The 133293-nt window shown below is 40.1% G+C and overlaps 10 protein-coding genes across 16 annotated transcripts; 6 read left to right on the top strand and 4 right to left on the bottom strand.

The window, feature by feature from the left end:
* The first annotated feature begins 3377 nt into the window (after positions 1-3377).
* On the top strand, positions 3378-18804 carry LOC137276666 (zinc finger protein 14-like). 2 transcript variants are annotated; one of them, XR_010956578.1, is made up of 8 exons: positions 3378-3538; positions 3796-4013; positions 7055-8139; positions 8311-8610; positions 9796-9929; positions 14522-14715; positions 17322-17891; positions 18319-18804. XR_010956578.1 is itself a non-coding variant. In XM_067808283.1 (7 exons), exons 2-7 carry the CDS (start codon positions 3806-3808, stop codon positions 17816-17818), a joined length of 2418 nt encoding a protein of 805 aa, XP_067664384.1. In that variant the 5' UTR covers positions 3378-3538; positions 3796-3805; the 3' UTR covers positions 17819-18804. The 2 variants fall into 2 exon arrangements, 1 of the variants encoding a protein (XP_067664384.1); XM_067808283.1 differs by having other exon boundaries at positions 17322-18804.
* Positions 18805-25979: 7175 nt separating this feature from the next.
* Positions 25980-38581, top strand: LOC137276668 (uncharacterized). Its single transcript, XM_067808285.1, has 15 exons — positions 25980-26046; positions 26414-26442; positions 27102-27168; positions 28376-29554; positions 29705-29795; positions 30146-30261; positions 30493-30809; positions 32752-32839; positions 33006-33082; positions 33695-33731; positions 34991-35088; positions 35570-35692; positions 36345-36493; positions 37161-37296; positions 37669-38581. Exons 2-15 carry the CDS (start codon positions 26431-26433, stop codon positions 37762-37764), a joined length of 2586 nt encoding a protein of 861 aa, XP_067664386.1. The 5' UTR covers positions 25980-26046; positions 26414-26430; the 3' UTR covers positions 37765-38581.
* Positions 38582-39464: 883 nt separating this feature from the next.
* LOC137276667 (uncharacterized) lies at positions 39465-49854 on the top strand. Its single transcript, XM_067808284.1, has 14 exons — positions 39465-40151; positions 41212-41269; positions 41886-43076; positions 43369-43468; positions 43773-43903; positions 44801-45489; positions 45684-45771; positions 45989-46059; positions 46506-46542; positions 46837-46934; positions 47114-47236; positions 47439-47584; positions 48741-48876; positions 49308-49854. Exons 1-14 carry the CDS (start codon positions 40134-40136, stop codon positions 49374-49376), a joined length of 2955 nt encoding a protein of 984 aa, XP_067664385.1. The 5' UTR covers positions 39465-40133; the 3' UTR covers positions 49377-49854.
* Positions 49855-53305: 3451 nt separating this feature from the next.
* On the bottom strand, positions 53306-67967 carry LOC137276669 (UDP-N-acetylglucosamine transporter TMEM241 homolog). The gene is made up of 15 exons (XM_067808286.1): positions 67904-67967; positions 67112-67267; positions 66264-66310; positions 65829-65912; positions 64949-65030; positions 63425-63502; positions 62645-62722; positions 61486-61534; positions 60231-60279; positions 59945-59980; positions 59122-59156; positions 58038-58107; positions 57429-57525; positions 57185-57249; positions 53306-56612 (listed from the first exon to the last, which is right to left on the bottom strand). The coding sequence occupies exons 2-15, from the start codon at positions 67199-67201 to the stop codon at positions 56456-56458; spliced, it is 1017 nt and encodes a 338-aa protein (XP_067664387.1). The 5' UTR covers positions 67202-67267; positions 67904-67967; the 3' UTR covers positions 53306-56455.
* On the bottom strand, positions 54943-56373 carry LOC137278760 (perilipin-4-like). Its single transcript, XM_067811272.1, has one exon. It carries the CDS (start codon positions 56371-56373, stop codon positions 54943-54945), a length of 1431 nt encoding a protein of 476 aa, XP_067667373.1.
* Positions 67968-72125: 4158 nt separating the features above from the next.
* On the top strand, positions 72126-78449 carry LOC137277675 (uncharacterized). Of its 3 annotated transcripts, none has more exons than XM_067809541.1 (6): positions 72126-72227; positions 73242-73590; positions 74225-74417; positions 75114-75282; positions 75895-76267; positions 77399-78449. In XM_067809541.1, exons 2-6 carry the CDS (start codon positions 73287-73289, stop codon positions 78295-78297), a joined length of 1938 nt encoding a protein of 645 aa, XP_067665642.1. In that variant the 5' UTR covers positions 72126-72227; positions 73242-73286; the 3' UTR covers positions 78298-78449. The 3 variants fall into 3 exon arrangements, with proteins under 3 accessions (XP_067665642.1, XP_067665643.1, XP_067665644.1); XM_067809542.1 differs by having other exon boundaries at positions 72150-72231; XM_067809543.1 differs by lacking the exon at positions 72126-72227 and adding an exon at positions 72427-72593.
* A 1638-nt stretch (positions 78450-80087) lies between these two features.
* On the top strand, positions 80088-84884 carry LOC137277673 (uncharacterized). The gene is made up of 5 exons (XM_067809540.1): positions 80088-80308; positions 80856-82088; positions 83538-83737; positions 83966-84354; positions 84661-84884. The coding sequence occupies exons 1-5, from the start codon at positions 80254-80256 to the stop codon at positions 84842-84844; spliced, it is 2061 nt and encodes a 686-aa protein (XP_067665641.1). The 5' UTR covers positions 80088-80253; the 3' UTR covers positions 84845-84884.
* A 2489-nt stretch (positions 84885-87373) lies between these two features.
* Positions 87374-92897, top strand: LOC137277677 (cell death abnormality protein 1-like). The gene is made up of 5 exons (XM_067809549.1): positions 87374-87411; positions 88631-88711; positions 90021-90923; positions 91748-91829; positions 92080-92897. Exons 2-5 carry the CDS (start codon positions 88636-88638, stop codon positions 92435-92437), a joined length of 1419 nt encoding a protein of 472 aa, XP_067665650.1. The 5' UTR covers positions 87374-87411; positions 88631-88635; the 3' UTR covers positions 92438-92897.
* Positions 92898-92929: 32 nt separating this feature from the next.
* Positions 92930-100028, bottom strand: LOC137277676 (protein deltex-like). 4 transcript variants are annotated; one of them, XM_067809546.1, is made up of 5 exons: positions 99947-100026; positions 97948-98375; positions 96645-97531; positions 95817-96034; positions 92930-95511 (listed from the first exon to the last, which is right to left on the bottom strand). In XM_067809546.1, the coding sequence occupies exons 2-5, from the start codon at positions 98369-98371 to the stop codon at positions 95430-95432; spliced, it is 1611 nt and encodes a 536-aa protein (XP_067665647.1). In that variant the 5' UTR covers positions 98372-98375; positions 99947-100026; the 3' UTR covers positions 92930-95429. The 4 variants fall into 4 exon arrangements, with proteins under 4 accessions (XP_067665647.1, XP_067665646.1, XP_067665648.1 ...); XM_067809545.1 differs by having other exon boundaries at positions 92939-95511; positions 97948-98372; positions 99947-100028; XM_067809547.1 differs by having other exon boundaries at positions 93639-95511; positions 99943-100017.
* A 2877-nt stretch (positions 100029-102905) lies between these two features.
* LOC137276670 (uncharacterized) lies at positions 102906-107967 on the bottom strand. Its single transcript, XM_067808287.1, has 5 exons — positions 107855-107967; positions 106159-107397; positions 104186-104385; positions 103346-103734; positions 102906-103187 (listed from the first exon to the last, which is right to left on the bottom strand). Exons 1-5 carry the CDS (start codon positions 107964-107966, stop codon positions 103004-103006), a joined length of 2124 nt encoding a protein of 707 aa, XP_067664388.1. The 5' UTR covers position 107967; the 3' UTR covers positions 102906-103003.
* Between the last annotated feature and the right edge of the window lie 25326 nt (positions 107968-133293).

The raw sequence follows: 133293 nt of genomic DNA on the forward strand, positions 1-133293 counted from the left end.
ATTTTCCATTTCCAAAAGATTCTATTGCCTTATTTCAAAATTTACAGGTGGTGCGTTTTCAATGATGTTCAGTATATATTACCCATCAACATATTTGTATTATGGGTTTTAAAATTTTGAAATAGAATTACATTTTTTTAAAAAGATAAAACCAAGCAGATGCCTCATTTGAGTGATGATGTAGCACCACTACATATATACGTATATAAGCACGTGACTGGTATACTCCTGAAGGCGATCAAAATGGAGACCAGTGACGATCATACAATACAATTCCTATTTAAGCAGTCAAACATATGTGTCCAAGTTTAAGAGACTTACGTAGATGCATCGAGTTACCCCAGGTTCGACACAGCCGCAAAATGATGATTAATTAAGAATTCGCATGAAATAACGTTACACAGAACAGAACTTCGATAAAACAGTGTTTGACTATTTTAAAATCTAAACGATGTGCTGATTGGATGCAGTTGTAGTTAATTACTGAGGAGAGTATCTAAAATTTCAAAACATATTGTCAAGTAGTTACAATTTCTATATCATATAAAACAATGCTGTTTATCCAGGCCAGTAGTAAGAACTAAGAAAGTGTCAGTGAGTGAGTGAGTTTAGTTTTACGTCGCACTCAGCAATATTCCAGCTATATGGCGGCGGTCTTTAAATAATCGAGTCTGGACCACACAATCCAGTGACTAACAACATGAGCATCAATCTGCGCAATTGGGAACCGATGACATGTGTCAAGCAAGTCAGCGAGCCTGACCACCCGATCCCGTTAGTCGCCTCTTCCGACAAGCAGAGTCGCCTTTTATGGCAAGCATGGGTTGCTAAAGGTCGATTCTACCCCGGGTCCTTCACGGGTAAAGAGAGTATTATACGTTATGAATGACAACTTCTTTATCATATATGATGCGACGTTTCGGTACAGAGTCTTATACCGTTGACTTTTGCTTGACAGCGGCATTAGAATGTGCGCAGACACGCCGCATCATAGAAAATAAACGTGACCAGCCACGTGATTGTCTAGCGACAATCGTCGCTAATGTGTCAGTCATGATCGGTACATTAGTGACAATCATCCATAAAGTTTCTCACTTCCTTATTGCTCACCAGCTTTTATATTGCCAATCAAACAGTTCATAAGTAGAACTAATACCTCTTACATAATACCAACGATATTGGACATACGTGCTTATTTAGTCTGTACCTGTAGAAACTTAGGTATCACCTTAATGTGGATCTTCTTGGAGAGGCATTTAGAAGGTGGAGCAGTAATGAAGGATGACAATATATAGATGAACAACTTCTTTATTGCTATGAGAGCGACGTTTCGGTGTAGGTTCTAACACTGTTATTAAGCAAGTGATGAACAGTATGAGTGTACACGTTAGTGGATATGTTTGTACAGTTTGATTGGGGTAGTAAATACAGTCATTTTGTGTAGTGTAATTACCTGATAGGACTTGAGGGTGGAGGAACCCATGGAACAATAGAAGACATAAACGGGACGTTAATGGATGCCATATATGGGGTGTACAAGAGCGGTTGGGGCTATGCGTGATGAATACCTTTATGACTTATGATAGATGCGACGCCCTGAAAGACAAGATCTGTAACACAGCGTAAAACAACGCTTACTCATTTGTGGTAGTGTGTGGTCCTGTGCATAAAGGTTAAGCAAGGTTGGGTGCGGAGAGTCCGTGGATGGGTGACCGTGTGTGAGAACTTGACTCCTGAGTTTCTTGGACTGCGATCCTGCCCAGCTACCTGGTGATCTGGCAGAAAGTGGATAGGCTACCTGGTGATATGGCACGTGCGACTATTACCCTTCTAGTTGAGCTGTATATCTATATTCTGGCGAAGGCACGTTATTAATATTCTCATTATCATCAACACACGTGTCTAGATAATGGCTTTCCCCTAACTGAATGCTAAACATGGGAAACCAATCATTTTGTTTCTGTGCAAGTGTCAGCTCTAGAGGTATACGCATATGCATACTGTGCTATACTCGGTATAGGATTCTAGGATTTCTTTCAGGGCGTAGTGATATTATACTAAAGAAAATATGCAGGAAAAACATGAATTTGTCAAGGCAGATTTCAACACAATATGACGTCATTTTGAGTCACTGGTGAGATTGTGCCTTAGTTCATGGAGACCGTTGAGCAATTATTTACCGCATTAAAGACGGTGAATATATTTGCATTCAAGTATTTGACGGGCCTGTACACTCGTAAATAGATACAGTCTCGCTGGGGGTAAAGTGAATGAATTTGAATATCACATACAACTTGTATTTGTAACATCAAATCCAAAAAACGTGTCCACGTGTGGTACACGTGGAATACATTTAGGGATGGCGTTGATGAATACCTATGTGACAGAAGGAAAAAATACCAAATTCACCTCATCTCCAAATCATGAATGTTTGAACGAAATTGCCACATGGTGTCTGCGGCGTCACGTCAAATGCTAAACACAATTTTCTTTTCTTTTTTTTCTTTTTTTGTGTGTGTGTTTTCCTTTTCTTTGTTTGTTGTTTAACGCAGCGTTCAGCAAGTATATGGCGGTGGTCTGTAAATAATCGACTCTGAACCATACAATTCATAGGGAATTACACAGTAGGATTATATATCTACACAAGTGGGATACGATGAAGATTGAAATTATATATGTTCACTGTTAAGTTTTCGGAATTTTAGGACCATTATTAGTTTCCTAACAGCAAGAATTAGAATATAATGTGCATAAAACTGTTAGGAAAACATCCTATGTTCTTCCGGTGTTCTTCTAAATCACGGGCCTAAAATGGTCTCAACCAATAACAGTTTACAGCCATAATTCAAATATGTTTATTATTTTTCACGTTAGACCATGCGGCATTGACAGCAATATATTTATTATTGTATGTTTCGCTGCAATTTTTGCTTGACTATTTTCTTATCAGGAAAAATATTACGAAAACTGTCAAACAAACATGTGGCTAATCTTGCGATGTTTGTTTGTTACTTGCACTGGTGCAATCCAATATGACAAAGTGCAACCTAGTTATTAGACTAACCAGGGAGCCTATATAGAGGTAGACTATCCCTGGACTAATTTACACCAGATGCAACACCATATATTTTAGTGGGTGTACGTCTGAAAAAAAAAGCATCTAAATAATTCAATAGTACATATCTTTCATTACATATTGCAATAAAAGCAGTGCAACTGGAAATGAGTTAGTGCAACTAGGTTTTTTATCTGAGGACGCACCTGGAGTAAGTATGTTAACTTTTCTTAAATCAAGCCCTGAGTTTGAGTTCTGGTTGTCGAAACCTGTTCAACACTCATGTTCCACTAACGAAAACAATCCAAGGGAAACAACTCTTGTTGCACTGACGTGATTGACAGCGGCGCACTGCAATCTGGAGGCTCTGCGTTGCTAACACTGCTGCAACGATATATGTCTCTTCACATCGGTGTTGTTGAAATTGTCAAAGAGGGGAGATACTCGAAGACAATACTTCAACTGTGGTTTAACCGTGCCAAGGTATATATGACACATATAATATGAATTCATGGTTCATAGTTACTATGTACATAGCCATACAGCTGGGCCGGGGATGGCGCTAACTGGGGCCCGTCTCCTCACATTTGTATTTGAGAACGCGCTGATAGGGCTGGAAACCAGCATATTGTTATCCAACAGAGTACATCGTATCAGCACCAAGGTTTATGCTAGTGGTGTGATTTGAAAGTTTTGTGAAACAGGGCTCAGAAATTGTAGATATGTCATTTACTCTGCAGGTTGAGAGCAATGGAAGATGAGACATGTCTGAGAGATTCAGAACATTACAACAAGATCGGTGTCCAACTGTATCAGTTCTACAGGCACAAGCTTCATTTTGACACAGTCCTCATGGACAGGGAAGGGAGACATCTCCAAGTCCACAGGCTTATCCTCTTTGCAAGTTCCGAATATTTCCACAATCTTCTCTGGCCTGATCGGGGAAGCCTGCAGTTGGGTAGGCAAATTTCCATATGCCGTTAGAGTGATACCAGGGACCATATAATAGATATATTATATGGTCTCTGGTGATACTAAGTTAATTCCTGGCATGTTATTAAAGAACAGATGTTTGCCCCTTTTTTCAAATATATTTTTGAAATGGCTTTGCATTATGTAGAACCAAGTATGATCCTGAGTGTTAGGTTTTGAATGTGAATGAGTTGCATTTAAAGCTGCTGTGAACTGTATTCCATTTGCATCAATGATTTTCAGCTGAATGTGGCATGATTGCCCATAGGCATCCATGTCTTGGACATTTGAGACTGTATGGCTGTGGAATTTAGCAACATCTTGTGAATAAATGGATTAGAATTGGTGTTCAGCAACCCATGCTATAAATTACAAGATCGCATGGTGAGGCTTGTTGACATGTCATCATATTCCACTTGTGTAAGTCAATGCTCACAATGCTGATCACTGGATTATCTGGTCCAGGCTTGATTATTTACAGACCACCATCATATAGCTAGAATATTGCTGAGTGCAGTGTTAAACAACAAAGAAACAAACTAACCTAATACAGCCTCTACAGCTTCGTATGTTCAGTCACATTCATTAGGGTTTTACCTTACTCTAATAAGTGGAGAGACCAGAAGAGCTCTAAACACATTTTAATAATTTCAAGGTTCCTTCAAGGAGATATGAGGGTCTTGTGAACTTCTGAATTAGTGTGGTGTACTGTACTTAAGATGTAATGATTATGTACAAGCCATACTACAAGTGGCGATCAAAATGTATGTAAAATCACCTAGAAAATGATACCAGCTGAAAGAGCTTGTTTTGGAGACACTACCCATCCCCTTTCAGATGACAAAATCGTAAGGACATAACTTATTCTAAAGTTTTCACTTGTTCATACACGATCCCAAGGGTTCAAACTAGCCACCGAATGGTCACACAAGTGTCAACTCACAATATATTGTACACAGTACCAGCTTGAATATCTGGACACAATGTTTTAGGAAGATTGGATTGAAGATTAGCTGAGATTTAAAAAACAGCGTTGACTAAACACAAATTATGCAATTCTAATCTCTGTTGATTATGACAGAAAGTTATCCAATACTGTACTGAACATTTTTTATATAATATACTTTGAGGGCATACCATTATCCAAGAGGTATCAAATATCAGTTTGTTTTTCATTTTAAGCAGTTTTGTAAAAAATATAATATCCCAGTGTGTTCTGATCTCGTTAACCAAATTACCCACATATGTGAAATGTTGAATGTGAATTTGCTTAAGATTCCTTCAAAATAAAATAGAATCTTTTCAAACATCAGACCCGAGAATACAGTTTGTCTACTTACTTTTTGATCCCCACTTGTCTATTACCAGACCTACAGCGAAACCTGTCCTCTCTGGCATCTGTCTAATCCGTCATACTGTCAAAACTGGCATAAATGTCCTGTCTTTTTACAACAATATTATGATCATTAAAACTTTGTCTAATCCAGGCTTTTACATATTCCAGTACAACTTTCTGGTCCCAACAACCAATTTTAACTGTAATTAACTCTGTCTATACCAGCATGGGTACGAACATTCCAAACAAGGGCCCAATATCCAATACACTACTTAATCCTCTCGGCACGCCAGATAAGTAGGAAGTACATGTAGTAGTTGAGAGGTGAATCAAACACTTGTAGGATTGCTGTAGCTATACTTTATAAACACTACAGTGGGGATTGTGTGAACTGTTTTTAAGTGAGTGACTTGTGTCAGAGAATAAATAAATAGGCACTGGTTTTATTGATTCATCATATATTTCTATGTATTATTTTTTTTCAACATCCAATGTTTACATTTGTGTGTACTGGAGACACATTTCAGCATGGCATGAAACCCTTGTTCCAATATTTAAAGCTTGGTAGCATTCATGTCCCAGTATTTTAAGCTTGGTAGCATTCATGTCCCAGTAACTTAAGCTTGGTAGCATTCATGTCCCAGTATTTTAAGCTTGGTAGCATTCATGTCCCAGTAATTTAAGCTTGGTAGCATTCATGTCCCAGTAATTTAAGCTTGGTAGCATTCATGTCCCAGTATTTTAAGCTTGGTAGCATTCATGTCCCAGTATTTTAAGCTTGGTAGCATTCATGTCCCAGTATCTCAGCTCAATGCATACAGCAGGAATAATCATGACTTGATAATGCCTTATGGAAAGGATTACAATGGTTCATGTACATTTTGGGCTGGAGTCCTGGTCTTCCAGGATTAGAACCCAAACTCTAGGAGAAACACGCTTAATTACAAGCACACAAAATCAGCATCTGAGTCACTATGCTGCCAACTTAGAAGTCAGACTGAGGGTCATTATCACATACTTACAGTGTGTCTGATGATTACATTCTGGCACCGCTCCCATGGCCAAAAGCAAAAAGCGCCTTGCTCAGAGAGTATTGGTTTGAATGCTGAATGGGACTTCCCATCAAAAGAACTACAATCACTGTGCCGAGCTGTAGATGCATCCAAGTTACTTGGTGGAGATTTGTTGGAGTGTTATCCTTTATCCATCTGTATGAACATGTATACAAATCATTCTGTTCGCAATGTCATCTCAATGTTATGGAGGATGAGTTCCATGTCCTGTTTATTTGTAAAAAGTATCATGACCTGAGATTAAAATATCTCCCAAGCCTATCCAGTGTTAATCACTACTCAGAGCAACTCTAGATCTGATCTTGTGTAATGTACTAAATACAAATAATGAGGATGATTTACAATCGCTTCTTTCTTAAAAATGTGTTTTTATTGAGAAATAAATGTAAATAGAACGTTTGCTGTTGTTCTGTCAAACACAAGTGTATTCTAGGCCATGAACCCAAATTAATGAATAAACATCCATCTGTAGGCCATGAAGCCGAAATACTGAATAAAATCCATCTGTGTGTGTGTTTGTCTGTCTGTCTAGCTATCTGTTGGAGTGAATACACTGGAGATTGTCCAGAATGCTAGAATGTGTACTTTATTAAAAGAAGATTGCTGTTTTGGTTTTAGATGTGTCTTATGACATTCTGGAGAAGATGATCGAGTTCCTGTACACTGGTGAACTACAGGTAGCACCACATGAGTGGGAACATATCCTTGCTGTTGCCAAGTCACTCCACATCACTCACCTAGTTCATCTGCTGCAGACCCACCAGCCCCCATGCTACAGCATGTCCACAGGTCAAACTGAGAAGCTGCAGATAAAAGCAGAAATCATTGAAGATCCCTATGAAATGTGTAAGCAGGAAGAACATGTCCAAGGATTTTCTGCCTCGATTGATGTCACAGAGAAAAGTGTGCAGCCACCAAACCTTTCCTCCCAGTCACTCTGTTCCAGTATTACCAACACAATCAAAGAAGATGGTTGCTCATGGCACAGTGGCTCAGGTTATCAGACTTCCGAGGTTAATGGTTTACCTGTGAACTTTGCAGGAGAGTCTCCTGCTCAAAGTGAACCTTTAGAAGGGATGCAGACACTAAAACAATCAAGGAAAAAGTATCAAGGAAGGAAATATGCCAAACCAAAAACAGCTGAATCAAAAAGACATTTTGTAACAGATACAAATATCATTAAGGAAGGATGTGAGAAGTCAGAAAAGATTAATAGTGTTCTTGTGGCTAAGAGAATGTTGATAAAGCAGTTGCATAAGGAAGCTTCAGGATCTGTACATGGCAAGACAAAGTGTTTCATCAGTCCTCGAAAATCTTTGTTTTTTACTGCACGTAACATTATCAAGAAATACAGTTTTATCAAAGTTCAACCATATTTTAACAATATAAGCATGCATAATAAGTCATTTCTTTGTAGGAAATGTCCACATTTCTTTAAATGTTACAGTCAGTGGAAAGCACACAACCTTTCGTTCCATTTGTCTTCAAAAGAGAAACACAATAAAAATCCACTGTTAAAAACGATTAATATGAACACAATGCAAGATTCAAAGTGCTTGAAGTTGGACAAGAGGGATATACCTTCTGTGCACGGAACCTCATCTGCTGCTCCCCTGCAGTGCCCGGAGTGTGGGGATACATATGTGTATAGGGTCAAGTTCAGAAATCACCTGGTAGAAACACACGGGTACACTAATGAACAGGTAGGTATTGTTTGTTTATCCATGCCCAGAGTATTGGAAGTGGTGTTGAATGTGTTATGGTGTTATGAATTAGAAGCTTGGGGTCCTTCCCAAGAGTGCAGTGTGATCATGTCTTAAAAGGTATTTTCTTTGAAAGTGTTGAAGAAATTTTTGGTAAAACTACATTTCCAGCTTTGCAAAATGGAAAACATTTGGACCCGCTGTGGAGTAGAGGGATGCAACTTTGCTGCAGCGAGTGTCAAGGACATGACAAGACACATGAAACTACTCCACCCAGATGTATACTTCGACTGCCCATTGTGCCAACGTCACTTCCGCACACAATTTTCACGCAACAAACACATGCTGTGTATCCACCGGGAACGCAAGAAATACCTCCACACCTGCTGTGTGTGTGGGAAGACGTTTGCACAGAAGACACAGAAGCGGGGACATGAGAAAGTCCAACATGGAATTGACAGTAATGTTAAGGTGAGGTGCAAGAAGAATTGTAGGAAGTGTTGTGGAGTGATGTGTATAGAAATGTTTTTGTGAATGATGAACTGTAGAAATTTGAGTGAGTGAGTGAGTGAGTTTAGTTTTACGCCACACTCGGCAATATTCCAGCCATATGGCGGCGGTCTGTAAATAATCGAGTCTGGACCAGATAATCCATTGAGCAACAACATGAGCATCGATCTGCGCTATAGGGAACCGATGACTTGTGTCAACCAAGTCAGCGAGCCTGACCACCTGATCCGTTAGTCGCCTCTTACAACAAGCATAGTCGCCTTTTATGGCAAGTATGGGTTGCTGAAGGCCTATTCTACCCCGGATCCTTCACGGGTCAGTAGAAATTTGAATTGATGCAGCTGTTGTATATTAATTCAGTTCTGTTGAATTCTCTGTAAGTTCCTTCTCATGATTCATGTCCAAAGTTTTACCCCTGTAGATCAGCTTGCCTGTGCTCTCAGAAAGTTGATTCAGTTCTGTTCTGAGGGTGCTTTCCTTATTTTGACAGAGCTCTTTGCTGTTGCCCTCAATATGTTGTCTCAGCTATCTAATTTTGCCCTCTGCTTGTTGACTCATTTGCCTGCCTCTACTGTCGAATGTTGCCCTCAATGTGTTGACCAAGCTGTCTAATTTTTCCCTCTGTGTGTTGACTCTGCTGTCAAATGTTGCCATCTGTGTGTTTACAGAGCTGTCTGATGTTAGTCTGTTGACTGAGCTGTCTGATGTTGCCCTCAATGTGTTGGCCGAGCTGTCTAATTTTTCCCTCTGTGTGTTGACTCTGCTGTCAGATGTTGCCAGCTGTGTATTGACAGAGCTGTCTGATGTTAGTCTGTTGACCTAGCTGTCTGATGTTGCCCTCAATGTGTTGACTCAGCTGTCTAATTTTTCCCTCTGTGTGTTGATTCAGCTCTGTCTAATGTTGCCCAGTGTGTTGGCTCTGCTCTGTCTGATGTTGCCTGTGTTTTAACCCAGCTCTGTCTGATGTTGCACTCTGCGTGTTGATTGAACTGTCTGATGTTGCCCCTGTGTGTTGACTCAGCTGTCTGATGTTGACCTCTGTGTTGACTCAGTTGTCTGAAGTTGCCCTGTCTGTTGCCTCTGTGTTGACTCAGCTGTCTGATGTTGCCCTGTGTGTATTGACTGAGCTGTGTCTAATGTTGCTAGGTGCATGAATGTCCTGCCAAAGGCTGCAGCTACACCACAGTTGTCAAGTACAACATGCAGCAACACATCAGCAAGCACAGCAAGGAGAAGAACATTGCCTGTCAATACTGTGGTGCCAAGTTCAAGTGTCAACAGTTAGTACCCATAGCTATTTACGCAACTAATATGTTCAGTAATGCAATGATGAGTATGACAGCATTTACATCCCCACTCAAGCAGTCACGAAGCTGTGTGGCTATCTTAAGCACAAGCATCATTGTAAAACCATTTCTAGGTCTTATTTTGGAATTCTTTTATTTGGAGCCTGAACGGAACGGAAACTGCATTGTAGGAAGGGTAACCATGAACACCAGGTGCTGAGCCTGGAGAGTCATGTTGTTATGTACAGGTATCTGAACCGCCACGTGAACCAAGTCCACTTTCAAGGGAAACTGCAGTGTAAGAAAGATAATCCCAACGTCTGAGACGGGTGAATTTTGTGGACCAAGGTCAAAAGATTTTATTGTATTCAAGGCCTCCAGCCCTCATAGAGATGAAATAATGATACGTAATATACAGATAATATGCAATACACATAATGGAGAGACCAAATTGACAGGCATTTGTAAAATTTCGTTTTAGCCTTTTAATTTGTTAAATAGTTCATTTCTTAATCTCATGCTGTATTTGATAAACAGTGACAGGTTTAGAATATCAGCATGATATTGATTGAGGATTGAGGACATTAAGGCTGAGAAAGCTAGAACAGGTGGTTTTGAATGTATTTGCTTCTAAGAATGGAATAAGATGGACAAACTAGCTTAGAGTGGATATCATTTCCAACTGCAGATTTACATACTATAAACAGCCAAATTTTCGTGACCGTTTAATTTTCGCGAACTTCATGTCAGACTTCATGACGCGAGAATAAAAACACATGATAACATAGATATATCATACACTCTATTCAGGTAAGTCAACAACACAAAAACAAAACAGGTGTCAGTGCTCAATCATGTGTCACCGCTGGGCTAATCTGGATTAACATGGTTCAATCACGTTCTATTTTCATTATTCTAACACCTAATTAAAAAGGATTAATTCTGAAATCATTTACATGAATTCGTTGTTAGATCACTTCGCAAATCTGTTTATTTTATAACAGCTCAATGATCACGCAGCTGCATGTCGTGTAAAAACATTCAGAGACGCCCCTGTAACAAGATCACCTTGTGAAAATAAGAAGGTGCGAAAAGGTTTAGTGACCATCACTCGCGAAAATTTAAAGGCGCAGAAATAAGTTTACAGTACATAATGGGCAAATCTCTTGTTCTTAGCTATTGACATTTTCCTGCCTTTGTTTATCATTAAATTTAACAAACTAAGTCTGAATTTGATCAAAGTATTTTTCAAATCTTTAGAAAATAAAACAGACAAATATTTTTCAGGCGGAAGTAAGCTTTTAAATGTCCTGTAACAATGATACCTTGAGCTGTCATGAAGGATAGAACGCCAAACCTGACTTAACGTAGCAGTAGCCTGGTGTATAAATTATGCAAAAAGAGATTCTTATTTCCAATAGTTTGGTTCAACCAGATAAAACCAAAACCATGTGAGAACAAAAGGTGTCTTACATGGGATGCCTGTGTAATTTTACCGATGTTGTCTAAATGTAAAAGCATATCATAAGCCAGTTTGGGAATTCTATTTTCATGCATACCAGTAAGTTTTATCCAGTATTTCAAGCACCTAATCTGAGAATTTATATACAGTGGGTGTTTTCCAAATTCCCCGTAAGTCATACAGTTTGGTGTAGATAATCCAACAGACAAATATCTTTTTCATGCTGAAAGGTGAAGTTTTTCTAAACAGTCATATCTTTGGTAGCCCCCAATATCAGATCCATATGACATTACTGTTTGTATTTGTGAATCAAAGTGTTTTTTAGGTGAAGTAGTCCCAATTTTATATGAAACAGACATGACACTGAATAAGGCTTTCTTTGCTTTCGATATTAAATCTTTTATGCTCTTAGAAATGTTCATTGATGGGTAAACAAGAGACCAAGATATTTATAAAGACTGCTAATGTTCAGATGTATTCCATCTAGTTCCCATTTTTCAGTTATCGATAATTGGCCCACCCCTTCTGAAAATGACAATATTTGTTTTGTCTTAGTTAAACGATAACTTCCATTCTGTTGTTTAACTGTTACAGCTGATTAAGGCGCCAAGAATCACATGACTCGCTGTAGGGGGTGAGGGGTGGTTTTATTCAGAAGTTACATATTGGTAATCGTAGGCCCTGGAATGACATAACATTCTTATTAAAATTTGTACAATACATGATGTTTGGCATAGGCAGCACAAGCAGTTTGCCACAATAAATTCTGTAATCCAACAATTACTCATGTAAGTTATTCAACATAACTGAGCAAGTGAAATAATTACACGATACATTGGTTGTACCTCCAAGGGAAATAATTCATTGACCAGTAATGCAGTTTGCCCAAAAAACTGTTAAACTTAGCGATATGTACACATATATTGACAGGCAATAAAGTTCACAACTATAAAGACATACAGCCAGATAAATATTTGGTAACCCTTCCAGATACTAGAAAGCTGTACATAAAAAAATAGACATATATGGACAAATGAGAATACATCTTACCCATTTGTGGAATAGAGCCTAATATGTGATCTTGATCTGGACCATGTGTTCACATGTGACCTGCCAAGTGCAATCATCATTCATCAATGTGACAACACATTCACTATCACTGACGATTTCCATTTACACAACGCAAAGAAACCCATTGCATGCATGGACACATGGAAAGCTGAGCAAAATGGATGCAGAAACAAATCATTCAGAAATATGAAAATGCTCTCATCTATATCTCTGCTCTCCACTCACAAAACAAACAATAAACCCATTGCACATATATACATCTAGTAAACTGTGAACCATGGTTGTAAAAAATTGAACAATACTTGCAATACTATTTGATTTTACACAAGAGCTATAATACAACATGAACTTTGGACTTATACATATGTTATCAACTTTGTCTAGTTTACAACATTACCATATGTAACAAATTACCAAATAACATTTATAATGTACTTAATTAAATGAAGTTATAAAAAATTCAATGCACTTGAACTTAACATCATGTTAAAGTATCAAACTGACCTGTTTGATGTAAACTGCAGCTGTATGCCTGGGGACCTTGTTCCTTCTTGTTGTACTGTGCTATACTGATGTATTGTTAGATGAGTACCCAGACTGGTGCATAGGAATTATGGGAATTTTTAAATTAACCAATTGGGAGCTATATTTAGGGTCAGGTGATAAACAATATTTCAAAGTGAGACAGTACTCTTGATCTAGCACTTTTCTGAACCACAAATGCAATAGAAACGTTTCAGATGAATAAAATGCATCTGAAATACTTTCCATACCTTACTAAATGTCAATATGATTGACATATGCATAAAACCACAAACTTTAGAACACTACCACCAACCTTCAATATTTTTAGTGACCTTTTTATGACTTATGTAATAATTTTATTCCTATTTTCCTTGTAAAAAATAAAACACTGTAACACCAATTTATATAAGATAGTTATAAAATAGTTCCAAACTGATGTATGAAAAACATGAAAATGTCACTGCTACATAACGTTCCAAAATATTGAGTTGATTTTGTAATCGTACAATAGTGTCTGAAACTAAGATGACATCAGCAGCAAAAAGTATTGTTTCAACCATGTCTGGGAAAGTCTGAATACCGTGTTTCCCATTAACAGCAATATCATAATCCAATTCATTAATGAAAAATGAGAATAACATTGGGCTCAAAGTACATCCTTGTCTTAATCTGACTGGACAATCAAAATAATCTGTAAAATCATCACTAAAGTGCACATATGATTTTATGTCAGGATGGGTTAAAAAATATCTAGTCTGTCCTCATGTCGGGTCAGTTTTCAGATCTTGATGGAGATGTTGATGACTTGTCTGAAGACTAGTTCTGTAATGTTGTAACCTGATGATTCTACTAGGAAAGATTTAACAATCCCAGCTCTTTGTGTGCATAGTGCATGATAGCTTCAAATAAAACAAACCAGTTTTAAGTCTTGACCTGGTGTTTAATTCATATTTGGAGGACAGGCTAGATTTTGGCAGGACTGGTAAAAACTTTGTCCAATCAGTCCTGTGGACAGGCTAGATTTTCTACATCTTTACTACACTGGAAACTGCATTGTTTTAAAGGGTTACCATGAGGATTCATCAAACTATCTGTTGCCTTTGTTGAGTCTCCAATAGCAATTAATCAATGGTAGAACCAAAAAAACTATCAATTCTGTTTAGAAATGTACATACAAAAAATACAGGATGTTTGGGTGCAAACCTGCAGTTTAATTGGGTTAATATTTTAACGGTTGCAATTTTCTTGTCAGTTATTGAAACAGACTGAAATTGCTTCAGCTTGTTTATAAACTATAGATTCATTTTGGAAATGACTTCAAATGAGACAATACATGGAGAAAAGAAACTATTGCAATAGTTGGTTGCAATAGACAATCACTATCACAATAGTATGTTGCAATAGACTATCACTATCACAATAGTATGTTACAATAGACTATCACTATCACAAAAGTTGCTTTCCCCTCAGTAGTCACCACTACCAGGTTTACGATGCTGACTTTATGGTGTCCGGATGTTGTGTGCAGGTATCTGAACCGCCACCTGAACAGTGTCCACCTCTCCCCCAAGTCTGCCACCAGTTTGCTGTGTCAGGTATGTGGCTCGGAGTTCAAGACCAAGGGCACTCTCCAGGTCCACCTGGACATGATGCACTCTGACTGTGAACGCTTCAAGTGTCACAAGTGCCCTTTTGAGAGCAAGAGAAAAATAGACTTAAGCAGTGAGTTAAACCATTACTTATGTAGTCTTGCACATTGGCCCACACATGCATGTTGTACAAATGTGTCACTTCATGTCGTTTGAGTAATTAATCATAGTCATGTCATAAGATTGTTCGTGAAGGATAATTGCAGCTATGATCTCTGTGGAACAGATGTTACATGAAGGAAAGATACCTGTCAGTTGTCTCTGTCAGCAGTCAGGATTGTTCCATTTAACAAATATCATTTCTGCAGATTACCAGAAGTGAGTGAGGTTAATTTGACGCTGTTTTGAGCAATATTTCAGCAATATCACAGTGGGGGACACCAAAAATAGGCTTCATACAGTATACCTATGTGGGAAATCGAACCCGAGTCGTCAGTGTGACGAGTGGAATGCTTTAACCACTAGGCAGCTATAAGCCACCATCTGATATACACCATGTTTGTGTCAGTGTGAGAAGTCTATGAACTTCAAAAGTGTGCAGGTGAAAGCTGTGTAACTTGTTCCTGTGAAAGTAAGGTATTTCTGACATGTATGGACCTATTCGATTATTGCAAAACTGGTTTTGTTTTCTGAAAGTAGTTTCTCCTGTTATAAATGAGTGTCTAGTTTTGAATACATGGTTTCAAAGTGAAAATGGTCTCTAGTTTTGTAAACAAGTGGATCATTACACAATCTGATTTCAAAATGGATACCAAAAACATATCTCAGTTACTATATATATATGGAATGAATTAGGTGACAGCATTGCCAAACGTAATATTTTTTGTCATTTTATCAGAGAATTAATAAATAATAAAGAGATGATATGCTTGTATGTAATTATACAGTTACAAGTAATCATAATATATTCATATATACTCATGGAAAAATTTAAGGGAATGCATGTTTCTTAGGGCAGTTCAAAATTTCTGTTTACTAACTTCAGCGCCGTGTATTATCGTTTTCGCGAAGAGCAGTTCATTCAAACTCACCATAATGCTTTCCATGCACGTGCACTACATGCTCCTAAAATTACATGCACTTAGATTTACACATGACATGTATGTCAATTTTGGTACAGAAATGGGAGGCAATTGGCATGGTTAGTGTTGGAAGCTCATTACGACAGGTTGCAACAACTTTTCACAAGTCTGTTAGCGTGATATCCAGACTTTGGAATCTCTATAGAGTGACTGGTGATGTCAACAACAGGCGTGGTCGGGAACGGAAAGAGAAAACCACCCCACGCGATGACTGGACCCTACGCCTTATTGCTCTGCGAGACAGGTTCAAATCCTGCTCCAAAATCAATACAGAATTCAGGCGAAGAAGTTTGAGTTTGTTCACGTACAGTGTATAATTGTCTTAAATTGGCTTGTCTAAAAAGCCGCCGTCCATTGGTTGGAATCAACATGACAGAGCATCACAAGCACTTTAGACTGCAGTGGGCACGGAACCATGGCGGAAGAACCGTACGTCAATGGAGAAACACCATGTTTAGTGATGAGAGCAGGCACACACTAGACCATAATGACGGTCGAATTCGAGTTCGGAGTCACAGCTTTTTCATGCGTTCCCTTAAATTTTTCCATGAGTATATATACAAATTACATAAAATAGTCATGTTCAATAGACAGGTTTTTTTAATAATATTTTCCTGGTTCACAGAACAATAAATGTATGCTTACCTGTCCTTTACTGTTGCTGACATGTTTGTTGTGAGAGAATGTGAAACAGAAACTGAAACCTGCCTTGAAGATGGATTTCAAAGTTTCAGAACCCAGTTTGGCACAGTTGAATGCAAACTGGTTTAGCATAACCAAATAGTCCCTTTAAGTATTAAAGTTGGTATGATAAATATTTCTGTTTATAATCAGTGAGTTTAATATCCTTTTGGACTCAAGATATATAATTGACCCTTTAAGGTCCGGGGTAGAATAAGCCTTCGGCAACCCATGGTTGCCATAAAAGGCACCTATGCTTATCGTAAGAGGCAACTAACGGGATCGGGTGGTCAGGCTCGCTGACTTGCTTGACACATGTCATCGGTTCCCAATTGTGCAGATTAATGCTCATGCTACTGATGACTGGATTGTACGGTCCAGACTTGATTATTTACAGACCGCTGCCATATAGCTGGAATATTGCTGAGTGTGGCATAAAACTAAACTCACCATAGAGTGTAATCACTTGACTACTATCTCAGTGGCATATGAGACCTGCTTTGTATGAGTATGACTGGATTGTCCAGATTCGCTTATTTACAGACCGCCACCATATACCTGGAATATTGCTGAGTGTGGCATAAACTAAACTCATTCACTCACTCAAGGTATATAACTGTTACCAAATTCTGTTTCAGGAGCTTGCAAATATGTTTGACAGGTGAAAAAAAAACAACACTGTGTAATTACTTATTGTACTGGGTTTAGTACCTGTATTTCTTTCTGATGTATAGTTATTGATCAAATGCTGGCAAGCACATTAATATTGTGAGTTAATCAGATATGTTGTACATCTGGGGCAGCATGTGAACCAGTAGAAGTTAGAAACAATAAGAATTTATGCACAAGCACACATAGATATACACATGCACAAAATTACAAAATGATTGATTTGGCATATGACTTATGTTCACAGACCATCTGTACCAGATGCATGGTATCAAGGCTGACTTCGAAAAACGTGACATCATTTTCTGTGACCAGTGTCCAGACTACTCAACACTGTCTGCTTCCCGTATGAGACGTCACATTATCACTTCCCACTCTGAACTTCGCCGGTTCGCCTGTCAATACTGTGATAAGACCTACAAAGATGCGAGAGGTCTCCGAACACATCAGTCTTACACTCACACTGAGACTAAGTCCTTCAAGTGTACCGAGTGTGATTACAGTGGGAAGACTGCAAGTAGTTTGACCAAACACCAGAGACATCAGCACCTGTTTAAGGATGTCAAGCCGTATGTTTGTGGCCACTGTCCATATCGATCATCCATTTGTGGCAATACTCGATTACATATCCGTACCAAGCACCCAGGAATGGAGGTGAAGGTTGTCACAGACGAAGACGATCTGGCCAAGATTAAACTTGTAATGGCAGAACAGAAGAAACTCCAGGAGAAGTGCAAACTGTGATTTGTCAATGTGTGATGTTATATGCATTTGTTTGTCATGTTATTTATCTGTACTCATCCTCGATATCTCCAGGGTATACATTACTATACGTCTCCACTATACCCTGGATGAATCTACGTCTCGGCACGAAAATTGTATTACCTCCCTTGGCTGGCTCCGCCTTCTCACAGTAGCCAATCAGCTAAGCCACCGTTACAACTGAATTTTCCAGTGACAGTGAAGATAGCAGTCACAGCTGGGAAGGTTTGTTCAGATTTGGGGGAAATCATACAGACACATTGACAGGTCTGAAATTGAAATATATATACATATATGCAAGAACACCTTTTGCCTCTTTATGAGGACTTGTGCATGGTTAGGCTTGCCAAGTTTAATCAGTTGGATAATTTAAAAAGCGAAAGTGAGTCATGATTGGTTCGCTCAACTTCCCATCGTATAGAGTTGATCGGATAAAAAGCCAGCCAAGGGAGTTAATAAATTTATCGGGTAGATGCATCCAGGGTATAGTGGAGATTCACTGGAACGTATACCCTGGAAATATCAAGGATGAACTGTGCTAGGGCCAGCTGAGAAGCCATAACTCTTTGAAACAGTTTCAAAAATTGATTAAAAGGTTTTAAAAATGTTATGTAGTAAATTTTCATTCATTCGTTTGTTGTAGTTACATGATTAGATTTATAGGCTGGCCTGGAATTACTAGAATTAAATGTCTGTCAAATTGCTAAGTGCTATGGTGTTAAATACAAAACATAAACTGGTTCTTTGTTGCTTGAGATCTGAGTTAGATTGCAGAGATCAAACTTTCTTCACGCACAGTGTATAAATCTCAAAAATGCCAAGTCTCCCAAATTTCTTCAGTTACCTTAGCAGTGTTGTAACACTGTTGTTACAAGTGATAATTGTACGTGCCAAGACCTGTGTATGTGCTTATGAATAATGGTTGTTATCTGATTACATGTATATGAAATAAAAAAATATATTATGTATATTTTGTGTTGTCATGTATGCAGTATCTTCTTTGAATGGTGTGTTGAGAAGCTGGTGAGTCAGATAAGGACAAACTTTATGGATGAACAACTTCTCCATTCAGGTGAAGTGACGTTCGATACAGATTCTTGTATCACTGTCAAGCAAGTATGAAGCAGATAAGACAGGATAATATATAATTAACAAACAACAAGAACTTAATTGGAGAGTACAGTAACAATGTGATGACAAGGGATTACATGTAGAAGACAGTGACAAAAGATTGCATACAGACGCTAATGGGGTGTACTGAGCAGGAGAGTAGGGACCTGTTTACAAACACTTAAGGTTGGTTCATGAGTACATCATATACTGAGGAGATGAAATAACCTTGATCTCTGTTGATCAGGGGTTGATGTGTTTTGATGTGGATGGCTTCTGTTAATTTTCGTTTGGTGAAGTCATATTGGTTGGTTGCCCGTATTGTGTATAGTGTCCAGTTCATTTGGTGACTGGTGTTGGACTGGATGTGTTCTGATAAAGCTGAGTTGTTGTCTGATTTGTTTGTTTGTACCTGGTGCCCTTTCACTCTGGTGTTGATAGGCCTGGATGTTTTGCCAATATATGATTGTCCACAGTTACAGTCAATTTTTGAAAACAACACCCTTGGAATTGACTTTTCTGTGTTTGGACAGGTTACTATCTGTTGGCCCGCAGAAGGTTATTTAGAGTTGGTGAAGTGGAGAAAGTGGTATATATACCGGCTTATTGTTGAAGTATCACAATGAACAACCGTTACAGTCAGATAGTGTAACTCGCAGCGCCAAATGTCACTGACTAAAACAGTCATTTCATGAACTGACTGAAAGTTTCAGTCATTTCATGAAATGACTGATAGCACCGTCTGATTGTAACATATACACCATTTAGAGGCACTTATCTCAGATATATTGTGGTTGTCTGCTCGTGGTTGGTAAATCATTTTTTAGGAGGCCTACCTTCACAATCAGGAGTCATGTACCACCAAGCAACAACACCTGTACTAGCTTCGGCAAAGAACGTGCTCACTCATGATTGGAACATATGACATTTTCATTTCACTTAATTTAATTAAATGGTCAAAAGTGAATCTTACATTGAAGCCATTATACATTGATCTTCGATGCACTTTCTTTTTTCCACGTTCTGAGTGAATGAGTTTAGTTTTACACCGCTTTTAGCAATATTCCAACAACACCACGACGGGGTATATCAGAAATGGGCTTCACACGTTGTACCCACGTGAGGAATCGAACCCCGATCTTCAGTGTGATGAGCGAACATCTTAACCAGTAAACTCTCCAACTACTTCCTCCATCATTGAAGACTCTAAATGAGCCACTGTACGTGCTGTTTGTTTAATGAGGTATTTTCATTTTGAGGACATATTTGATGAAACTGAATACAATCGATATGGTTACCCAGCATTTACTTTCATCTTCCTGAATCAGTTCTGTTATTGCTACATCAACCATTTAATGTGGAACTACAAATGGAAACAAGGACACGCGTCTCCGGACCGGATCGTTTACAAAGGTTTACTAAAACCCAAACAGGATGCCGTTTTTCAGCTGTGTGTGAATCAGAATATCCTGATGTTACATGAAAATAGAAGGATCACACACAAACACTATGCTCAAACATACACGTTACTATATCCTATTTTGTTAGACTGAAAAAACAACAACAAAAAAGCCAATAAAACAGAAATAGAAGGATCACACACAAACACTATGCTCAAACATACACGTTACTATATCCTATTTTGTTAGACTGAAAAAACAACAACAAAAAAGCCAATAAAACAGAAATAGAAGGATCACACACAAACACTATGCTCTAACATACACGTTACCTTACCCTATTTTGTTAGACTAAAATACCAAACAAAAAAACAACAACAACAAAACACACCAAACAAACACCATAGTAGGGCAGATAATAGAAAATCGTTCACTTTGTTATACAAGCAACAGCTCACATGTTCACTTTGGTACACTTAGTGCAAAAATAGCGTTGGCCACTACAACTTCCAAGATGGCCGCCATTTATATTATAGTTTCTTTGTTTCAACTCCTAAAAAGATAACCGGTCTGTGATTTTCAACATATTTGTATCTCAACGTTTTAGTTAAGATATTTTTCACGCATTGTAGCAAATATGAGTGCTTCCCAAAATACAAAATGGCCGCAAAAAAGTTCTGGTAATATTTTTTTGTATTTTGATGTCAAAACGTAACAAATTCAAAAGTAGTCTCAATATTTGACTTTAATCACAACACCTTTAGATTGGATGATGAAACAGTTTCGAAAATATCCATTTTGCTGAAGGAAATGCAAGATGGCAGTCGTATTGTATGATAATCAGATGTTAAATGAGGCATAATACGACAGTTTTCAACCAGGTTTCCACTGTATTGTCTCCTATATGGTTGATAATTTTCATGTTGATTAAACACATAAGTTTAGCTGCGCCAAAAGAAGAGATTGTATATCCAAGGCAAAATTATAAGCAAATTAAGATGGGTGCCATTTTCATTCCACAACTTTGATTTTCAGATCATGATCACTTACTGCAAGAACATGGTTTAGAAGACAATGAGTGTTATAGCTTTCCAAAGGACAAAATTATTGTAAGGAAGTATAGAATTCAAAGTCATTCATAAAATAACTGTTTACCTGGCTCATTTTGTTCATTTATATTTGCCTCTGTAAATGACCAGCGTAAGGATCAAGAGTTACATGTCCAGTACCTGATTTAAATACTGAAATTGAAGGCTTTGTGATTTACGTTTCTCATTTTCTAAGACAAGTTTGAGGGGGTGCCTTTGGAATAAGCTATGCTAGATGCAGCTATAATGTACTTATCACATATATCTTAGAATCTGTATATACTTTAGTTTACTATTAAATCTGATTTTAACACGTCAGCAATTTTACTACCTGGAGATGAGATATCAATGTTTCAGTACATTTTCGGAAAATGTATTGTTTATATCATTTCTTTATTTACATCAAGTGTTACAACAATAACAAAAAACAAATTCGAAAGGAAAAAGGTTGTGTGGGGGATAATGTTATTTAATTTTGTATCTGTTCTACTAAAAATCAAACGCATATCTTAAAATGGTAATATATATCATGCATGTAAGTTTGAGTGATATAGGGCAGTGATAGAGAAAACATTGTTGAACATATATTGTCGAGGACATATATTGTAAAGGAGGGGCGTAACAAATAAGACAACACCGTCTTATGAATGCATCAGAAAATATGTCAATAAAGTAACATCACTATCAATCCAATCTATGAAATAAAATGTTTTATACACCAAATATTTGTTTTTACATATAAGCCGGACATAAAGTGCAAAGCCAGGCCAAGCGTAAGTAACATAATTCATCAAGTCAACTGAGACAGCACAAGAACAAACCATCTAAAGCTCCCCAAAGATTAAAATCAATTAGTTCACTTGCATACATGACCATATGGATGTAATCAATGAACTGCTGGATCCAAAACTACTGAACAAGAACAATCAGTTGTAAAGAAAAGCTAACAATTCACAAAGTACAATACACCATTAAGTGCTAAGAATATACAAACAATTATCCCTCTATCAAACAATCAAACAAGGAATAAAAGATGTCGAGTAGGAAAAGTGCCAATCTAGCCTCCATTAAAACATAGTTCAACAGAGGTCTGTTTGTTTTCACGAACTGGCCAGCAGATGGAGGATAGGCAAGGTATTTCCTCGGTGTGGAATTGTACTGACCATTCTATCCAGGCAAACACCACTCATTGTGCGCCTGCAGTCTCTACATCTAGATTGAGAATGTTGCACAAATATTCGGTCACTGATAGAATTGAATCATTGAGACTGGAGTTGTATCCATTTCATATTCTTGGTTGTTTCTATATCTTTTAGTTGGCAAGAATAACAACTGAAATACATACAGTTTGGTGACACAGTATATTATTTCTGGAACAGCATAATACCAAATGTTATGTCAAGTTTGCTACTGGGCACTTTATAGTTTTCTGCAATATATTTAAATGTCAAAAATATCACATTCTGTCCATCAAGCATGTTCATGTGTTAATAATAATCAAAATGAAAGTGAAGGAATCTTCTTGTTTCTGGATACTCTGCCAGGAAACATCTAAGCCTTTCAAAACAAGATACTCTTATTATCACATCACTCTGACAGTTCATATTCCATATTCATTCCTCAGCCCATCCTCAAAGATCAATCTTCCAGATCACATCCCATCTTCCGAGAACTAAGTTTCAAAACGTGCACCCATCTTCCAACACCAGTTTGACTGATGAGGCCTGATACTCCAGGGCAAATGTTCCAGATCACAACCCATCTTCCAACACCAGTTTGACTGATGAGGCCTGATACTTTAAGGCAAATGTTCCAGATCACAACCCACCTTCCAACACCAGTTTGACTGATCAGGCCTGATACTTTAAGGCAAATGTTCCAGATCACAACCCATCTTCCAACGCCAGTTTGACTGATCAGGCCTGACATATACTAGTATTATAAAGGAGGGGCGTAACAAATGGTATGTACAGAAAGGTCAAAGTCACAGAGCGGTCATTATCTTGTGTGACCGCCATAAGCATTAATGGTTGCCTGACATCCATGGTTGTAACCCATAGATAAAAATTCCGGAGGAACTTTGTCACATTACATTTATGCTTTATTATCTTTACTTAGAAAAACAAAAAGACAAAGACATCAACATGCCCCCTCAAGGAATATGTCTACTAAGTATGACAGAATGTCAATTTTATGGCAGTATATGGCAGAGTGGAAGGAGAGTATTGTAAGGTTTTACAGTTCTGCTATGGAAAAGAACACTACCACCAAATTCTGTCGAGGTCACACTTGTTGTCATGGGAACGCAAAATTATATATCCAGAAATTTAAACCTACCAAATGGCACCACTGTACCACAAGACCTATCTATTTGCAAAGTTTTGTGAAGACATAGTGAACAGTTTTAAAGTTCTGCTCCAGAAAAGAGCACAACCACCAATTTCAGTAAATCTCAAACCTTTAGCCATGGAAACCGAAAAACAAAACAACAAAAAAACACAATGTTCACATACTTCTGTAACACTGAAACGGCACATCTAGGGATCATGTTTCACATGTGTACCAAATTTTGTGAACCTAGCATGTGTACTTTAGGAGATCTGCTCCAGAGAAGATAACAGCTTCAAAGCCACAGCCTTAGTCATGGTTCCATTGAAATCGCAAAAAATGAAATTCACATCTTGGCCTTACCCTCCAAGACACATTTATGGATCATGCTTGATATGTGTACCAAGTTTGATGAGTATAGTTGGGAAGGTCTGCTGCTGCTGACTTCCTCATCATCTGTCATAGTCACAGGCTGTCATGTTTCCATGGAAACCGCAAAAATAAAGTTCATATCTGGGTCTAACCCGCAAAAAGCACATCTAGGGATCATGCCTGACATGTGTACAAAGTTTGGTTAAGCTATCTCGAACAATTTCGGTGATATGCTTCTGACAATGTATGCGGACGAACAGAAGGACGTACGGATCTCGTTTCTATATGCCCCCCGCAACTTTGGTGGGCACATTCTTGAGAAAGTGGAGCTGAACACTTCTTTTTCAAGAGAGTTTCAATGGTCACCCTACCCCCTGGGTCCACCTATGCAATATATTGCGATACACATTGCAGTATATTGTCATCAGTTCATTGTAAATTACTGTCAGTGTAGAGTCTAATTTAAATCACAAAATCTTCATACATGCACTGTGTCCAATATAACGGTTCTCAGCAAACATATTGCAACACATATTGTTTGAAAATCGTATAGAAACAAAACAGTATACCAGTAATACCGTTCTGTTCACCATAGACATACTTATTACAAACTCACTTATGATTCATTTTGCATGAAAAAGTACTGACTATGCGTTGTTTTTTTTTAGTTTCAGTTTTTTATTACACTTGTTTCGAAAAACTGTTAACTGCCTAGTGTTATGTGCCACAATATTTCTTGCAAGCTAAAATTAATGTGCAAGAATTGTTAACAGTAATACGAACAGGAGACAAACATGAATATTGTATTATACATTTTGATCATATATTTATTATGTTATATATTATATTATGTATTATATTACTGCAACATTTTCATATGGTATCATCATTATATTACTGCAATATTTTCACCAATTGCCTTAAAGGATGTCGCTTTAAAACACACTTAGTATCAATAGCATCGTGATGAAAGTCTGCAAAGATAACCGAAAGAAAACCAAAACATTTGTATGATCAGTAGCAGCCATCTTGACCAAAACGGTGGACATCCTAAATTGTTGGGTGGCAAGTGCTGTATTCTTCAGTATACATCCACACCATTTTAAGCCACACATTCATCCATACATCAGATAATACTTTCTGAACCTACTTCGAACTAAATTTAGAAACTATAGGCAGTAATTCCTTAAGCAAGAGGGCGTTGCACGTAATTGTAAAGCTCATAAATATTTCCTGTTTCGACACCTCATTTACATATTTATCATATCGGCTTACCATGTGTAACAGTTTGGTTAACTGCATCTATAACAGAATGATATTTGAATGTATCCTCATCCTTCTTCCTGCCCCAAAGTTACTTTGACCACTGCCTACTTGGTGTAGTGGTTAGAGCGCCCGCCCGGAGAACGGAAGGTCGCGGGTTCGATCCCCTGCCGCGTTATACTCAAAAACGTAAAAATATGGCACTTGTTGTACCCTGCCTCGCGCTCGGCATTAATGGGTACAACAGGGCTGGAGTCAGTATGAAGTGACTGATTGGGGTATTCATGCTTAACTGCGGCATGGCATATCAGTGAGCTAGCACTATAAAACCAACAGAAGTCTGGGCTAGTATAAGCAGCGACACATACACATTCATGCACGTCGTCATATTCGCGAAATGTCCGTATCTATCATAAAGTTATGAATGAATTAATATTAGGTTATCTGTGATACCGTTTTTAACATTGTGGCAATATCGAAACCAGCTATTCGCCAGGGGCCACCGGAAGTGCAACTAATGCAGCGGGGAGGAGGAAACCGAAAGGCACAAAACACATCAATTGACCCGGTACACACAGGACTCACAGTATCAGAGGAAGAAGAAGGTGGCTGGTTCACGGAGGCTTCTCCAGCCGTAAGGAACACCGTTGTGAGTAACAATTTACTTGAATATCTTTTGAGACGAATTATTTAAAAGATTTATGATGTTTATGTTTATGATGCATCAGATCCGACTTTCATATTTATAGGCGGATAGAGTGGAGGTTATTGCTACAGGGTGCTCGGGTGAAAATAAAGTGTGCACCCCTACTTTTCTCAATAGTGTGCACCCCCTTCCTGTATCCACCCCTGTAAAATTCTTATCTTCTTGGCCAAAATGAAAGTGTTCGTGCGGCACAAGTTACTACAACAAGTCACAGAAGCCTCATAATCATTCATTCATAATTTAATGATAATACAAAGTGATATTTGTGAACAATAGCCTTACAAATGTTTACACGCTCTTCTTCTTGTAGTTGCTTCCTGTACAGCAATGTCTCCTTCGGTATGTATGAATCGTCATGTTTTCAGAGGATGTGGTACTACCATAAAAACACACATGTACACATGCGCACGCAAGTGCACACACGCACACACACAAAAGAAGACCCTGAAAACAATAACATCCTGTAATGCAAAGCGACTGTTAAACTATACTGTCGGTCATGATAAGAACACAAATTGACTACAAACCATCTAGTCAATTCGGTCGTATTTTTTACAGCAGTACATCCATCTTCAGAATTTGCTTTGCATATGGAGTTGGAGTCATGTACAACGTCTGTTGCAGCGCAAGATCATCTGCAAATACATCGTTGTCATTATGTTTAGTTAATAAACTGACCAAAAAAAAGTCGAAAAGGAAGGAAAAACAGCGCTTCCATGCTTAAAACACACTTTTACACCGTTGTAGCCTCAAGTTTGTCGTGCCCTTGGTTTTATAACTCTCTCAAACAGAAACGGTGAGTGAGTGAGTGAGTGAGTGTATTCCTCCGCCGCTTTGAGCGATATGCCAATGTAGGGAATCGAACCCGGGTCTTCAGCATGACGAGAGAACGCTTTAAAAAGTTGGTTACTCCACCGCGCCCAGACTGAATGGATATATGTCTGTGTGAACTGGAAATGTGTAAAAATAATTTAGTAGATGTTCATTATATATTACAGCTCAAGGGATGGATATTGCTGGTTGTTTTGAGCGCGTCTTTTAAGAAGAAAATTTCGAATGTAATCGGTGAGTTACTCATTGCTCACATGAAACCATTTACTCGGAATGTCTTCAGTCGTTGTAGTAACGAGGTTTTAAATTGTCATATATATCACATGATATACATTCGCTTAAAATCTGGGGTTGTATGTATGTATGTTAGGTAAGATCAAATGAATTCATTTCAATTGTGCCATATCAGTAACGATTTCTTAATTCTGAGAATCCCTGGTGAATACGTAACCAGTAATACGTACTTGTCGTTGGAAGACTGTGTAAGAAGATGTCATGCCAAAAAAAAGGACAAAACTGAACAAAATGTTTTAAATTCATTTGGAAGAGCAAACCCGATTAGACAGAAAATGCTAAAATATTTTTTGGAACATTAAAGCAGGGACTGAGGTACCACTTACATTAAAAACAACACAAGTTCAAAAGATAACTTGAACACTGAGAATATTTACCCAGTGTTTACTCATAATAATCCCATCATGAACCATGCAGTCCCTGCAAACACACTGCAGTGCAGATTTAACAACATACTATACATGGGAAAGTAATAATATTTAAACTGGACATGAACCAACTATTTACAAGCATTGCCTAAACGCAAATATAACATTCAATGATCTGATGAAAACATGATGTTACATTCCTGAGAAATTATAGAAGAATATCCTTTATAATATGATTTTTTGAATATGCAGGATTAATGTGATCAAGTCTGTGCAAACACGTGGGATATAACTCTGGATTCATATGATAGGAAAAGTGAGCCAAATAATTCACAACCTTATAGATATAGGAGAAAGGATACCGTCTATACCACTTTACTGAACAAATATACGGTAAAAGAAATAGAAAGTAGTTAATAAACATGCGAAATAACATTAATATGGAGATATCATATACATTTCCAGGACTATTTACCATTTAGAACAACAACAAAGATAACACAAAGATGGGTAAAATTTCATTCATGGGACTTTGACAAGTAATAAAGACTTGTTCAAGCATAATGTTTTAACATCTTCCTTTTGTTCTTTCCGCAATGCTGAAACTGAAAATAGCCTTCATTTGTTATTTGAATGCACATATGTTTACTCCAAACCTTCACCTTTATCCATATGATATCTGAGTGTATCCAGTGGTAAAGAAATAAAGTGATAAAAAAATCTACATAAAGGCGCACGATAACAAAAACTGAAAAATGGACACTTTCAAATAAATTTAGGTTCTGCATCAGCGAGAGTTGAGGACACATGGCGTGATTTCGAAGACAGCTGTGAAGACACAAGTTGTGTGTCGTGTAAACGGGGATTTTATGGAGAAGGTAGCTGCAACAGGACCTGCAACCAGCACTGCATGCTGGGATACTGCAGCTACTCCACTGGGGCCTGTAAATACGGGTGTGTTGACACCAATAGAAATTCGCTAACATCTCCTTGGTATGGACCTTCATGCAGTCAGCGATGTCATAGCAACTGTCTTCTGGGAAGATGTTTCAGGAATGGGACCTGTTACCTTGGTTGCCAGAACGGAACCTATGGAGACACGTGTGAAGATGCTTGCCCGGAGAATTGCTTTCAGAACTGTAAGAGGAAAGGTGGTGAGTGTGAGGATGGGTGTCAGTCTGGGTTTTATGGGAAGTACTGTGACATGACATGTTCTGTGAACTGTCTCGGTGGGAGATGTCACCAAAACGGAAAGTGTCACAACTGCACCGAGGGTTTTCAAGGTGACACTTGTTACAATAAGTGTCCGAAACATTGCAAGAGCTGTGAACAATATGGAGACAACTGCACATCGTGTGCAGACGGTCAATACGGACACAAGTGTATTGTTTGCGACAAATGCCAAAGTAAATGTCAGTTTAGTGACGGTAAATGTACAGATGGGTGTAAAGACGGTTACCATGGTGACTATTGCAGCGTGTCTTGCAACATTGGTTGTCAGCCATTAGTGTGTGACCAATCAACTGGTGAGTGTTCATCGGGCTGTATTCCCACGATGTATGGAACATCATGTGACCAGACCTGTAGCAGTAACTGTATGGAAAGCCAGTGTCAGAATCGACCTGTACTGGAATGTTCCATTGGATGTATTGCTGGCTTCTGGGGGAAATATTGTGAACATCTCTGCGATAAAGACTGCCTCAGATGTACCAGGTCATCAGGATTGTGCATGGAATGCAAACGGAATACTTATGGGCATCACTGTGAGAAAAACTGTAGCATGAATTGTTTTGACAGAAAATGCAATAATAACACCGGTGCATGTGTATCTGGCTGTATATCAGGTTACCATGGCAACAACTGTTCGTTAAAATGTTCAAAACGCTGCAATATATGCCACCAGAAAAGTGGTACATGCTCAAAGTGTGTTGCAGGTTGGATCGGAGAGACTTGTGAAGGTGAGATAAGTGCATGGTACTCTCAAACCTCAAAATATAACTTCCGTGACAATATCGAAAGTGATTTTCATTACCGTGAAATCTTTGTATTTCTATGAATATGTTAAATTAGTAAAACCGTCGATTGTGTTGTTTATTGCATATTACAAGGTTATACCAAGACGGTTGTGGTCTACACACTGATGTCTCTCCTTCCGGTGTCAGTTGTGTTAACTGTGATTCTTCTCATCGTAAAGTGCAGGTAATTGTGCATCCTGCTGCAAATATTTTCAGCAGAAATGTAGCAGAACATTGTTTTAACACACACGTGTCATTCTGGGTCTTTTTGTACAGAAGAAATACCACTAATATTTCACACGTGAAACCAAACTACATGTGCAACAATAATCTTTATCTAGACATTTCCATTGTTTTTTTATCGGTATATGAGGGCCAACTCCCCATGTTTACATGAATTCCTCATCGCGCAGAATGCGCACCGAACGTAATGCAAAACGCTATATGTTGAACTGACAAATATGATAGATATGCCATAACACCCGAAGAATATCTAGAGGTATTTGTACTCAATAATACCGTTTCTACATGCAGGCCCCACCGTGGTAGAGGAAAGAGCAGCATGGGATGCTGTGGGTGTGGATGTTGTAAGAATACACAACCAACAAATTATTCTTTTGAAATACGGCCCAGACCAGCATCTTACTCATGTAAGGAATGTTCTTTCTTACTTCATGAATATGATAATATCCAAACTCATACCATGCGCGATATAACGTTATAAGAGAGAGGACATGTCACCGATATATATCTATATCATCCTTAGCCTTAGTCAAGTCTGTAAAGGTGCATAAGGCTTATCTAAAAGCTTGCTTACATGTTTTCCGTGAAGAAATATGATCGCGTCTTTTGTTAAACGATTCATTCATCTGTCAATTCAGATGGAGAGCCCGACTACCTAGACACCGGGAATGAGACCATATCTCTGTATCTCACTGGCGCTCGAGATGATGTTATTCCTGAAATAGGGTCACAAGGGAATGATGTCCCTGGAACTGTATCCTGCTCCACAACGGACCTGGACAACATGACAGTTACATCCCATTCAAGACTGCTGGCGTCTTCTGTCGCCCATACATCGCCATCCAGTGGGGATGCTTGGGACCACAAATCCATTCCGACACAGTGCAACAGCCGGTCTTTCAGTGACTATGTACACAGGGTTAAAGGACAGAGTGGATTTTACAAACAGTTCAAAGTACGGACTGTGCTGACAGTATTAATTCAGTTTCTATATTCCGTCAGTGCAGGCCACCGACCCAAAACTTAAGTACATGTCATAAACGAGTGTTACACTGGTACAATGTTCGATCATAGGTTGACATTCACGTTAGTGTTCTACTGAGGGGCATTGCATGATTGATATACATGGCAGGATTCTTAATTAGGGCGCAATCGGTGATTAACATAAGGATATTAAATTGAGATTTCGAACGATTTACGGAATACTTTGTGGGTATATGCTTGTCATGTAGCTCTCTGTATGAGGGGCAGATCAAAAGAAAATGATACTCCTTCGTGGCAGTCATGAGCATGCAATTCGAACATACCTTTCGGTGTTAATGCTTAACTGATGTGAGGAACACTGAAATTAGGCAAGACAAACCCGGGACTGTGCATAATTACACAAGTAAGGTATAGGTGTGTTCGAAACCAAAGGCTGAAGGAGTACAGTACAGCTTTGTTACCTCTCCGAAGTGAACTGCGACAGTATTTGTTCGTAGAGGTATACAGACGAGATAAGAATTCAGATCTGAAATATTTACGGTAGCCTACGTACTGCTGCTCAAAGATATAACCAAAACCTATACTAAGCAATGCCAATTACTTGTGCTGACACCTGTGACGGTCCGGGTTAGAATATTGGCCTTCAGTAACCCATGCTTGTCGTACGAGGCGACTAACGGGATCGGGTGGTCGAGCTCGCTGACTTGGTCGACACATGTCATTGGTTCCCAATTGCGCAAATCGATGCTCATCCTGTTGATCACTGGATTGGCTGGTCCAGACTCGATTATTTACAGAGCGCCGCTATAAAGCTGGAATATTGCTGAGTGTGGCGTAAAACTGGACTCACTTGCGCTGATACTGCACTCATGAATCCTTAAAGTACAACAATGAGAGTATTACTGATATGGGCATACCAGATACTTTATGGACGATGGTATGATACGTAAATAATCTGACTGTATATGTAAATGCTGCTTTATCGAACAGATTGATTGTTTTGTAATTGTGACAATCCTTAAAGTACAACAATGAGAGTATTACTGATATGGGCATACCAGATACTTTATGGACGATGGTATGATACGTAAATAATCTGACTGTATATGTAAATGCTGCTTTATCGAACAGATTGATTGTTTTGTAATTGTGACAATCCTTAAAGTACAACAATGAGAGTATTACTGATATGGGCATACCAGATACTTTATGGACGATGGTATGATACGTAAATAATCTGACTGTATATGTAAATGCTGCTTTATCGAACAGATTGATTGTTTTGTAATTGTGACAATCCTTAAAGTACAACAATGAGAGTATTACTGATATGGGCATACCAGATACTTTATGGACGATGGTATGATACGTAAATAATCTGACTGTATATGTAAATGCTGCTTTATCGAACAGATTGATTGTTTTGTAATTGTGACAATCCTTAAAGTACAACAATGAGAGTATTACTGATATGGGCATACCAGATACTTTATGGACGATGGTATGATACGTAAATAATCTGACTGTATATGTAAATGCTGCTTTATCGAACAGATTGATTGTTTTGTAATTGTGACAATCCTTAAAGTACAACAATGAGAGTATTACTGATATGGGCATACCAGATACTTTATGGACGATGGTATGATACGTAAATAATCTGACTGTATATGTAAATGCTGCTTTATCGAACTGATTGATTGTTTTGTAATTGTGACAATCCTTAAAGTACAACAATGAGAGTATTACTGATATGGGCATACCAGATACTTTATGGACGATGGTATGATACGTAAATAATCTGACTGTATATGTAAATGCTGCTTTATCGAACAGATTGATTGATTTGTAATTGTGACAATCCTCTTCATAAAGCCTATATGCAATCCACCCTGTTTACGTTCTTACAACAGGGTTTGCCGGGTGGAGAGCTTGCCGCTTGTTTTGTGGGCAAGACAACAACGAACCGCCGAAAGAACAGATACGGGAACATACTTCCCTGTAAGTGTTTATCCAAAGTAAGCGTTTAATGTGCAGTTCCACATAAGCGATACTCTTTTGCATCATGTTCATAAAATTGCTTAAATGTAACATATCTATCAGCCATGTTACGATTGCCAGGATAGTCATTACTGACAATTATACATTTAGAAAGAATCATTTGCAGATGATCACTCACGTGTAAAGCTAGTATGTGGAGACTGCCAGGGAGGGAAGGACTACATCAACGCCAGTTACATAAATGTATGTACAGCTCTCTCTCTCTCTCTCTCTCTCTGTGTGTGTGTGTGTGTGTGTGTGTGTGTGTGTGTCTGTCTGCCTCTCTCTGTGTGTGTGTGAGCAGTTACATTTTAGTTGTTTTTACTTGGAAATCAATCATAATAAGTGTTATTATGCACAAAATTGCTATTGCTTATGCCTATTTCGATCTCAGTTTAATGTGGAAAATAGCCTATAGAAAGTACTTTAAAGGAATGCAGGACAAATCAGGACAAAACAACCCCAGGTCTCTCACATCAGGACTATTTGGTGTAACTGGCAAAATAACCGACTAAATTGGTAATGGCAAAACAGGTGTTCACACAATTTGCATTATAAAAGTAAATATTTGCAAAACAACCTCACAAAGCAGTACTGTAGCAGTAAACAAACCAGACAATACAGTAATCCATGAAAATATGATTCCCACGTTTATGAAAAGCGATAAATTATTGGTTATATTAATGGCCCAACTGCAGATTTCCACGCTTAATCCTCAATATAACAACCGATGTTTATATACTCCCTATTCCCAAAAGCAACGAGTCGCGTTACAAGACACTGTATATATAATGAGAAGTTCAATGGATGTTTCAGGGTTATGGAAAGCCGTGTTTCTTCATCGCTTCCCAAGGTCAGTATCTCTCTATGTAGGTTCTAATTATGGAGTCCTGAAATACGTCATCTTTGAGCCTTTGTTTGATAGATATGTTTCTTTCGTTTGTTGATTCGAACTTTGGACGCTCAGTATACACCTAAGACAACCTAAATGGTGAGGTTTATAGCTAGCTTAGTATCTCACATAGCATACAGAGTATACATACAGACTCACTGATACAAAGCTGCATATAACGCTGGTATATTATGAGTTGTTCACTGGTCACGGGTGGAGCATGGGTTGATGTACCCTCTGTGATTTTATGTTCCCTGAGCCCGAAGGGCAAGGGAAACATAAACAAACACCGAGCGTATCTCAACCCACGGTCCCCGTGGGACCAATGAACAACATATTTATCTTACCGGTACGAATCTTGCATCTTGCTGTTTTTTTCCCAGCAGGTATTGTCATATTTAAGTCGCCGTGGTGTAATTCCACGTCTTAACATTCACAGGGACAACATTTGAACGTTTTGTCAAAATGTATTTATTGGAAATAGATTCAAATGTTTTCGAAACCATCGCTAGACTTTGCGGACGACACAAGAGAAACAGATTTGGAGTTATCTCCCGTCCATTGATTTCCATTCGCAAAACATCGGTAGTTTCCGTGCATCATGCGTCTTTTAATGCTATTCGAAATAAGTAACTACAACGAAGTACCGAATGAGTTGCTATTGGCAGCGGGGTATATTCCAATGTACCTAATGTGTAAGGTGGGTACATTGAAAATAACAAAAGAGCGCTCAGCCAATCAGGAACACGACATTTATCAGTGAGGTAAGATATTGATACAACACCACGTGTAACATATAACGCATAGAAATAACACAGATATATAATACACTGATATAAAACAAGCACAAAACACGCTGATATAACACAACGTATAACACAGAAATATGCCATATAACACTAAGTGCAACATTCTGGGTAAAGCGACGTCGTATACGATGGTTAAGCTGACGCAGATAATTGATGATCAGTTCCACTGTAGGCGTAATGTTTTCATTTATCGCAATGTTGATATAACCGATAAGTCGATGCTGACAAGATCTAACGATAAAATGTCCATATGAGGTGTTGTGTTTTCTGTGATTAAATCATTTAACATGATTCAGTTTCAATATGAGTAGTTTCTCCAGTAACAATTAAAATACGCACATATTAAAGAAAGGTTAGCATGAATCATTCAACAAATATATGTAATCAGTATTGTTGAATTATATTCAACAGGCCCATTACAAGATACAATACCCGAGTTTTGGAACATGGTACTCCAAACTAGAGCTCCCACAATCGTCATGCTGACGAACCTTCATGAAAACGGCAAAGTAAGTCTTTGTAAAAAAGTAAATTTGTGAATTGTTCCGAAGACACTTTTTTCGGGATACAATTAAATATATTGTCTCTTAATTTCGTGTTGAATCCATGACATATACGTGTACAAGCCTGTCTTCATGAATATTCCACCAATATCACGGCGGGGAACATCAGAAATGGGTTTCACACATTATATACATGTGGGAAATCGAAGCCGGGATTTCAGCCTGACGAGCGAACGCTTTAACCACTAGACTACCCACTACCGCGTCTTGATATGGCGTCCCGGGTATCGAAAAACGCTTCTTCTCATGTAGTCTTTATGCACCGAAACACTGGGGTGAATGTAATCAACTGTAAATCATACATAGGACGAACTTGCTTGTAACAAACCACGGATATATAGCGAGCTGCATTTAGCGACCCCTTTGAGTTGGTTATATCTGGAGTTTACAATATTTAAAATGTTTGTATATATTCACTGTCTGGCAGGTGATGTGTAATCAGTACTGGCCAGATCTTGAGTGTGTTCACCAATATGGCGACTTGCAAGTCCAGACTGTTACGGAAATGGTCCTCGCAGACTACACAATCAGGGCATTTTCCATATCACAGGTACATACGGTCATATTAAACATGGGGGGTCTTTGACAGTGGGTGAGTTACAGTAGCTACAGTTTCAATATTGCTGCATGGTTTCTTAGCCTATTTCATCCCATTATTTGTGGGGAATAGGTCGGTCGCTTTGTAGTAACGTGGCGGTTCGCACCGAACCGAGTGTGATCTAAAAGCCCGGTTTAACGATTCTGGAGGTTAAACAAAGAGAGATAAATATTCGAATTGGTCCTATTTGGGCTCATTTCCAACATTAAACATGTTCTACTGTATCATGAGTCTGAGACAGGTTCAATCTCTCATGGTACCATGGTTCAGATTTAGTACCACTTGACAAAGGCAAGGGAGTAGAGACTAGACTCAGACTAATATATTACAATCCTTGAACTATAACAATCCTTCAACATGGGATTCCAGCGCGTCAAGCAACATCTTTGTCTGCTGCTTACACCTGCATCATACATATCAGCAAAGCAGTTACTTAACCACAATTTTACCAGAAATATTGTTTCAGCTTCTTATGTGCTATTACTTACACGTCTGGAACAAGACATAAATTGGGCATCGTCTGCTTTTAGAACACAAATGCAGACGATAAAATATGTCTTTAGTCAAACACCTTCGTTTGCTCTTCTTCTTTTGACATGGACAGAAAGGTCGGAATGAAGTCCGCAGTTTGGTCCACTACCACTATACAGCATGGCCTGACTACAGCCAACCAGTGGACACAAAGTCTTTTCTCAACTTCCACACAGAAGTGAAGAGGACGTGTGGTGCTGGACCCCTCGTGGTGCATTGCAGGTAGAGAACTTAGCTCCAAATATTTTTATCTCTACAGACCATGTTAAATTAAATAACTGATTCCTTCATGTTCGCCTGAGTACAGAATCTTGTGTATTTGTATATTGGACCTGTAGTCAAAAGCTAGTATCCCGTATCTTATTCACCGTTTGAACATTCCTTGTTTTAGATCATGAGTTACGGCTGTGCGATACAATGTATGGTCAATGTATTGTTCAGTGCATTGCTCAGCTTATTATTCAATGTATTGTTGAATGCGTTTCTCAATATATTCTTTAATGCATTGTTCTATGCATTGTTGAAAGCATTACTCGATGTCTTGTTCCATGTACATGTATTGCTTTATGTATTGCTCCATGTATAGTGTAATGTATTGTTCAGTGTATTGCTCGATGTCTTGTTCTCTGCATTGCTCAATGCATTACTCAGTGTATTGTTCAATAGACTGTTCAATGTATTGTTCAATGTATTGCTCAATGTATTGCTCAATGTATTGCTCAATGCTCAATACTTTGTTCAGTGTATTTTCAAATATCTACTTCAATGTCTTGTCCAATGCATTATTTTTATTGAATTGGTCAATGTATAGCTCATGATCTCATCTTAGGTACTGTATCTGCCCACAGCTTGGCCGCTATACATTGTAGAATGTGATGGTTTTTTTCAGTACAGGAGTAGGAAGAGCGGGGACATTCATTGCTCTGGACTATTTGCTGGACCAGGCTACAGCGGAAGGTGTTGTTGACGTCTTCGAGTGTGTAAAGAGGCTTAGATACCAGCGTATGAATATGATTCACCACCAGGTATAGTGATGTAACAAACGTACTTCTCTTCATGATCTTCAGGAGGTCTAATCGTCGAAACTCGCTGCATAGAGTTGCCTCCCTTGGATGTGCCTGAAGTTTGAACATGGGCTTGAATCCAACGATTAGGTTTATGTTATACAGACTGATATGTTATAGTGTAGTTTGTATTTAGCAAGGAGAGCGTAAATCTTTCTCCATTCTCCATTGCACACAGCTTCATTTGATGTCATTTGTGTGTTGAAACGCGGGAAATGGGGAAAATACTTCTAAATATATTGGTATATTATCAGTTTTCTGTGGTAAATGTATACTCGTTACAAATTATTGCAAAGCTACATTTTCCTCAAACTTTTAACACTCATTCTTCAGGGTGAGTATGAACTACTGCACAATTTGTTGGTGCTGGCTTTACACTCAAGTGGTCCTTTAACTGAAGATAACCCAGTGTGTCAAGATGTCAAGTGAGGAATCATCAAGGTCTTATGGCGTCCTGCCCAGCAGCGTAGAGTTGTGTTCACCGCGTAAAGTGGTGAAGCATCCCTGTAAAGTAGTGAAGGCTCCCTCTGGTGGTCTGTCCACATCGTGAAGTAGTAAAGCCGCCTTATAAAGTCGTAAAGCCACCATGTAATGTAGTGTATCCACCCGTAAAGTAGTGAAGCATCCCTGTAAAGTAGAGAAACCTCCCACTTGAGTGGTATGTCCAAATCGTGAAGTAGTGAAGCCTTATAAAGTAGTAAAGCCACCATGTAATGAAGTGTATCCACCCCGTAAAGTAGTGAAGGTGCCATGTAAAGTAGTGAAGCCACCCTGCAAAGTAGTGTGTCCAGCTCGTAAAGTAGTGAAGCCGCCCTATAAGATAGTGAAGCCACCCTGTGATGTAGTGTATCCATCCGTAAAGTAATGAAGCCACCCTGTGAAGTAGTGTATCCACCCCATGATGTACGTAAACCACCATATCAAGTAGTGTATTCACCCTGTGAAGCAATATACCCATCCCGTGACACAGTGCGTCCATCTTATGACCTTATTGTGTTCACTCTCTGAATGGTGTACCCATTCCATGTTCTCCTGTGCTCACCCTGAGGAGTCACAACATGCATGTACATTATACTCACACGGTCGTCTCATTTGGCTGACAAAAATCATAATAGGAGGGTATGCTGGTCAGTCTCCACTATGTGTCCATTGTTTACCTTTAAATTTTAAATCTGGACGTATTCGTTAGTTGTTTGTATATAACTTGTACATAGCTGACGATCTGAATAAAGTTATTGCGTATTTTTAATGAGGGTTTCTTTTTTTCCGATTCCAAGTGGTGAAATATACCACGCCAAATATACAATGTCTCGGTGGAGATATAAACAACAACATGACAAAACACCTGGACAGATGATAAACAGTGTATTATTTCTACGTTAGAGAATACAATAGCGGGTTTGAGAAGCCGCAATACATCACGTGTGACGTGTTCTGTGCTTAGTACTTGTAACCTACTTATGGATTTTCTATTTGTGTAAAAACATGCATCATACACAGATCCTGTACATTGACATTTTATTCACTTATATTATATATTTCTACAGTGTTGTTAACAGTTACTTAAGATCCCGACTTCCCTTTCTTTCTTGCATGTCCTTACACAGATTAAAAAGGTGGGTGGTGGTGGGTCTGTTGGGGTGGGGACTATAAGTGTGTGACTGGGTTGCGATTAACTCCGCTTTAATCAGTATTTCAGTTGGGTTGGGTTCAAAGGGTATATGCCTGACCAATGACGAAAGCTCATGAATGCATTGTCCCCCAATTCCGAAACACACACACACGCACACACGCACGCAGGCACACTCTGACACACGAAAGCAGACACTCAATCATGCACAAGGACACTTCATATAGAATTATTGCAAACAATCATTTTGTGTTTCATTGTGCACTGGTTGCACCTGATAACCGATTTTTATTTGTCATTTAACCCGGAGATTTGCAAGTTTCCATGCTTACAATGAGTGCTGTATACATGACTGTGCCCGTGATGTGCTTTTGATATAATATTACTACGCATAACGAGTAATCGACCGCGTAGGAAGCGAGATGTGAGGAAAATGAAACCTATTCTAGACGATCTCAAACATGATCTAGTGCGTCACACATCCCATGACTTATTTCCGACACTCAATGACCGCTGTTTTGGCTGTACTCCACAGAACAGTGTTGTGTCAGATCCCCAGTACCTCGCAACAGTGCTAGTCAGTGCCACGCACTCCACCCCTGTGTCAGTGCCACATACTCCAGCCTTGTGTCAGAATCACACACTACAGCCTTGTGTCAGTGTCACGAACTACAGCCTTGTGTCAGTGCCACATACTCCAGCCTTGTGTCAGAACCACATACTACAGCCTTGTGTCAGTGTCACGAACTGCAGCCTTGTGTCAGTGCCACACACTCCAGTCTTGTGTCAGAATCCCACACTACAGCCTTGTGTCAGTGTCACGCACTACCGCCTTGTTTTAGTGCCACATACTCCAGCCATATGTTAATACCACATATTCCAGCCTTGTGTTGATGCCACACGCTCCAGCCTTGTGTTAATACCACATATTCCAGCCTTGTGTTGATGCCACACACTCCAGCCTTGTGTAAGAACCTCACCTCCAACCTTGTGTCACAGTGCCACACTCTCCAGCCTTGTGGCATTGCCACGCTTTCCAGCTTTATGATATTGTCACACACTCTAGCCTTGTGACAGTGCCACACACTCCAGCCTCGTGACAGTGTCACATACACTTGTGTCACAAACTCAAGTGTCTTGCCACACAGTACTGGACGTGCTCTACAGAATGTTCACCATGCAGCAAGTGAGTGTCTAATATGTATAAATAATCCATGTCTATATATCTTTTGCTATCCCTGTCATATTAACACAATGTGGTTAATCCTCTCACCTAGGAACCGGGTGGTTATTTGTTCACTTTCTGTAATTATTTTTTTCGCTGATTTTTTAAAAGTTATTTGCATACCATGTTGAGTGAAGGTGTATTTACTCTTGGTATTTTAATCTACCATCTATTTCATCTAGGAGTAGTACTCGCAGTAGCAGTAGCAGTGTAGTAGTAGTTGTAGTGGTAGTACATGTAGACGTAGTCATAAAACATAACAACATGAAACATGAAACAACGAAAAATAATCGAAACAAGTAGTTTCTTTTGAAAAAAAGTTTTTGAAAAAAAGTGGAAGCTGAAAAAATATTTTATGTTGCAAAAGAGGAAGCATTAGGATTTCATAGTATATATGTTATCGTCTGATAAGTTTCAGTTTCAACGGTTGGTGTGTGTTCGTGGGGAGTACTATAGTTGTTTTCACAGCGTGTCAGCATAAATTGTGAGGAAAACCCGACGCGAGGCCTGTCTCAGAGGTTTAAGCTTAAGTGGAAGTCATTAAATTTGGCGTGGTAGGGACGTACCTAGAAATGTAATCAGCAGGAGTCGATTCCGTAGTTTTCTGCAAAGTGTGAAGTGAATTGATTCGCTTCCCTGTTCACACAAGGGCGGGAATGGTTACTGAATTAAGTAACACAAACCCAGCATCACGGTACATACAGCAGTCTCATAAACGATCGACATATTGCTCCATTCTAACTAAAAGGACAGTAAACGACATTACAGTTTCACGTAAACTATACGTCACCAGTGATTATGTTCAATAGACACTATAGCAACAGGATTATCGTCTAAAATGTTTTGGTCGGGACATAAATTCGATATGAAATGTGAAGCTCGTTCAACATCTTTTTGCGCAGAAATGGACAATGCTAGAAAGTTTTAATAATCTGTTTCACATGGTAAGTGATTTTTCGAATCATTTTCGTTTTCATGTGTTGTTATGGAAAACCTCTTTAATATCCACCCGTCTTTACAGTTCAGGCTAATGCTGGTTCTTATCCTGTGCTTCAAGGAGGAAGTCATCCTGGGATTCAGTGAGTGCCGCTTTGTTCACATTCACTGTTCATCGTTAATAGTCGAGTATTGTGTTAATCTTTAGCTGATTGTTTGTTTGTTTGATGAAAACCAGGGACGAGCTAGTGTTCTGTTCTACTCGAGTGATACTTGATAACTAGTTTATGAGTGAGTGAGTATGGGTTTACTCACCAGTAAAATACAAGAAATGGGCTTCAAATCTGTACCCATGTGGGGAACCGAACCCGGACTTCGGCGTGACGAGCAAACGCTTTAAGCACCAGACTACCCCGTCGCTCCACTAGTCCAAGATGTCGTTACACTTTTTCCGGCGACATTTAATGTCTTGTACGAAACCAATTTAATGGGATTGTTATATTTATCATGCGTTATGATAGGATTCTGGATGCCTGAACCAAGAGTTACTTTGTTACCAATTTCACGTTGATATTTGGTGCTTTACGGTAATTATAGGGACAACACAGCGCTCCCTGTTTCGAAAGCATCACCCTCAAGAGCCGGGCTAATACCTCACAAGCTATCCAGGCTTGTCGGAGCACAAAATGGGGATCGAGTTGAACACTGTTAATTGTATGACCCCCAAACCATGATAATGAACACTTTGAATATTTCTAGGTTCGGCACATGCGACTTCTCCATCTACGGACGCCGTCGACACACCGAACAACGTGGAAGACAGCCGTGAAGACACAAGTTGTGTGTCGTGTAAACGGGGATTTTATGGAGAAGGTAGCTGCAACAGGACCTGCAACCAGCACTGCATGCTGGGATACTGCAACTACTCCACTGGAGCCTGTAAATACGGGTGTGTTGACACCAATAGAAATTCGCTAACATCTCCTTGGCATGGACCTTCATGCAGTCAGCGATGTCATGGCAACTGTCTTCTGGGCAGATGTTTCAGGAATGGGACCTGTTACCTTGGTTGCTCGAACGGAACTTATGGAGACACGTGTGAAGATCCTTGCCCAGAGAATTGCTTTCAGAACTGTAAGAAGAAAAGTGGAGAGTGTGAGGATGGGTGTCAGTCTGGGTTTTATGGGAAGTACTGTGACATGACATGTTCTGTGAACTGTCTCGGCGGGAGATGTCACCAAAACGGAAAGTGTCACAACTGCACCGAGGGTTTTCAAGGTGACACTTGTTACAATAAGTGTCCCAAACATTGCAAGAGCTGTGAACAATATGGAGACAACTGCACATCGTGTGCAGACGGTCGATACGGACACAAGTGTATTGTTTGCGACAAATGCAGAAAAAAATGTAGGTTTAGTGACGGTAAATGTACAGATGGGTGTAAAGACGGTTACCATGGTGACTATTGCAGCGTGTCTTGCAACATTGGTTGTCAGCCATTAGTGTGTGACCAATCAACTGGTGAGTGTTCATCGGGCTGTATTCCCACGATGTATGGAACATCGTGTGACCAGACTTGTAGCAGTAACTGTATGGAAAACCAGTGCCAGAATCGATCTGTACTGGAATGTTCCACTGGATGTATTGCTGGCTTCTGGGGGAAATATTGTGAACATCTCTGCGATAAAGACTGTCTCAGATGTACCAGGTCATCAGGATTGTGCATGGAATGCAAACGGAATACTTATGGGCATCACTGTGAGAAAAACTGTAGCATGAATTGTTTTGACAGAAAATGCAATAACACCGGTACATGCGTATCTGGCTGTTTATCAGGTTACCATGGCAACAACTGTTTGTTAAAATGTTCAAAACGATGCAGTATATGCGGCCAGAAAAGTGGAGCTTGCTCCAAATGCGTTGCAGGTTGGACCGGGGAAAATTGTAGAGGTGAGGTAAAATGTCACGTAGAAGAGTTATATCCCTTGTACGTGCCAGGAGCTACATGTTCGTGGAGTCCACGGGGTTAACCCTTGCACGTGCGTCGTGTCGGTCTCATTTTACACTAAGGTGATAAGTGGTGTTAACCTGGATTTGCTCGTACTCACTTTGTAAATGATGAAAGAAAGAACTAATGAAACGCATAAAAGATGCTACATTTATGGTTTGAAATCTAGGATTTTAATTCTTACAGTCTAGCCTGCTGTCATGTTTCTGAACTAGAAACTAATGTCTGTTCCAGAACCTACAAAAACAGGTGTGTTCTATACCGGGGTTACCATGCTCATGGTGACGGCTGTGTTTCTTGTCTGCTACTTGATCTACACCTCCATTTGTTTTATGTGAGTCAGACATTGATTCCACTATATACACTAATGTGCAAAGTAAGTAAGTCGCCTTGGCGTTTCTGGTTTTGCCACACCTGTGAGTTGCCTCGTGGTAAACATTAACAGCCGCAGAACTTTAGGCTTCCCTCTAACTCCTAACCCGTTATGTACCGGATCTACTGTTCAAAGCGGCGTAAAATTCAATTCACCCCTCAACATGAATTATCATACGTGTTTTTTTTAAAACAGAGCTTATGGTCAATAGTTCTTTCCATGGATTGTTACGGTTTTCGTTTTCATGTCGAACTTGTATTTCCAGAACGAGACTATTAAGGAAGGAAGAGGAAGGGCATGTCTTGCACCGCTGCTTGAAGTGGCTAAACAAAAGAAGAACAATTACCTCAGCTGATTCGTTTCATTCAATCAACAAAGAATTCAACCTTAACTCGAGTAAGTGAGTGAACATGGTGTCACCCTGCTTTCACAATTCCTTCAGTTATACGATAGCCTGTGAGATTGACGCATCTTTTAGATTTGTTAGGGCTGCAATGATTCGCACGGACCAATTCTATTCGACTTTCGATACTGGGCCCTCATTCTGATCATTTTCGATTCGACGTTTCATACAAGTAAAACTCATAATAGTTATCACTCGGAATACGTTCTGCAAGCCTGGAAATGTAAAGGATGTAACCCTTTTCAAACAAATAAGATATGATGTTCAAACACAGAACACTTGAGCTTAGTGAGTGACCTTAGATTTATGCCGCACTCAGCAATATTCCAGCTATATGGCGGCGGTCTGTAAATAATCGATTTTGGACCAGACAATTCAGTAATCATCAACATGAGCATCGATCTGCGCAGTTGGGAACCGATGACATGTGTTAGCCAAGTCAGGGAGCCTGACCACCCGATTTTGTTAGTCATCTCTTACCATAGTCGCCTTTTATGGCAAGCATGTGTTGCTGAAGCCTATTCTACCCCTGACCTTCACGAGTCCAGCACTCAGATATCGAATCGAAATAGTGAAACTCGAAACTAATTCATGATCCGAATCGAATCGTTACAGCCCTAAGGTATATGATGTATTTATTCAAACCGATTAGCACCGTAAAAACAGGAATTATAAATATGTCAAATTCACGATCATAGGTTTCTGTTTCATGAAATGGGCGCAACCCTTCACAGCGACTTGCTTGTTAATCGCGGGTAAATATATTTTTAAACGAAACACGTATACATAGCAAACAAATAATGAAGCATGTACAGAGGCATATGCAGAATTACGGTGACCTGTGGAAGAAATGTGTTGCTGAAATGCTCGTAAATTTGTAAATCTTTCAGATTTTTCTCATGCATCAAATCGACTGACGCTATACGACGAAAAGAATAACATGTTACCTTGCATGACACAGACAGAATGCCTCGCTCTGGAACAATTCAGTAATCAGCGAAACGATATGAAGCCTTACAGACTAAACAATGGCATCTACACTAGTGGCCATCAGCGCTGTGGTACTCAAGGTAGAACAGTGTCGCAGTGTCGTCTCGACTATCAGCATGGTAGCGAGGTTCAGCACAACGACGAGATCAGTGACTGTAAGGAGACTGCAGGAGCGCTTTTGAAGCAAAAGGTCAAGACCAAAGACGGACGCTACAGAAGAAGTTTGAGCGACGGACACGAAACCACACACCAATCAAAAACCTCAATCGGATCTTCCAGAACAGGACAGACCCAAAATGGATTCGTCCCCTTCAACCATACAATAGACGGTGACAGGAGCATGCCTGGACCAAGATTCAGCGTATGTTACGACAACCATCTGGATAGATCAGAGACATTCCGACCCACAGGAGGACGTCAGCAGGTTGATGAGACCGTGACGTTTGAGGGTGAGGCAAAGACTCCAGCATGTGGTGGACAGGTTGGATTGATTCTCCCAACATTCGACACAACAGCAGTGGAGTGCCGACGTTTCACGGAACACGTACACAGAATGAGGCTTCATGGCGGGCTCAAACAACAGTTTGAAGTTGGTTTGACTTATATTGTATTACCAACCCTGCTGTAAAGATATGTATAATCAGCCATTGTGAATATATTCTTGATAAGAGAATAGTTACTTATGAAGCCACGGGGTATTCAATGTGTAAAGTCTTCACATGATTTGATGTTTGTTTCCCTATAATCACAAGAGGATGTTCAGACACTGTGTTATTGTTGCAGGAGCTACCAAAAGGTGAGCTTGCAACGTGTGTTGACGCTAAGAGACCAGTCAACTTCCGACAAAACAGATTCAGGAACATGCATCCATGTATTATTCCTGTATTATTCCTATGCATTGTTAGGGCGCAGTTAATATTAATAGTTAATCTCTAGCAAAGACTCATACCCATGTTTAAGTCCACCGTGCACCACGGCAATAAAGTGCTCAGTCTTCAGAGTTTCTCATTCACCATTCCTATTTCAATGATCGATCCATGTCACAGCTATTGGTTCTATTGCAGACTGATGCTTATATTTCTTTTCAGACGACCACTGTCGAGTAATTCTCCCTGGCAGCGAGAGGGCGAGTAATTACATCAACGCAAGCCACATTAATGTAAGTGCAGTCTGACAATGTGAGACTAGAATATGTGACCCGTGAACAGCCGGGTTAGAGCTGGACTTAACCGTACTTGTCGTAAGGGGCGACTTACAGGATCGGGTGGTCATACTGGCTGATTTGTTTCTCATCGTATCCCAATTACGCAGATCGATGATTATGCTGGTGATCACTGGATTGTCTGGTCCAGGCTCGATTAATTACAGACCGTCGCCATATAGCTGGAATATTGCTAAGTTGGCGTTCAACAACAAACAAACCAACTAGAATAAGTCCCAAGAGTGTTGCTTAACCATTGTGTATACACAGTGCACTGAAGGATGTGTACCATTTGTAAATAGCAGGGGATTTTTACAAAATCACTGCCTTAAATATCATTTTTAGATGTACAATATATGCTTCTGTACGGTTTATCGTGTACATGTACTTGGTTTCATTCACAGGGATACGGAAAATCTCGGTTCTATATAGCTACACAAGGTGAGAGCTGTTTCACCATATCCATAGGTGATCAAATAAGGCGTCTTTAGAGGACAATGCCTTTTCAATGCAAAATTCGTGTGTAATTCTCCATGGAATCTGTAATAAGGGTTCATCTTACCGGAAACACATCGTGCGTGATATGCAATAAAATTCATAATTGGAATATAACTTCGCGAGTTATGTTTTGAATTGTCCCAATCACATTTAGACAAACGTGCCTTTCTTTGGATAGAGATGTCATTGCTCATAGTCCCCATAAACTGATTATTTACATTGGTGTGTTTGACACAGGACCTCTGCCAGGCACAACAGCCGACTTCTGGGACATGGTTCGCCACTACGAAGTCACGACAATAATAATGCTGACAAACATTTTTGAAAATGACAGGGTATGTTTTTAGTACTGACAGCTTCTCCATCTGAACGGTACATCATCATCATGGTTCTAGTCTTTACACTAGGGTTATGCATTCATCAATGGTCTCTACAGAGACAGAAATGTGTATGACAATATGTATGACAATATGTATGACAATCCGTATGACTATCTTGTGTCCTGGTTATCCAGATGAAGTGTGCTAAGTACTGGCCTGAAGTGGGACAGACTCATCAATATGGCGGGTCTTGCGTTCAGACAGTTCAGGAGGAGAGCGGGATGGACTACACCGTCAGGACAATGTTCATATCGGAGGTAAAAGAGAGGACTTTGTATATGACATGTACCTGTCTACAGATTAAAGACTATAATGGGGTTAGCAGAACAGGACAATAAACAAACCACTGACAACGATTAAGGAACGTTCCTTTTCAATACTGTATTCGGATTGATATTGCCAACAATCCATCCTGTAAAAGGCTGTGTCCAATAACGTCTTTGACATTCTCATTTGTAGGAAGGTGAGCGTGGTCACCAGATTTGCCAGTACCACTACACTGCATGGCCTGACCATGGGCAGCCGTCAAGTGGCCAGTCTCTTCTAGACTTCTACTACCATGCCAAGGCAACTTTTGGTGCAGGCCCTGTCATTGTACACTGCAGGTAATATATGTAACATCGGACTTTGGAATGGGGGAACAGATGTAGCAGATCATGTTTCAAAAACCCAGGAGTGTGGTCGAACATATACTGAGAGAAACAAATAAGGAATTACAGGAAAAATAAACGTTTCTTAAATATTTTCCGGTTTTAATGACCGGCTTTGACTAACGCAGTGTGAGAAAATTTTAGAGTAAGTAAAGGGACACTGCCATGAAGTGGTGTTAGCTTATTTGTTTCTCTCAGCATATGTAATTGGTATACAGTCAGGCCGCGTTAGTCCGGACCCCGACAATCCGATTCCCGCGATATCTGAACGATAGCTAACTGTAACCAATCTTGTTTACTATGTAAACTCATTACCTGTTGATTCAGTAATCCGGTGCTTCACTCTCCGTATCCGAACGTTAATCAGCGGTAACAGATTAGCTAATTACACATAGTTTTGCTTCATTAATCCGGCGGTGCATCAAAAAGGTTCGGATAATCCCTTCACACCATGAGCCCCATTCAGTGGTAATTGTTAAGTGACACTTGCGAGTTGAAGATGTCGTTAGTTTGTGATTTTGATCAATTAGTTGGTCTCACTTTTGGTTAGTTGGAGTAATACCTGTCATGGTTACTTCCTGTATAAAACACTGATCGTGTCAAAATGAGATCAGCTGACGCTTGTCAGTCATAATGGAAAAGTCCCGCCCCTAGGCGTTAAAGATGTGAAATTACTGCCGCACAAAGAAAAAGAGAAAACCTTGAAGCCAACTTTGATCTTATGTGTAAACATTTTGGTCAAGAATTCAGACAGTCTATCGGCAAGAGCACAATTTCGGACATCGGATATGTTTTGTGATTGGTATGATCGTTTGACAGACATTTGTATAAATAGTGTACTTTGGGATAACCATAGAATGGATATTGTACTTGGTCCACATGGGCTTGTAACGCTAAAACTGCCCTCAAGGTATGTACTGTCAGTATTAGCACTATATGTAAGTTCCGTTAGTGACAGTTCATACCTTGATGGCAGATTTTACCGTTACATGTCCCTGTGAGTTGGTCAATGGTCAGTGATGCCTTGTGTCTTGCTGAAGTGGAGTGGTATATTATATTTTGTACTATGTTTCCAGGATCTATCATAAGATCATGCCATTTGTCTTTGTAGTGCCGGCATTGGTAGAACCGGAACATTCATTGCTTTGGACTGTCTGGTGGACCAGGCAACAGCCGAGGGAGTCGTGGATGTGTTCCAGTGTGTTAAGAAACTCAGATATCAGCGTGTGAATATGGTTCAAACTTCGGTTGGTTTGATTAATATTCCTTTACTTTTCCGTCAAACCGTTTTGAACTGATCTCATGATTGTCGTAAGATGCGACTAACGGGGTCGGGTGGTCAGGCTCGCTGACTTGGTTGAGGCATGTTATCGCATTCCAATTGCGCAGATCCATGCTCATGATACTGACCGCTGCCATATACCTGGAACATTGTGCTAAATTGAATGTGGCGTTACACAACACTCAAACAAAGGATATTCCCCTCAATTCCGCAGTTGTTCAGTTGTCACAAATTGAAATGTAATGTCTAAATGACTTTCTTGCTATCCCTCAAGAATGTCTCCAAACATAAGCCCTGGTTTCCTACAAACATAGCGAAAAAACCCACATAGCGCCAGTAATATTGCAAATGTTTAATGCCACATATTATCCGTTGGAACAATTTGTTATTTTGCAGGTGCAGTATGCGTTTCTACACGATGTGTTAGATCTAGCCTTCCTAGAACTGCCAGTGGACCACTGTTGAGGATATTCCAAACCATTACGGGTATGAGTGCAATGCAAGACGCATGGAAGTAGCCATGTCAGAGACTGATGGTAAGCAGAGGAACAGGTATCAGTATCCCAAGTCAAGAACAATTACGAGAAGCACCTGGCATGAAAGGAGAAGTGTCCCAGGCACTGAATATGTATCGATCGTGAAACCTGTCAGAAGCAGTGCCCCAAACAGATGTCTCAGATATCGAGTAAACAGAGCTCCAAACTCATAAGAAGCATTGCACAAAACATGGAAGAAGCTATAAAAAAATTTGGATGTGGGAGTGTAACAATCAAAGAAGACGAGTTCCAAGTATAGACGAAAAAATTATCTTCGGTGCTAATAGTAACTCTCCTCTGAAAGCATACATGCCATTTCCACATAGTGCTTATATATGTGGTTATTTCGTACTATAAAATGCACTACCTTCATTTATTGATAAAGACTAAATAAATATAATCTAAGATGTGTTTTTGTTAACCTTAAATTACGCCAGCGTTATGTTCGAATGAAAACCATTCCCGTCTAGTTTACGGTTCGATATTGTCTTCCACAATGTTGAATTCATGGTTGAAGCAAAGGGGCGGTGGGGTAGCCTAGTGGTTAAAACGTTCGCTCGTTACGCTGAAGACCCAGGTTTGATTCCCAACAAAGGTATAATGTGTGGGACCCATTTCTGGTGTCCCCCGCCGTGATATTGCGGGAATATTGCTAAAAGCGGCGTAAAACTAGACTCATTCACTAGAGGAAGCAATGAATGAAAGGTGTTGAAATCTGTTCAGGGAGTCAGACAGTGACACGGTCAGCCATATTGCGTCTACGACCACGTCTACGTTTCAGTGGGCAGCAAATATCAAGAATATAGTCAGCCTGTGACGGATTCATGGGTGATTCATGACAATGAATGAAAGGTGTTAAACCTGTTCAGTCTGTTCAGGGAGTCAGGCAGTGACACACTCAGCCACAATCCGGCTATGACCATGTTTCTATGGGCAGTTGTGACACACTGTGACTCTCGATACAGTGACTGATGCCCATACAAGCATTCGGGAACCAGGAAGATTTTCTGCCCTAGATATGCGAAGCGTGTGCTGTGAAAGGCTTTCTGACAACAATGACGTAACCACTTGACTGCATGAGGTCATTAGGGGGATGAGATGGAACAATTCTTTTGTGACCTATCCTGCCTTTCCAAAATGACATTTAGTTTCGTTTGAAAGGCAAATCATCAGAACGCTATATTTATGGGTGAGGTTTTACACCGCAAAACTTGACTCTATGTTTTGCGTGACAGGCAAACATCGAACTAAGCCCCTAGTACCTTACTATCTATTATCGCTCGACTAGAAACAATATGAACAGATACAACAGGCAGTTATGTTTGTTGATAATATACCGAATGGAAACATTCACAAACCTTTAATTCTGTGGTTAACAAGGCAAACTCGTACGCGTTTTAACGTAGCTTCAGGGAGCTCATATATATATATATATATATATATATATATATATATATATATATATATATATATATATATATATATATATATATATATATATATATATATATATATATATATGTATATATATATATATATATATATATATATATGCTTATAAAGACTTCGCAGTAAGAGTGAGTGGGAGTGAGTATGTTTTACGTCGCTTTTAGAAATATTCTAGCAATATAACACGACGGGGTACACCTGAAATGGGCATCGCGCAATGAACCCATATGGGAAATCGAACTCTTTCACCACTAGACTACCTCACCGCCCTGTAGAACAGAGACATGTGCTACATGATAAAGAGCTGCTGGTGTTTGTCAACTAAACGTTCAATACAAAATACATTTTCCGACGTTAATATGCCGTAGGGAGATACACATTATTATTTGGTTGGTTGTTTGACGCCTCACTCAGCAGTATTCCAGCTATATATCGGCGGTCTGTACATCGTCGAAGCAAAACAATCAAGTGATCGACAGCATGAGAATCGATCTGCGCACTTGGGGTACGATGACGTGTGCCAACCATTTCAACAAGAATGATCCTGTTAGTAGTGTCTTACAAAGCATGGGTTACCGAAAGTCTATTTTAACCCGGATCGTCACGGGTTATGAATTATAAGGAAGAGGGAATAAATTACACGTATTCAGCAAAACTGAAAAATTGTTTCATATTTGTCAGCTTGTAAAAGCTCAAGGACCCACGACAAAAGAATTCCTTCCTGATGTTTGGTTGATTTATCCTTCCGTCCACTTTCCCTTTATTGTCCTCGAAATATCTTGGGTGAGATCCACTCAGAATGTTGTGTATATTCATATTGATAGTATACCAATGACGGTGTATGTGTAAACCATTACTGAGTGAATGCTGAAAATGTTACATTCATTTGCACCACACTTCAACCCAGAAAGGGGCGGATGGGTAGTCAAGTGGTCAAAGCGTTCGCCCGTCACGCCGAAGACCCGGGTTCGATTCCGCACATGGGCATAATGTGTGACGCCCATTGCTAGTGTCCACCACCGTGATATTGCTGCTGACACTATTGCTAAAAGCAGCGTAAAACCATATCCACTCATTTCACCCTAAAAATTGCCTTATCGGTTCACGTTTTCAGTGACCTTGCGGAACATATAATATTTCTAAACGCTGAATTTGCAACACGCATCCCTTGCTAAGTTCCCCATATCACTGTATGGATTGTTTAGTCCTTGACTATCACGTAGCGACCCAGTTGATCCCAGCTAAGTCCACGTGGCACCTTTTCTCCATTCGTTGGTGTCTTGTTAACGTCAGTAGACTGTGACATATTCATGGCCCCAAGGACACTCTATAGGGGTTTCAAACTGGGCTCCTTCTAATGATCACATATCATTCTGTGGTCATTGCTATGAACTGTTCTGAAGTATGTTCCCCGAAGTCGTTCACTGCATATTCCATTAACATTATTCAAAGTATATTCCCATAAAGGCGTTCAACACATATTGCCCTTAAACCTTTCACAGCATATTCCGTTAAAGGCGTTGACAACATACTGCCCCGACATCTTTCACAGTATATTCCTTTAAAGGCGTTGACAACATATTGCCCCCACATCTTTCACAGTATATTCCTTTAAAGGCGTTCACAACATATTGCCCCTATATCTTTCAGGGTATAGTCCTTTAAAGACGCCCACAACATATTGCCCTAAAATCCTCCACAGTATATTCTCTTAAAGGCGCTGTAAACATATTGGCCTAACACCTTTCACAGCATATTCGCAGCGTTCGCACTGCCCAAAAATCCTTCAGAACACATTGCCCCCAAATCATTCACATAATATTCCTTTAAAGGCATTCACAACATATTGCCCTAAAATCCTTCACGCCACATTCCCTTACAGACGTTCACAATATTTTGCCCTCTACATCTTTCACATTATATTCAATTAAAGGCATTCACAACATAAAATCCTTCACGCCATATTTCTTTAAAGGCGTTCACAACATTATCCCCTCTATATCTTTCACATTATATTCAATTAAAGGCATTCACTACATATTGCCCTAAAATCCTTCACGCCATATTTCTTTAAAGGCATTAAAGGCATTTCACAATATATTCACTTTAAAGGCATTCACAACATATTGTCCTAAAATCCTTCATGCCATACTCCCTTAAAGACGTTCACAACATTTTCCCCCTACCTCTTTCACATTACATTCCCTAAAAGGTATTCACAACATTTTGCCCTAAAATCCTTCACGCCATATTCCCTTAAAGGCGTTCACAACATATTGCTCTAAAACCCTTCATATAACAATGGTCTTAACTCCATGCACAGCAAATACTGCATAAGCCACTTTAGACATCTTAAAGTTTCTGTTAACACACATACCAGAACATCCAGTGTTGCAACAAACAGCAGTGTCAATAGTAAGATGTTTTATTCAAAACAATGGCCACCACAGAAGTCCCAGTCAAAATGATTCAAATACTGTTACCCAAAGTGCATGAATACTCCATATAAAAAAACAGAAGAATGCAATAATAAGAAAAAAAGAAGAAAAAAGAAAAAGTTGTGAAGTGATGATAAATAACAATCAGCTGCTGTTTCAGCAAGTGAGACATGTCAGTTTTCCAGATGTACATATTTCACTGTGACAAAACATGAGGATTTCTCAGTATCCTTCAGTAAAGTATACACTTGACAAATATACAACATGCATAGAGTCATGATATTTCGCACAAAGAGAAGAACAATCTTGTTCCTCATGAAGCATAATAAGTTGTACAACAGTTTACATGAGGTATTGACATAGCAACATACATACGTCACTTCTTCACCATGTTACTAAGTATATCCCATGAAAAGGGGCCAAGGCTGTACGGCATTGATCACACTGCTGACAAGATGAGTACATAGTACATAATTCCTCATGATCACACTGCTGACAAGATGAGTACATAGTACATAATTCCTCAAGGAATGATAATGGTTTTTTGACAATTAAATATCACAGCAAGGATGTGAGAGTGAACATAGTGCAAGTCAAGATATATCAAGGTGGTGTATTGTCTTGTCTGAACCAGTCAAACAAGTGGTTGATACAGTGAGCATTGCCCCATGTGTTCAGGGTACAGTGACATCACATCCTCCACAACACAGTGTCCGAGTACCCAATCCATGTTAGCAGGTTGTTGTGACAATCGCAGGGTTATAGAGGCCATATGATGCCCTGGACTCACTAATTCAGTTCAGATAAAAGAGTGAGTGAATGAGTCTAGTTTTACGCTGCTTTCATCAGTATTCCAGCAATATCATGACAGGGAACACCAGAAATGGGCATCACACATTGTGCCAATATGGAACATGGAATCCATGTCTATGGTGTGATGAGCAAATGCCTTAACCACTAGGCTATAACACAGCCCTCAGGTTCAAGGGGCCTCCCCACAGAACCTGTGTGGGTATGAAACCAAGGAAAACATCTTTATCACATGTCTGCCTCTCTATCACTGTTATTACTACAACATCTGATAAAAGTCAGAGACGATATACAAACATTTGTAGTATTAAGGATATGAATCATTGCTTTGGAAACTGGTGACCCCTCACATCAGCCAGCTTGCAGTCAGTGCCTGGATACATGTATCATAGAGAGTCCTGAATACAAATAAACATTGTTGTGTCGAAGTTGACTGGGTCAGTTTAGATTTACACTGCTCTATATTCCAGCTATATGGCAGCGGTCGGTAAATAATCGAGTCTGGATCAGACAATCCAGTTGCTAACAGTATGTGTATCTGTCTGCGCATTTGGGAACCGAAGACATGTGTCAACCAAGTCAGTGAGCATAACCACCAGATCCCAATAGTCCCCTCTTACGACAAGCATGGGTTGCTGAAGGCCTATTCTACCCCGGACCTTCACAGGTCTGTAGATGAAAGACAGTGTGAAAGGATCGTGTATTACAGTCACACCTCAGTGTGAGGATTCAAGTTGTACAGTCACACCATAATGAGAAGGATCAAGTCCACCAGTCTCACCAGTGTGAAGCATTCAGTCATACAGTCACACCATAATGAGAAGGATCAAGTCCACCAGTCTCACCACAGTGTGAAGCATTCAGTCCTATAGTCACACCATAATGAGAAGGATCAAGTCCACCAGTCTCTCCACAGTGTGAAGCATTCAGTCCTATAGTCACACCATAATGAGAAGGATCAAGTCCACCAGTCTCACCACAGTGTGAAGCATTCAGTCCTATAGTCACACCATAATGAGAAGGATCAAGTCCACCAGTCTCTCCACAGTGTGAAGCATTCAGTCCTATAGTCACACCATAATGAGAAGGATCAAGTCCACCAGTCTCTCCACAGTGTGAAGCATTCAGTCCTACAGTCACACCATAATGAGAAGGATCAAGTCCACCAGTCTCACCACAGTGTGAAGCATTCAGTCCTACAGTCACACCATAATGAGAAGGATCAAGTCCACCAGTCTCTCCACAGTGTGAAGCATTCAGTCCTACAGTCATGCCATAATGAGAAGGATCAAGTCCACCAGTCTCACCACAGTGTGAAGCATTCAGTCCTACAGTCATGCCATAATGAGAAGGATCAAGTCCACCAGTCTCTCCACAGTGTGAAGCATTCAGTCCTACAGTCACACCATAATGAGAAGGATCAAGTCCACCAGTCTCACCACAGTGTGAAGCATTCAGTCCTACAGTCACACCATAATGAGAAGGATCAAGTCCACCAGTCTCTCCACAGTGTGAAGCATTCAGTCCTACAGTCATGCCATAATGAGAAGGATCAAGTCCACCAGTCTCTCCACAGTGTGAAGCATTCAGTCCTACAGTCACACCATAATGAGAAGGATCAAGTCCACCAGTCTCACCACAGTGTGAAGCATTCAGTCCTACAGTCACACCATAATGAGAAGGATCAAGTCCACCAGTCTCACCACAGTGTGAAGCATTCAGTCCTACAGTCACACCATAATGAGAAGGATCAAGTCCACCAGTCTCACCACAGTGTGAAGCATTCAGTCCTATAGTCACACCATAATGAGAAGGATCAAGTCCACCAGTCTCTCCACAGTGTGAAGCATTCAGTCCTACAGTCACACCATAATGAGAAGGATCAAGTCCACCAGTCTCACCACAGTGTGAAGCATTCAGTCCTACAGTCACACCATAATGAGAAGGATCAAGTCCACCAGTCTCTCCACAGTGTGAAGCATTCAGTCCTACAGTCATGCCATAATGAGAAGGATCAAGTCCACCAGTCTCTCCACAGTGTGAAGCATTCAGTCCTACAGTCACACCATAATGAGAAGGATCAAGTCCACCAGTCTCACCACAGTGTGAAGCATTCAGTCCTACAGTCACACCATAATGAGAAGGATCAAGTCCACCAGTCTCACCATAACGAGAAGGATCAAGTCCACCAGTCTCTCCACAGTGTGAAGCATTCAGTCCTACAGTCATGCCATAATGTGAAAGGCCAAGTCCTGCAGTCACAACAGAATGTAAAATTAAAAGTTTTGTTGTCACACCACAGTGTCAATGGTCAGGCGACCTCTGTCCTCAGGAGGTCTTGCTGTAGGTTGTCTCTTCTGATGTTTGGGTGGGTGTGGGGCAAGACATCTTCCACCATCACCTGGGGTGCTGTACGGGCAGTCAGGGACTTGCTGCTGGCCAGAGCACCCAGATGATTTACTGTGATCCTGTGAAAAAATAGAGTTACATGTGTCATTAACAGCTGAATTGTCTTGAGTAACAAAAGATACTGCTTATACAGTGTACACATCGTAGATCCAGTCTGGGCACAACTTGCAAAGACAACTCATCATTGAGGGCTAACTCATCATAGATGCTGACTGACCACTACTTGTAACATAACTCATGACAGAGCCTGACAGGGTACTACTCGTAAGACAACTCATCATTGAGGGCTAACTCATCATAGATGCTGACTGACCACTACTTGTAACATAACTCATGACAGAGCCTGACAGGGTACTACTCGTAAGACAACTCATCATTGAGGGCCCACTCATCATAGACTCTGACTGACCACTACTTGTAAGACAGCTCATCACAGAGCCTGACAGTGTACAACTTGTAAGACAACTCATCGCTGGCAATAATTGGGTACTACTTGTAAGAAAACTCATCACAACTTATCATTAAACCTGATTGGCTACTACTTGTAAGAGAACTTATCACTGAGCTGGGTACAATCTGGAAGTCAACTTAGGTCAGAGCTGAAAAGGATACCATTTGCATCACAACTCACCACAGCGCTTGGTTAGCTACAACTTGAATGTCAAAGAACAGCAGGGACAGTAAGGATCCCACGATCTGAAAAACAGATTGCAGCCATTCAAGCTCAAATGTTAAGGCAGGTCTCAAGTTAAGTCACTGTTGCTAATATAGAGCATAACAATTATAAGGTATTATGGTATCTCATTTACATTCAGAACAGATTTTGGGACTGAGTCCATGCATAATAATGGACAGTCCCCTGGTGTATTGCTCACCTTACTAATGGCTAGTGATGCCTGGTAGTCCAGGGGGTGTTCTTCCTCTTCTTGTAGTCTGATGGACAGCAGGTTCAGGAACATGCCCAACACACCACTGAAGAAATAGAAAATTTCCATGGCAACACAGAATATAACACACAATATATTAAACAATATTTCCAACTAGAAGAATATGCCTGACTCACAACTGTTGGAATATATACTTACCATGGTAACACAAGAACATCACATACAGCAGATTTGTGAACATATCCAATTCAAGGAATGTACCCCCTACACTACTGTTGGAATATTAAGTCTCCATGGTAATACTGGAATATCACAAATAATAGATTATAAAACATGCCCAACTCAAGGACATGCTCTGCATGCCACAGCAGACGTTACAAGGATTTATTATTATATTGTTTAACAGGAAATCAATTTTAATCAATATTATAAATTTGAAAATAAATTTGAGCATAATGAAGATAAAGTATTTTTAAATATTTCTATACAACCATAAGAACAGAAACAATGGTTGTACAGCCACTGACATACACTAGGGATAGGTGTTGTGGTCACTAAGACTTCATTGTTTATACACAAGGTAATAACATCACTTGCCTCAGTATACATCCCACATAAAACTTGGAAAAGTATAAATACGGAAACTTGGCAGCTTCCAGAGCATCACCTGTAACAACACAGGATCAGCTAGAAAAACACGATATGACATAAACAGCTATAACAACATCACGTTGTGACATAATCACTTGTAGATGTTTAATGTGATAATACAATCATTTGTACATACAAGTGTGATAATACAATCAGTTGTCAGAAAGAGGTGTAATCAGACATCCATGTGATAAGACATTCGTCTGTCACATAAACATGTGACAAGACAATCAGCTGTCACACAATCATGTGACAAGACAATCAGCTGTCACACAATCATGTGACAAGACAATCAGCTGTCACACAATCATGTGACAAGACAATCAGCTGTCACACAACCATGCGACAAGACAATCAGCTGTTGGGCATATGTTGTAAGACAATCAACTGTCACAAAACCATGTGACAAGACAATCAGCTGTTGGGCATATATTGTAAGACAATCAACTGCCAGAAAACCATGTGACAAGACAATCACCAGTCACACAACTATGTTACAAGGCAATCAACCATCACACAACCATGTTAAGAAGTTAAGACAAGTTAAGAAGTGAGCAAAGCTCACAGCTCAGCTCAGTTACTTCATATCAGAGTTATAATAAACTGTCACAGAACCATGTTAAAAGACTATCAACTGTTGCACAACCAAGTGATAAAACAATCAACTGTCGCACAACCAAGTGATAAGACAATCAACTGCCACACAACCATGTGAAAAGGCAATTGACTGTCACAGGACTATGTAAGACGACAATCAACAGTCACACAATATATACGGCTGTAACAACATGATGATACAAGTGTTGATACAATCAGGTGTAACGACACCATGTGATGATACAATCAGTTATAACAACACCATGTCATGATACAATCAGTTATAACAACACCATGTGATGATACAATCAGTTATAATAACACCATGTGATGATACAATCAGTTATAATAACACCATGTGATGATACAATCAGTTACCTTAACTTAGTGACAGTGAGATCCATAATGGGGAATTATATTCTGTCATACCTACCAATAAAGTAGCTGGACGGTCCAAGTATTATCACACTGAAAATAGAATGATTTGTAAAGGGACTAAAATATGTATACAATATTTGTGACATTTCTAACTTTACATCTCAAAACTTTTCAACAGAAAACTTTAGTATGGGCAAGATGTTAGACTGACAATGAAGTGAGCATGTGCATCACTATGACAACCAATGATAATGTTAACCAATTACACACCAATGTGTTAACTTTCAACTAATCATTCTCTCTATAACGGGAGAATATGTGAAATTTGGACCATTTTCTAAATGGCATTGTGTATTCATGCTTTCAGTCATGGAAGCAGTGCCCATTTACACTTATCAGTGGTGTACACAAAGTCCAAGATCTGGACTATCACTTGTCACACGTCTGTTTTTATGGAACCCATTATGGCTGAGTGGGTTAGATGGCAGACTTTGTGTGATGGCAATTAGGTGCCTACCTAAGAGTGTGGGTTCGAATACTGAATAGGACTCCTCTTAAGAGCACTAGAATCTGTACTTTACTTATAAAGTGCAATCATAAATATAACATGATACATTTGACTACTATCTCAGTGGCATATGAGACCAGCTCTGCCTGATCTACACAGCCAATTTATTATTCTCGATGGTTTTACATTGCTTTGAGCAAAATTCTAGCAATATCATGCTGAGGGACAGCAGAAATAGGCTTCACACATTGTTCCCTTGCAGGGAATCGAACCTGGATGCTTGGGTACCCCACAGTCCCTAGGGAATATAGCTGGGACAAAAGGAAGTACTGGTTTTATGAAAAGGGAAATAACTCTGTATCAAACATACCTGTAAATGTAACTTGAGTATAACCTCTCCAGACAACTGAAAATATGTTTGTCAATTTAGATTACATTCTCTCAATCATTACTCAAACATTAAAATAACATGATTTGCATAATTCCAATAAATCTGAGGTCTTTCAAACATTTCAGTACAGCTGAAAAAGAGAAACAAATTAAAAATCATAAAAGCTGTTATGCAACCCACTTATGATTAATATGAATATAATTCCAAAGGTAATAATCAAAGTTACACACCACAATCTTCGATTGATGGAATGGGTGCTACTCACTTGAGTTTTAATCTCCCTTTCATCAAATTTGTGTAAACATCAATTAAACCTGAAAAATGAAAAATCACAAATTAAGATCGACTTCATAAACATCGAGTGGTTACATTCTTAGAATTGTCTCATGGGAAAAAAATCAGCACTTCCTGATGACACCATTGTCTAATTTTTCAAGACAGAATTAACTCTTTCACTTGTCTTTAGGAATATCCCTTTTACTTTCATGTAAAATTTGTCATGATATTGAAAACACAATTATAATTATATGCCTGTAAACACAAAACTAAAACTCTAACTATATGAAACAAGAAAAAGAAGATGATAGAACCCGTAGTTTCTGTGTGATAAATATATCAGCAACATATTGTGCATAATATTGTACAACCTTCAGGTAAATTAGAAGACTTTTTATTGGTTAATAGCCAATGAGTATGAAACAGTATTCAATAGTTTTATGGGTAGTGTGAATCCATCATACACTGTGATTACACGATGCCATTTAGAAAGTGGTCAAATGCAACATATGTCATATTTGGGATAACACTTTCTTAGTAAAGTACAAATTCTAGTACTTTTTTGGGCTGAGTCCCATCCGGGATTAGAACTCGCACTCTCAGAGTCAGGCACCTAATTGCCAGCACACAAAGTCAGCCGCCTAGCCTGCTCAGTGGAAGTTGCGACAGCTCACTTTGTGTGCTGGCAATCAGGTGCCTGACTCTGAGAGTGCAGGTTCTAATCCCGGATGGGACTCAACCCAAAAAAGTACTAGAATTTGTACTTTACAAAGAAAGTCTTATCCCAAATATGGCATATGTTGCATCTTACACTGTATATTGGGTTGTATGAATGACCTTAACAGGCTGCCACTACTGACATTAAAATCCAACTCACCAGAGATATCAAAATTCAAATATTATTATCATAAATACTATAAAAGTTCCCTATTTTTAATTCATGTTTAGAATATGAATATTTTTCACTATGGAGTAGAAACAAATAGGACCTACAGACAAATCCTACAACAAGAAGTTCCTTAGACAATTTTTAATCTGCCGCAAAGAGTTACATCCCTTTCATAATGATATATGCAACTACAGTTATGATGAGACACTACAGAAATAGAAGAGAATGGATGAAAATGGTTCCAGAAACAAACAATAAGAGCTTAAAACTGCAAAACTTAATAAATTCATTACATGGCCACTTGCCATACTGTCCCATACTACTTGTCAAATGGCTGTTCAACTAATAATCTTACCACTACTTATGACATGGATGCTCATCCAGAAGTATCCCTCAGAGTTCAACTGAAATACAAATATAGAGAAATCTGGGAGAAAGAAAAAACAACCTGAAAACACTTTACCTAATGCATGATTCTGAAACTTGGTATATCAACCATCTTTGATCAGGCTGACTACAGTAATCATATTGACAGGTTCCACCAGCTACCTTGACACTGAATACTTAAAGTAGCACCAGGAGGTGAGGTGAGGTGAGGTTAGGTGAGGTGAGGTGAGGTGAGGCGAGGCGAGGCGAGGCGAGGCGAGGCGAGGCGAGGTGAGGACACTGATGTGAAGTGAGGTGAGCAATGGAATGTACTGGTACACTGAGGTGAGGTGAGGTATAATATGCTGAAGATTACTGCAAGTACACTGAGACATGAATGCATTTGTGGAACTGTTGGAATTAATCATGACTTATAGTGCTAATCCACTGAGAAACCATGGCACAGTTTAACCTGATTTCTAAGCTTGGACACTGACATGAGAATTTCAACAAGCCACTACTTGTTGTATCCCTTTACCATGCATTAACTGTATAATTAAAATAACTGTCTTTCATCTACACATTACTCCCAAGCACTGTGAAGAAATATCATGGAAGAATTTATCTGATAAATAGTAATCTACTACAAATAAGACAAATACACCATTGAAAGAGCTGAAGAGCGAATGAGTTTAGTTTTACACCACTTTTAGCAATATTCCAGCAACATCATGGCCTGGCACACCAGAAAAGGCCTTTCAACATTGTACCCATGTAGGGAATTGCATGACAAGCAAATGCTTTAACCACTAGTCTTCCCACTGCCCCAGGAGCTGAAGAAGATGACATGTTCACACAACTGTAGGTAGCTAGCTATTGCAACACACAGACTTCAGATGGTGAAAGGTTCTTGGTTTTATAGAGAAGTACAGTGCACTCTGTCTAATTCTGACTGACTCACTAAAACATCCGAATTAGATAGCAGTCCGAGGTACATTTAAGTTTCATATATCAATGCCCGAAGGCTCCGACCATAACTGGTAGTGCATGGTATAGTATTTTGTTGTTGAGGGAAGGAGTGTGTCAGTGGTGACAACAGGCTTGTTATGGACTGAAGAAGATCATTACTATTTGTAAGATATTCCTACCTGGGGGTCTGTCTTGATGATGGCTATGGACGACACTGTTGTCAGCATCAGCATACCGTACACATAGATGCCGGTCAGCTGAAACAAGATGTACCAGCAGAACATAGAGACTCCATCCTTACTTATATATTCCCTGCAATTACTCTTCCTAATTTGACCTGTTTGCATGGTGGGTGAGCTAGCTAATGTGCTAGGCTAGTAATCCAGTGAGCTTGAGGTATCAGCATCGAACCCATCTGTGACTGGGTGTAAAAACCTTAAAGTCAACTTTGTGTGACTCTTTCAGTGTTGACACAACCTCTAGTGCACAGTACACCACCCTGTGGACATAAAAGGACCCAAAAGTACTTTGGTATGTGACCAGATGGTGGCCACATGAATATGTGAAAACACCTAGTTACAGGTAGAGCAATGTGCAGTAAAAATGGACAAAGTGCTGTGACTGGATGTCCCAATCCACCTGCTGTGAGTGGGTACCTTGTGAGGATGATAAAGTTGCAATGACTTGGTGCACGTAGTGGCTGCAAGAGCTCTATGTTCCCTTGGGAGATGAGATTGATAATACTATGTGTCGTTGAGACTGGCATCCAGTGATCAAGTGAATAAATACCAGTGGCTTGAGCATGTACTAGTTGTGTGGATATGCGTACAATTTACATGTCCAATAGTAATAATGACCACTACTGCACTAAATGTCATGTCCGGTATCAACTAGGGATGGACAATTGAGACACGAAGTGATCTCGACCCCACAGCCATGCATCCTTTCCCATGGCTCACCTGTCTGTTAATGGCCAGCTCGCCCGTCCACTTGATCACAATGGTCAGGTTCTGCATAGAGAAGAAAACTGGCACTGCCTGAAAACGGAATTTAACTGGAGATGAGAAAGATATTGATATTATAGCTAACTTTAAAGAATGATGACTGGAATAAATCAGAGATTGGAAGAATTATTAACGATTATCCATATGAACATTGTGCCATTGAAAATACCTCATATAAACCAGTCCATGAAAGAAGCCTGACCCAGCCAGACATCTGGGGCCCATTTCATAAAGCTCTCGTAAGCCTAAGATCTAGTAACATTTCTCATAGCATCTGTAGCTCCTGTGTTAGGAGACCAGACACCAATAGTGAATTTTCTTAGATTAGATGTATGGAATATCAAATAAATTTTACAAGACCTTCGAGCTGGTTTACAGTAAGCGTAGACCAGTCATCGGAAATCTAGCCCTTATCGGGCGGTTGGACAGGCTTTATTTCTACATTTTATAAACTATTTTAATGAATTAAGTTTAAATTATACACACAATACTCAGGTATATCTTCACGCAAGGGACACTTGTAAACTAGAAAAACTGTTTTTGTCAATGACCCATACATAGATGTGTCACCAGTGACGTGAAATATGTGTCTTTCAGTGTGGTAGTTCTTCAGTTCTACTAACTGTTGATCTCTATATACAGTCACATATCGTTTATGAGACCTCTGTTTATCTGACAATCGGCTTTATCCGACACTTTTATCATGGTAACAAACTGAATAAACATAATTTAGTCTCAATTATTTAGTCTGACACTGTCTTTGACAATTTCCTATGCAACAGACGATGTCCAATTGACGAGACTTGGCTGTACACAACTGGACTGCATTATGACCTAACCGACAGCAAGCCCTTTTGAAATAATATGGTATCAAACTGCATTTAACTTTTACGTAGAATTATTCTAATGAATAGTCAGCTCATTGGTTTAAAAGTACCAAACAAAGAAAACCTAGCTATTCAATGGCTGAAATATAAGGCTATATGAAGCGTATGAGAGAAATGCAAGAGAATGGACTTTATAATTTGATGTATCATCTAAATATTTCATTCAAAGACAGACGATTGTGTTATTCCTGATTTGTTAAAGAAACACATTACAAAAACTTAGTAATTGGTGCCCACTGAAGCCACTGATCGATCCAATTCAGAGTAGGAAAATGCTGGTAAATGTTTGCATATCTGCATAAATTATGACAACAACAGACCTGTACAAACTGGACTACATTTTGGAAATAAACATATAACTGTCTGTGTTGCTCCTTCTGACTGAGCATGTAACCTAATGAAAAATCCATCCATTGTACATCATGAACACTGAGCAAGGGACATAACTCTGACTACCAAAACCTAAACTGATCTTTGTCACCCACGAAACTACTAGAACAGTACAGCCATAAACACCATCACCTTCTGATGCAACCACACCACTACCACTGTCACCACTTTGACCACTACCACTACTACCACCATTACCTACCAGATTTGCAAGAGCCCTGGATCCAGAGTATATGGAGGTGACAAACAGCATCATTCCTGGCAGCCATACTGCAATGTCCTGCCTGAAACATGCCAGACAAACATGACAGTCAGCAGCGACTGTAGCCAGCTTAACAACTATACAGTATATTGTGCAGCAACAGAACTGTCATGGCAGTCACGCACTCTATGGGACGCAAATGATAAGGCGTTTGTATTTCTAGTGTTTCCCATCTCATATTCACCATGAATTTCGAACCTGATGTTTGCTACCGTAATACCAGCTTATTTATCTCCATTTTCCCAGTCACTGTGGAAATTTATGCAGTAAAGTGATAAAACATTTGGTTACCCTTGCATACTCATAAAGAAAAATGTCAGCTTGATTTTTCTACATCTACATTCATAAGAATTCTTTCTCCAGATGGCCGATGACCACGAGGATCTGCATGTGTACCTACCTCCTGAATGTGGACCGTAGATTTTTTTCTCCAGATGGCCAGTGACCACAAGGATCTGCATGTGTACCTACCTCCTGTCTGTGGATGGTAGATTCTTTCTCCAGACGGCGGTAACCTTGAGGACCTGCACATGTACCTACCTCCGGAATGTGGACAGTAGATTCTTTCTCCAGATGGCCGATGACCATGAGGATCTGCACATGTACCTACCTCCTGAATGGGAACAGTAGATTCTTTCTCCAGATGGCTGATGACCATGAGGATCTGCACATGGACCTACCTCCTGTCGGTGAACAGTGGATTCTTTTTCCAGATGGCCAGTGACCACAAGGATCTGCATGTGTACCTACCTCCTAAATATGGACAGTAAATTCTTTCTCCAGATGGCCAGTGACCACAAGGATCTGCATGTGTACCTACCTCCTGACTGTGGACAGTAGATTCTCCAGATGGCCGGTGACCATGAGGATCCGCAGCAACAACGCCCCAACCAGGGTCTGCCATCTGTGGTGTAATCATAATAATACATGTTCACAAGTGCTTAAATACAAAAGTTCAACATGACACATTATTTAAATCAATAAATTGAGAAAAATCATAATTACGTGTTAAATGTTAAATTCATGCCAATGAGAAGACAAAATGCAAATGCTCAAAACTGCAACAGCACAGTATCTATTGGAGTATCATACAATGAAATGACATTGACCACTTTTGAAGTTATTTTCTTGCATGTACTTTAAAAGTACTAAAGGCACCAACATCTGAAATAGTGCCCATTGTCACAGCGGAATACTGAAATCTTTTTTTCCCATGGTCTAATTAAAAAAATGGAAAGTAACAAGAATTACCTACCCTTGAAATATAGTTGGGTAGGTGAACTTGAGCACTGACAACACATACTGTAACAAACATGTGATATTTTATTATTCATTCAATCTATTGAAAACAAGAATAAATTGTATTCCTAGCATACTGAAGGAAACAAATAAGGGAAAACCACTTAATTTCAGCATCATCTATTCCCAGATATTCGCATTGCAATTCAAAACTTGATCAGAAAGCTGAAAAGTATTAAAGGAACATTTGTACTTTCATATCTTTGCATGTTTGTTTCCCTGAGTATATATTAATAATACTTTCTTACTTTTCAAGCTTAATATACACTGAACTCAACAGGCATTATGAGGATTGGTGTCAGAATGTACGCCTGGTTAACATGTGCTTGTTGTATACAGAGACAAAATGGATTGGGTGGTAAGGCTCATTGACTAGAGAATTGATGGTACTGATTATATAATACTGTAGTACCATGTCTTTTCATGCCAGTTCTCACCCTGAATCTTCACAATTATAATCAGACTTCATAAATCAAAAACAAATGGATCATATCAGGGGCTTATTTCTCATGAAACTTTACCACAAAGTGCAAATCAACTAATATACTGGCCCCAAACCACCTGTGACTGCTCTCGTGTAGACGTCATGAGTCAGAGAGTTGGTGTTCAGCAATCCATGCTAGTCACAAGGAGATTATTAGGACTAGGTAGTCATCTAAGCAGATCTGGTTGGTTGAAGGCTTTTGCAGATCAGGAAGAAACAGCAGCAGGGGAACAATCTTATCGTATATCTGCCTAGAACATGCTGGAACCAGGACCATAAGACAGATAACTGACCATAAAATGGTCTCTGCTGACACTTACTTTGTTCACAAAGTTTGTTGCCACGAACAGGAAACAAAAGAAGAGAATAAGCTGGAATGGCTGCTTTGGTGTTGTCGTTTCCGGCAACATGGCGTGAAAGTTGGTGGGAATGTCTACATCTTCAGAGTCCTTGGTTCATCAAGTATCCAGAAATAACTGCAAATAATGTTTGAAAATCTAGACCCTGACAGTCAAATTTTGGACTTTTTGCAAATAATTACACACATTGTAAAAAGAAAGAATCTTGTCTATTAACTGCCATCCCAAAATTTACATTCAAACACAATATTCTAAGCTGTGGAGTTTTCACCTTTAACAGTGGAATAGCACAGTTTGCCAGGTATGATGAATATATAGGATGATTGTTGGGGTTCGTAATATGATTTGAGGACAAAGCAAACGAAAAAACCCCCAAAGAACTAAAAACAAAAAAGAAATACAAGCCACAAATATACCATTTTAATAACTGATGTTTTTTAGGTGATGTTATATTTTTTTTTTCTTATTCCCTTTCAGCAATGTTGGCCTTAGAGCCGACATGGTAAACACATAGCAGGCGTCTGATGATACTGCATTAATGTCCTTGGAACGACTTTTGTCGTTTTGATGATGCACACATTAAACAATGTAATATAAACCGTTTTCGATCACATGAGAAGACTTAATTAGAAGATGTGACAGATTGGGATGTAATTCTCCATAAAACCAAAATAATGCAACCTTTACTGTCAATTGGGGGTGTTTAAGAAAATCACCAATGCTGACTAAAAGTGAAACCCCTAAAAATCTTACGGTCGCAGTTCAGAGCATCAAGCAATGTGACTTCGTGGCGTCCATCTTGTGGAGTTCCGGAAGTGCTATTTATAGACTATGGGGCTTTCCCCGATAGGTAGCGCTACCGTCCGCTTGCACCAGTTGATTTAGCAACGTATTTTGTTTCAAGAGTCAAGTGTCGGTTCATGCCTTCCCATGTAAATGATATTTAAATGTACAAAAAGCAAAGCCTTATGCACACTTTGAAATCGTTATCCATGAATGTAATATAAAACTTAAAGTAAATAAATTGACGTAATATATTTATATATGTATAGCTTGTTGTATGATTAATTTTGTCTTTTCCAAACTCCCCCGATCGAGTGAGTGAGTTTGGTTTTACGCAGCCTCTAGCAATATTGTGGCTGGTGACACCAGAAAGGGATTCACGCATTGTACCCATATGGAGAATCGAACCCGGGTCTTCACCTTGACTGGCGAACGCCCCACTAGACTACCACACTGTCCCAATAACTTCACTGAAATCGAAATTATTTGAAATATACATGTCAACAACAAATCAGGATTTAATAGCAATTTGTTTCAGTCATTTGCTTTAATTGTATTATCTCTCGTTCACCATTTACAACAGTAGTGACAGATGCAGGGAAAACAGTATGTTCATTTAATTGTGTGATATATATCAGTGCCGTTAAAACCGTACCCACAGGCTGTTAGCAGGATTATGATTCAATAGAAGTTCATAGAGTTCAACTTCATAGAAGTTCATATAATTTCATTCGCTTAAAATATTTTTGTTGTAAATTGCCAATTTATATCTTATACAAAGTAATGTTTTATGACGTCAGAATAATCATCGTTTTTACAGCAATAACGACTGGAGCGTGTAATATTATTGTTATGTATGTACGTATCTGTGCGTGTGCGTGTGCGTGTGCGCGTGTATTTGTGTGTATTTCAACTAGCAATCTACAGTATATCACAATTTGTACAAAACGTGGTCAAAAACACTTGATGTATCCTAATTTGAATTCCATGGGTTCGAACGGCTTGATGGACATAAATCATGAAGTTCAAGGGTTAGGGGGAAGTGCTTCCCAGGGAAATATCGTCATGCCAACTTTTCTCTGCTTACAGTGAAAAGCACTTTTTACAACATTTCAGCATTTCGGCAACATATTTCCAGTACTAGAACATCCTGCTTAGGGGTCAGGGGTCGTTATCAACCACACGTGCACATGGGACTCTGCAAAACATGATACTTCGAAATGTGAAGTGTTGAAGGATAAGCCTGTTCCACCCAGACGACCAAGCGTGAATACGCTGTTCATGACCTCACGAGAAATTACTGCTAGACGCATATTACATGATCCTGCGCACTAAACGCATTTGTGACAAGAGAGGCGGTACAACGAATTGGGCGAGTACACTTGGCTGCTACAGGTAGCTTGACGATTATGCACGTGCAATACATGCTAACCGTGACATGAAATCAACACCACTACTGTGCAACACCTGTCTCGCTACTGTTTTACACCTGTCTCAATACTGTTAAACAGATTTCAGTTGTAGTAAAAAATGTCCAAGTTAGGAAAACATGGGCAAATAGTTCATTCTCAGGCAAGGGAGATAGCATACAATGTTATCATGTATATGGACAAAATTTGTGCAACCAAAGCAGATTCTCTTTTACAAAGTAGCCTTGCTACTGGACTCTCAACGGCAGCTTTAAAGCGCATTAAGGCAGAAGGTGGTAGGAGTGCGAGTGGACCTACATTTATTAGTCCCACCAAGTAGCGCAAACCCCAAACTTGCAGTTACAAACTTGATGAATTCGACCGGTGTGCAGTCCGTCAATTTGTACAAAGTTTATATGGCGTATAAAAACAACTACCCAATCTGGATACGATGTATGATATGGCAAAGTGCCAGTTGAACTACAAGGGTTCTAAGGAAAGTTTTCGAAAAAATCTCAAAGACATGGGGTTTAGGTGGCGAAAAACGCAGTCAAACCGTAAACTTTTAATGGAACTTAAAGACATTGTTTCCAAGCGTTTGCAATACTTGCGTGCAATAAAGAAATACATAGAAGAAAATCGAACACTCATCTTTATCGATGAAACATGGTTGCATGTACACCACATTGTCCCAAAGTGTTGGCAACTTGAGGGTGAAGTCGTAATGAATAGGGTTCAACCTCCGTCTGGCACCGGACCTCGGCTTATTGTGGTTCATGCAAGGGGTGAAAACGGTTTTCTTCCAAATGCTTTGCTTGTTTTTGATTTCAAACTCAAATCAGCAGACTATCATGGCGAGATGAACCTTGATAATGTTTCCTAATGGCTCCAGGAAAAGCTGATCCCAAACCTTCCATTGCACTCTGTCATCGTTATGGATAATGCACCATATCATAGCAAGCAAGTGGACAAATGTCCGACAACCGACAACAGAAAAGATGACATAAAAGCGTGGCTACAAAGGCACAATATCTTATTTGATGAGAAAATGCTTAAAGCCGAACTATTGTTTCCTGCAAAATCCAACAAATTGGGCCCTGTCTACAGAGTAGACACGATGTTGAAGCAACATGGTCATGATGTACTACGTCTCCCTCCATACCACACAGACCTAAACCCGATTGAGTTAATTTGGGCAAATGCGAAAAATTATGTCGCTTCACAAAACTTGCAGTTCACAAAAAATTCCTTAAGAGTTGCCATAAATGTAAGGATGTCTGCAATCGGTGCAAAAGAATGGTCGGAATGTTGGAAACGTGTTAAAACAATTGAAGATGGTTACTGGCAACGCGTAATCGCAGTAAAAAGGGAAATTGACACACTAGTGATTGACTTAGGACTCGCAAGTGATTCAGACACCGAGACTGATTCAGAGAGTGATAATTAAAGCATACGTCAGTAAGTCCGCCTAATTTTCCAGCATTGTTGTGTCTTGTATGATAATTGACACATACTATATCAGGTTTTTACTGTTCCCATACTTTGTCATAAAAAAAGAGTGATCTTTGGTGAGTTGTCTGTATTTTATATTTTTTTAGTCACTGATAAATCTACTGAGTCTGGTACTGAGTAATCCCCAAACCGACAAATTTGTGTACAAAGATATTTCTCACTGACTTATCAATGTCAAAAGGTATTTTCAGTTTTCTGTACACAATTTTGGTGACCATGATAGAAATATGACAGAAATTTGGAAATAATGTTTGAATATTAACCATTTCTCTGGAACCGGTTATATAAATTTCCAAGACATGTATTCCCGGTCGATCACCAGCGGAATTATAGACGAAAATCAGCCCGTACAGAGAAATAGGAACAAAATAATGGGATAAAAATATTTCCCACTTGCGACTCTGATTTAGCCACCACCATTCAGTAACAGATAACTTTAACATATTAAAAAGTTAAATGAAACACAATTAACAACATGTAGTTATTATCTATTCAATATTTAGGAGACGAAAAGTCAACTTTACCCATTAAAACAACACTGCATATTCCTTCGAATGATAAGAATGCAATTTCAGGCATAAGATACTGATATTCCACGCTAACCTATAGTTAAGACGAAGACAAAAAGATGATTGGGGCATTGACAAGCATTTTAGATATTCAACAGTTTTGTTAAAAAACATCAACAGGAAAATGTCATTTGCTTCGTGAAATGGATCGGTGGTCCTAAACATATTTGCTCAGTATATTGTGTTGATTCAATTCGTTGGGATTGTACCTGTTCCCAAATAGAGTGTGCTATAACAATTCATGCGTGAAACGCACGGGGGAAAATGAACTTCTCGATATTTATCAGGCAACCTGTCTCCCTCTTGTTTCAAGTGGATCGTTCTGTGGGGCGTTCCCAAGTATGCAAATTGGGGTCATTTGTCAGGTCGTGGATCATCTTATATGTGTTTACCAGTAGTCGCGCTGAGGTTGGTCCCATGTATAGGCCGAAACCTTATGGTCCTGAGTCGAATAAGAGTTCATGCTGCGAGTTTCAACAGTCAGACGTCTGAGCCCAGCACCAGCATGTCTATAACAGGAATATGTTATTCACATTGGCGTTTAACTCACTCACTCACTCACTCACTCACTCACTCAACATCCAAAAGAAATGTTAAACCCGAACTTAACCTATATCAGAAACGAAGGCAACAACAAATTGTACGTGGTGCCTGATAAGACTAGGTTCCTGCGTACCTGGACAGGGCGAACGCGCGTTTGCCACATTGTGCCAGTTATCTTACTATAAAGGTAACTGGGGAAATTCCCGAAGTTTCATTTTAAACTTGTCGGGTGTACCACAAGCTTCAGTTAAAAGGGTTTGAGTGAGTAAGTTTATTTGGTGTTGTTAGCCTACCTAGGTATATCATGTATTCCACGTACTCGACCTGGTCTCAGTTCTTCGCTAGTATATACACAAATACATAGCGAGAGACGCATATCGATCAGGAAAAGAATGGACTGCCCGAGTAAGTCACGCAGTGTCACCTTACTCGGGTTTTGTCAAGGGCGTCTGTGTTAATGACACGTGACGTTGATAACATAGTGCTGTTGCGTCAACACCTGCGTCGTTGAACAGAACAAGTCTTTAGATAGTCTTTACGTGAAATCGATAAATATATATAGCGTCACACGTTTCTAAATATAGGTACAGTTTAACATTCACATTCAGAGATAAGCATCTACAGAAGGTAAACTTTATATTTTCTCCTTTAAATTTGATAGTGTCTCTTATTCATATTTAAGGCCGCATTGTGGGTAAGCCCGAATGGCCGACAGTCTGTCGTTCGAGCCTGGGTTGTGTCGGTTTATACCCGGACTATTGGGAATAACAAGTAATCAATCCAAACAAACGGAAGCACACTATTCACACACCTTATTCTCATCTCTTATCTTAACACTGGCCATCGTATATTAAGAAAAGAACATACATACATACATACATACATACATACATACATACATACATACATACATACATACATACATACATACATACATACATACATACATACATACATACATACATACATAGTTAAGATAAGAGATGGGAATAAGGTGTGTGAACACTGTGCTTATGTTTGGTTCGGATTTATTAATTGTTTTGCCGATAGTCCGGGTATAAACCGACACAGCCCTGAAAGGTTTAGTCATTTCACGAAATTGTAACATTCACATATACAGTATACACAACATACGCAGTGAGACAGACATACACAGACATCCATTCATACATACATACAAACTAAACTCGTCATTTAGGATATAATTCTATATAATTAATGTTATTGTGTTATACTGTTCTTATCACATCCTTTACAATGTAAACTTACTTCCAGGAACGAACACCCGAAACATTAGGAATTCACGACTTTACTGCATGAATGGCGGAATCACATCGCAGTAGAGTGCCAGATTCCCTCGTCAACGATATATTGAAACGATTATGCAGGCTTGAAACTGAAGATGACGTTAGTGGATCAAGTGTTGATGACCTCCCACAGGTCAAGGATATTATGAAAGAAGAGTTGATAAAAAGTATCCATAATGTTGAGGAGAGGTTCAAAATGTATGCTAAAAAATGTGTCAGGTTACTACATGTTGACCCGAAGAAAGTGCAAAGGGACATTTCTTGCACGGAAGATTACATCATGCAAATATTTCGTGAAAGGAAACAATTTATAATAGGTACGTATTGTACGTATTGTTGATCATACAGTGGAACCAATTATATTGTCGGCGGTGTGCTGTCAAATCACTAAATCACTAGATTGTCTGGTGCAAACTTTATTATGTACCGCCACCATAGAGCTAAAATATTGGTAAGCGCCAGCACAAACAACAACAAAGTCCCATTTTGTTAAACATGCATTGCAAACCTTTCAGAAACCATTAAATGTGTTGCATGTTTTCTAGATTTCTTATGTGTGTATTGTTTGACGAAAATCCAGCCCTTTTTGGTAAACCCGAGCGCCACGTGAAACCCAAATACTTCATGACGATAAAAATGACCAAGATATTTTGTGGATTAATCTTTAACATCTTTGCCACACAACGTTTCGGGATCATCACGGATCTCTTTATCAGGTGATCTGACAGCTAATATCACGACGTTTACACTTTGACGTCATATCAACTGTCGGTTCACCTGATGAAAGGATCTGTAATGTTGTGTGGAAAAGGTTAAACACGATTAATCCAATAAATATGGTGGTCATCTATAACAACTTCTAAATGCTGCCAAATGACAACTAAAATGATCATGTATGTTTCAAATCATTCCCTAACCGTATTAGCATTGACTTTATGAGATCCACTTCAGAGAAAGAAGACAAGAGACTCAACGTTCACAGAGACGCTCTGAAAAAATGTCACCACCATATTATCAGCGACCTTGAACTTGTGAACTCTTCTGTCCTTGACCGACTTTTGGAGGATGACGTCATGTCTGTCTCGGACAAAGATAGCATTATCATGAAAAGAACCAAGAAGTTACAGAATGAAGAATTTTACAGGTGTAGATGAATGAATGCTGTATGCTGTGTTCCTTATGAAACGTAGGATCCGATCTTTTCAACATATTAATGTTTGGAGACGTGTATGGAAAAAAAAGTGTAGACTAACAACCAGTCTCTGAAATGAACATATTTTACTGAAAAAAGTTCATAGTCAAAAAACAAAAATAATGAAATTGAGCCCTGAGAATTTGATTTTCTGAAGCTGAAGGAATCTAGACTTGCCATATTTTCTAGACTTGCATGGGCTTTCTTGGATCTATTTGCTTCAGGGTCTGTGCGACAGACTAGGAAAAATGCATAAGATTTGTGACCAACTATGAGCCCATTACTTGCCATGGACTTATCACGTGGGAAGGTTTGAGTTTGTAGATTGTGAATCTATGGACGTCATCTTCAGTATTTTGAGGAACACAAAGTGTTTGGGTATAGTCTTATTCCTTCACCACGTAATAAACTAGTAAGTATTTACTCCGAAACGTCGTGTACGTCAACATGACGAAGCTGACATCCACAAATCTCCCACAAATGCCATTCAGAGGTTAGTGCTTGACAATGGCATCTAATACATATCGAAAGACTAATATTATGCAGGGTGTTACCGGTAGGGTAGGTCATGCGTACATCGTTCGGGATCTAGCTAATTTGAAAAAAAGCGATCCATTAGAGGAATTTCCCCCTGCCTTTGTTTTCCAGATATGTCTACGGGAAATTAACATTTGAAGCTTTCCAAAATTCCCTCCTACCCAGTTTGAAGAAAGATCATCCCCATTTGGCTGGCATCATCTCCGCGGAACTAGATACTCTAGAGGAATCAACGGAAGACGCTCAGTGTGCTACATGTAAGGCGTTGAAAATTGTCCAGGTAAACAAACTTACACAGAAGGTACAGAGAAGTTAATTTAATTTATCATATTTGAGTCGTGGATTCACTGTTGTTTATCTATACGGCAAGGATACTCAGTTAATTGTCATTTGAAGACTCTCTGCACAATGAAGGAGTGAGTGAGTTGGCTTTTGCGCCTTTTTAGCAATGTTTTAGCAATGTTTTATGAATATCACAGGTGACATCAGAAATGGGCTTCAAGTACCCATGTGGGGAATCGAACCCGGGGCTTCGGTGTAACGGGCGAAGGCTGTAACTGCTGGGCTGCCCCACCGCCTGCTGTACATAATCATAGATACATAGCAACACATTTTTGTCTGAGTTAGGTAGGAAAATGTCGAAAGGACAAACCCAGTCAGTCTGTAACAACTGCTTTGGATGACTGAACACACCGGGTGATACATCATAACAAGCTGTTGAAGCATTAGAGCAGTAGTTTTGTGCTTTTTATACAAGAAAATCCCTTCTGATTTTTTTTATGTGTAAATAAGTATACTTTATTTTACCATCTGGTATATGTTAAGAAGTAAATATTATATATATCTCCTTTACATTGTTTTTATTCCATCATATCTTTTTTATCTTTTGAAGGTGAAGAGACTGGCGACATCTCTGTTCAAGACTGGAGTTATAGACAATGCTGTCCATGCTGATCTGGGAAGCGATGCTATTACCAACAGCCAGAAATGGAAGGAACTGCTTGAACATGCCAACGTACCCGATGTCCACATCATCAGTGCCATGGAGAAGGAATACCCCGATCTGTACCACGACTTTAGGCGGGGGAATATGACTGAGTTGAAATGTTTCTGTGGCGTCCCCGACACACTGAGCGTTGTGTCCGACTCTGTTTCTGCTTACTGGCGGGACGCCTTTGCTAATACGACGACGGGTGCTGGAGATGTTGCTGCATTAGATGACCTTCAGTCGTTCCTGTCTATGCCGGTCCAAGACGCTGAATCTGGTAATGTCAACACAGATATATATTTTAACCGATCTTGGGTAATCAAAGACACATTCATAGCGGAGTGCGACCTAAAACAACAAACCAGACAATGAACTGTCAACCTGCTCCACAGTTAACATATTAACAGGAAGTGCCATTGTACACAAGCCACATCCTCAGATTGATGATACGTATATTAAATATTACTTTCTGTGTAGAGATTGCTAACTATGAAACTGCTGTTGAACATCCTGAACTTTGGGTCAAGGTAAAACATAACACATTTCATTATTTTTATCCCCCCGGCATGTAATGCGGGGGGATATAGTCGACGCCTTGTCTGTCCGTCTGTCCGTCCGTCCGTAATCATTTTGTTTCCCGAGCATAAGTCAGAAAACGTTCAATATTTTTGGACCAAACTTTATAGATATAGTAATCTCAGCCTATGGTTGTGCCTTTTGCTATTTACAGATTTTTGGCATTTATATTTTGTTTTCCATAGAACATTTTAGTGTTTGTTTTATGGTGGGGTGGGCTTCGTTTCCGGAGCAGAACGCCAAAACCGTTCAATATTTTTCTGCAAAACTTGGTAGATATATCAGTCAGAACCTATAGTGGTGCCTTTTGTTGTGTACAGGATCTTGTGCTTTATCATTTACTCGTTTTCTCCATGGAAACGTTTTGGACCTAGTCTGAAAAGTGAGAGGTGTGTTTCATGTCCGTAGCAGAACTCAAAAACTTCTTAATATCTGTCAGTAAAATTTGGTAGATATTTGTGGTAGACCCCAAAGTGGTGCCTTTTGGTTTTTAAAGGTTTTTGTGATTTCTTATTTTCTTGGTTTCCGTGGAAACGTTTGGGACTTAGTCTCAAAGTGGAGGGATGGGCTTCGTTCCCAGAGCACAACTCGAAAACCATTTCATATCTTTCAACAGATCTTGGCAGATATATGAGACAGATCTTGAAATTGTGATTTTGCTGATTATAGATATATGGCATTTATATTTTCATGAATTCCATGGAAACAATTCAAACTTAGTCTGAAAAACAATGAGTAACTGTGAGATGATTTGTCCTTCAAACATGTAGGGGCCGGGGGGATATGTCATCTTCTGATAACACTTGTTTTCAAAGGTCATTTGCTATTTCAGCGTATCAAATGAATGCCCGTCCTCGTGGTATCTGCGTCATCATCAACAACCGCGACTTCCAGGAAAACCAGGCTGATGCGGATGGGTGGTACGAAAGACAGCATCGTCTTGGGAAGAGAGAAGGCACCGACGCTGATGCCAAGAGATTAGAATACATATTCAGTAAACTAGAGTTTACCATACGACTGTTCACCAACCTTACTGACACACAAATGGTGGAGAAACTGCAATGCGTAGCCTCCACGACTGACCATAAGCCATTTGACGCTTTCGTCTGTTGTATTCTGTCTCATGGCGTGAAGGATAGAGTGTACGGGACGAACTGCAGAGAAGTCAAGGTTTCTGACCTCACAGCCCCTTTCAAAGCATCAGCGTGTCCTTCGTTGGCAGGCAAACCTAAAATGTTCTTCATCCAAGCAGCACAAGGCAACGTCCGCATGCAAGGCCTGAACGTTGAGGATGGGTTAGAACTGCCATTACCGCGTGAAGGAACAGCAGTCGATGCATCTGTGGTAAGAGAGGACTTACCGCATGACAGATCCGACAATCCGAAATGCCGTTCTCAGGTTTCCCCCAAAGAGCTGAACGTCATCCCTGACGAATCTGATTTCCTTCTCGGATACGCAACATCACCAGGATACGTGTCCTACAGGAGCAAGAGGCATGGTTCTTGGTATATCATCAAGCTGGCGGAAGTGCTTGAAACGTATGGAGACAGGCTGGATCTCCTTAGCTGTTTACTGATGGTGAATGATGAGGTAGCTAAAGGCAATGCCATTACAAACGATGGTGTGTACAAACAAGTCCCGGCCCCCGTGTTCACTCTCAGGAAGAAGGTAAACCTCTCGAGTGACCCAATGTGGTTCAGATCGCTGTCGACCATCAACGAAAACCGCTAATACACATAGATTATAATGGTTGTACCAGAACGCATCAAATTTTCCTGCAAATGCCTAGGGAACAATATACACGCTAACACAAGACACTTCTCCCCGCAATACATAAGTTTGTTTCAGATGTAAATGAAAAATATAAAGCAGAAATCGTCCAACGTTTCTGTTTGTGATGTTCTTAAATGCACTGCTTGCAATAATATGTTATTATGAACTGGTGTCTCTAATGCGGATCATTCCCATGGAAGATGGAATAGCCTTGCGTTTGATGTGAAATCTCTGGGTCGTTTCCACACAAGGGTACACACAATGTGTGAAACATTTCTGTTGTCTGCCGAGGAGATATTTCTGGAGTATTGCTAAAACGTCTTTATGGAATGGTGATACATAGGGTTATATTGACTGATTTTCATTTTGTGTGTATTTATTAGATTATGAACATTTTACTCCATCGATACTACGGTATTCTCAAGCAAATAAGTAATATTGTCTACGACTCAGTAGTAATCTTGGAGAAACAATATACGAGACGTTAAAATGACTAATAACTCTGGAAAATGCCAAAGTCCAAGGAAATATGACCGTTAACACCGTGTAACGAAATAAACCTTGGCCAAGAGCTGTAGATGTGCTGTATAGCTGGCACGAGGGTCATTTCGAATATGACTTGCACTATTCCAGCTGCTCATGCATTTTACAACCAAGATACAACCAAGATACAACCAAGATACAACCAAGCATATGTGTTCCAGATACGGAAGATCGTCGCATGACTTTTGCCCCCAGAGGTTGTTTGATAAGGATTTACGGTATTCAGGATCATAGTACAAGTTTCCAAAAGCCACTAGTAATTAGAGAAAGATACACATGTGGCCTCAGAGACCAGCATGCAGGCCTATACTGAAATCTATATCTTTCTGTAAAATCTACCGAAACATATTCCAAATGGTTTAAGGGCAGAGTAGGAATGAAGATTATTGGAACAGCAGTGATGACACCAGGTGTTCTGAAGATTGGTAATTGGCCCTGGTCTTCTTGTAGGACACGTCACTCACATACATTTTACTAACAATGAAACTGTCATTACATAAGGTGTATAGCCCCATGTGATATCTCAGTATGAGATTGTATATTAGCTATAAATTCATCAAAGTGACGTAACATTTGGTGGTGAATTCTTAACCCGAACATTCTTTTCGCATCACTTGTGCAGGTCCTCAAGAACCTTGCAATGCATTCAAAAGCTGATCGCATTTGGTCAGTAAAATAAGAATTGAATCATCCTTCGGCACTTGGCTTGAAAGAGAAATTTTATCACTATTGTTGAATGCATCAAATGTAACGCATTTGGCTGAAATCTGACATATTGTTTGGCGTCATTACCTTTATTGCAACATACTTCTTTAAACCTCAGGCATCATATTAATCTGGTAACGTATCTGTCATTTCGTTGTACAATGGGTACAATCAAAGCTTATTTCTAAGTGTAACTGCAAGGTTAAAACTGACTGGGGCACGCCTGTCATCTAATTTCCAGAGGACCACTATTCAAGGCAGGTGGTCACTGTCATCACCATGACAAAGTCCAGTAAACACTTTTTGTACATTGTAAATTGCCTGAAAAATAATGTTTCTTATTAAATTTAACTCCTGAAGATCAGGAGTGTTTTCCACTTTTCCTGGAAACCCCAGATCGTATATACGAATGTGATCTTGGGTCCAAAGTATTCATTCAGTGCTGTAAGTTTTCTGGAATCTCGCATCCTATTTCTATCTTAATCTTTGGTAGGTACACCAGATTTTCGCACTGTAAGCGAATTGCGTTGTAGGTAGACTGACTTGAAACCCGCCACCCACACATACACGATGACATATATAAAGTCCTTTATCTTATCTTCTGTTATTATGGCTTTACAAAGTAAGGAGCCACGAATTCGCTGAACTGACTCTCTGGCAACAACCATGTTCTCTACAGGTCTACTGCTATGGATCCTTCACGTCAGTTGCTCAGTTGCTGGTGAGGATTGGAATCTGAAACCATGATATACAGGCTATATTGTCAAATAATGTCAATAGTATCTGATAAGTGTACAGTTGTATTAAAAATGAATTTTATGACACAATGAACTTTGTCAGAGAGTTTTAAATAATGAAATGTGTGCTTTTATGCTGTTTGATACATTTCACTGTTGGTCAGTGTCGATACCTCTTTTTATCGTAAAGGATATAAAAGATACAATGTTGAAATACCCTTAAACACATGAAACAGACAACACAGCTTTGTCATTACTGAGGAAATGCATGCAGCTTCTTTAGAATCACTTGCCACCCTGCACAACAACATATTCCTTCACAAAAAAAACAACTACAGACAATAAGACGGTATCCTGGTACTATAACACGCACTGAACACAAAGCAAGATACTATAACCGCCCTTTCAACAATATCTGTAAGAACATTAATCTAGCGGCGAAAAGTTATGAAGAGGCAATACGTGAAATACAATCAGCGTTCAGTAGCGTTCGGTCCTGTAAACTTTCATTCTCTTTTTTTAATAAATCAGGTTCTGCAGTGTACCACGGCCACCAGTTCAAATTCGCCCTATTACCATTCCCTTCTAGCCCCAACCTTGAGTTTCTACACATCACGCACAAGAGAGAAGGGTTGTGCAATGTGACAGACGTCGACAGTGTTCAGTACATCCTTCAGCTGCCTCGGAACGACAGTGTGACTCAGTTCCAGCTTCCGACAAACAGAATGTTGAACTTGGGTACTGCTGTGGAGAAGAATCGTACGGTAGAGCTTATTTGCACAACGGAAGTCAGTCTCACTATCATGCAGCAAAGGCTTGACGATGATATAGTGGATGCATTTCCGGTTCTTCCATTGAAGTCTCTGTCTACCAAGTACATCATACCATCAGTGCCAAATAACGCTTTGCTCGGAGTGATGTCAGTCCATAACTTTACAAATGTCACCGTTCATCTTAACTCCACCTGTTCTTACCCATTCAGGGGTAACTATTACAAGCAGGGAAGCAAGCTCAATATTGCCATGCAAAAGGGCGAACTGCTCCAGATTGCCTCTAACAGAAGTTCCTCTCTCAGTGTATGTGATCTGGGAGGGACCGTTGTAGAGAGTAGTCATTCAGTGGCAGTGTTTTCAGGCGCTCCTTTGTTGTGCTATCCTGGGAACAGATGTGATGGAGCTATGAGTCAGGTGCCCCCAATAGAAACATGGGGGAAGTCGTTCATTGTACCAATGGTTCCTGGAATTGATCAATATAGCATTCGTATCACAGCAGTATATGATGGTACCAAAATCACCATTGACACATTCACACGTGTTGAGTCTATCATTCTGAATGAAGCGGAGGTTTACGATAACTACTTCAATAAAACATTTGCTGTATACATCAGAAGCTCTAATCCAGTACTTGTGTTACAAATAGCCGGCACATATAACTACCAAGCGTTTGCTGCGATCGTTCGACCAATGGAAGCGTACGGCACTGACTATGTCATACCCGATATCCAGGCCGGTTCCAACACGTACACACGACAGGTTACTATCATAACCACCTCAAAGTGTGCATCATATCTAAACATCAATGAAAACTGGTCACATCGGTCAACAGATTCACAGACGTTCGCCATAGCCAGCTTCTATCCTGTCTCCGGTTCCCTCGTCATTAAAAGTAATTCCTCGGTGTGTCCTTTTGGCGTACTTGTCACTGGCACAGCGAAGGATGAGATGTATGGGTATTTCAGTGTCCCAGCACCAGATGACAGTGATGGTGAGTATATTAGTTATATGGCTTTTTATCCAGCAGGTATAGAACATGGCTCCAATCCAAATGTCTTCGCTTTTTCAACATTATTTTGAGGCAAACATATATTGAACATATTCATGGTCTTCTCCTCTGTATGAACAGATATGAGGGTAGGGAAAGTAATCACATAAAGAATAAAGTTCTCACTCAGCCAACTAGATGACTGGAATAACTGAGTAACTGAAAGCAGAGTAAATATCGGAACCAAAGTGTACTCATTTGTTTTACACACGGGGTAATAAGAATGTTTCGAAAGTTCCGGCATGTTCCGCTACATTCATCCTCGCAATGTGAGTGGACCCGTGAAGATCCGGTTAGAACTGATCTTCAGCAACCGTGTTGGCGACTAACGGGTGATCAGACTCACTGACTTGGTTGACACATGTCATTGTATGTTTGTTGCTTAGATCAATGCTCATGCAGTTGATAATAACTTTTTCACACTTGAGGTGGAATGAGCCGGGATGATGTCGGAAGGAAAATTTCTGGAGATTGCTTGAAATTGGATTTGAAACTTCATACTGCACTTCCAATGCATTTCAACTGTTTGGGTCAATCTTGTAATATGCCCGAATATTTTGAAGATGTTCTAAATTTCGATGTACATTCCAAGTGGAAAAAATATCGAACGGCGTATGAGGTCCTTTCGAACTGCATTCTAAGGATCCTTACTGCGTCCTGAGTATTTTTACTCCATTCTATGCATTCTGAATATGTTCGAGGAAGAGTAGAAAGATAAGCCACTTCCAAATCCTATCAGTTTGCGCCTCGAATGAGTCTGAACGTATCTCGATTACTGCTGGACCTCAGGGGGAATATACTTCAAATGTATGGGAACATTTCGATTGAAGTACAGCTCGAATGTACCTCGAATACACCTTGAATACAGTTAGAACGTCTCGAATGCTCTTCAAATGACCCCTGACGTCATCATAACGCCACCGAATCGCACGAAAACATGTCCACCTGTCACTTAAACGACTGATAGTATTTGGGAGTTGCATTCTTATAAAGCTTGAAAAAGTTGCTTATTTTCACAACCCCTTCCGAATGTGGTTCGAATTTTGGAAATATTTTTCTTATGGACGATTGTCCTTGATTCCTGTCAGTTCGAAATATGTGTGAAGGAGTCTTAATGGATTGTCTGGAGCAGACTCGATTATTTACATACTGCCATCATATAGCTGGGAAACTGCATATTGCGGCGTAAAACTAAAGTCACTCAGTTTAAATACCTTATGTGGGTGTGTTATTATCTCATTTTCTTAAAGAGATTGGATCAGTGTAGAATGTATCTTTAGACGTATATCTGTATAAATACATCTGAATTATATTTTAGAAAACGTCAGGGGTTTTGTGCTTTATCGCATGTTTTAGATATATGTGTAACTGCAGTACCTGTACATGTTTCAGTATCTCTGGAACACTCTGTTAACCTAACTTGCTCCCAAAGCAACTGGATGGTAAGAGTGAACACTCAAGACATCACTACTGTATTCCCGACTTCTGTGAAGAAGAACATCTTCATGTCGAACGCATTCTGTCCTGGTGTCCTGGAGGGAGATTTCCTAGTTTTTAATGTCTCCTACAAAGATTGCAACACACTTATCGAAGTATGATGTCTTTTTACACCACTAAGGAATTGTTCACGTTTGTGAGACGACTGAAAATGTCTACTTTAGAACAGTACATGACAAACATTTACCTCGTCAATTTAGCATCACCATCTCCATGAATGTATGGCCTATTCTTTAAACACGAAATTCTTTCAAACGATATATTGGAACAAGACATTTGGAACAAGACACTTTTGAACTTGACTAATGGATCTTCTGTTCCAGGATAAAAACAATACAGTGACTTTCAACAACTATCTGATTGAATATGAGATAGACGCTCTGACAAATCTAGTGGACGGTGCAAGATGGCGCTACAACTTGCAATGTGTCCTCCAAAAACACGAAACCGATGTCAAAGGGTTCGTTCCCGTTGACAAGTCCAAGGTCACCGTTCAGGCAACAAGCAAAATTCAAGGTCATGAGGCTGCTATCAAGTTTTTTACAGATGCTGCTTACACAAACGAAATGAAGGGGAGTCTAGTTGAGGTCGGTCTTGGGTCACGTGTCTACGTCCAGGTAGACACCAGTGTTGCTGCCGATGTCAAACTGCTGGTGGACAACTGCTACATCACACGAGGAAACTCCACACAAGTCCCAATCATACATAACAGGTAAACCCGTATCACCAACATATAATAAAGATAACAATACACAATGCCTTTCTGTGTTGAAATTAACAAATATCATATTTAAGATTACACCTAATTAGTAAAGTCTAGTCATTATTGAACACTCACCTTCTGAGGCACGATGTCTGCGATGTAACATATTCATCTACTAAAGAAGCATCTACAAAATAATGACTTATGAGACAGTAGAACGACAAATAAATCAAACTTCATAACTGAGAGTTCCTTTCATGTTTGTTTCACTACAGAGAGTTCCATATGATTATTGTCCCTTGTTTGTTGATACAGGTGTGAAGCGAACCATTTCACGCACATCATTGGACATGTTTACAAGTTGACGCGTTTCTACTTCGACGTCTTCGAAGTGCCCCATCACCATGACAACATGTACCTCGCATGTGACGTCAGCTTCTGTCCACTCATGGACTTTTCAGCTGAATGTCAAAGTGGATGCCTCAACACTGAACGGTAGCAGAGAGAGCCGATTATGCCAAATAAAATGATCACGAGTATGATGTAGTTTGTGAAATACATTTTCATAATGCAACGTTTCAAGAAATGAAGCCTACAAGTTTATGGCTTTGAGATGCTGTGTTGAAGATGGGGTAGTAAGGTAATGATAACAAATCTCTCACAACAATAAAGCAGTTGTTTATCGATACATTGGTATCCTTCCTTACTCTATGCAATCTAACTCTATAAAGTCATATGTTTTATTTTTGACTCATAAACTTCTAAAATGGCGATAAAACAATTTGCAAATTTTCAGTCAAAACTTAAACGTCCACTCTTTATCTTTCAAAATTGAAATTATTATATCGACACTTTGTCTCAGCTATTCTGTTAGCCATAGGAGTGTTGGAAAGGGGGCTGTCAGCGCACAGCTGTACTTTACATACTGTCATGACTGCCTATTACTGAGATCACGTAAAAGAGCTTATCTGGTGGAAACTAGCAGATGCAAGGAAAGAAAATGTGACCTTCGTGAAAGTCAACGAACGTACAGTCCGGGAACGGAATATTTTATCTTCAAGACAAACAGCCATTTTCCTTTGTAATCAACATCGAGGTCAATTTGGCACTGTGGGTATCTGAGATCTATTAACTAGAATATCCCATCCATTCATTCAACCGAACGGCATGGAAGGTTCAAATTAAGTTGTCAGTTATGCAAATCACTTTCTGGTTAAGGGTTTCCAATAATGCAAAAGAGGCGATGTAACCCATGCTTGTCGTAAGGAGAGACTAACGTGACCGGGTGGTCAGACTCGCTGACTTAGTTGACTCATGTCATCATTTCCCAATTGCGCAAATCAGTGCTCATGCTGTTGGTTACTGGTGTGTCTGTTCCAGACTCGATTATTTACAGGCAGTCGCCATAAACCTGAAATATTTCTGAGTGCGGTGTAAAACTAAACTCATTCACTCACGTTAGTTGCATTGGCTACTGAAGATCCAGCAGGGAATATCGAACATGAGTTGGTAGATATATGACTTTAACAAAAAACAGCAATGATTTCAGCAAGTTGTGGTGCAGATCAGGAGTTGACATCACACCAAACATATTTAACCATCATCTGTCCTGGGCTTCCTTTCACGAAGCAACCTTTACTAAGGTTAACCTTAAATCCCATTCTTTAACATTGCACTAAGTTACCTTCGACTTAGGTAACCTTGGTGCAGTGTTAAAGAATGGGAGTTAAGGTTAACCTTAGTTACGGTTGCTTTGTGAAAGGAGCCCCTGTTAGATGTCGATGGAAGAATTGTAGTCATCCGAACGGTGATCGCTGAGGTCTTCATCTTACTGCTCTCCACCAACAACAAAACGCTTTATGCTGTATATTATAAAACTGTCTGAATCCATTACAAACTACTGTGTCCACATGCTGTGCTAACACTAACCGAATTTAAAACAAGCAAAGCAAGCCTTTGGGAGGTAGCAACTCTAGATATCTTCTTGCACAGAATCTTGATAGATTGGATTAAGCCCACCGCCAAAAACAAAACTGCCATTGACAATGTGCTCGGCTATTAACCCTCGTGTGATTCCTTACGGACAGTGTTGCATGTTAACTGCACTTGTTAACGTCATGTTAACCATATTTACGCGCACAACTAAATGAGTCTTGGTTGGTTTTTTTGCCATCTACAGTTTTTCGTCCTTTTTGCTTTTAGCTTTGTCATTTAATTATTCCTTGACTGTCAATTCATGCAGAAAAATATCTTAAATTTCAAAGTTTCATTGCTGTGGTTAAATGGCAACATATTGATAATACTAGACATATGCTGTGTTGCGATTCTGATGATTTTTTTTATATTTGCTAATATTTTTTCGTATAAAATTGCTGAGCACTGAACAGATGTGTGCAAAATGGAAGACATCCTCTACCTCCCCAGGACAAAAGGGTGTCCCCTCCACCCACCCACACCTTACGATCATCATCACCGTGCTTTACCCACTTGCCATAAATTATGAACGGCCCCTAAGTTTCGATATTAGTTTAGGTGGGCTGAAATTATACAACGCTATAAGTAAGTGAGTGAGCGAACACACACCCATTTAAACACGGCGTGCTCAGGGGAGGCAACTCTGGAAAATACAGCATATGAAAGACTGCGCCGCCAAAACCAAAGATATCAGCAGTGAATTATATCAGACAAATTATTATGCTTCCCTATTTCTTGAACACCCCTGGTAGCTCGGATGTACTTACTTACTATGACACCTTCATAGCACTGAGAGTGAGAGGTAATTTAAGAGCGTATGTATAACCTCGTATGTATTAAACACATACAAGGAAGTATTTACGATAACTATTGCACTGTGGTGGACTAAAACCGAGTGAGACAGCTTTATCATAACAGCCAGTACACGACCTGTGGGCTGCTGCAGCCGTTGTTTGACTCATGGTATTATTGGGCTTCCTAAATCGTTAGTCTTTGGGCCGTGAGTCATGTCTATTATTAGGATATTGGGATGGCCCACATTAAACCTATGTTTCGTATCACTAAACAATTGTACAACAATGTCAACGGCAGGTAAGTTTGAAATTTAGCTGACAATATTTGCACAAAACACCTTAACATGTTAACATGTTAAGGACACACGTTTTGATTGTCCTATTCCTATTCAACTGCATGTATACACGGTGTGTGTGTGTGTTTGTTTGTTTGTTTGTGTGTGTGTGTGTGAGAGAGAGAGAGAGAGAGGTAGAGAGAGAGAGAGAAAGAGAGTGAGAGAGACGTTGACATGAACCTTTAGATATGAATTTCGCTTGATCATGGAACCTCCTACACTGGCACCATTAAACCTCCTAAGCTGGCACCATTAAACCTTCTAATTGGTATCAGCAGTTCTTGCAGCCATTCGAATTAACATGTCTATATTGCGTTTGTACATTAATGGAGACATATTGGGAGTACATCCATTAATGCTATTTTGTAAACAGTTTATAGCAACACTGAGAACTGAGTAAGTGATATAAAGTTTAGGTCATATTGGTAGCACTTCAGCCATATCGTGACTAACAAAGTTTATAAATGAATACAAACAACTTTGGCTAATATACTTACCTGTCTGCCAAGGAGAGCAAAACAACTAGGTTATCACAGAAATACATTTAACTAGCAATTAAATCTAAAATATTTTAACTTTAAATGCAATATGAAAGTAGGATATAGATTGTCAACAACTGAAGAGATACACCACGCTGGGGACCACTGACAGCTGACCTATGGTCATGTTTATGTTTCGCATAACGAAAGTAAAAGTGACAGAACTGAAGCGGACACTGAAATATGATACTGTTTAGAGGAACGACGGCGTGCTGCATCACACACGACTAGGAACCAGGATGTTGTCAATGTGCTGTTCAAGCGTCCGCGTCCGATAAACTCATCAGAATTAATGAACATTTCAACTTCAACTGAAGTACCGGTGCATCATTAAGGTTATATTGATTTAAGAACTGTGTGCTTAAAATACCAGAGATCTCCATCTTTGTATAGATATCTTTCGTTGTCAGTAATTTGTGATGATAATGTTCAATATTGTAAAAATATGGTATAACAGATTGATCAAACTGCTAAATGTTTGCATTCAACCAACCTGTTAACATAATCACGGATAGCATGAAACTGCCACTCGTTTTGGAATATTTCTTTGACACTAAGCTTCTGTGTTTTCCATGTTCTGCAAGCATCTGTATACTTCCGTGTATATGGCTGTTACAGTCTGCGTATTTTACCTTGTTTTCAGGATAAATGTACACAATGCAACAGTGGTGTCTGTCAGTGGTGATCGTGATGTTTCTCAGACGTGGATACACTGTTGAATCAGGTATGATCCACACACTAACACGACTCAAATCAGGATTTGTCCATACACTTACAATACTCAAATCAGAATTTGTCCACACACTAACACTACTCAAATCAGGATTTGTCCATACACTAACACTACTCGAGTTAGATACGACTCAGACAGTAACACAGTTCGAGTGAGCTAGGGTTGCATGTTCCACCTTTCCGTTCGAGTCAGTGCTGTACGTCTTGGGTGCGACCGTACCCAGTCATTTATATTCTATTATCAATTGGAGCGCGTGTCCGAGACTCGACTGTTTACATGTAAGTTGTTTCAAAGGCATTTAGAAGTTGGAGGAATCAAACTAAAAGTGCTTTATGGTTCAACTTCTTTATTCTACAAGGTCACAACGTTTCGAGACAGATTCTAGTCTCTTCTTCAGGTGAAGTGAGGGTAAAACTAAAGGGTTGCAGTATATATACACATAACAGTAGACTGATAACAATAGGTAACAAGATATACAGGTTTCTATTAATTGATGTACAGGCTTCAATTGATAGATGTACAGGCTTCTAATTATGTACAGGCTTCAACTGATTGGTGTGTTGATTAGGTTAACGAGTTACAGGTAAAGATGTTTGGATAAAGATTAGTCACTGAGGATAAGGTGGTTCCATGCATTGGGTAAGTAAACACCTCCGTCTCTGTTGATTGAGGGATTGTTACGCTTGATTGCAATGGCTTCTAGGAGCTTCCGTTTTTTAAAGTCATTGGCGTTCCTAACTAATGTCCTGGTGTTGTCCCAAACAATCTTGTGATTGGGGTTGTGCATGATGTGTTCACATACAGCAGACTTCTGATCCAAATTTTGAACTGATGTTTTGTGTTCTTTTAACCTGATAGCCAGTGGTCGACCAGTTTCACCAATATGTCTCTTTACAACTGCATAGTAGCTACCCTGGCACGAAGAGCACACCAATCAGTTGAAGCCTGTACATAATTAGAAGCCTGTACATCTATCAATTGAAGCCTGTACATCAATTAATAGAAACCTGTATATCTTGTTACCTATTGTTATCAGTCTACTGTCATGTGTATATATACTGCAACCCTTTAGTTTTACCCTCACTTCACCTGAAGAAGAGACTAGAATCTGTCTCAAAACGTTGTGACCTTGTAGAATAAAGAAGTTGAACCATAAAGCACTTTTACTTTGTTTACATGTATCTTAAGTAAGTAGTATATTGCTGACTTTAAGGTGAACAGCCTCAATACTATTCAGTTAGTATATGTTCATGAATAAGAACGCTGCACCCTCCACTTACCAAATGCTTCACAATTTCAGTGGGATGCCCACTGGGTGTCTGGGGATCCGGGTGTACTGAGAGATGTCCAGATGTATGTCGGGGCAATTGTTCCAGTCAAGGTCTATGCGCTGACTGCATCACAGGATACTTCGGAATAAGATGCAACCAAACATGCCCCCCTAACTGTTCTGGTGGACGGTGCTACAGGTATAATGTCTCGTGTGTCGACGGGTGCACACCTGGCTGGTATGGTAAGAAGTGTGACCAATCGTGCCAGTGTCTATCAGGGTTTTGTGAACGAAACACAGGAAAATGTATATCATCGCAACAGAGATTTCTATTGCCCAGAGTTGAAACTTCAGTTCATTCAATACCAAAAGAACCCTGCTTAAATGAAGATTCTGGACATCGATGCAAAAGTACAAACTGTTTTCAGGACAACGGTACTTGGGTTTGCGATGGTTGTGTGGATGGATTCAAAGGACTTCGGTGTTCTCAACATTGTCCTCGGGACTGTAAGTCTTGCAAGCAGCTAGGATCTTTATGCATCGAATGTAGGGAGGGTTTCTATGGTAGGACCTGTCAGAAGCTTTGCTCTGAATGTAAAGATGGTTGTCACCAGCGTTATGCCCAATGTCAAGGCCATTGTTCAGATGGTTACTATGGCCCCCTGTGCAGTAGACGTTGCGGCATTAATTGCAAGACCAGGACTGCCACACTCGGACCGTGCCGTCCGGATACAGGCACATGCAGTCTAGGTTGTAACGACGGGTATTATGGCGATGTTTGCCAGAGAAAATGCTCTAGAAATTGTACATCTGCCGGACAGTTCCAATCCTGTCATTCTGCATGTCATCGGGAGACTCAACTTGAGAGCGTGCCAGAAGCAGCTTCTTATAACGGGTCATCTGCACACCCTGGCGCTGCACAAAAAGCAACGTGTAAGTGTTAGCATGTAGATTTGTGCCCGAATTAGAGAAGCATTGTTTTCTAAAAATGTTAATGAAACTTAAACCAAACTGGTTTCCTTATGATTCTGTAGCGATGAATATACATTGCAGCATAACACGAGAGCAATAATGTGACTCTCAGTTTGAATGCGTAGCCCTCGACTGAAACACCCCACCTTTCCTCTCAAGTGATAAACTTTCAGCGAATTAATCTAGACCCCATTTACCACAATTTGGCAAATGACGGTGATTGAGATGCGAGGCGCTATTGTTCAAGGTGACAGACGACAATTTGTGTCAGGTCTGGCTCTGTGCATCACACGCATCTAATGTCAATGTTCCTACACTTTACACGAAGCTGGTTCGCAGTAAGGAACTGGAATCTCAGAGACGGTAGATCAGCAGAATGTCTGTTGCCATGCGGATATGGTTTTATATCTCTTTAACAACGACGTAGCGGGTACACAGCAACATGTCAAGCCTCTGACTGTCAATATTTCACATATAAAGTATTGTACATATTGATGTATGACAGTGTATGGATGTGTTTAAAGTTGTAATAGTTGCGGTGTGTAAAACTGAATAAGTGGGCATAGTTTTACGCCGCTGTGGGCAAAATCACAGCAAGGACACCAGAAAAGGGCTTCACAAACTGTACCCATATGTGGAATCAAACCCGTGTCTTTGACGTGACGAGCGAACGCATAACCACAAGGCTATTCCGAAGCCCCAAACGTGAACAAAACCATGTAAAGGTGTAACAAAGGTATAGACAGTTAAACTGTAATTCATTCGTCATGTTTTCTCCTTTGCAGATGTAAGCGACACCGTGGTAGTTGCTGTGATAGTAGCAATAGTAGTAGCTGGATTTATTGTTGTTTTGGCCACTTTAAACTGGTGAGTGGACACTCGTATATTCATACGATATACATAGAATATATATTATGCATGAGTGTTGTTTTCATGATCGTGTAAAAGAAATCAGGAAGTTACCTATCTTCTGAGTGAGTGAGTTTGGATTTACAGTGTTTAGCAATAGTCAGCAATATCAGGAAATGGGTATCTCACCTTGTTTTAGTTAGCTTTAAATGTACTTCCGTAATAACAATAGAATTTGACCTGATTTGTGCTCATATGCATGTTTCAGGTGCGTTATACCAGCAAAGCGGAATACGGAACGAAAAGTGCAAGTCATGTTTATGGTTCCACGAGAACTGCCCCAAGACATTGACATTTACGACGGAAATCAAGGTAACGAAACTGCGTCCAGTACATCGATGCTTGGATCAAATCATCCTAATGACCACGAAAGGACCTATTTAATGCTTCCGCCATATGTTCACTCCACCAACAACCACAGGATGCTGTTAGATAGGGAGAGCGATCACCATTACGAATCTTTGGACAACATTCACGAAGGCCATCGAAATACCAACATGCAAGATGGACACGAACGTTTCACCGCGTACCTTATGGCTGACAGAGCCCAGGCATCTTATGTGTAATTGTAAGTCTTAGTGAGGTGAAATTTTCCAGCGATGTCATCAATTTTGTAAACATGCTCTGGGAAGGGGTGAGTAATTGATTTTGTACATGACAAATAGGGGGGTCACTTACTTTGTACATTACTTCTAGGGGGGTTCATTCACATTGTACTCGCAACTCCATAAAAATCACCATCACCCCCACTCCACACCCCTATGAACCACCCTCTAAAATGTCACGATGGTGATAAATAATAAGTAACGCGTTCAAAATTTCACGAGTCTCTTTACTTCCCCCATGGGATATCCTAGTGGTTAAAACATTCGCTCCGGCCTTCAAGCAAGCAAGCAACCTCCCTCCCTCCCTCCGTCACTCACTCCGTCACTCCGTCACTCACTCACTCACTCACTCACTGTTAGAATCGTTGATCACTACAATTGTTAAATACCTTTCTATAGAAATAAAGGTGAATTCCCATTACTTGTCTTGCATTGTTACATTATTATGCAAAGTTGAAATTCTTGTACTGCGTTTTATTCCAATTATAACCTATGTTACATTTCACCATATTTCATTTGACATTGTGGTAAGTTTTGTTGTTCCAATTTAAAAATGGACATACTTGAATGATTAATATATACACACACACAAAAGTTAAGCGCCACTGTTTTCATAGTTTCTTGATTTCACCACTGAAGATCAGAAATACAAACTATAAATGTTTATGACTGAATTAACCTTCCATATACATTATTGAACCTAAAATTGTCAACATATGACAAGGAAAACATTCTGCACTCTTCCATTTCCCTACCATCTGAATCTTGAAAATCAAGTTTCACACACTTGGTTTCACCGGTCGGTTGTGAGATTCTCCTGCACTCATACCTCCACAGTCATGGTGACTGAAACTAATTAACAGATAACTACCGCAGAGAGATGGCAGGTGATAGGCATGAAAAATGCTGGCATGTTATGCAGGGCCATTGTTGCCAAACATAATCAAACCAATGATTGAGTATCCAAAGTAGCAGATCACAAAAATAGTGGGTGGCGCCTAACTTTTGTTCATGTGTATAATATAAGGAAGATATATATTCCAGTAATCCTATGCGCATCAATGATTGGTTCCATGGCCGCGTTCGTTACGTCATGGAATGATGGAAATAAACATACAGTGATGTATATGTTTTCGTTTTCTATATCCTCTTCAAAAATAGCTTGAAAGATAGGGAATGCTTTATTTTCAGATGAAACTACAGGAACCGTTCTAGTTTATGAAAGTAGGTGCTGTATGTGGCACGTAATTTCCGAATAATCCAGCAAGAACCAAAACAATGTTAGAGTCATGAAGTCACACGGTTTGTCGTTGGTACAGATGGTATTTGGGTGAACCAATCAGCGGAGTCAGTGGTGTTGCCCTGTGAGTCATTAGTTTCACCGTTATCACAGACCATGTGAAATGTAGTTAAAACAAAAACTCTCAATCCAATTTACAGACGTCAGGTAACGTATGAGAGTATTTGGTATAATGTGAAACAAAACACAACAGTGTTTGGTAAAGTGTGAAACAAAACACAACAGTATTTGGCTTAATATGAAAACAAATTCTACGGAGTGAGTGAGTGAGTGAGTTTAGTTTTACGCCACACTCAGCAATATTCCAGTTACATGGTGGTGGTCTGTAAATAATTGAGTCTGGACCAGACACTCCAGTGAGCAACAGCATGGGTATCGATCTGCGCAACTGGGAACTAAGGACATGTGCCAACCAAGTCAGCAAGCCTGACCACCTGATCGCGTTAGTCGCTTCTTACGACAAGCATTGTCGCCTGCTATAGCAAGCATGGGTTGCTGAAGGCCTATTCTACCCGGATCTTCACGGGTGTCTACTGTACATAAATTAGTATGTACAGAGAATAATAATGTGCACAATAATATGAAGCTATTTTGTGTCTCAGTAAGCACGCTAACAATGGATTTCCATAAGTTGAAATACAGGCATTTTTACAATATTTATCAATATCATGACAGTGATAGCAATATAGAGGTTCTGAGTGTACCTTTTGACAAAACCCAAGTAATAAAATGAGCACAACGACAAAACTCCGCTAGAAAGTCATTTAACATGATTGGGTGCTGTATAAAAAAGTGAAGTTTCCACAATCCGTTGAATATTACACTTACAAAGTAAATATCAAGACAGACATCTACTTAAATGTATATGACAACACCGTATCAATGAGTATTTTTACAATGATCACCACAATCGGTGTATCTAAATACCTTCAACTCGTGAAGATTCTGGTTACAAATGATCTTCATTAATCCATGCTTGTCGTAAGAGGCGACTAACCTGAATGTCAGACTCGCTGACTTGGTCGACACATGACATCGTATCCCAATTGCGAAGATCTATGCTGATCACAGGATTGTCTGGTCCAGTCTCGATTATTTACAGACCCTCTCTATCCAGGTGGAATATTGCTGAGTGCAGGTTAAAACAAAACTCACACATTCATTTTAAATACCTAGGTCAGTGTGTTGTACATTGCCCCTCCTCTACACTCCTTGTTTCTTCCTTACACAGAGCGACTGTCCGAGGATTATGGGAAAACGTGTCACTGAGGATTATCGCATTTGCGTCATCAGCCTGAAATATATCCCATTTTCCATAATCATAGTGTAAAGCGCCGATATGCGATATATCGGTGAAATACTAACCGAACGATTGAAGTTATCGACATATCAATAATATTAATCTATTTCGACACCGATTTAAAGTCATCTTGGTTGCAGGTACGACAATAAGTGTCATTTATGGTGTATTCCTAACGTCAAGACATAATCTGCCTTTCTACCCCTGTTTGCACTGTCTAGACTACTGCACTAGATCTGTTCCTAGCATTTGGACATTAAATGCTGTACAAGATATGTTCCAGTCCTCTTTTCCAATACACTATGCTCCCAGCGTCTAGGCATTGTATATTGTACTGGATGTGTTCTCGGCGTCTAGAGATTGTCTGCTGTTACTCCTTTGCTGGCTAGCTCGTCACGGACCCGCGCCAGATATGTCGGGTCTGGGTAGCCAAATCTGAAACGTACAGGAGAGACCTTTCCACCTCGTTCACAATAGTGGGATCAATAAGTATAAAACTATAACTATGAGAACCGCAGTCAGACTGAAACATAAGCATCTTTAAATGCTATTGACGCGTCATTAATTCTTTTCAAAGACCAAATCTTGCACTTTCTGTGTTTCATTATGGAGCATCATTGATTCGGGGTCAGTCGCAAATTTGAAAAAAAAACAACAACATGATCATTGATAGCATGTCCAAATAGCAAAACATCAGCATTCTCAAATCACGGACCAGTGTGTATCAGTGAATGAGTTACCTTATGGGACCACCATCCATTGATGTTTTATGATGAATGTCGTTCCATGTCACGACATTTTCCCTTCCGGTTGTTGTAGAACGGCCGATGGTAAATGTCAGCTTCCGGTCAAATGCCACCTTTAGAAGCCTAAGGATATCCTTTCCTTCTGGGCAGGCTGGGAGGTACGCTCGTCGTGTGATTCCCTTGTAGGGCATACCAGGGTCAGGGTGCTCTGTCTGGGTACCAAACATGTCATACAGTGTCATACAATGTTCTTACTTAACACTACCTATTGGTAGTTGGGGGTTTTCTTGCTATAATGTCGAATTCAACAGCTATTGGAAGACAGTCTGTCACTGACAAGATGAGCACTGATCTCCACAAATGGTTGATGTGCATAAACGAATCAGCGAGACCGCCTTGGTAATGCTGGACCATTATTGAAAGTAGAACTATACTGTCTGTCACCCATGAACACCCGCCCCCTGACTCGAAATCATCAGACAAGCATTGGTGAGTAGAGACCAACACGAAAACGGATCTCCACAGGATAGTTATAGTAATTACACTCATTGTTTTTCTTGTCACGTTAGAAACATGGATTGCACGGCGACGAAAGAAATGTAAATTCAATCAAACATCTATGAACGTCGCCAAACATCTCCTGATGCTACACACATGTGAAAAACTGTACTGTAGTATGCACAGGGGATAAAAATTGAGTACGGTATTTCCTCTAACAGGCGCCTGGGGTCTAGTTTTTCTAATGGCGCTTATTTTTTACTGACTCGTTGCTTAATGGAGGTCCTGCGCTCTTTACAGGAAATACGGTATTAACATATTTACCGTTTGTATACCACTTGGAATGTCATAGTTGATTTGGATGCTTCCCCAGTCTTCATAGCCAGGCAGGTGAGCGCTGTTGAAGAAAACCTTCATAGTTCCGTCTGGCTGGTTACCCTTGATAGTCCCATAAACCATGTTGCATGTGGGACAAACAGGCTTGTGCTCCCTGAAACTGCGATCGATGCACGATTTACAGAAGACATGGTAACATTTGTCCAGCTGCTTCAGATCAGTGATGGCACCCAAACATATTGCACACATTAACATATCTTCTGAGGTCCCGTCATCCTCAATACATCCGGGAACAGGGCCACCGTCAGTACTTGGTTGTAGGGCAACGGCCTTCGTGTCTTCAGCTGTAAAGGTCTCCCAGATATAGCTGTCGTCTTGCAAGTTTTGGAACCTGTCCTCTCCGGTGCTTGCTCTTCTTGGCTTCTGACCATGGCTATATCGGTCATTTCTTCCAGGTTTATAACCACCTCGTGGTTGGCGGGGCTTGGAATCCACGGCAAGTGACTCAGCTATGGCCCTGTCGATGTTTTCCTGTTCTTTCAAGCTGATCCTCCTGCTTTTGTTCATCGTGGATCCTTTGGAATGACCTTGCCTTTTCGATTGGTCTTCCTGTACCCGTGTACCGTACGTTCGAGGTCTCGCAAAAAGTCTGTCGGGTGGGGCAGGCTCAAACAGATCCTGAACAGCAGACACGATACGTGTCAAAGTGCCTTGAGATACCTTTTTATGCACTTCATACCTCCACTGTGTAACCATTTTGTCTGCTTTATCAAAACTTGATGCAACGAAAACAAGTTCCCTTCTCTTGCTTGGTGTGTAGTTCACGGTGGATCTTGCAGCGGCAATTATTGCTGACTCTTCCATTTTTACCACACCTGAGAAAATGGATGCCATGTATGTAATTTATTAAACTAACAGTCTATACGCAAGTAGCTTATGATAGACATATTTGCAAGTCTTCTTTCTAAATGTGGGGTTGTGGCCATACTAGACCACTGTTACATAAACTGTTTCTTCAAAGTGCAAAAGACTTGTAGATCGCCATAAGAGGATAACCCAAATATTTCGAAAACCTGGTTGAAAAACTGAGTCATGTGTCTTATAGTCATTGTTTGATTTTAACGACGACTTAAATGTTAAGGAAAAATTTGTCATAAACCTGGAATACGTAGGACCATAAAAACATATATATGATAGACAGGAGATAATAAGTACTAATTAGGAAATATTAAGTCCTAATTCGGAGATTAAAAAAATTCAGACTGTGGCACAAGGACGTGTCCGTACTTACCTGCGCCAAGCAGTGGTACAGCTAAGGTATCAATGTCCAGTATTTCAACATTTCTGAAGAGGTCTCTGTACAGATACTTCATTCCCTTCATCCAGTCATCACTGTTCATGCGTTCGATAAAAGCAAACAGGACATATCTAAATGGACTTCCAAGAAACTGTGGACACACAGTCCATAAGTCATGAGATGACCGATCATGTCTGAGCTTATTTCTCAAATGTTGAAAATCTTTCGACTTAGCAATAAGTGCTTTAGTCACTGCACTCTGAACGAGAAAGTCTTGGTTTTCGCCTGTAACAATGGCAGCAGCCCGAACCTCTGCTATGTCCCCATGTAGGAAGGTAACGCGCAACCCAGGAGAATGATGAATTGATTCCACATACTTTAGTTTTGAACTGGTCATGCTTTTTCTTGGAGAGGCCATTCTGCTAAAATAAAAAAAAATATTTTGATAAGAGACACCGGTTCCATACCACCTAAGTGACGAGCCGACGCTAATTTGATTGAAATGGATGTGATGTATGCATGTGTGTGCGTGTGTGCTTGCGTGCGTGCGTACGTGTGTATATGTGGTGGTGGTGTGAGTGGTGCCTGTGTGCGTATGTATGTGTGTGCGTTTAAAACAAAATACTGATGTATATTTCTGGTTTTCAGAATCAAGCATAGGACAACAGACCAGTCTTTCTAACATGTGGTGGATATTTGTTCCTAATATCACTCCATTGTCAGACACCGATGAGGTGGGAGTTATTTTAGAGAAAAATCATTTGATAGAACTGTAGACACAAAGCAAGTATATTCGACAAGCCGAATTTTGTGGCATGTAATGATGTGTGTAGCATTTGCAAACACACACACACACACACACACAAACACACACAAACACACTCATACACACATAATTGTTTGCATTGAGCACTGTAATTGATGCATGTGCTTTAGCAAGTAGGTGTATAAACACAAATACCTACCTGTGGCTCACATACCTACTTGTCTACGTTAATAACGAAAAGGGGCGATGGGGCAGTGTAGAGGTTATATAGCTCTATTCCCCAAATGGGGACAATGTGTGAGGCCCATTTCTGATGTCCCAGTGCAGTGATTTTGTGGGAATAGTGCTAAAAGCGACGCAACACTAAACTCGCTCACTCACCAAAAACTAAACAATGAGAGAATGTCATACACATAACAAATGTTATTGCGAAACACCTTGCCACTCATGTGAAGACGAGGAACATACTTTCCACTTTAAACACATTTTGCAGGAAATCACATGACGTTAGGGATGCAGTATGCTCGACAATAACGTCGCCGACTTGTTTGTATTATTTTTAGACGGGATTGTAACTGACATCCGATGTCTCTTGAATAGCACTTAGCTCTGAAATTAATGCAGTAGCTCACTTTCACTTTAACTATGCATATTTGTGTCCACTGACTGCCCATATTATAATCGGTTTCGGATTTTAAGGGCGATGGAATTTAAAGCGAAAGTAGAGTGAAGGAAACGCATCATAAGGTTAAAAGGCAGTTTCGATAGACGTCACAATATATCAGTTCAAAACACAGTGACACTTCTGGTGAACATTATTCCCCCACTGTAGTGACTGGGTTTATTACACGACGCCACATGACATTGCACGACATCACATGACGGTGATCGTGTTGCCACCATGTGCATTGCATACATTGAAGATGGTTGGTTGGTTGTTTCGTTATACTTCAGCAAAACGTCTGTCAAATAGCTAAATTTGGACCAGACAATCCAGTGATCAACATCTATGCAGTTGGGATACCATGACAAATCAACCAAGTCAGTGAGCCTAACCACCCGATCCCGTTAGTCCCCACTAACAAAAATCATAGGTCACTGTAAAACAATTCTAACCCGGATGTTCACGGATTTCCATATGTAAGATCACATCATAATGGTCAGTCGTTAAAACCTTTATCACAAATCCGTAATTTATTGAGTGAAGTTGAAATTGTACACACCTACCTTGCAAAGCTGCAATTCAACGTGTCGTCAGCTAGGAACAGTATCGATCGTCCATATTACAAAGCGAAAATAGGAAGTGTACAAATCGCCAGGTCACAGTGACATAACTGTATTGTGTGGTATGACACTTGAGAAACATCAAAGCAACAGAAATGTCGGTCATGCGACAGATATGTACATACACAGAGATACACTGACGTGCATGGAGGCCATGGACGGGGATGTAGAACAAGACGTAATCGCATTTGTGATAATCATTTCACTATGCAGTTATAGAGGGCTGTATTATTGTGTTATTACTTTTCTGTACGAAATGACACAAGGTATTGCCATTGATAAACTGACAAACATCTAAAGTGTGGGTAGATTACAGTTTGTACATAAGATTTCTGACACAGTGTGCAACGATCAAGAAAATGTGTCATTCAGACAAAGGGAGGTAAGCGGCACTTCGTGCTAAACATGCAGTGAACAGGTTCTGTTACACCAAGTAAAAATCAATACACTGTTTGCAAACTTCGGATGGAGACATGTGATAGCTGTGATTGGATGACATTATGTAAGATAATTATGTTATTTTTAATGTACATCCATCCAGTAAACAGATTATATTTTTTCACATCCAAGGTTGCCTCTTTCAACACGATGACGTATGCTAAGTATGTGCATGGCTATTTTCAAGCAGGTGAAATTTTGGTGAGGAACTCGGGTGGATGTGTTCAGCTTCCTGAGTTAGGAAAATACGGAGGCTAAGCTTGACTGAATCGTGTTTTATTGTAGTTTAAAGGCCAGACTGTACCATTGTGTACATGAAATAGCTGCTGACAGCCTGGATGTAATTTTTTTTCAAGTATTTCGTACTTCTAATGCGTACGTGGTGGTTTGTGGTGTTGTGCACAGATTGAGCATACTTTCTGTTTGTAAATGTTGTACGCCAAATTATACGCCGATGTGAAATAACAAAGATGTACTTTGTACTTTTTGGCTACTGACAAAAAACTTGAACTTGTACATACTTACCCTTTTCTCAAACACCTGCTACATTTATCGGGTTTATACATATGTAAACATTATATATTTTCATTTAGTGTTTTTGTTTCTTCTACAAGGGCGCCTGTTCAGATACTTTACATTGTGGTTGCACAATAAAATAATGAAGGGGTTCATATGTGCACATTGCCGAGTTCTGGCAACTTTATGTGGGATATGGGACAAAAGTTGTGGATGACGCGCTGTGAATAGAATTTAGAGTTTCAAATGTGAAATAAGCCTGAAATCATCTAATAGTTTGAAAAAAACTAAAAAGAACCCATAACGCTAATCATTAATTTTCACCGTTGTTTATTCTTGAATTGAACTGAATATGTATTTGACGTACTCCCTCCCACCTGGCATTAACGGTCTGTTTGTGTTCCCAATATTACTTTTCTGATTGTGGTTTATTAAAAAAGAATCTCTTATGCCTTTTGGAAATGATCACTTGTCTTTTCCCATTTTCCTTTTTCTGTCACTGTCTGCAGCTTTAGTAGGGATGACTGGTCTTGAGTCAATAATTCTGGATTAGGCATAATAATTCTCTGTTTTTTGTGAATGCATCATTAATGAGCGAATGATTTTACCTATACAAGTTGCGATGTCATATGGTGCTCTTTGACTCAAAACCCACACGTCAGGACAGTCAGCCAACAAACCTAATCAAAGGGAGGTAATAACTGTTGGCGTCACATGTACAGTCAGCTAACAAACCTCGTCAAAGGCGTTACAAGTTCAAACGAAATGGATAATTAGCGTAGATTGAACGAGGTATGATGTATATGGGCATGTACTTTATGTTCGTGTTTTCTCGGAGTCCAGTCCAGAATTTCATTCTTTAAATTCAATCGGAGGAGTCCGTCGTGATCACAATTGTGTCAGCACAATACTGGAAGTATTTGTTACTTTCAGAAAGGTAATCTGAAAATATTTCAGAGCAGTAACAGTCAAGATAACACAGAATCGTTAACAATGATGCTAAACTTAATTCTCTTCCTTGATACCACCACGATAGTCAGCTCCGTACAAACGTATTCTGTACTCTGCGGAGATGTTAGAAGGCAGTTATTCTGGGATGATGAATTGGCGTCTGTTCTCAAGATTACGGATTTCTACTCCTAGATTCAGTTAGTTCATTCCAAAGTTCGACAGTAACGACATGTATTACTCAAAACAAAAAGTGTTCCATATTTTCAGATAGGTGAAGACATCACTTAATAATATAATCATAAGCACATACCCATTACTGTCATTTTAAGCAAAAGTGTCAAAATACTACACACACAGAGAATGATGTCATTATATTGTTCGAAGGAAGAAATCTAAGAATAATCCTAAGAACCCTTCATTCATTCTTCTCCCAGTTTGCATGATATACCGATGTTACTATGTATAAGGCACTTCCTTCAATGTAATTAGGCTTGAAGTCCTGCAATGTATGAATAAATCGTGAAAAGCACCTGCAGGGTGTGTCACTCTCTTATGTGTATCACAATACATGTATTCTAAACTATACTCTGAAGTGCTGAACACAAATTGTATTTCAATGTATTAATTGTCCAGTACGAATTTCAAAAGTTGAAATTGTAAATGCAGTTTAAAGATACATATTCATTTAATAATAAACTAAATTCTTGATTATAAGATAATACATTTAAATTTTCAAAATATGTCTCACATTATATTGAACAATGTAAGATAAAATAGTTCAAATGATAACCTCCGTTGCCATGGAAGTCATGATAAGGTCTATATTTCAGTGCTAGCAGGTGCTGATTCCTACAAAACTCTAAATAAAACAGACGCTCCTAAATGATGATTTTGACAACAAAATTTGAATAACACCCGAGAAACCTTGAGCTGTAATTGTTTTAGTAAGTGCTGAGACATCCTTTTCTTGTCGCATTAAACAAACACAAGATGAAAGTTTGTAGTTTTGGTTCTGAATGAAACTGGGCAGGATCAGATTTTCACAAATTACACCATAATGCTTGTGATTTTATTTGGCATACTCGGTTCTCTCTGCTACAATTTAGTGTTGAGGCATCCACTTTGACATTCAGGTGAAAAGTCCATGAGTGGACAGAAGCTGACGTCACATGTGAGGTACATGTTGTCATGGTGATGGGGCACTTCGAAGACGTCGAAGTAGAAACGTGTTACCTTGTTAACATGTCCAATGATGTGCGTGGAATTGTTGGCTTCACACCTGTATCAACAAAGGATATTAATTATATAGAAGTCTCTATGGTAAAAAACCCCAAACATATCACCATAACATCTACACACAGTTATGTACTTTGGTATATCTCCCATTCTCTTCTCGTGTATTCGTTTCGTTATTACATATTTTTGATACGGGTTTACCTGTTGAGTATAACTGGCACTTGTGTGGAGTTTCCACTTTTGATGTAGCAGTTGTCCACCAGCAGTTTGACATCGGCATCAGCACTGGTCTCTACCTGGACGTAGACACGTGACCCAAGACCGACCTCAACTAGACTCCCCTTCATTTCGTTTGTGTAAGCAGCATTTGTAAAAAACTTGATGGCAGCCTCATGACTTTGAATTTTGCTTGTTGCTTGAACGGTGACCTTGGACTTGTCAACGGGAATGAACCCTTTGACATCGGTTTCGTGTTTTTGGAGGACACACTGCAAGTTGTAGCGCCATCTTGCACCGTCCACTAGATTTGTCAGAGCGTCTATCTCATATTCAATCAGATAGTTGTTGAAAGTCACTGTATTGTTTTTATCCTGAAACAGAAGATCCATTAGTCCATTTATCCTGACAAGAACAACTGGTCAATTTCGAAATGTATGAACTACGAGAATATATTTCCAAATATATCATTTGTAAGAACTCTACAGGACATTCCCAAAGCTTTGATCTTCAGCCAGCTGGTTTGACATTTGCACTACCATCCATTCCTATTTGGCAAATTAACAATAAGCGTAATGCAGTCATGGTAAATGTAAGTAGCGATGGTCGCTTATTCTGATTGACAAGGCATTACTAGCAGTTCCCGAATTGTGTTTAAAGTTGTTTAATTGTGTTTTAAAACATACATGGCCTCCGTTAAGCTCCATGTAGGAGGACAAAAAGGATAAGTATGATGCAAGCCTTGTAAGACATTAAAACGAGGACATCATACTTTGACAAGTGTGGGAATCCTTGTAGGAGATATTAAAAGAAAGATCATCATACTTCGACAATTGTGTTGCAGTCCTTGTAGGAGACATTAAAGATAAGGACATCTCCCTCCAGGACTCCAGGACAGAAGGCGTTCGACATGAAGATGTTCTTCTTAACAGAGGTCGGGAATACAGTGGCGATGTCTTGAGTATCTACTGTGACTATCCAGTTGTCTTGAGTACAAGTTAGGTTAACCGAGTGTTCCAGAGATACTGAAAGACGTACATGTACTGCCATTTTAGCATTTATAGTACAAAGTTCAAGAATTAAGGTGAGGTGTTATGTGTGATAAAGCACAAAACCGCTGAACCTGACCAAATTGTAGTTAACATATGTATAGAAATATTACATACGTCCAATTCTACTTTTTGTTTCTTGGTTGATATAAAACCCACTCACATGATTAACTGGGATTAAAGTAGGCTAATGAATGTAGTGGAACATTGTTACCCCATGGGTGAAACATGGGTGGACATTGTTTTGCATATTTACACACTTTTAATTTACTCTTGAAATCTCATTGGATGTAAACCATTCGTTACATGGGTGCTTTCGTCGCCGATGCAGTGACAATTAAATTTAATTCTGGGCATATCTTAGCCTCATAATTGAAAAAAAGCGAAAGATAGTTGATTTGGATTTTTTACACACTTAGTATTTTTCCATATAAAATTTCTAATTTGAATTATTGGTGTCTATGTAATCAGTATATATAAGGCGAACGCTGTCTGCAAACATTTCCGAGTTTGAATCCATTATCATTGAGGTCAACTCGCCAAAACGCACCAAATTTGGCTCAATAAATGCAATACATTGTGAACGGGAAGAAATTCATAAGTTTCCTTTTGTACGCACATTCCATGCACCATTTCCAATAAAAGTCGGGGGTTTCAATTCCCTTGCGTCAGTTGACAACCTTAAATTTGGTGTTAAAGTCATGCCTAGACTTACTGAGGCTCAGTGTAACAATGCGATTGGTCATTTGGAGGCTGGGGAGTCTCAGTCAGCGATCGCAAGGTAACTGGGTGTGTAACAGAGTACCATAGCAAGACTTTGGCAGGTTGGTCGACCCCGTGTGACCACGCCCGCTCAGGACAGGTTTATTCGGCTTCGACATTTGCGGAACAGGTTCACCACATCATCCTCCACAACATCGGTAGTGCCAGGAACTGCTTATGTGAGGCTGGTATTCGTTCCTGAAGATATTTTCGACCTGTCCTTTACACATCAACATCGGCAACAGCGCAGACAGTGGTGTCGCCAACATCTCCCATGGCCATTGCAAAGGTGGAGAACTGTTATTTTCAGTGTTGCGTCACGTTACATGCTGCGATGTCCAGACGGAAGAGCACGCGTATATCGACACCATAACGAACGTTGTGCTGCAAATTGTGTACAGGGAGTGGACAGATTTGGTGATGGCAGTGTCATGGTTTGGACCGGCATACGGTGGCAGGACAGATCAAATTCAGGTCCACGACAATTTGACAGCTCGACGCTACCTTGATGAAATCATAAGGCCTCATGTCCTTCCTTGCATGAACCGCCAGAAGGTCATTTTTCAGCATGATAACGCTCGGCCACATACAGCCAGAAGAACCAGGGATTTCCTTGCCCAGAACAACGTTCTGGTTCTTGATTGGCCCTCACGATCACCGGATTTTAATTCTATTGAATATTTGTGGAATGAATTGGATCGTCGTGTGCGACAGCGTAACCCTCAGGCACAGACGTTACCTGCTCTGTTTGTGGCTTTGAGGGAACCCATTCCCAGGCACTTCATCCGGAATCTGGTCCAGTATATGGGACGCTGACTTCTCTGCGATCATTTGTGACGTACACTTTCTTGCAAAAATCTACCGTTAATGTTCATTCAGGTTTTCTTAATGACTGCCCTATATTACTTAACCTTAGGTGTATAAATTGACAATTTTCAGCTATGCGTTTCCTTTTTTTTTTGAGGACTATATAACGTGTATACTCACCACTGACATCAGACACTGGGACACTGAAATACCCATACATCTCAACCGATGCTGTACCAGTCACAAGGACGCCAAAAGGACAAAAGGAATTACTTTTAATGACGAGGGAACCGGAGACGGGATAGAAGCTGGCTAAGGCGAACGTCTGTGAACCTGTTGACCGATGTGACCAGTTTTCATTGACATTTATATGTGGTGTACACTTTGAGCTTGTGATAATCGTGACCTGTCTCTTGTACGCCATGGAATTGCCCTGGATGTCGGGTATTACATACTCAGTACCATAAGCATCAGTTGGTCGAACGATCGCAGCAAACACCTGGTAATAAGTTGTGCCGGCTATTTGTAGGACAAGTACTGGATACGAGCTTCTGATGTATACAGCAAATGTTTGATTGAAGTAGTTATCGTAAACCTCCGCTTCATTTAAAATGATAGACTCGACACCCGTGAATGTGTCAATGGAGATTTTGGTACCATTGTACATTGCTGTAATTCGAATGCTGTATTGATCAATTCCAGGAACCATTGGTACAATGAACGACTTCCCCCATGTTTCCATTGGGGGCACCTGACTCATAGCTCCATCACATCTGTTCCCAGGATAGCACAACAAAGGAGCGCCTGAAAACACTGCCACTGAATGACTACTCTCTACAACGGTCCCCACCAGATCACATACATTGTCAGTACTAGTTGTGTTAGAAGCAATCTGGAGGACTTCTCCCTGTTGCAGGGCAATATTGAGCTTGCCTCCCTGTTTGTAATAGTCACCCATTAAGGAGTAAGAACAGGTGGAGTTGAGATGAACGGTGACATTTGTGGAGTTATAGACTGACATCACTCCGAGGAAAGCGTTATTTGGCACTGAGGGTATGATGTACCTGCTAGACAGAGACGTCAATGGAAGAACCGGAAATGCATCGACTGCACCCCCGTCGAGCCTTCGCTGCATGACAGTAAGAATCACCTTCGTTGTGCAAATAAGCCCCACTGCACGTTTGTCCTCCACATCAGTACTCATGGTCAATATTCTGTTTGTCGGAAGGTGGAGCAGTGTGACACTGTCTCTCCCACGCAGGTGGACATAATACACGGCACCGTCGACGTCTGTCACATTGCACATGCCTTCTCTTGTGTGTGTGATGTATAGAAAAACGGCCGTTGTATCTTTTTCAGTATTATCAGTCCATGGCAACAAGGCAAAGTTAAACTGGTACCCTTGGTACACTGTAGAACCTGATGGATGAAAAATAAATGTAAGTTTTCAGAAGCCATTACACTTATTCTGGTATCATTCTTTCTTGCCTCTCGACTGATATGTTTGTACATACTGGTGCAAAGGAGGCTGTAGGCCCGTGTCAATATGCTCAGAATGTTTCAGCATTTGGCATGGAATATGTAGTTGTACGGAATGACAAAGTTACTCTGAAAAGGCTATGTGCTTTTCCGCAGTAATGATAACGCTATACTTTCTATTGTCGATAATTTGAAGTGTATCAACATATTGTTTTTTTACAGTTGTGAGAATCTAAAGAGAAATTATCATTGGCCAGCAGTATAAATCATTAAAAGCATTAGCTGGTACTTCACTGTATGAAGAAATTTATGACAACTTTTAGACAACTGAACAGATACCGCTGACATTAGTGAATATAATGGACTACATAAAATGTTTTCAGTTTACAGTTCTCACCCGCAACTGAGTTTGTGATGTAGAACATCCATAGCAGAAGTCCTGTAGAGAACATGGATATTGCTGGGAACCCTGTGCAGTGAATGTGCCACTGTGTACCTGGCAGAGCCATATATAACAGCAGATGAGATAAGGGATCACATATATGTCATCGCGAAAGTGTGGGTGACCGGATGACAGGCTCAGCACAGTCTCCCTCTAACACAGATCACTAACAGTGCGAACAACTGTTACACCAAAGAGTAATATTATATAAGATTAAAAACGTATGAGAGAATCCAGAAAAAGTACAATATTGACTGGATACTTAGGACACTGCGAAATGAAGAACACACGGCTCTATTTGTTTAGGATTTTACACGAAAAGTAAATCCACTTAAGAAGTGGAGAAGAAGAAATATTAGCGTATCTCATATACAAAGTAAAACAACGAACATTGTGTCAGACAATTAAAAAAGAAACAGCAATAGCTGAAAGTACGTGACTTAGTAGTTATAGTGCGCTTGGTTCAAAAGCGGAGCGGTGAATTGGAAACTAAAGGATATATAATAAAAATTTTGATCCCAAAAATAATAAAAGTTGTTTATCAAACTATCATAAAAATATTGTCAGAAGGGACGAGTGCAGAAAAAGTTATGGCCAGGGATGGAGACAGCACAGCACAAGTTAATGAATCGAAAACTTTGTCGGCACCTGTACACCTCTTTCTCGAACAACAGACTGCCCCTTTCTCTGCAAAACCACTATGCTGCTCAAATGTGTCTTCAAAATATTTCAATTGTGTCTTTGGTTGCACGAATTACAACTTCAGACAGGCTATGGTGACACAACAGGAAGGAATACTGGCAGTTGTTACGTGTTGATTCCCAAACCGGATGTCCCAAATAGGAAGTCCCAAACCGGAAGTCAGTCCTGTGAAATCAACAAGTACCACAGAAATACGTGCAATGAACAACTTTATTTCCAACTGTTATGGGTTTCCAACTCTAAATGTTTCAATACAAATGCATCACCACGATGTACAAATTTGTTTTGTAGAACTGGTTCAGAGGTATTGTTCCCTGTTATTCAAGTGTATTGGTTCGTGAGACAATGATTTTCCCGTCATCAAACCTTTTGTTTGTGTTCCTAGCATTACTTTTATGGCTATGTGTTACCCAAAAAGTGACCAACGTTCATCTTTCTCTTTTACAATTTTCTTTCCTGTTACTTTTTGTAGCTTTGAATTACAGATAGCACTGGTCTGGAGTTATCAATTCTACATTAGCCATAATAATTCCCTCTTCTGGATCCACCATAAATGAGTGAGTATTGCTATCTATAAAAGTTGTGGTGTGATGAGGTATTCTCTGGTTCAAACCCTATATGCCAGGCCATTCAACTAACCTAGTCAAAGTGAGGCAATAACTGCTAGTGTTACATGGTCTGGCGAACGTGAATGATATGTTGGCTATGACATTCATGCATGTTCTTCACGGAATTACTCGTGAAGATCTTGGTTGGAATATTGGCCTTCAGTAAACCCATGCTTCTCGTAAGAGGCGACTAACGGGATCTTGCCGTCAGGTGGTTGGGAGGACTTGCATGTCATCGGTTCCCAGATCGATGTTCATGCTGCTGAACACTGGATCGTCCTTTCCAGAATCGAAGAATCTAGAATTTACAAACCGCCGCCATATAGACCTTTCCACAGAGCAATGCGTTAATCTCTGTTATCCCGCTGCGTCAGAGTCGTCCGCCATTAAGCGGCTACAATTTGAAATTGACGTTTGACGTCTGGGAACTTGCTGTTTTTTCCGAGAATATGACTAAGGACAAAACAAATCTACGTATATGGAAGCACTCGCTTTATACCGTCGATAACTTGCCACGGAAGGACTGCCACTGCTTTTCTCTGTCATAGGCTTCCTGTGAATGTACATCGTCGTCTTGTTTGGGTGTCACGCGTTAATCGGATCGATTTTCACCCATCTGATAGAAGGTGTATTCATCAAGATAATTAGTGGCACAATACGTTATTTCATCTGATAATTAGATACACTGAAATGAAACGTCAGATACTTTGTTATGCTGTACAGTGCTGTACAGTGGGGTAACACCATGCAACAAAGAGTTGCAATATCTTTACTTATTATAATATTTACGTTATTTGATTAACATATCCTAATTACTTTACCATTCATGTATCGTTACCGTACACAGTAAAGAATTACTTTATTGTCAGTATTTCTTTTTTCACAGAAACATTAAGGCTCTAGTGTTTAACAGGAGTGAAAAAATATTGAAAAGGTGATAACACACCTGTAGTTAGTCGAGTAATCGGAATGTAATTATTATATTTTTATAACTCTTGTTAGATATGTCATTCGTTTTAGTGGATATTGATGGATACATTCCTCGAACAAGGTAATAGCCTGACATTGCTCCTATATCTTTAATTTTAGTATCTGCATTTTTGTTTTTATTAAGCTGTCGTAGCTTTCAACAGAATCAGTGTTTTCGTCGTAAAGTGTAATGATGCAGACGACATACACTAGGGTGTGCGCGCGAATTATGATTCATACATGCAAACTATATAATGTCTACATATTACATTCCTGTTATACATTTGCAGATCGCTTCTTTTTATTAAGTTTCAAAATGCATACAAGTATGATTATAAAGTAATTAGGATTATGAGACCAAGTATGACGTATATTGACAAGTGTCTACATACTGGTGAGTGAACATTACAAACCAAGTAAATTTAGCAAGTGAAGAAATTTATCGCGCAGTATTTTCACTTCGACACCGACCTCGCTCAGGTTATGTTACAGGTTGTGTCCATTTGGTAATAATTCCAATACATATTTAACTACTAGTAGAAAGTAGTTTTGATTTTCTAACTTGATGAGAACAAACCATAATCTCAATAATTCTAACGGACTTTAGCCCGTGACTTCATGATTTTCAAAAATGGCGGCGCCAATGTAATGAATCCTATGTAAGTTTGTTTTCACCGACTTACAAAATCAAAATTACTTTTCACTGGTAGTAAAATATGTATTTTATTGAGGGACGTTAGGATTTTACATGACATTGCTCATAACATAACAATTTCACTCTTGGAAGCGGTCAATATAAGGGGTCAATATAATATTACTTACGATAATGTTGTCACTTCGACCACAACCTCGTTTCCGAGGAAGAAAGAGTTATATTCATGCAAAATCCTTTCGGTCAGCAATGTGTAGTAAGCAGTCTTGATTTTATAAACTCGATGAGACTTGAACTCCATTTTCTATCCTGGAAGCATGGTAGGGGGCAAACCATCCGATTTAGTATACACCACAGGCTTCCACAACGGTCGCTTCGCACACACTCACAACCAATTTAAGCACAAACTACGGGGTCCGGTGGAAATCTGTGCATAGTGACACCATCACCCGACCCTAAGGAGCAATTGACGGCAACACAACAATTCGGCATGTCTTTGGTGACGTCGGGAAATCAGCAAAATGACGAGCTTCCTGCACATTTTCTATACATTTAACTGGAAACCGTTCCTTCTATGACGTCACTGTAGGGCTCTGGCGACAGAGTTACGTAACCTGTCTGCGGTTTCGTTTGCGGGAGAGAGAGAAGCGGACGGCCTTTTAGCAACTTTTGAGCGCTTGGTATTAATTAGCCACAAGGGTTTTTTTAAAAATATGGTGTTCCGTTTATGACTAACCAGACGTCTTTCATATGCAGTGATAAAAAGAGTACCAAAAATTGAGTTTAGTCGTTCTTTAACCCTTAAACTGCTATATGCGTAAGACTATATATACAGTGATAGAAAATAGCAAATTTAAATGGCCAACAGTTTTGTCTTTGGGACACTGATATTTTGGAGAAAAAAACATTGCAGGTAGTGGCCACAAAAAGTGGGAGTATTTTTACTGATAAATCGACACTTGGGCCACAAAGAAACTCTCTCAAGTTTCAAACATTTCATTATAAGTGTAAGTAAGTAATAATAATAATGTATTTATAGAGGGCCTTATATCCAACATAGAGATGCTTAGTGGCGCTCTGACAATACTGGGAAGGAAATAGTTTATATAGCTTTTGCAGAAAGACAGCAGTGAACAGGTGAGTCTTTAACAGAGATGAAAAGTTTCTTTTGAAGACTGGTTCCTGATTTCCTTTGGAAGAGGGTGCCACAATTCAGGGCTGGTAAACGAGAAAGCTCGAGCAGACAGTTACATCAGTAGTAAATACTGACTAATATAATGATTATGTTCATTAAAAGCAAACACACATATTCATTCCATACAGGAACACTGTGATTTATTATCAACCTAAATAACTAGGTAGTCATGTCTAAACATTTAGATAGATATTACTCATCTAACTCTTGACATGATCTTAATATGAATAAATAATAAATACTGACGATGGTTCTTGAAACATCAAATCATGATAAACAGACACCATTCGGGGAATGTCTTTGAAAATATTTAAATGCCCTCGCAAGTTTTGAAAATACTGGCAAGTTCAAGTTTAGACCACAGGTCTTATAAGATAAGTGCTGACTAACACGTTAAATGACACACTTTCACGTTAAATACAACAGTGTTAAAAGCCTTCGGTTTTAGTGCAATGTTACAATCGCCGAATTACAACATAGTGCACATGATATTGACATTACCTGTTCATTTCTTTAAACGTTAGTACTTTACATATTTAGGTACCTGCAATGTTTGTTTTGCACATGATATCAGAAATTACTGTTATTTTGAGCAAGGGTATCAAAAACACTACACCAAATAAAGAGATGTCATCCTATTGTTTGAACAAAAGAAAAATAAATCTAAGAAAACTCAGATTTTCGATCTAAGAACAGGAACCTTACAGTCATTATTCTACCACTTTTAGTAATATACATCATATACGAAGTAGGCTTTACAATGTCTCTAGAGTGCATGAGATCGTGATCATATCTGCCTGTACATTGGGACAGTTTGTCATGCATCAGACTACTTATGCAAGATTAATTAGTTTCCATTGCAAATTATCATTACATATTACAATCAGAACCGGGTACATGGCCTACATGGCCAAAACAATTTTGACATACTCAATAATGAAAATGTTCAAACTGCTTTAGATACATATTCGTTTAAAAATAAACTATTATTGTACATTCCCACCAAATATTTAAGTTCTCAAACTATATCTTATATTCAGTTGAACCAGAGTCAGTCGTTGCATGTGCTGATTCCTGTGAAACACTAAACAAAACGGCCGCTCCCAAAAGATGATAACCTTTTGTTACCTAGTACTTTTTTGATAGCATTACTTACAACCTTACTTTTCATTCAACAGATGTTAGCTATCACACAAGATGGTAATAATCAACGAGGACAGGCAGTCCCATTAGTGTGACTTGATCTTGTTCGTCTTCTTCTTCTTAATCTAAAAGCATATGAGGTAAAAGTTTAATTTAACTATAAAACGCCAAGGCCTTATAAATTAACCAGTCTCGAGTGCGTGTTCTTATAGCGTTACATGAACACAAGGTGAATGTTTGGTATTGAATGAAAATTAGCAGGATCGGATTGCTGACTGAGTACATAAAATATTCTTTAAGTTGGCACTGTCGGTTCTCTCTACTACGAATTTGTGCTGAGGCATCCACTTTGGTATTGTTGATGAAAAGTCCATGAGTGGACAAAAGCTGACTTCACATGTTGACACATGTTGTCATGGTGATAGGGCATTTCAAAGACGTCGACGTAGAAACGCGTCAACTTGTAAACATGTCCAATGATGTGCATAGAAATGGTTCGCTTCACACCTGTATCAACAAATGACAATAATTATATGGAACTCTATCATGAAACAACACAGATGTTGTGATGAAAGCATAATGTAATCTTATTCACGATTGCCTTGACTAAGCAACGTGTGTTACACTTGAGATTACTCTAGTCTTTCTCCAAGGCTACACCGAAGCTTGCAAACCCATGGACGTATAGGAATTCTATCCTTTACTTTCTGGTTAAGCCAGTTTTTGCTGGGGAATACATGGGGCTTGTAACGTCATAACGTTCCATGAAGGTACATATTGTCACATTTTGGGTCGTAGTGGTATATAAACACCCAAAGGGATGTAACGAAATTAATATACCAAGTTCGTTTCAGGACGAATTCCACGATAATCAATGCATGTACCCTCATCAAAACAGTATCTCCGAAATGAGACACAGAACACATAAAATCGAAGGCGAACTTATCGGGTTAGGGTCTTCGATTCCGAGCAAATATACCTGCTCAGAATCTATACCGCTATTCTTTTATTTTCAAGACACTTAAACCACTCACATGCACGTGCGCTCTGAAGAAAGCATGCATCCTCATTGGCTACACACAGGCGCACACGTACGCACGCGCGCACACACACATAGATATGCTCTGAAGGGAGTCTGTGCCCTAAATGTCATATGAGACTGATGGCTTTATTCAGTGAGTTTTTCATCTCAAGCCCCTGTGAGAGAGACCCATTCTTTTGATTCAGATTCTCTAGAAATGAACATTTCTAAATAACAGTATTAAATAATTGCCAGACTGTACAAAGAGTGTGCAGTAGCCACAGTGACGTTTGTAACATTTGACCACAGAAAGGTATTGTGTGTTGTTATCTTTATTACATATTAATCACACGCGTTCATCTGTTATGCATGATCGGGACTTGTGGGGAGTTTCTCCGCGTACCTTACAGAAGATAGAGGCCACCCATCTTATGTGTAATTGTAAGTCATAGCGACGTGTCTGAGGTGAAAGTTTCCAGCAATATCAGGACACCAGAAATAGGTTTCGCACATTTACCTATGTGGGCAATCAAACCCGGATCACCGGCGTGAAGAGCGGACGCTTTAACCACAAGGCTATCCCATCGCTCTGACATTGGAAAGTCATGTATCTACAAACATATACAGATTCGTGCCAGATATTTCGGACACCTGATTTCACATAATTTCAGTTCAATTTTCCGACCACTACTTAACTAATGACATCACACTTATCAACTTGCCTATGGTTCCACAATGCATAAAACCATAGACATCCATGTTCAAGGAGTTCACCGCACTGTACATTGCCTGATTAATTTGTTGTCATCCGATAAATAAGCAAAGAAAAATTCAAGTGATATTACGTAATTATAGGTAAGACGATTCCTCACAAATGTGCACGGGTCTGTATAACCCGACTTTACCTTTGCGATGATTTTAGTTATTATGTGTTTCATACACAGTGTGTTATGTAGGGCTAGCAGGGCCCACGTGTCATCAGCGTGTGATGTAACTAAAACGATAACTTAATTATCCATACACTCCAACATGTACGTCCTGCAAGTTGAAAGTGGATACACGATAGAGACAAAGGGTAAACATATTGGCACATGATCAATGTGCCTCACGAAGAAGTGCCTAACAACAAAACATTTAGCGTTCCCACCCTAGTAAGGGGCCGTTGATAATTTATGGCTGAAGGATGGGGTGGGCCTGGGGGTGTCGGTGGGGTAGGGGGTAGGGGTGGTGGGAGATGACGATGATGGTGATGATGATGATGATGATGATGATGTGTCGTTCTGGCGAGGTGGGGGATTGGGGGGTCTTCAATTTTGTACACATGCTCTGGGGGTGGGTGCATGCCAGGTAGGGGGTCATTTATTTATTTATTTATGCTTGATTTGTCAATCTTGATGGTGATGATGATGATGATGATGATGATGATGATGATGATGTGTCGTTCTGGCGAGGTGGAGGATTGGGGGGTCTTCAATTTTGTACACATGCTCAGGGGGTGGGTCACTGATTTTGTACATGCCAGGTAGGGGGTCATTTACATTGTACATTACTGTTAGGGGGGTTCATACACATTATATATGCAACGCCATGAAAATCATCATCACCCCCGCCAGAACGACTGTCCGAAGATTATGGGAAAACATGAGGATTACTGCATTTGCGTCACCAGTCTGAAATGTATCCCATTTTCCATTTCATGGTGCAAAGCGTCGATATGCGCAGGTGACAAGAAAATATGACCTGTTCGGTGAAATACTAAAGTAACAATTGAAGTTATTTATGCATCAATAACGTCACGATATGGCTGCAATACTGCCGATGTGACGTTAAATATTAACTCACTCATTCACTATGTATCAATCATCACCGATTTAAAGTCATATTGGTTGCAGGTACGACAGTAAGTGTCAGTTAAGGTTTATTCCTAACGCCTAGACATAATCTGCCTTTCTACCCTGTTTGCACTGTCTAGACCACTGTACTAGATCTGTTCCTGTCATTAAATACCGTTACAGTACAAGATCCGTTCCAATCTTCTTTTCCAATCCTCTATGCTCCCAGCGTCTAGGCATTGTATATTGTACTCAGCGCCTAGAAGTTGTCTGCTGTTACTTCTCTGCTGGCCAACTCGTCACGGACCCGAGCCAGATATGTCGGGTCTGGGTAGCCAAATCTGAAACGTACAGGAGAGACCTTTTCAGCTCGTTCACAATAGTGGGATCAATAAGTATAAAACTATAACTATGAGAACCGCAGTCAGACGGGAAAATAAGCATTGTTCAATGCTATTGACGCGTCATTAATTCTTTTCAAAGACCAAATCCTGCAGTTTCTGTGTTTCATAATGAAACATCATTGATTCGGGGTCAGTCGAAAATTTGAAAATACATGACCATTGACAAAACATCAGCATTCTCAAATCGCAGAAGTCTTAGGATGTCCTTTCCTTTTGGGCAGGTTGGGAGGTACGCTCGTCGTGTAATCCCCTTGTAGGGCATAGCAGGGTCAGGGTGCTCTGTCTGGGTACCAAACATGTCATACATTTAAAACATGTTCTTACTTGACACTACCTATGGGTATTTGGGTTTGTTCTTGCTATAATGTCGAATTCAACAGCTATTGGAAGACAGTCTGTCACTGACAAGATGAGCATCGATCTCCACAAATGGTTGACGTGCATAAACGAATCAGCGAGACCGCCTTGGTAATGCTGGAACATTATTGAAAGTAGAGCTATACCGTCTGTCACCCATGAACACTCTTCCCCTCACTCGAAATCATCAGACAAGCATTGGTGACTAGACACGAACACAAAAACGGATCACAACAGGATAGTTGTAGTAATTGCACTCACTGTTTTTCTTGTCGTGTTACAAACATGGCAAAAAAGACGTAAATTAAATCAAACGTCTATGAATGTCGCCAAACATCTCCTGATGCTACACGCATGTGAAAAACTGTACTGTAGTATGCACAGGGGATAGAAGTTAAGTACCGTATTTCCGCTATTGACACATTTACCGTTTGTGTACCACTTGGAATGTCATAGTTCATTTGGATGCTTCTCCAGTCTTTGTAGCCAGGCAGGTGAGTCTTGGAAGTCTTGGAAGATTTGGAGCCTCTCCTCTCCAGTACTTGCTCTTCTTGGCTTCTGACCAAGGCTATATGGGTAATTTTTTCGAGGTTTATAACCACCTCGTTGTTGGCGGGGCTTGGAATCCACGACAAGTGACTGAGCTATGGCCCTGTCGATGTTTTCCTGTTCTTTTAAGCTTATCCTCCTGCTTTTGTTCACGTATGGAATGACCTTGCTTTTTCGATTGGCCCCCCTGTACCCGAGTACCGTAAGTTCGAGGTCTCGCAAAAAGTCTATAGGGTGAGGCAGGATCAAGCGTACCCTGAACAGGAGACATGATACGTGCCAAAGTGCCTAGAGATAACTTTTTATGCACTTCATATCTCCACTGTGTAACCATTTTGTCTGCTTTATCAAAACTTGATGCAACAAAAACACGTTCCCTTCTCTTTGCTTGGTGTGTAGTTCACGGTGGATCTTGCTGCGGCAATTATTGCTGACTCTTCCATTTTTACCACACCTGAGAAAATGGATGCCATGTATGTAATTTATTAAACTAACAGTCTATACGCAAGCACCTTATGATAGACATATTTACAAGTCTTCTTTCTAAATGTGGGGCTGTGGCCATACTGGACCACTGTTACATAAACTGTTTCGTCAAAGTGCAAAAGACTTTTAGATCGACATAAGAGGATAGCCCAAATATTTCGAAAACCTGGTTGAAGAACGGCGTCATGTGTCTTATAGTCTTTGTTTGATTTTAACGACGACTAAAATGTTAAGGAAAAATGTGTCATAAACCTGGAATACGTAAGACCATAAAAACCGTATATAAACATGTGGTATGAATCAGTATGAAAAATGACACCAGCTCTGAAATTAATGCTGTAGCTCACTTTTCCCTTAACGATGTATATTTGTGTCCACTGACTGCACATATTATAATCGATTTCGGCTTTAAGGTCGATAGAATTTAAAACGAAAGTAGAGTGAAGGAAACGCATCACAAGGTTAAAGGCAGTTTCGATAGACGTCAAAATATATCAGCTCAAAACACAATGACACTTGTGGTGAACATTATTCCCCCATTGTAATGACTGGATTTATTACACAACACCACATGACATTGCACGGCATCACATGACATGACAGACAGACAGACAGACAGACAGTTTATTTGTATATGTGGCCCTAAGGCCAATAGTACATCTCAGAAACATCTTTACAATGCATATATGCGCAACCTGTAATTCCATTTGTTGTTGTTACATGAAAAAACATCTCTAGACACTCATTTATAATTTACATTGCTTTCTCTGAGCCTAAGTATGTGGTACAAAGCAAGAGCTACCTTAAACAATAGGTCCGTATCTTCTGTGCGGAGCAGCATACAGAAGTTTTGTCTCGAGGGTTGGTTATGAAAGAAATTAGGCAGATATTTTTTCTGATTTCTGAGTATTGCGGGCATATAAGTAGTACATGGTACTCATCCTCTTGCGATAGATTACAGAATGGACACTGAGTATCTATTGTATTTACAGTTATGGCAAATCGTACGGCTTGGACATGAAAATTGTGGGCATTACATCTAAATTTAGTGAGCGCACGCTTAAGTTGTGGTGATTTAATCTTAGAAAAATAAAATTTCTGTATTAATACAGTATTTATATTCTCTATAAAAGTTTACAGACGTAGATGAAGTTATTTCATTGTACCAGTCTTGTTGATAAATATCTTTGCATCTCTGTCTGAATACTTCAATGAAATATTTTGCATTGCTTACATTTTGAGCGAGTTATACATTTCCAAACCATGACTAAAAAGAGAACTTCTCACGAAGGAAACCCAATTAGTATCCCCTGTATCATCTAATGCTTTAAGCATTTCATAACTGCATCGTGAATATCGTGAAATTGGTTGTCTTATCAATCTTAGCCAATATGATGTAACCCGACAGCGGGCGTTAATAACTAATGGAAAACGACCACATTCAGCTAAAATAACCTTGTTCGCGGTTATGTAACCAACACGTAACAGGAACTTACAGAACTTTGAATGTACCTTTTCAATATTCTTATTTATCCTAGTACCCCATATTTCAGAGCCATACAGCAAAATTGGTTGAATTTTCCCATCAAACAGTTTAAAACTTGCGTGGATCGGTAGTTCTTTGTATTTACAAATGAATTTCTTTATGACATGTAGGGCTCGTTCGGCTTGCATAGATAATGTTTCGCAGACTCTGGAAAATATATTTCTACAAGAAAATATGATACCTAAATATTTATAATATGATACCACCTCTAATGTTTGGCCGTTGAGGAACCATTTTTCACTATTGGAAATTTTACCTCCATTTTTGAAAATCATTACTTTAGTTTTGCTTATATTTATCTCAAGACCCCATTTCAGACAATATTCATTTAAAGTATCTATCTTACATTGTAACTGGACAACAGAATCAGCAAGCATCACTACATCATCTGCAAATAGCAGCACTACAAGATCTCTGATATTTTCGTTAATAAATACACCTCTCGTATCATTTAATAACAGTTCCTAGACAAGTTCTTCGACATATAACAAGAAAAGAACCGGTGATAGAATGCAGCCTTGCCCGACTCCCGCATATGTAGCAAATACATCACTCATTTGAAGTTTATTAATTCTGACAGGTGCTCTCACGTTGGTGTACATATTACGTAAAAGACGTTGGAGTTTACCATGTATTCCTGACTGTAGTAGAACATATAACAGTTTCGGTCTAATAAACGCTTTCTTAAAGTCTACGAAAAGGCAATAAAACTTCCCCCCTTTCTTCCGTAGGTATTTATGGATAATACTATTTAGAGTAAATATGTGGTCGATAGTTGAATATTCTTCTCGAAATCCAGCTTGACACTCTGACAGAAGTTCGCGTGTGGACACCCAACACTTAATGCGATTGTCTAATACGGTGGTAAATATTTTATTTAGCGTATTCAGTAATGCAATGCCTCTATAGTTGTTTGGGTCACTACTTTCTCCTGACTTATGCAGAGGTACTATCAGTCCTACATTCCAGGCATCTGGGAAAACACTGCTATCTAGAACTTGATTAAACAGACTATTCATAAGAGGAAGCAATAAAGAAATACATTTTGTAAAACTTCGACTGGAAAACCATCTTCCCCGGGTGCTTTTCCACATTTCAAAGTTTTCACTGCACATACTATCTCGTTATCAGTTATACGGTCACCAAGGTATTCGTCAGACGTAATACAATCCTCGCATTCGTTAAAGTTGTGGTTATTTACATAGTTTTGCACGTGTTCCCCAAAAGGATTATCAATGTTGTTCGTATCTCCAGCGAGGAGGTTTTTAAAATAGTCAAGCCATTCGTCAACTGATATGTTTTGAGATATATTTTCCCTGGAAAGACAATGTTTCTTTATGCATTTCCAGAAATGGCGACCGTCTCGTTTCTTTGCAGCATCAACAATTTCGTTTAAAATAACTTTTTCATAATCTGATTTCTTTTTTTCACATAGTGTCTTAAAATCATTCTTTGCCGTTGAATAGTGCCTACAATGCAATATGTTGTTTGTTCTTCTGAATCTATTAAGTAAAGCGTATTTATGTCTTTTAGCCTGTTCGCATTCACGGTCGAACCACTTGGGCTGTACGCGTGTATGCTGTGGACGAGCGCGCGGTAGCGACTGTGCACGTGCTCTCGTGGGTTGGTGTGAGTGTTCCCTAAGCGGGTGCAAGGCTGTGCGGATGAAGTCATTCAATGAAGTGATAGCGCCATCAACACTGTCGTGTAGTACATCATGAAGTATGGTGCTGAATTCATTAATGTTTTCCGAAATGTAGTGAATAAACTCACCCTTACGGTTCGAGTCCCATCGCTCTGTCTCAATGTTGTGTATGTCTGTACGCGCATGCTCGGAATGATATCTGTCACGTGGTATATCATGTGATATTTTCATATCGACTGTTATAGGCAAGTGGTCCCATTCGGATCGCGTTAGAACATCAAAGCTTTCGAAATATCTGTATACACAAGAGGAAACCAAACAATAGTCTACAACACTGTTACCTTGGTGTCCAATGAATGTGAATTCTCCATTTTTATCATTCCCATTTCTCCTATTTAGAACATGCGTGTTAAAATTGCGGCATATATCTCGGAGTTATAGTCCCTCTGAATTGACTATTTTGTCTTTTGATGATCTAGGGATGTGCATTGAATACATTGATGATGTTTGGTTGGTTGTTTTGTTATACTTCAGCAAAATGGCGGCGATCTATAAAATAGCTGAATTTGGACCAGACAAGATTCATCTAGGAACAGTATTGATTGTCAATATTACAAAGCGAAAATAGGAAGTATACGAATCGGCAGGTCACAGTGACATAACTGTATTGTGTGGTATGACACTTGAGAAACGTCAAAGCAACAGAAATATCGGTCATGTGACAGATATGTACGTACACAGAGATACACAGACGTGCATGGAGGCCATGAACGGGGATGTGGAACAAGATGTAATCGCATTTGTGAAAATCATTTCACTTTGCAGTTATCAAGGGCTGTATTATTGTGTTATTATTTTGCTGTACGAAATGACACAAGGTATTGCCATTGATAAACTGACAAACATCTCAAGTGTGGATAGATTACAGTTTGTACATATGATTTCTGACACTGTGTGCAACGATCAGGAAAATGTGTCATTCAGACAAAGGGAGGTAAACGGAACTTCGTCCTAAACATGCAGTAAACAGGTTCTGTTACACCAAATACATGTCAACTGCTCTTTGAGCGAGTATTGTTTGTAAACTTCGGATGGAGACATCTGATTGCTGTGATTGGATGATATTATGTAAGATAATAATGTTTTTTTAATGTATATCCATCCAGTAATTTAAACTGACCATATTTTTTACATTCGAAGTTGCCTTTTTCAACACGATAACGCATGCTAATTATGTGCATAGCTATTTTCAAGCAGGTGAAATTTTCGTGCGGAACTCTGGTGGATGTGTTCAGTTTCCTGAGCTGGGAAAATACGGAGGCTAAGCTTGACTGAATCGTGTTTTATTGTAGTTTAAAGGTCAGACTGTACCAATGCGTACATGAAATAACTGCTGACAGCCTGGGTGTTATTTTTCCAAAAATATAACGTTACCACAGAAATTTATGGGAAAACGTTTGGTTTTGTGTAACCTGTAAGATGCTAAAATTAGGGAGATCATTTGTGAGCATCGTTGTTTCGTATTTCTAATGCGTACGTGAATACTTCAGTGGTTTGTAGTGTTGTTCACAGATTGAGCATGCTTTCTATTTGTAAATGTTGTACGTCAAATTATACGCCAATATGAAATAACAAAGATGTACTTTGTACTTTTAGGCTACTGACAACAGACGTGAACTTGTACATACTTACCCTTTTTTAAACACCTGCTAAATGTATTGGTTTATACATATGTAAACAGTATATATGTTCTTTTAAGTGTTTTTGTTTCTTCCACAAGGCCACCTGTTGAGATACTTTACATTGTGGTTGCACAATAAAATAATGAAGGTGTTCATATGTGCACAGTGCCAAGTTCTGACATCTTTATGTGGGATATGGGACAAAAGTTGTGGATGACACGCTGTAAATAGAATTTGAAAACTCGTGTTTACATATGAATATTCACATACGACATTCAAGATGGGAATAAGAAGTATTTCAGTAATATTTGTTGAGTTTTAAAAGTGAACTAAGCCTGAAATCGTCTAATTGTTCGAAGAAAACATAACGCTAATTATTGATTTTCACAGTTGTTTCCTCTGGAATTGAACTGAATAATATTATGCATTTGACGTACTCCCTCCCACCTGGCATTAACGGTCTGTTTGTGTTCCCAACATTACTTTTATGATTATGGTTTATTAAAAAAGAATCTCTTATGCCTTTTGGAAATGATCACTTGTCTTTTCCCATTTTCCTTTTTCTGTCACTGTCTGCAGCTTTAGTAGGGATGACTGGTCTTGAGTCAATATTCTGATTAGGCATAATAATTCTCTGTTTTTTTCTGAATGCATCATTAATGAACGAATATTATAACCTATACAAGTTGCGGTGTCATATGGCGCTCTTTGACTCAAAACCCACACGTCAGAACAGTTAGCTAACAAACCTCATCAAGGGGAGGTAATAACAGCTGGCATTACAGGACAGTCAGCTAACAAACCTCGTCAAAGGGAGGTAATAACTGCTGGCGTTACAAATTCAAACGAAATGGACAAAATAGCGTAGATTGAACGAGGTGTGATGTCTATAACATATGGACATGTATAGAATTTCATTGTTTAAATTCAATCGGAAGAGTCCGTCCGTCGTCCATCACAAGTGTGTCAGCACAATACTGAAAGTATTTGTAAAAGGTTTCAGAATAGTGGCAGTCAAGATAACACAGAATCGTTAAAAATGATGCTGAACTTAAAGGTCACGTGCAACGTAAAATACAACTTTGCAGATTCTGATACCTTTCGGTATGCACTTACCGAAACAAATAATCAAAAATGGCAATTCAACCTATAAAGCTGAAAAAACGCGATGAAAAAAAAGCCCGCGAAATCGGAGCTCAAACGATTCACTAAATTTCCCCCAGCGCTAGGGGAAAAAGTGGTTTCAACAGCTGTGCTGCGCTACGCTGCCCTTATGACGCATGCACAGTGAATAGGTTCGAGGAGCTTGAAACATTGCCTGCCCGGAGTATGAGGTCGTGAGCAGAAGTCTAATCTTGGTTGTGTACACAAACAAGTAAATAATCTACTCGTTACATAAAAACCTTTATTGTGGTAAGCAGCCTCTGTCACAGAGAAAGCTCAATGTCTGGCTTATTGACACCTATATGTCTGCCTGCCTGTCTGCTGACAACAGTATGAGTAGTATATACAATGGGGGTTTTAAAACACTTTCAAGAAAAGTCTCTACAAAGCCTTATTTACTAAATAAGGCTTTGGTTGGGCCCTTAGCTCTTGCTACTATTACCCCTACTACTTAACGTGTGTTGGAGGTAACACTGTGCCGTACGGTACGATCAATAATTCTTCTCTTACAAACCCCCTACCCGGCCCATCCCTCAAGTAGTACAAGTTAGGTTCGTCGGCTTTTATATCCACTTTATCTATGTTGTAAGTTTTGACTGACCATATAGGATCGGTGGCCCGCTTACGGCTATCACCCTCGTGTTCCCCCGGCTGGTATAGATACCTCACTAGGACCCTATCTGGTATCTGTTTCTCCTTCCCACGCAATGGAGCGGCCGACTCTGCAACTATTGATTTTAGTTTGATAGCGTCTGCCGGTTTCTTACCGGTGAGACGGGTGACTTCATGGTTGATTGCCGACACCACCTTGGGTAACCTCGTGACCCATTCAGTCGATCGTTTTCCAGGGGTGACCATCTCCCTAGCATACTGATGGCCGAACAAGCGCTCAGCCAAAGTCCTATTAAATCTCTCAACTATGGCTTGGCTGCGATGGGCTCCGGCCGTGCCACGCCTGACCTTTGTATCGTGTTTGGCTAGCAGTTGTGACACAGCACCCATGAACTCCCGTCCGGGGTCAACTTGCAGCTCTGTTGGCCACGTCAGCGGACTGCGTTTGTATATACGTTCGAATCCTCTGGCTACCTGGGCCGAATCTTTCGTGGTCAAGGGTTCGGCTTCCTTGTAACGACTGGCTACGTCCACTACGGTTAAGGCATACTTGTACCTCTTGTCGTGGGGTAGGAACAGTAGGTCTGCCTGGTGAACGCTATTAGGTATGTTAATACCGAACCTCCTTCTAGGCACGTAGCGTGGTGCCGGCAAATAGATCTGCCACAGGGCTTGTTTTTTAAGCCACGCTTTGGCTTCCTCCGGGGGTACTCGCGCTATTTTAGCTAGTTTATCTACTGCGCTAGCTCCTTTCCAGTACCCACGCGGGCTGTAGTAAATAGCCTCAAATTTTTTCATGTCCATACGCGTATGTGTTTATCCCATCAATAGCTATCCAACGTTTCGTGTCCATAGGCGACAGGGACGTCTTGTTTATAGTCAGTCCGTATATCTTATGTCCATCACTTCTAAGTGTGTTCATTTTATGTCTAAAGGTACGGGTCTTGAACAGGGCTTCCTTGAATCTGGTGTGTTTGATGTGTTGTTTCACCACATACTTCTTAACCCCCTTAGCCTTCCGGATCTCACTATTGTCGGCTTTCAGTATGGAGTACATCTTAGGTCTCAAACCTATGTACTCGGCTATGGGCGTGCCAGCACACTCGTCCTTCATCTTACCTAGGACCTTTTTATTTACCGTACTGTGTATGGCATGGGTCTTAGGGTAGTCGCTGGTGTCGTATAAATCGAGGTGTTTTTTCATGTCCTCGTACACGTCCTCGGTTCGAATTTCTAACAGCAGGGAATCCGTGTCAGTGTACAGCACTTCACACCTGTCGCCGTACTGTTTCTTGAGCTCGTTGTAGTAAAAGTCGTACATCAGGTGTTTGGATAAATCGAGGATGCTCATCCCCACGTAAACAGGCCGGTTGAATTTTATGTGGCTTTTCTTCATGTGTAGGGCAACCAGGTTGTCTGTGAATATCTTACTACGGTTGAATGCCGGACTGACTATCAATCTCCTGAGCTTGTCTTCCTCACTCGACCGAACCAGCTTCACGGTCACGCGTTTCCTCAGGTTCTCCATAGTCTTACCAAACACCAAGTTGTTCATGAGCTTGTAGAGATTTTTCTCAAAATCACTGGTGGCTTTTTTTCGTAGGTCTGTGTTCATTCTGATGTAGGGCTCCATCCATGGGCTCTGGTCGAACATGAGCACCCTGTGTATTTTGGTCAGCCTCATACCCAACGACAGGTACAGCTGTAGGTTGCGATAGTGAACGATGTACTTGGTCTTATTCATTAAGTTAGGCACGAGTTTTTCAACGTCTGTCACATGCCTACCTAACAAGTTATGTTGGTACTCAGACATCCAGTCTGGGTTAACTCTCATACGTTCGGGGGCCAGGGGGTAGCTGTTGTGCGATGTGTGTAATTCCTTGGTATACTCTAAGTCAACCTCGAGGATATAACCTTTGTTCGAATCTGGTGCAACCCCCATAACATCAACGTGGGGTACCCATTCGAATCCCCCTGTAGGTAGATACTGGCTCATGGCCCAGCCGTACAGGTTGTTTGCGTCGAGGTAGAGAATGTGATTGGTTGGCTTGTTAGGATCGTAACCTTTCACGTATTGATTATTTGCTTTCGCGTATCGTTTGGATGCCATGGAAATCCCACCTCGCAAGCCTTTCTCAATGAATAGGTGCATGTCGTAATCTGTGAGCAATTCCAATTAACTCTGGTCTTTTTAAGCAAGGCGTCCCACGACAGACCTGGGCTGGTGTAATACCATGCGGGGTCGAGTTTATACTGCTTGAAACACGTTCGCCTAAACGTTTCAAACACGTCGGCTAACAGCAGTACATCTGTCCTCAAGTACAGGTCGTGATAATCACCCAGGTTCTTACAACCCAGTTTATTCCATACGTTTGTCGCGTGCGAGTAATCATCTCGTGAGACGGACGCCTCATTCAGCTTGCTATAAAAGCAGTCAATAGGGGGTAGTCTGGTCTCGGTGAACTTGGCCCAACTATCCATGTACTCATAGGGGTACACACCCTTCCTCATAAGCAGGGGTCTAGTCTCGGCGTCTGTGTATCGATCGGTGATAGGGAAGGTATTGTTGGCCTTGACCAGACTGTCGAGTGACGACAGGAGGAACTGAAACGAGTCAATGAACCTAAGTCCGTTTAAGCTGAAGGAGATGTATCTCTCCATGTTGTTGGGGATGCACGTTATATTACCATCGATTTTCGCGATGGCCTGCATGATCAAGTGTGAGTCGTACCCTCTCAAGTTGTGAAAGACAACGGGGATGTTTATTGTCTTAGGGTTGATTTTAAGCTTGAGGTTGCACGCGCTGTGAGCGGCGCCTCTATACTTACCAGTTATGTGGCAGTGATCTCTCACCGAATCACCGTTAAGTGGTGAGTCACACACGTGACAGTTAGTGCTACTAGCGTGAGCTAGCCTGTCGACTCGGGTCATACGCATGGGAGCGATTCTATACAATGCATTCCTAATAATTTTTTCTTCCTCCTGCAAACACTTTAGAAACCTTTCAGCCGCGTCAGGGCCCCTATACACTACCGGAGCTTTCGTTTCCCCGTCACAACGGACGATAATGTATCCAAACCCACAGGCTTTATGCTCTTGTGTTTTGTGGGTGAAGCTGGGAGGTGTGGGGGAATCCCCCACCACCAAGGCTTCGAAGTCGGCGTATATGATATAAGGCACAGACATTTGGTTCTTGTGGTTACCGAATTTTAGGATATTATCACCTTCCTTAGGCATGTCGACTCGTATGGCCGTCTGCCCCACACCTTGACAATCATCCCGGTGGGATTCTAATAAATCAGCTCGTGTGAAGCCATGTAGGCATCGTTCACAGAAGTGGGTCTTTTCTCTGTGTGCCGATTGGTCATACAACAGCCTGCTAAAGTGTTTTATCCATGTGTAGTGATACTTGTCACCTCGCTGGATCATGAATATATTGATAACTTGACGATCCTTCACCGGGCTGACCCTGTGTACTATTGTTGTGTTACCTTCGTGCCCAAAGACATTTATAGCCAGATTATTCTGTTTTTCTACTTTAGTGATCTGGGATATGGGGGTGGGTTCATCTATACCATCCCAGTTGAGCCCATCATCCTGAGGATAATTAGAAGACCTGTTCGGATTAGTGTCAGCTGGAAATAAGGCTGACCTGATAGCTAACCTCAGGCAATCGTTTCCTCTATTCTTAACGTTTACTATGGCATGTTTGTTCCTATAGTAGGGGGGCAAGGCTAGGTATGATCCGCCTCTGAACGGCACGTAGTTAGCTATGTCTAGATAGACATTATCGATTTTATCTACAGCCCACCCGGACCCCAAGTGTGTGTAGCGTTCTAGGTATTCTCGTATCTGCTGAAAACTGGTATCGATTGATGCGTCAATGGTCTCTGTATGTGTGACGACCTCTTGTTTACCTCGGAAGTAAGGCTGAACATATTCAGTGGCCCCTGTGGGGCCCCCAACCTGCTTATCGAGCGACATTTTCACTGTGATCTGAAACTTGATACTTCCTAGGTTATTTAGTTCCTGGTTGACCTTATCAGCTATCAGAGGCTTGATATCTGTAATGTCTATGTTTCTATCAACGTGCATGCGCCAACCTCTCAAATAGTTGCCTACAGCGCGCTCAGTGCGCACGAACTGTAGGTCAATAGCTCTATTCTGTCGTAATAATTCTACAAGCTGTGGTTTTCTCATACGGGAATACCCGCCTAAACCCAAATCGTGTGCCTCGGCTTTCAGTTGTTTTACAGTGGGTACGGGGGCATGTGATAACAATACGGTTAACCCGGCTCTCCCCATGTTTGAATAACCCGTGTATCCAAGCTGTTTTGCTTGAGCTTTTAATTGTTTTACCGTAGGAGGGGCTTCTAAACCTAGTAATCTCAACAATGCTGACTTCCGCATTCGAGAATACCCGATCACACCTCTCTGTTTTGCGACCCGCTTAAGCTCGCATACAGTAGTCATAGTGTTTACACCTAACATAACCAATGTCTAATTGGTTCACAGTAAAGGGAGGTAACCCTTGATAAAAAATATGTGGCTGTTGGATATAGTGTATATGAGTAAAACATTTATTTGGAGTCTATCTTGAGCAGTCGCCTACGTTCTTTTATGTAGTCCTTTTTATTCTCGTAGATGAGTTGATGTCTGACTACGTTCGCTCCGTGAGCTTTACATAGACAGTAGTGTCCTTTAACCCCGATACCACACACAGAACACGTGTAGTTAGGACTTCCCATATGGAAACAACAGAACCCCTGATTCCTGCATTTCCTACCACAGGCCTCGGTCTTCCCCATAAGTATGTATTCGCATTGGTATGGAGCGGGTCTCATGTTTACTTATATAGGTATTTAATTTAATTGCTTCACAACCAACGCAGTAGCTGCTATACCCAACACTATGAAGCCCAGTTCACGATCCATTTGTCCCTTGGATGGTGTGTAGTACTGAGCGAGTGTGGGTTTATTGAGCGGTTCCAATCGTTTACCAGTTAGTAGGTAGTATTCTTTCATTGCTTCATCGACATCGTTGAATGTTTGAACGGCATGGTTTTCACGCTGGAGTTGTTCGTTAATAAAATCGATCCTCTGGAGGCGTTTTTTAGCGTACTCGGCCTGTGCCTTTTGTAAGTTCTCAGTAGCGAGATCGTGCCGCTTCCTTTCTTCCTGTATTTCAGCCGCGTGGTCATCTCGTAGTTTCGAGAAGAGGAAATTACTCCCGGAAAATGCCAGGGCATTCACTAACGCCCCACCGACCATCATAGCTATCGTGGCCATCCTATATTTATTTCATTATATTATCAGGTATTATCCCTTGTTTTACTAGGATGTCTTTTGTGGCCATCGCCATACCAAGGTTCATTATGAGCACACCCATATCCTGCAGGTTGAAATCTAGCTTGATAGTTGGTTGTTTAAGCACCATTTTAGTCAACCGAGCGTACCCTACGGCTAGACTGGCGACCACTGTGGCGTGGTATGCGTCGTTGACGAACGTTTTCCCCTCAGACATTATGTATATATAAAAATATTTAAATTATAACATGATATGCGGGTCGACAGTGGGGGTTACCACCTCACTGTTGGGGGGTACCACCTCACTGTGGGAGGGTACTCCCACGTATAACCATGTTATAACCACGGCAGCACCTACAGCCAACAACAGTCGGGGGTTGATAATTTTATGTTGGTTACACCACCGTTTTTTACCGGCAGCTACTCTCTTAGGATTCTTCTGCCTGGTTACTGTTTCCCTGGTCTCCACCGTCACCTCGGGAGGGGTTTCCCTCACTGGTTCCTGTGTCACTTCCGTCACCTCGGGAGCAGCATCCATCTATACTATTATTATTATTTTTTCTCTCAAATTGACAATGCTTTGCCGTGATAATCGCCGCCGTCACTGGAGCCAACAACATGCCATATTTGTGGTACAGCTCGCAGCTGATAGAGCTCATGGCGTGTTCGATAAAAGGGTCTTTCTCGAGGTCTTCCCACAGGTAAAGTCGGCGCTCTGGTGGAATGGGAAGGAAATATGACACAATACCGGTGTATATCTGTGTCATAGCCGATCCTATTGTCTTTGTCATTTCTGCTCCGAGCCGGGACTCGTATCTAGCGTACAGCTTATCGATTTCTTCGGCTGACATTTTGTGAATTTTATCCGGAGTGTAGTCTTCAAAGTAATGTTTGGCTTTGCCGCCAACAGCCAACGCCACCAGTTTCTCTCGCTTATCATCATCCACTACCCCAGGTACCAACAATTGTTCGAGCAATTCCTCACACTCCATCTTATAATATAACAAGTAAGATTTAGTTTTAACTATATAATACCCGATACAGACAAAACACAGAGAAATGAAGGTTAAGTTGCACACGACAAACACTTCAAATATCATAGCTATACTTAGCATTTGCTTAGCTTTAGCTTAGCTTTGCTTAGCTTTAGCACACCCTATATGCTACTGGTTGGTCGGTCTTGAGCACGAGCTTAGCGTGTTTAGTTTCAGCGAGCTGTTTCTTCACCCGTTCCCGTTCTAATTTGCTCATCACATCGTTCTCTCTCAAACACTCCTCGAACGAATCCCTGTCCTTGCAGTGAAATAAGGCCACCCATCGCGTCTGCTCCCTGAGGTCTTTCAACACCGAGTTGAACTTCTGCGTTAGCACCCAGACGCTGTGATTTGCATGCCGGCCGGAGAAGGCCAGGTACGATAGCATGTCTCTCTTTTTTGTTATCTCGCGATTAGCGCTGCAGTCGTCCAGTATAAACAGCGTCGGTTCCCCTTTAAATTTCTCGTGAAGAGCTTTCAACCAGTCCTGCAGGCGTGTTCCAGGGTCGATTTTGTGTACGTCCGGGTCCGTCATCACCCAAGGTCGCGCGTACGTTTTATTCATGCTCAGAGTAGGGCACATGATAACGATGTTATCGAACACATCCTTGTAGTAACCCTCCAACATATCCAAGACGAAAACGGTCTTCCCACAGCCAGTCTGCCCGCACACTATGGCGCAGTGTGGGTCAGTGGGGAGGTGGGGCAGTGGGGACTGTTTATTGTTGGGGGGTGTGGGGGGGTACCCCCCATCAGTAGATGGCTTGCACGAATCTCCCATTGTCTATATTAAGTTGCGCGTCCATAATAACGTACAGATATAATTTCAACTTACCAGCGGGTTGAGCCTTCTTAGTAATCTGGATGGTTATCCCTTCGCTGCCGTTATCTATACGGCGCCCGCTACCGTGCAGTTTATCATCATCCGTGGATCGCATGTCCAACCATAGGGCGTACTTGGTGGTCAGGTATTCACCGATCTGCACGGAGCCTAGGTCCAGGTCCTTTGTTATGTAATCCCCCACTGGTAGCTTTTTTATCTCATCCCACTGCTGGTGTGGTCTCATACCATGACTGAACAGCTGGTTGGGCACGCCCTCGATAGTCACTTCCACCTTTTCAATCTCGGGGTTGAAAAACTTCTCGCTGTCCCTCCGGAATGGCTCGTAATCCTCCACGGGGATGACCAGGATACCTTTCATCGATCGCGCCGGCACGTTCAGGTTGATATTCCACACAGTGTCGCTCTTATCTCGCACGACTGATCTATGCCTCAGTACGCGATCGTACAGGATAGCCATCTTCCCAGAGTACTGGCTTCGAACCTGCCTGGCCAGCTCCGGGCTAGTGACCATGTCGAACTCCAGAGAGATGTTGTCTATGGCATAACTGGCCTCATCACCGTTCGGCGTACGCACTACTTTGCTATAGTCGTTAAACGTGAGCTCGTATTCGAGCCTATCACCCAGCGCGGCCTGGTAAAACGGCGCGTGTCCCGTGAGCAACTCGAAGTCGAGCGGCACGCAGAATCGATTCCCGTATGCTCGAGCGATGGCCTTTTCACCGTCCGATAGCTTGTCTAGCTGGTCTGGCGTGAAGGCATACCCTATGCGCGACCGGGTTGATTTGCTGATACCCTGGTACACATCATTGACTCGTTCTCCCTCGCTTTTCCAGAGATCCCCGTAGCATTGAAACACGTCGCTGTCGTCGATGCTCAGCACCTCGTTACCGCTGATCTTGACGGTCGTTTTCTTGATGATAGCTCGCCCCACGTTCCGCACTAGCTCGTGTTTGTCGTTGTCGGAGGTCAACGTGATATTGAACGCCAGTCGAACAGTGCCTGGTACAATGAGGTCATTCTCACCAAGGTTTGGAAATCTAACCAGCAGAGTTTGATTCTGGTCTATCTTGCTGGGATTGTTGGTGATGGTCACCGACTGGCGCACGGCTCTGGCTCCTAATGGCTCTCTCAATCTTCTGAAAGGATCTAATTTTCTGCCGTACATTGTTATATATAAATGAAATATATTTTTAATACTAATGGATGAAGACATACCTATGGATGATATGTGGGACGATAGTGCCCAGGCATTCAATGATGACCAGGAGACCTCATTCTCAGGTGACGCACTCATGGAGGGCGCCGTCGACGATTATTACAACGCAGTTGAAAATAAATCCAAACTCAAGCCGTTGGGAAGGAACTATTCCAGGTTTACCCTCGATAGCAATGGCACGCTGCGTTTGAAGGCTCACCCGGAGATCGATCTCGTGCATAAACGCACGAGAGAACCGCTTGCTTTATCAACACTGAGCAGTCGACATGGGAGTAACTTTGTCCGCGATGAACTAGGCTTCATAGATTACGGTGGCGCGCGACCTAAGCAGTATCCTCCGAAGTTAGTTCAAAGTCTGGAAGGCATCAGGGACGCCACATCGGATCAAAACATGACTTATGATATTGAAAAGGTGTTGGCCGACTAC

This window comes from Haliotis asinina, chromosome 3, assembly GCF_037392515.1.
Source record: "Haliotis asinina isolate JCU_RB_2024 chromosome 3, JCU_Hal_asi_v2, whole genome shotgun sequence".
Classification (NCBI taxonomy): Eukaryota; Metazoa; Mollusca; class Gastropoda; order Lepetellida; family Haliotidae; genus Haliotis; species Haliotis asinina.

Bases quoted from the DNA above. Each gene is read 5' to 3' on its own strand.
- LOC137276666 (XM_067808283.1), top strand. From the start codon at position 3,806: ATGGAAGATGAGACATGTCTGAGAGATTCAGAACATTACAACAAGATC. The intron at 4,014-7,054 runs GTAGGCAAATTT...TTTTGGTTTTAG, and splicing joins TCGGGGAAGCCTGCAGTTGG to ATGTGTCTTATGACATTCTG. The intron at 8,140-8,310 runs GTAGGTATTGTT...CTACATTTCCAG, and splicing joins ACGGGTACACTAATGAACAG to CTTTGCAAAATGGAAAACAT.
- LOC137276668 (XM_067808285.1), top strand. The intron at 27,169-28,375 runs GTGAGTTACTCA...AAATAAATTTAG, and splicing joins GAAAATTTCGAATGTAATCG to GTTCTGCATCAGCGAGAGTT. The intron at 32,840-33,005 runs GTAAGTGTTTAT...AATCATTTGCAG, and splicing joins ATACGGGAACATACTTCCCT to ATGATCACTCACGTGTAAAG.
- LOC137276667 (XM_067808284.1), top strand. The intron at 46,935-47,113 runs GTATGTTTTTAG...CTGGTTATCCAG, and splicing joins ACATTTTTGAAAATGACAGG to ATGAAGTGTGCTAAGTACTG. The intron at 48,877-49,307 runs GTTGGTTTGATT...GTTATTTTGCAG, and splicing joins TGAATATGGTTCAAACTTCG to GTGCAGTATGCGTTTCTACA.
- LOC137278760 (XM_067811272.1), bottom strand. From the start codon at position 56,373: ATGACTGTAGGACTGAATGCTTCACACTGTGGAGAGACTGGTGGACTT.
- LOC137276669 (XM_067808286.1), bottom strand. From the start codon at position 67,201: ATGTTGCCGGAAACGACAACACCAAAGCAGCCATTCCAGCTTATTCTC. The intron at 65,913-66,263 runs GTAGGTAATTCT...ATTACACCACAG, and splicing joins TACCCAACTATATTTCAAGG to ATGGCAGACCCTGGTTGGGG. The intron at 59,981-60,230 runs GTGAGTAGCACC...ACATATTTTCAG, and splicing joins AAAGGGAGATTAAAACTCAA to TTGTCTGGAGAGGTTATACT.
- LOC137277675 (XM_067809541.1), top strand. From the start codon at position 73,287: ATGGCGGAATCACATCGCAGTAGAGTGCCAGATTCCCTCGTCAACGAT. The intron at 73,591-74,224 runs GTACGTATTGTA...GATCCACTTCAG, and splicing joins AAGGAAACAATTTATAATAG to AGAAAGAAGACAAGAGACTC. The intron at 76,268-77,398 runs GTAATGTCAACA...TTGCTATTTCAG, and splicing joins GGTCCAAGACGCTGAATCTG to CGTATCAAATGAATGCCCGT.
- LOC137277673 (XM_067809540.1), top strand. From the start codon at position 80,254: ATGTTCTCTACAGGTCTACTGCTATGGATCCTTCACGTCAGTTGCTCA. The intron at 80,309-80,855 runs GTGAGGATTGGA...TTAATAAATCAG, and splicing joins CGTCAGTTGCTCAGTTGCTG to GTTCTGCAGTGTACCACGGC. The intron at 84,355-84,660 runs GTAAACCCGTAT...TTGTTGATACAG, and splicing joins GTCCCAATCATACATAACAG to GTGTGAAGCGAACCATTTCA.
- LOC137277677 (XM_067809549.1), top strand. From the start codon at position 88,636: ATGTACACAATGCAACAGTGGTGTCTGTCAGTGGTGATCGTGATGTTT. The intron at 90,924-91,747 runs GTAAGTGTTAGC...TCTCCTTTGCAG, and splicing joins CGCTGCACAAAAAGCAACGT to ATGTAAGCGACACCGTGGTA. The intron at 91,830-92,079 runs GTGAGTGGACAC...TGCATGTTTCAG, and splicing joins GTTTTGGCCACTTTAAACTG to GTGCGTTATACCAGCAAAGC.
- LOC137277676 (XM_067809546.1), bottom strand. From the start codon at position 98,371: ATGGCCTCTCCAAGAAAAAGCATGACCAGTTCAAAACTAAAGTATGTG. The intron at 96,035-96,644 runs GTAAATATGTTA...TTTGGTACCCAG, and splicing joins TTCCAAGTGGTATACAAACG to ACAGAGCACCCTGACCCTGG. The intron at 95,512-95,816 runs GTAACTCATTCA...TGTACGTTTCAG, and splicing joins ATGGATGGTGGTCCCATAAG to ATTTGGCTACCCAGACCCGA.
- LOC137276670 (XM_067808287.1), bottom strand. From the start codon at position 107,966: ATGGCTCTGCCAGGTACACAGTGGCACATTCACTGCACAGGGTTCCCA. The intron at 103,735-104,185 runs GTATGATGATCT...CTTCTGTTTCAG, and splicing joins ACTGCAACACAATTGTCGAA to GATAAAAACAATACAGTGAC. The intron at 103,188-103,345 runs GTAAACCCGTAT...TTGTTGATACAG, and splicing joins GTGCCAGTTATACTCAACAG to GTGTGAAGCCAACAATTCCA.